Genomic DNA, 144179 nt, shown 5'->3' with positions numbered 1-144179 from the left:
CTCGTTTCCCCCGTTTTCTGTGACCTTTTTGCCCTTCTTTTGACCTTTTTGCCTTCTGTGCCACTCGGTTCCCCCTGTATTCTTGTGACCTTTTTGTCCTTTTTGTGACCTTTCTGCCCTCTGTGCCACTCGTTTCCCCCTCAATTGTTGTGCCCTTTTGCCTTCTGTTTCCTTCGTCGCCCCTCACCGCCCCAGCCGCTGCGTCCCCTGCGGCTCCGCCCCCCTGACTGCCCATTCGCTGCCCCCGCCTCCCAGCTGTTCCTCACTCCCACCTCCCCATACATGCCGGCCGCTGTGCGGTCGTGCCGCTGTCACGCCAAAGGCACGCCTAAGGCAAGCCCGTCTGTGCCCATCCGTGCCTGGACCGCACCAAGTGCCAGAACCCCTGGCCCCCGCACCCGCCACAACAACCACCACCACTACGATGCCAGCACTCTGCACGCTCTCAACCCCGGACGAACCCACAACTGCTCCAAGGCCACCCCGAACGGACACACGGTCCCTTCACCTGCCGGAACTGCAGCTACACCAGCCACAGAGCCGACGAACCACCTGCCAAGAAAGACCTCAACCACCTCCGATGCATACTACTGAACACCCGCTCCGCACGCAAACATGCCGTTGAGCTCTGGGACCTGCTCAACACAACCTCCCCAGACGTCGCCTTCCTGACAGAGACCTGGTTGAACAACTCCTCAACACCCGACATCGCCATAGCCAACCCAGACGGCTACAAGATCACCCGCAGAGACCGCACCAACCGAGTCGGAGGAGGAATCGCCATCGTCCACAAGAACAGCATCAGGGTTTCGACTAGCACCGCCGACGCGCTCAGCACCACCGAACACATGCATTTCCAGATCCACACAGACCCCAACTCCACCCTTAGAGGCACCCTCATCTACCGACCCCCCGGACCCTGCCCCCAGTTCAGCGACTCCATCGCCGACTTCATCAGCATGCACGCCCTGACCTCCACCGACTACATCCTCCTCGGAGACCTGAACTTTCACCTTGAGAACAACAACGACAACAACTCCACAACCCTGATCGATAACCTCGCCAACCTCGGACTGAAACAACTCATCACAACGCCCACCCAGTCCGCCGGCCACACACTCGACCCCGTCTTCTCCTCAGCCCGCACGTCTCCATCAGCCATGCCACGAACTCTTCTGGACCGACCACCACTGCATCCACTTCACCTTCCAGAAACCCACTACACACCACCGCACCCAACAGTTCCCCCGCCGCCGCTGGAGCAAAATCACCGAAGACCAACTACATGCAAACCTTGCTCTCAGCCCACCCACCGAACCCTCCAACGCTGCCCACAACCTCAGACTCTGGATTGAGGACTGTGCTAACACCCTTGCCCCGCTGAAGAAACCCCCCCACAGAGACACCAGCAAGAGGGCCAGCTGGTTCACCCCAGAACTCCTAGATTCCAAGCAAGCCTGCCGGAAACCAGAGAAGAAATGGCACAGTGAACAAACTCCGGACAGCCACGCAGCACACAAGGACGCCGTCCGCAACCATACCACCTCATCAGGGCTGCCTAGAAGACCTCCTTCAAAGACCGCCTCGACAACAACGGACACGACAGCATGGAGCTCTTCAAAATTGTGAAGGAACTCTCCAACCCCAGCTCCAACACCAACAACATCCCGCCGTCGCAAGCCCTGTGCGACTCCCTCGCCACCTTCTTCCACCGCAAGATAGCAGACTTTCACGACAGCTTCAACACCCAGACAGCCCCAACAGACAGCAACACTACAGACCCCCCGCACACCATCGACCACGTCCCCTTGCTAGCCTGGACCAGCGTGAGCATCGATGACACCATCAAGACCATGAGCACAATCCACTCCGGCTCTCCGTCAGACCCATTCCTGCACCACGTCTTCAACAAAGCAAGCAGCTGCATCGCACCCCACCTACGCAACATCATCAATCTCTCCTTCCCAGAGAGCTGGAAACATGCCGAGATCAACGCCCTACTTAAAAAACCCAAGGCAGACCCAAGAGACCTCAAGAACTACCGACCCATCTTTCTGCTCCCCTTACCGGCCAAGGCCATCGAGAAAATCGTTAACAGACAGCTAACCCGATACCTCGAAGAGAACAGAATCCTGGACCCTTCCCAGTCAGGGTTCCGCAGCAACCATAGCACCGAGACTGCCCTCATCGCCGCCTCAGATGACATCAGGACCCTGCTAGACAACAGGGAGACTGCAGCACTCATCCTCCTAGACCTCTCCACTGCCTTCGACACCATCTGCCACCGCACACTACGCGCACACCTCCACGCCGCAGGGATCCGAGACAAGGCTCTGGAATGGACCACCTCCTTCCTCTCCGGCAGAACCCAGAGCGTCCGCCTGCCCCTGTCCCGTTCCGAAGCCTCTGATATTATCTGTGGCATACCCCAAGGATCCTCCCTCAGCCCGACACTATTCAACATCTACATGGCCCCGCTCGCACTCGCCGCCCTACAGCACGACCTTAACATAATCTCCTACGCCGACATCACTCAACTGATCCTCTCCCTCTCCAAGGACCCCATCACTGCCAAAGCCAACCTCCACGAAGGAATGAAGGCCGTCGCCGACTGGATGAAGATCAGCCGTCTGAAGCTGAACTCGGACAAGACGGAGGTCCTCATCCTCAGCTCCAACCCGTCAGCCTGGGACGACTCCTGGTGGCCTACGGCACTGGGGGCAGCCCCGACCCCCACCGACCACGCACGCAACCTGGGAATCATCCTCGACTCAACACTCTCTATGACCAAGCCAGTCAACGCCGTCTCCTCCTCCTGCTTCAACACCCTCTGCATGCTCCACAAGATCTACAGATGGATCCCGACAGATACAAGAAAGACAGTCACCCAGGCCCTCGTCAGCAGCAGACTCGACTACGGAAACGCCCTCTACGCGGGAGCCCCGACCAAGCTCATCAATCGACTACGACGCATCCAAAACGCCTCGGCACAACTGATCCTCGATGTATCACGACACGGCCACATCACCCCCCACCTGAGAAACCTGCTCTGGCTCGCTGTCAACAAGAGGATATCCTTCAAGCTCCTCATCCACGCACACAAGGCACTCCGCAAGACCGACCCAGCCTACCATAACAGACGGCTCTCCTTCTACAACCCCAACCACCAGCTACGCTACACCGACCTCTCACTCGCCACCGCCCCGCGCATCCGAAGAACAACCACCGGCGGAAGATCCTTCTCCCACCTCACCGCCAAGACATGGAACACCCTCCCACTGAGCCCTACGACAGACGCAAGACCTACTGACCTTCAGAAGGATACTAAAGAACTGGCTGTTCAATCAGTAGCACCCCCCACCTCCCCCCCAGTGCCTTGAGACGCTCGCGGGTATGTAGTGCGCTTAACAAATGACTGATTGATTGATTGATTGATTGAAGATGGTATCCAGGAAGTGCCCTGCTTGGTGTGTGGGAGCAATGTCTCATTTATGTCAGGTGGAGCACCATGAGCCCATCACAGACTAGTGGTACCTCTGATTTCCCAACATCATCAAAGTGTATGTTGAGATACTCTAAGATGATGAATACATTGTGTCAGATTGCTCTATGTATCACTGAATACCTACGGCTACTGAAGAAAAGTGAGATCCAGGGCCAGTGGTGCGTGAAATCAGGAAGCATGCTATGTTGTTATTTTCAATGATGGTGAGTGTGGATAAATATCCTCACATTTGGACATGTCTGCCTCTCCCATTTGGCATGTGAAAGATATTTTGTAACTTATTGCTAGACCACCCCTTCTTTGTTCCACCTGATCCTTTCTTGTGATCCCATAGCCATTGGGTATAGCATCAAGGATGTCAGGGGTGGAATTATCAACAAGCAACGTCTCAGCAATGAGCATCTCATTTGGGCTTTTGTCCCTTGAGTATGGTGTTGTCTACATATTTATGTTAGGTAATGGACCGACAATTCAGCTTGAGGAAGGACAGGTCTCTACCCAGTTGTGTAACTGTAATCAAGTGTGAGATCTCCTTGTTCCAGTGTCCACCATTTAAAGTCTCCTTGTCACCCAGGATACATTGCTGACATACATTTCCAAACGTTAGAGACCTGCTCTGCAATTCATTTGCCGTGGACTCAATGCTTTGATGGGGTGTACGACTGGCAGGAATTAGGGGCCTGGTCCTGGCTGGGTGCGGACAGGTGCCAACGTGCTGGCCCTAGGTGTGCATAACAAGAAGTCCAAGGTGTGCCCTGCCTTGTGGCTCAGTGTGGTGACAACCCTGGTCAGCCTAATGTCAGACAACATGACATATGTCAACATGGACAATGTATGTTGAGCAGTCATGGCATGTGAGTTGGAGTCTAAGCCAGGAAAGAGCATGTAGTACAGGGAGTGGATGGTGTTGCGTCTGCTGAAGTTGATGGTGTTGGTGCAGCAAACAAGCACACAATGGTCCATGCATGTAAGGGGTAGCTAACTGTTATTTTTGGTCAGCTCATGACTGGAAACATCATGTGTTGTGCATTGATGCCGGCTGGCCAGCTGCAGCAGCACAGAATGTCGACTGTGTGTTGTGTGTACTACTGCATCTTACATTGCAAATGGTAATGACAGTGCGTTTGGTGGAGTAGTGTCAGTGGCAGACGGGAGAAGAGCCACTCATGCAACTGAGCTGCGCACCAAATAGATGTTGGGTGGTCTAAGGAGTAACAGCAAAGAGCCAAGATTATTTGCAAACATGCACAAAAGCATTCAGAAGCAACACATGGCCAACCTGAGAAACAACATAACATAAATGTCAACACACAAATCCATCCACATCAATAACACATCCAGCACAACCAATGACGTATTCCTCTTTCCCTCATATGTCACAGGGGACCAAGGATATGCACTTGGACCATGGATGATGACACCCCTACGAAACCCCACCACCCAAGGCCAGAGGCAGTATAATGCTGCACACAGACGCACAAGGTCCATTGTGGAGCGCACATTTGGCGTGTTAAAGTCAAGTTTTCATTGCTTGGACATCACAGGTGGCAGCTGGCTGTACAGCCCTGAAATGGTGAACAAAATCATCATGGCATGTTGTCTGTTGCACAACATATGTGTGCGTACAAAAGCCCCATGGATACAAGTGCCAGAACCACCCGATGAAGACGAGGACAAAGAAGAGGCTGGTGCTGTACACCCCACAGCAAATGCAGCTGGACTTGCATGAAGGAACAGAATCATAAACAATTTCTTTGACTGAGTCAGTCACATTGTTATGGTCCCCATCCGATGTATGTTATAGCAAAATGACCACACACGCGGCGTGTGACAAATAAAATGTCAGACACACATACCATGTCTACGTGTCACTGCCTGCCATGGGCACTGTACTCATAAAACATGTACTTGGCTCAACATGTGGTAAGAAAAAACACTACTCCATTGATGTTGGGAATCTGTCCACATGTAAAAAGATATGCTTTGCAGTGTGTCAAATGTATGACACTAGAGTCTTCATGGTGCTCCGTAGGCTAGCCAATCTAAAAAGGTTGTGTCCCCTGAGTTTAAAACAAGCAAACTAGGGTGTTGTCTGTGACGGGGATGAGATTTTGATTAATTTGACATTGTCCAAATCAAGGTATATTGGAGGGTGTACGTAGTGTGAACCTTCTAATTAAGGAGTGTGTGAAATGGTGTAAAGGATGCTAATAGTGCATGTAACCTCCCAATATACAATGGTGCATATTATCTAGACCCTTGTAAAAAATATGTCTGTCTTAGCGGCAGGAAACTGTCCCTAGAAATGCGATAATAGGCTTGCTAATCTGTGTGTTACAATTCCTATAGAAGCGTGCGGTAGATGTGCAGGATATCTAACCTGGGCTTGTATTGGAAATATATCATGCATATTAGCAAGCCCATTGTCGCTGTTTTATTGGCAATTAACAGCTGCTCACATGGCCATAATGTTAATGAGGTTCTCGATCATATGCCCCGAAGATGTATGTGTGGAATCGGGTAAGAGCTGCTAAGAGGGCATGTCATGTTTAGAAATATGGAAATATGGCACAAAATGTGGCACAATATGAAATTTGGGCGTCAAGTTGGGGTGCAAATATGGAAATGGGATGTGAAATGTGGCACAATATGAAAATTGGGTGTCAAGTTGGGGTGCAAATATGGAAATGGGGCGTGAAATGTGGTGCATTATGAAATATAGGGGACATTTTGGAGGAAAAAGGGAAATGGGGCCACAACATTTTTCTGTCTGTCAGAAGACATTAGCCTGGAAGCCATTACCACTTACAGATCAATAAGGTCTACCATAAGTATGTTGATCAGCTACTTGCCAAAGCTGATGGACCACCACCACCACAGATACAAGAAAAACACCAACATCTCCATAAGGGCACCATGCATGGGTGAAGACACCTCCTACAGCTGGACAGACAACCATATGAGGATACACACAGACACCTGGCTCATTCATAGCAACCAGTGAAACACATCTCCCATTGCATATGAACCACTACGTAACACCAACATCTGACAATACACATGCAGGTGTACACACACCTGGAAGTGTACAGAAAGTGATGGCCCTATGTCATGTGTCCCCCATGGGTGAGTAGCACATGTAAAAAGAAAAAATAATTACTGATGGGCCACTTGTGAGCAATGCCAACATGGGGTGACATGTGTGATGTCTAAGCCAGCAAATAGTGCAGACGTGCTTGGGTACAGCACTGCCGGGAGCTTCATTTCTACGGGCGCATTGATTCGTTGTATGCTGACCTGCTGCACAACTTGGTGTGCGGCAGCACAACTATACACCTGCTGCAGCCCTGAGGCAAATTTATGGGAAAATTAAGGCCTGCTCATCGCACCGCTGAGCCAGGGACTCCTGAACAGCAGAGTGCACTCATAACCTATCTGAGTCGCTGGCTATGTGAGGCCACGGATGAGCTCCACCCCCAGGCTGTACCAAGTGGTGCAGTTACCATTACGGTGCCACTGGGAGAAGGACTCGGGCCACAATGCACAGGGGAGTGCAAACTGTGCCCTGGACATCTGCTCCACTGGACAGGACCATTGTAGCAACTTGGACCCTGATGCCAACCCTCGGTGTTCCTGCGTGGTCCTGCGCACTGACGCCCGATCCCGGGAGGATGACCTGGAGGGTCACACCATACATCCTGTGACGGACCACTACGCTCCCAGATTTGGGAATGAGAGCCCTAGATGGACTACGGTGTCCTCCAAGAGTCCTGCTGCTAAACGGGTGCTTGGTGAAAGTGGGGACACAGACTTAGGACAAACTAGTGGCATGTCAAGATAAGTCGCAGTGCATCTGGACATCCCTGAGGGCCTTCCCCAGACCCCACCCACCCCTGACCTCTCCTGACCTTAGACTGTCTGATCCTGGACACTGTGGATCTGGTGGTCAGCACAGGGAGATGACCGAAGCTTCTTTGTGATCCTGCATGCTGGGGTGGTGAGGTGGTGCCTCTGCTGGCCCAGCCGCAAACACAGTCTCCGCATAGCCTCACTTCAACCCACACTGCCCCCCTCTGCTGTGTGGACTAGCTATGACTGCGGCCATGTCCCAGCACTCACCAACTGCTGTGCCTTTGGCGTCGGCGCACAAGTGTGACGGGGATGACTCGATGCCTGAGAAACACTGATAGGTGCGGCAACAGACGCTCAGTACCGGTGCCATACTGCGACCACACAACAAATGAATTGTAATGGACACTTTGCCAGCCAACCCGACTCGCATTGCAGATGTGGAGCACAGTGTTGCGCCCACAGACGGGAGCTGTTGCATGTTAATCCTGACATCGTTGAGCAGGCAAGGCCTCCACCCCTGTGATACTGAGCCAAGCGGCTAGGATAAATCTCTCAAACGCAGAACGCAGAGCTGTGCTTTAGCAAACAACACCGCACTCTCCAGCTGGACACTGTCCACCAACCTGTTGTCCCGCCTGTAATGTAGATCTCCAGGTGCCCTACACTTCAGCCTGCGCTCCCTGCTGAATGGTGCTGCCCTGGTGTGGCAGCTTCACCTGTGACAAATGGATATTCGAAGCCCCACCTAGTCCACGCCAGGAGGCAACATGTGGCTCAGAGCCCAGCCACATGTCACACGGCACTCGTGCCAGGGTGGGTGCCGGAGGCGCACTGACCTCCCCTCTGTACTTCAGGGACAAAACAAGTAAGATGGCAATGCAAACCACAATGGATTATGGATCCCGCAAGCAGGATGCCGTTTTAGTTGCAGTTGAAAAGCTGGGTGAGTCACTACAGCAAGTATGCTCTTCCTCAGTAAACAAAATTGTGAAGGTGGCTATAGACCTCACACATCTACGTGCAGATCATCATTAACTGGTAGATTGCACCATTCCTGCTGAAGCTGACATTGCTGAAATTACCCTGCATGTTGCAGCTGCTGACCTACATATACTAAACTTACCCAACCATGTTGAGTTGCTGGAAGACAGAGTCGAGGATGCCGAAGAACGGACACAATGCAACAACGTATGCATGGTGGGCCTGCTGGAATGCCAGGAGGGGAAAGATCCGGATGTGTACACTGAGACTTGGCCCTACTCTATGCTACCTGAAGGCACTGCGTCGTAGTGGAACGGGGGCACAGGGTGCCTACAAGACCATTGTCAACGGGTTTGAAGCCACCTACGTTCTTGATCCACATTCTCAACTACAGGGACAGGGATGCCATAATGCAAGAAACTGTAAAACAACAAGACATTCAGGTTGTCAATCATTCTAAATTTTCATCCAGGACTACACGTTACAGGTCACAAAACACAGATACACAATCATGGCAGTCAAGAAACGTCTTAGGCAATACAAGCTTCTGTACTCTATACTGTTCCCAGCACATCTACGTGTAGTAGCAAAGGGAAATACTCACTTCGTTCTAAATCCAGAACAGGCTGAAAAATGGATGGACTCTTACACCTCTGTAAACACTGAGACTGTGCCCACTAATCCGGTCTGGATTTTCGGAGTTGTTAATGGCCGCCTGTAACTTCGGCTGCTGATTAACTGAGCAGACTGACAGGAGTAATCAAAGGCCAACCATTGAGTTCTTTCCACTGGAAATATTGGCAGGCAGTACTAAGATGTCTGGACCCTAATTATTGGATTGCTCCAAACCTTTAGTTGTTGGAAGTTGGAATTCCTATCTACACGCTAATTCAATTACAATTGGCCGGCTGTATAATAAGAAACTGTACGCTCAAAATAATTTCTTGTCCTGAAGATGACCGCCCAGTTTCTATGCGGTTGAAACACCGTTGACGCTTTTTGTGGCCGTAATTCATAAAGGACACATCATTTTATCTGTGTCGTTCCTTTTTGTATTGATAATGTTTGTCTGTTAGCCACTGGTTTGGCATGTTAATTGTATGTTTTTGTTTTGCCAACTCTCTTTTGAGCGCTGTTGTTTTTCTTTTTTGATCTTTTTTTAAAGAAAAATATTTATATAATAAATTATAATTGTTTTGAATACTTGTCAATGTGTATATATAGGCTTCTTCTTTTTCCTTATTCAGCTTTTGATCCTAATGTTTAGTGTCTAATTGTTATTTGTGATCCTTTCACCTGAACCTTTTGTTAGGTGTAACACTAATCCGCAACAGCAGTCGCAAAATGCATCCTCCCACCGCCCCAATGCAGGTAAAAGGCAGAGGCAATCTCACACCTCACAATCTGCAGGACCGGATTTGAGCCAAGCGCAGATTGAATGTCGCAAGGTACGCAAGGCCACAGCGGACATCACAGAATCTCAACTGGACCACCTTGCTCTACCATGAGCCAACAGTACCAGATCAGCCACAATCACTCATCAAAAGAACCACAGGTAGGGGTTGTAGGTCTGTATTTGTATGACTTTTCTGGCAATAAAGGTTTAAAAAAAAAAAAAAGAACCACAGGCATCTCAATACTCTTACTAACTGCCCAATGTCACTCCACAAATGTCCTGCTACATTGCCTAACAAGCTGCACTTGTGCGCCACTTGGGTGGCACACGCTTGCTAACTACTGGGGCCAGCAGTCATGGCATGCCTATCCTGAACTGTCTTGTGTCCAACTTACTTGCATTTTGACTGTGTCACGATCACTGACTCTATGATGACCCTGAGGGCCCTCGCATTCCCAAGCTGCGCTCCCACACGTTTTCCATATGTCGGTATCGATCATCGGGCTGGGTTGTTGCACCGTGTGGCGCATGCCCACTTGCAACTGTCTGGCAGCTGGGGTCCTCACAAGAACCAATCAAGACACTTGCATATCCTTGGTCCATCACGCGGTGCGTAGCACACACCCCTCTGTCATTGTGTGAATGTTGCCTTGGTACAAGTTTTGGATGATTGACTGTTGCAAATTCGCCCTTTTATAATTACTTATGCTTTTGGAACTGTTTGCATTGCCATCTAACATCTGTAGAAGGACAACTTTCAAACATTTAGTGCCATGGTAGCCAACACTTTTGTGTATTGGATGCAGGGCTCTACTTCCTTGATGCTGACAATGTGGTGGGGTATGTCTGTGGTGGACATGTGCCCTTCCGTGTCTCCATCAATGAGGATGTTGTGTCCTGAATGTGATGTGCACTTTGTTCAATACCAACAGGGTCAGTCCTCCACATCATGTGTGAGTGGATGTGACAAGACATATCAATTTACTAGTGTTACTAATGACACAAGCCGTGGGCAGCAACTGACTTTGAGATGTAAGGATACATGACTTTACCTGATGGGCTATTGAGATTTTGACATTGGTATACCGTTCCATTGGTGCAATGGTGGCACAACCTGTTTACACATATCAACCCAATTTTCAGCATCTCAGTATCTGTTCATACATGTACACTGCTAGTATTTCCATTGGTGTACCTTCTGGCTGGATCTGACTCCAGACTCTATTCGCAAACTTAGTACCTTGATATTGTACAAATGCACATATGTGTGAATTAATTACTTTTTATTTACAATATGTACAATATTGGTAGGCATATTGGACAAGTGTAGAGCCATATAGTGCAGAGGGTGCCCGTTGGAGGGCCAGACAGAGACAATTGATGTTAACAGGGCCAAGGGTAGAGGCATCGTGCAGTCCACAGGCTGGTTGAAGTGGCAAGGAATGGGGTGATATGGCAGTCCATGGGGGTGTACGAGGTGGGTCCAGGGGACAGTGGAAGAAAGTGCAAGAAGCGTATGTGTGGCACGATACTGAGCACAGCACCACAGAAGAAACTGGGCCTTTGGCACAGGCACAGAGAGATGCTACCGCTTCCTCCTCAGCAGAAATGTGCTGTCATCCTCATCTCCATCATCTGGTGTGTCATGCGCCTCACAGGTTTCTGTTGGTGTTGTGGGTGCAGCACTGTGAGGCACTGACACACCAGGAGGTGGAGCTGAGTATGTTGAGGCAGCAGTAGCATCCATTTGCACCAAACCTTGTGGCAGCAAGGAGGCAACAAGCAGGTGCAGGGCATGATAGATCCCAGCAACCTCGCACATGTGGGCAGCCCTGGCAGCCAAGTCTTGGGCCTGCATCCGCTCCATGCTCTCCATGATCCGGAGGATGTTGGCCAGATCCTGGCTGACACTGCTGGAGCCACCCAGAGCAGATAGCAATTGTTGTCTCTGTATCAAGACTCTAGCAATGTCATCCATAGACTATTGGAGAGCATTGAAGGGGCTGTGGGTGTCTGTGATCTTTTGCATGTGGTCCCTAATGGGACTGAGACACCCACGTAGGGCCTCAAGTTGGTCTGCCAGTTGCTGAAACCCCACCTGCACCTTTTCCCCCAATTGCTCCTGGAGCTCTACAACCCGCCTTTGGAAGGCCCGGGTGGTGGGATCGGGCTCCTGGGAGCTAGCTGGGGCGGGAGGTGCCTGCTGCTTGTTGGTTTGAGAAGGGGGTGGGGTTTGCGCAAAACTGCTGGGTTGCCCTGCTCCGGAGGCTGAGCAGTTGTTGGTGTCGATCAGGAGTTGCTGGGAGTCCATGTCAATGTCTTCATACACATCCACGTCATCAGCGGTTGCTTGGTCAGGCTGCTGTTCAGGATGTGCTGTCTCGCCCTCTGAAATGTGATATGGGAGATACATTTTATCAGTGTTTGTCAGCTACAATCATGCATTGGATCATTTCACTTTGAGACAGCAGGCCAATGTCAATTCATACTTATTTGGAGGGGTGGACATTGTTTTGCCAAATGATGACGAATTTCATGAGGTTGCTTATGTGAAGTTGTAGTGGTACATGGTGGTCTCACAGTGCCATATTAGCAAGAAGACCAATTTAAATGGCTCTGCTTTTCCGCAAGGAAACTGCCACTTGAGCGGAGATGATGTGCTTCATGATATGCACAATTGATGTCCTGTAGAAGGCCAGGTTACATGTGCAGGACATCTACATGGGCTTGTATTGGAATCAAATGGCACATCTCATGATGCCCCTTATCACTGCTTTAGCTGCATTGTCCTGCATCTTAAGTGGCGCACATTAGATCGAGCCTCTTGCTATTATATAGCACATTTTCTTAAGATGACTTAAGCGATGGTACAATCTCTACACACAGGCTTCCCAATTTGTCAACCCTGTTCATTTGTGTGAGCAATGCACTTATCAACACCCTCTCATGGATCCACTCCTTCCCTACGCAAACACCCAAAATATCACACAAACCCACTCCAACTCCAAACCCACAGACACCTACTGTGGAGTACCCCAGGGACTGTCACTAAGCCCCACGCTTCTAAACATGTACATGGCCACCATCACCGCCATTGCCAGCCAGCATGAGCTTAGCATATCATCACACATAGAGGACACACAGCACATCCTCTCCCTCATGAACAAAGCCAAAGACACATAATGCTGGGCACAGAAAAGAATGTCGGAACAAGCTGAATGGATGGGAACCATCTGCATGAGCTCAAATCAGAGGAGAATGACCTCCTCATCCTTGGACCAGCCACATGCGCATGTGCAAAACCCTGGTGGATCTTGAGCCTTGTGAGGCTGCCCCCAGTGACAGTCCACGCACGCAACCTCTGCATTATCCACAACTCCTCCATCACCCTGACCTGCCAGATCTACTCCATTGCCTGCAACAGCTCCAACTGCATCATGAGCTGAGGCAATATATTACAATGGGTAACACCATAATGACTATAAACATGTGGTTAGCCGCTTATGGCACACAGTGGCAATGGAGCTGCTTACGGCGCGTCTTCAGCTACGGTATCATAAATTCTGGGAATATTGGAAAGCCTTGATGTACCCTTTGGGGCAACTGGAAAACGTTACAGTACAACCACCGTGACTCCGAGCCTTACAGTTGCTTGATGATGCAGTACATCCCACTGACCCAGAGTGTTCTTGGAATCCTACGGACTGACTACACTCCATATGACCCCATACACTCTTCATGACCTAGACACCCTGTCTTCCGACGCTTAGATCACTGTTGCCATCCTATGTTCAGCATCTCATGCTGCCAAAGAAAGTCCCTGGTGTAGCGAGAGCAACACTCATTAGTAATGTAGGGCCACATTACCAAGCACGGTGTTAACATTAACGCTGCTTACGCGGCAGTAAACTAAAGCTAAAGTGGCAATGATGGACATGACAATACGCAGAAGTGAATTCCCATTAAAGCCCATGTTCTGGTGTGATCATGGGCTTCTATGGTAAGTCTCCATGGCGTATTAACAAGCCCATCATCACCACTTCAGCTGCAGTTTTCTGCCGCTAAAGCGGCGATTATGTTAACACCGTGCTTGATGATATGCCCTGTGATGTTAATTGACACTGGCAATAGGGCGTCATTTTTGACCCATCGTCGCATATGCTCATCCTTCCCCACTATCCTTTTCCTATCCTCCCCTCCCCCTTAGTGGTTGCATCTTTTTTGTTCCTGTTTTGATTCATGATGTATAGCTAATGGATTAAAGACTGCCATAATAACGCACCACGACATGCTTAATAGGGACAGCGTCATGGAACGCTGATGCGTGCCCTGGTGTCATAGGGCCTTTCTGCCAGCCTATAAACCATTGGGACTCCAGGATGCCAGTATGGGAGTTTATTTGTGTCCAACTAGCCGCTGTGCTTATGATATGGTTGCTTGCATTACGTCATGGTGTCCTACATGTCTTCTTAGGCCCACAGTGTTAGACATTAAGGGGCAGAATTACAATCACTGGCGCATCCCGGCATATCAGCAGGGTTGCCCCGTTATTGTGCACCTTGCATTAGGATGGGCCGCATATACAATGCGGTGCACCATGGGCCACAAACGGAACCGATGCGTGAAGCATCTGTGCCGTAAATGTGGTGCATTGCTGGAGTGGGTTTGCAAGTGCGACGCAGCCCCTGCAATGCTCTGGGGGACCCGATTTTTACAATGCTGCATCAATCCTTACGCCTGCTACAAGCAAGCGCAGGGTCCTGACGCAGCATGGGCCCAAAAGTGAGTGAGTGAAATCTTGTAGATTGCACTCAGCCACTTGTATGAGGTGTTCCTGCGCCGAAACGCCACCCCCTGCGCAGAAATGCCTCCTTCTGGCCCAGGGCTTTGGAACATGACATATCTCTCAGATGCGTCATGTTGTGGATACCCCGCTGCATAGCACATCTTTTGCGCCGCCGCTGCATCACAAAAGGGACGCAATGGCGGCATAAAAGAGGCGCAAGAGACGTGTAAATTCGCACCATGATGTATGGTCCTTGGAGTTTAGATCTTCCCTAATGGGTGTTGCCCAACTGCATGCTGCTGTATCACGTAATACGCAATGTATAAAATCTAAATGCAAATGAAATGTATATAAACATTAAGGAAAATTAAAATGGTCTTAAAGTGAAAAAAGAACGTCCAGGCAAAGTTTTAATCATCATCACCTTGAAAATACACCACTGTACCATACAGTATCACCATTGGGCCCTTTGCGGCTTATTAGCGAGCATAATTTCATCGCATTTGAACAAAGAAAATGCTGCATACACCTCACATTTTGAGTATGGACCTTCGCGACCTATTAGCCTACATATTTATATCGCATTCTGAAAAACGGGCTGCGTTCACCTCACAGTATGAGTATAGACCTTTGCGGCCTATCAGCGTGCATATTTATATCGCATTCCCAAAAACGGGCCACATTCACATATCAGTTTAACACTGAAGACCTTTGCGGCCTTTTTGCGTCCAGATTTTCATCGCATTCGCTAATTTTTTGCCGTTAACACACAGGAAGTTATGTATTTCTGCTTCCTGTCACAGAGGTGTGGTATTCATTTTCACTTTCACTTTTCAGCACATTGCTAGTGAATGTGCTGAGAGAAGGAGGTGTATGGTGGATTGTGCTGTTGGTTTGAGATTTTGAGAGTGGTGCTGTGTGCTGTGTCCTGTGAAAAGTGTCTGTTTAGTCTGTTTTAATTGTTTTAAATTGTTTGTGTGTCCACTGTCCTCAGGCTTGTTGTATTTGTGTGGGGTTAGTTAGTTAGAGTTTGAGTGGGTTATTATTTCTTAGTTTTAAGTGGGTAATGGGGTGCAGGGGGATGCCGGCTGTGGGAAGGTCTGGGAGGATGACCGAGAGGGTATGGTGGGCTTCCTGTGGTTGGTAAAATTTTATCTTCCATTGATGTTGGAGGCTGAGGGACATATCCTTCAGGGGTACAGGGTGTCTGTGAGGAAGCTGCGCTGGGAGCATGTGCGGGTCCAGATGCTATGGCACTTTGGCATCAACCGGAACGTGCCCCAGTGGAAGCACCGCTGGCAGGACATGTTGGCGCGTAAGGCAGACCTACTGGACTTCACTGGAGTGATGCCTGACCTACGGGGTGGTAAGTAGAAAACCCATTTTATTCCATTACAAAAGTTATGTACAAAAGTGAGTGACGTGTGTGACAAGTAGGTATGACATCTCCATGCTGTCTCAAAACTGTGATACTGTGAAAACGTGGTCCAGACAATGTTATTAGCCAAAAACACTTGCACATGATTCATCTAACTTAGGATTGGAATGACTAACTCTTCCATACACAGTGTGTGCAACAGCAGAGTAGGTGTATGAGTAGTCAATCCAAATATCCCTTATTGTATGCACCATCAAGTGCCAGTTGTAGTGAGTAGTCACGTTGTAATTGACGTGTGAACACATATTTGTGCTGTGAAGTCAACATATGGTGCAGAGGTCTCCCGTGTGACACTTGCCAAAAACTAACAATGAAATTGTGAGTGGCCACTCAGCAGTATGGGTCGCAAGGCGTGGGGGGTCTTTGCATGTATAAGTCCATCAAGGGTGTAGTCAGTCGAAGAGATGTGTCCAGCTTTTATCATCCTTGATGGTGAGCACTTTTGTCCGTCGGAGGTGGGGACGAATCTCATCGCGGGCCATGTCTGCAAGGTAGGGAAAGGAGCAGACTCACAATCTTGTCTCTCTTGTGCCGATGAACACATTGTAGGACAGATGGCCTGATCATAGGGTATTTTCATGTGTGGAAAGTAAGTTGTACGCTGAGGTAAGCTGGCCCAGTGTTGAGGAGGGCTGTGTGAGCGGGAATGAATATCTTGGAGGAGAACTCAAGCTCCAATGTAGAGACAGTGGACTGTGCGCAGATGGTGGGAGATATGTCAGTCTCCTGGCAGTGTGAAGATCAGTACTTCGTGGCATGTGGGATGCCTTGTAGCTTGCAGATGTGGTTTGTCTTCATTCCAGCTGTCAGACTGGGGCTGTATTTGGGTGAGCTGTTGACCAGGCCATGAGTGACTGTCCATGTGTGTTTGAGTGGTAATCATGTGATGGCCTAACATAGGGGCAGAGGGTATGGAAGCATGAGATGGGGGTAGATCTTGAGGTTCATTTACATATTACTGTTCATCAAGAATCACAGGGTGCGTGCATTGTCCTGGGGGGGATGTTTACAAGTGCATGGTATGACCATTTAAAAAACCATGCATCTCTGCCTTGGAGTATGATGGGAACTGACGATTTGTTGTTGTTCAGTTGTAGGCTGCTGTCTGTCATCCATATGGCAAGGCCTTCCATGCCTTAGAAAAAGTTGTGGATGGCGGAGATTTGTCATTTGGATGTGAAGAGGCTGAGTTGCTGCTCGTTGTTGTATGGTACAATGTAGATTCCATGGCTTCGGAAGATAGTTGCAGGCAGTGCCATGTAGACGTTGCTTAGCGTCGTTCTGAGGGTACCCCCCTGGTGGACTCCACAGGTTGCTGTAGTAGGGTCTGAGAGGAAACGGTGGACTCTGTCCCACAGTGTTTGTATGTAGATAAAAGAGAAGATCCAGGTGAGGGCCTTCTCTTGGATCCAAGCGTAATGGATTTTGCACATTGGTGTGTGTTGAGAGACAGTGTTGAACGCCACAGAGAGGTAAAGTATGATGAGGGCAGCACTGTTACCTTTGTCCATTTGGGTGCAGTTGTCATCATTGCATTGATGATGGGGGTTCATAGACTGTGGTATGACTTGATGCAGTATTGGGATGAGTCGATGATGTTGTACTGTCAGTTGAAAGTTGCAAGTAGGCTGTCAATGGATTTCTCAATGCGTTTGGCTGGTATAGCTAGCAGGCAGGTGGCCATGTAGTGTTTGATGTTTGTGGGGTTGGCTTTGTGTCTAATCAGGAGTGACTTGAACTCATCGTGTTCCAGGTAGTTGGTGAACAATGCATGTGCCTGAGAACGTTTGATGTTGTGGCCGAGTTTGGCTGAAATGTATCTTGCATACAAGTAGAAAATGTTGGGGCGGCAGGGCTCCATGCGGCACCCAGAGTGGTTGGACTTCATTTACTACAGTGTGTCAGCGTTTGTGATGTGTGTCCAGTTCTTGATTGCTAGTTTGTGGTTGGTGGTTGTGTCGCTGTTGGAGATGCATCTGTGCATGTCTTGTGATGCAATGGCGTTTGTCTATTCCTCCTCAATGTTTGTGATGGAGTTCCTGAGTGATGAGTTTGGATGTTGAGCACCGATTCCGGTGCTGTCTGTTTGTGGGAGTAGGAGCATGTTCATGTGGATGGTGACTGGCTTGAAGGTGGAGTGGACACATCAACAGTCATTCAGTTCCATTTTGGGGATATGGCAGAAGCTCATTGACTCTCCTGTTGTGAAGGGTGGCGCAACTGTGGGTCCCGATGAGTGCCAGTGCTCAGTCACAATCTGGCAGAGTACAATGTTATGTATGTTGTGCTGGATTACATTTGTGCTGGAGTACAGTTGTTTACCAACGTGGAAGTTGCGGTTCACAAATGGGGGGTACTTGATGGTTGCAATGGCATGCAGGGAGATGTCGGTGATGGAGATGGCAAGAGGCACTCCGGGGCAGCATTTGTGGCCAAGACATGTGCGTGGATGGTGGAAAAGAAGGCTGAATGGACATAAAGAGTGAGTAGCAGACGGCCAGGGAAGAAAGAGCATCAGTAAATGGATGAGGGTGAAAAGATTGGATGTCAAAAGATTTCAATTATTGCAATATGGATCCGTAAGCAGGTGACAGAGGTCGATTAGAACACCATGGATGAGGCACAGGTGAACCGGTGGATGGAGGAGGCCTTCAGACACTCCCACTAGGTAGTGCACAGGCTTGTGTGAGCCCACATGCAATGTTGGATCTGTAAGCGGGTAGAGCAATTCCACAGACAAATAGTCAGTGGTCCTGCTCCTCTGTCCCCACAGCGGGCGTCTGCGGGAGTCGTGGTGCAATTGTTGCAAATTTGCAAAGTGATGTGGGAGGTGCAATGTGTCTACACATGATGTGGTCACATCGGACACACAATGCTGCATCATTTTGACAAGCATAGGGGGCTATTATGTGTGACCCGCTGTGCACAATCAACAGTTGGCACTGTAGGGCCAAAGTTTTAACAGTTGGGCAGAGACTGTGTGCAGGATGCCGTATGTGTGTGTCCAGTAAGGGTAACTGTACATGTGCAAGCAGCGCCATTGTGTGCGTGACCTATGTGCAGTACAGAACACAGTGTGACAAACGCAGAGCTACATGAGAAGCAGAACTGTACCTACACTACCCCTGTACATGGTTTATGTACGGTAACGTCCTTGCCAGCTCGAAAGACACTAAGGAAATTTGACTCCTCCAGAGTGTTTTACATCCCAAAGCACTGCATAACTGCCTGTAAATGTACATGTACATGTATTTATATAGCGCAAATCGCCCACATCGCAGGCATCTATGCGCTTGCTTAGGGAACCCGTCCTGGTATTCCCCTGTGAGATACCCCGGCAGGGTATCCACAAGGTGAAAGCCAGGCATCCCGCCGCGAGGGGCCGTTGTGGAGATTAAGCAAGCTATTGCCCAGAGTCGCAGAGTGTGAACCCGTGAGTCGAGTAGGCACCGGAGTGAGAATTATCGAGTCCGTGGAATTATTGAGCCCAACCCCCGTCGGGGCGGGGAATTGAACCCTGGTCCAGGGCCGATCTCAGCTTCCCGGTCTGCCGCCTCTAACCCCTGAGCCACACTTCTCCACTACATACAAACTGCAGAGATGTCATCATATGCAGAACTATCTAGACATCATGCCTGTGTACAGATGGTGCCTTGAGATTGCGTGACACAACTCATATGTGCATGTCTTACAGGACTGATGTTTTGTGTGGCCCACCACTGCATTCACAGGTCGTGTGTGCATGGTCAATACGGTCATGTGAAAAACATGCAATTCACCTCCACAGTGATGTTGCTTTTTCTGTGACTGTACTGTATTTACTCATGTTTATGTCACATTTGTTGATGCCTGGTAATAGCACATATTTACATTTGCTCACTCACAGATGGTCGTCAACCCATCACATAGGGTGACATCGATAGATTCCGGGACCCACTGGTGAGTTTTGACATAAAATATTTGTCATGTTGTGGTGTAATGAATGTCAGTACCAAATGCTACACGTTGTTGTTTGGCATTATGGGTGTGTATCGCATGTCACTCTGCCACAATGTGAAGATGTATTTTGTGAATCAGATTTGTCTGAGAATTGGTAGTTAGATGTGAGGCAAAGCATATCATTCACAGTTGTGACTTTGCCCATCAACAGACAGTGATACAGCTTTCAATTCCTGTGCATGATATCTAGCACCAAATCAAGCAAACTAGTCATTGTTCAAACAATGCTGCAGGCAATAAGCTCCTTGATTTTAGCACATGTTGAGTAGCACTGCATAGTCAATAAGGCACACTTCCATGCTGTGTATATCGTCCAATGTGTGTGAAGTGGGTGTTGCATTATGCACGAGGAGGCAGTGCTGTTCATGCCATGTAAGCGCAGACATGTTGACACAGTGAAATGTAAGATATGCTGCATTGCAGCTTCACAGAAGTGGGAGTGTGTAGCTGATAGGGAAAAATTTAAATGGAATGTTACACACACATTAAATAGATGTGTATATCAATTGCAATTGCATATTTATGCACTGCAGTGGTGTGGTCAGGCTGTGTCTGTGGTGACATACCATGCTTGACTCTGGATCATGTGTACAAACTCCTCTGTCACAATTGGTGACATCACACAACAGGCATTTAGTAAGCATGCTTTCCCTCTGCATCATCTGATTTCACATTGATTTAGCAATGCGGGGCTCTACAACACTCTGTGAGTAGATATTTGGCATTGGCAATACCAGAACCTCATGACCCCAGGGTGCCATTGCTATGTGTAATCCATTCTAATTGTTTGCGTTGTGAATGCATGTGTGTTCTCATCTACTACACAGTGAGATTAGTGGTTACAAGACACCCATGAGTGGCCTAATTGGTTAACTGATGTCTGCCCCTCGCAGTGTCAAATAGGCAGACATTGGATAGTGATTGTTGAGTGAGTAACTGCACTTTGTGGTAAAATCAGCATTCATACAACAAACATGTTTCATGTGTGATGCGTGATGCAGCAAAATTCAAATTGTTAGTGGGGTGTCCCAGTCGTGTTCCTGTGCATGTAGGCTGAGCTTACAATAGGTTGACATTCACACCTGCACACAGCCACACTAGCACTCATGTGCAAGAGTGCCAGTCTTGGCACTGATTCAATGAACTGTACCCAGTTGCTGGTAGACACACATGGCTGCACATGTGCATTGTACAGAAGTAGCAGCAGTGTGTCACAGGATCGGATGAGGGTGGTGCTGGCCACGGAGGGCTAATGCTTCCCCACTTGAGTAAATTGCACATGTTGCACACACTCAGGGTGCACAATTGTGCCATGTTCTGACCGTGTCAATAGCATTTAGATTTGTCTGTACATGTCCCCTGCCATGCACTGTCATGTCACTATCCATAGCCTGTAGTGAACGAATCATGCCTTGACATTTCTTTGGGCAGGTCACTTTGTGACTTCACAGAGTTAGACTTGTGTGTTGCCTTCCATGTTGTATTGGAGTTGGAACATTGATTTCATGTTGGGCCATGACATAGTGTGATTGGCTTGAAATTGACATTTACCATATTTTACAGACAAAATGACTCCTGCGCAGGTCCATGCCTTCCAGGTCTCTAAGGAACGGTACCACCATGTCTGGCGTGTAAACAATGGGTACCGTGATATGGCGAGGAGACACTGGGCCGAGAAGAAGGCTGGAAGATGGAAGTCACTGCCAGAAATCACAGAGGTCACCCAGCAGTCCATCACCTCCACCGCTGGTGCCAGTGTGGGACAACAATCTGATGTGGAACCACAGACCACAACCGCCCAGATGCCAGTTGCCCCCACACCCGCCCAGGTGCCAGTTCCCCCCACACCCAGCCAGTGCCAGTCCTCCCCACAACTGTGCCTCATATGACAGAGGCAATTATGGGGATGTTGGAGTTGGTGAACCGTAACAACAAGTTGTTGGAGGACGTTCGTGGTGAACTGCTATACCTCAACCGGCAGACACATGAGATCTGGCAACACCTGGGACTTCCATAAATCCTCCCCATGTAATCCCCCACTCCCCTCTTCTCCCTTCCCACAATGTTATATTTTTTTAGATGTGTAGTTAGTGTTGTTTGTACTTAGATACTTAGAGTAGTTTTAGCATAGGTATAGGTAGTTTTTTTTGTGATATATTTATAGGATAGGTTAATATAGTGTTGGGGCTAAGTTTCTTTGATATTTGCGTGGGGGGTTAATGTCCTTTTTTAGTAGGTGTATTAGTGAATACTTAGGGGTTGATTCCGATTCGGGAAAAAAAGCGCCCGTCAGAATCATATCCGGAGCCCTCTCAGTACGAATCGTATATGTCTGTCCGTATCGCGTAGTACGATTCGTACGGACAGTTTCCGTCCGAATCGTCGCGACCCATACGAATTGCACCGGAGATTCCGTACGACTCGGACCCTCAACGTGGACCGTACGATTCGTACACATGCTGTACGACCCGACGAGTACTATCCGGACCGTGGAATGGAGACGCGATTCGTACGGTACACATCAGGTAAGTGCAATTCGTATGGAGGGTCACACATTTACATACACACCGCACGGTGCGTACACCCCATGAGCGCAGGGGTATGGTGCGTACCCCTGTGATAATGGGGTGTACGCACCATGCCCCATGATCGCAGGGTGTATGCACCGTACACCCTACGATCATGGGGTACGCACCGTACACCCTGCAATCATGGGGTACGGTGCGTACACCCCATGATTGCAGGGGTACGGCACGTACCCCTGTGATCATTGGGTATACGCACCGTACCCGGGGGGGTCCGTTCCGTACCTGTTTCGGGGCGTACTCTGCTTTTCCGAAAGTTTTCAGCTCCCGTAGGAAAAGAGTCGTACGGCGGGTCAGCTGGACGAATCGTACTTGCCGGGTCGGGAAAACCTGCTTCGAACCGTACAAACGTCGCTTGCTGCGTGTTCCTGTGGCGAATCGTACGGGAATTCGAGTCGTACGGTTTCTGGTACGATTCGTACGGGGAGCTGCATTGGGTGAGAATCGTACTACGTCGTACATACGGGGAGGTTGCAGGGTACGATTCGTACGGGAAAAAGACTGTGTACGGCTATTTGGAGTGCTTTTTCCCGAATCGGAATCAACCCCTTAGTGTAACATGTGTAGTTGAGTTTAATATATGTTTAGGTATTTTAGATTTAGTGATAGTGGTAGGGATTAGTGTTAGTGTAGGTTGTTATAAGTTTCATTTTATATAATAAATACTGTTGAATTGGATTACTGCTTGCATTGATGTCAGGGACGATGCAGAGTGTGGAGCTTGCTACATTGTATGCTACTCATGCCATCTGTGGAATAATCCCTGTATGTGTGACTATGGATGAGACCTGTTACACAGCAGCATGTATAGTGTCCAGAAACCTTAGCTGAGAGCACAGTTAACTTGCATGTCTGACAGATTAGCAAGGATGGATCACGGCCTAGTCTAGTGACATCTAATTAGTGACGCACAACATCTAAAGTGTGATGCACAGAGTTAAACTGCACATTGTTGCACATTTCAAAATCAACGTAGATACATAGCATTGTGAGTCTGTCAGAGTTGCTACAGTTATCCATCATGGAGATGTATGTATTCCCCAGATACCACATATGGCCTGGGAGAACTGCACATCTGATGCTCCAGGCTCGAAGTCCATCTCCATTGCACATACTTTGGCACACTTGATGCGTGGTGCCAGTGCATCAGCTTGGTCAGCCTTCCATGTTCCTGTGCATGGATGACCAATCTCGTCTACATGCTTGATGTAGGTCAAATGTGTGTCTATTGTTAACGTCACAGGTCACAACAGTGTTTGTGAATCACATGAGTAATGTGGGACAAACTCATGACTTTGGAATTGGGGTCATTCACAGATGCCATTTTTGATTAGCACTGTTAGGTAGACTGACGAGACTTGTACAATCTCCCTTTTGTGACACCCTTAATCAGTTAAGTGATGCCTTCGTCACTGATGATGTTTTCTTGCAGGCACACTGTTCTGCATCACCAAGGTGGTGACATGTTGCATTGCTCCTTGTACCAACAGTGTCATAGCCACTCATCCAGGCTGTTTAGTTTGCCATTGGCTCATAGTGATGACACACTTGAATTGTTGCAACAGATACACACTAGATGTTAAATGCAGAACTACAGACATCCATGGTCACAGTGGCCAATATGCAGACATTGTGCACAGCATGAGAGGGCTCTGTATTTATTTGGCATTGTTTGTGCACAGGTATGGACAGTATGACAGTTAGCAAATGTGCGACAGTCACTATTGTGGAGTCAAATGTAGTGTTGCAGACTTTGTAGTACCATATATGTATGTTACACATGAGACCTTAGCTCACCTCATCAATGTGAATCTGCTGTGCAACATCTATGGATGTGATAGGCAAGGCGCAACCTCACAAATAGCTTTGTCCACCACGTCCAGTGTAAGGAGATATGGCAGTCGAATATGGTTTCCAAACCTTCTGGGGGACACTACTTGTGTACTGCGACTGACTCGTACATGTTGTCACATATGCATTTATCAACAATGGGTGCGGGTCAGAGTTGATACATAGCTAGATTGCTATATCTGATAAATTTGGGCACAGCATCTTAGCCTGTGTACTGTTGTTTTAACCCCTGTGCACCTTCTCCACTGTCTGCCTTCTGAAGTTTCTTTGGCACCTTTTTACAGATGTATATTCATTTTGAGCACTGTGCCCCCGTCACCTTGAAATGGTAGTATACCTCAGGTTCTATATTTAGCCATGTATTGTTTATTTCTTTCTTCTGCTCATCTCCACCCTCACTTCCCCCTGCTGCATCCCCTGCGTCCATGCCTCCATGCAAGGCAATATGACCCGCTACCCCTTCACAGATGGTCCTCCCTCAAATGACCCCTTCCAATGGCAGACACTGTGTATCCACATTGCAGGGACACCAAAGGCTCTCATGGTGCAGGCCTGTATGTGCCCATCTCCATGTGGACTGCGCACAGCGCAAGCACGCCTGCCACACACAGATTGCACATAATACTATGCCACTACGATGCCAGCAGCCTCCACGCCCTCAACAGGGAAGATCACACACCTGCTTTCGAGAGTTCCCGGAACACACACAAGGACCCTCCTCACATTTGATCTGCAGCTTATTCTGCTTCCGATCCACTGATCCACCAACCGTGATGTGAACCCACCTTCCTCTGATCCATTCTTCTCAACATACACTCTGCCCACAAACACGCCCTTGTTCTCTGGGACCACCTTTTCACAACATCCCCATACGTTTCCTTCCTGCCGGAGACCTGCCTGAACCCCTCCACAGCACATAACATTGTCATTGACATCCTGGACGGCTACAAGTGCATTGGCAGGGACCACACCAATGAAGTAGGAGTACGAAATGCCATCCTCCACAGAAGCACTCTCAGAGTCTCAAAGAACAGCAACAACATCCTCAGCAACGCAAAAGACCTGCACTTCATGATCCACACCAATCACAACACACCCCTTAGAGTGACAATCGTGTACAGACCCCCTGACCCCAATTACAGTTCAGCTACTACATTGCCTACTTCATCAGTACACATGCCCTTGCCTCCACAGACTACATCCTTCTCTGGGACCTGGAGTTCAACCTCGGGAAGGACACCACCACCACCTCCGCCACCCAGATTGACATCCTCGCAAGACTTCGACTCAGGATACTACTCAGAACACCCATCCACTCTATCTGCAAAAGGCTTGAACACATCTTATCCACTTCATCACACATCTCCTTCAAACACACAACCCAACTCCACTGGACTGCCCATGTATGCATCCACTTCACCACCTGGCACCCCACCACACACCACCACACACAACAGATCCCACACCACTGCTGGGGCACAGTCACCGTAGACCAGCTGACCACGACCCTCGCCTGTAGCCCAAACAGCTACCACGCCAAACCCTACCCCACCGCCCACGACCTCAGACAATGGCTCAATGGCTGTGCCAACCAACTGTCCACAAACAAAAGCTTCACACAGACACACCAGCAAGTGAGCCATCATGTCCATTGAGGAACTCCAGGACTCCAAGCAAACGTGCCAATGGCCAGAGGAGGAATGTCACTGTGTACAGACAATGAACAGCTACGCAGCACCCAAGAACGACACCGGCAGACACCATCACCTCATCTGATCCTCAAGAGGGCCTCATTCGAAGAACACCTAGGCAACTACAGCAACAAAAGTGCCATCATCTCCACCAACAATGACATCAGAGCCCTGCAGGTCTACATAGAACCACATCCCTGATCCTCCTGAACCTGTCATCTGGCTTCCACACTATCTGCTACCGGACACAACGCACACGCCTCCACAACCCAGAGTTGCAATACAGAACTCTGGAGCGGAACACCTCCTTCCACTCTGGCATGACCCAGTGCTTCCGCCTCCCCCTTTCATCTCTGGATCTACCACAATCATGTGTGGCGTACACATGGCTCATCACTCAGCACAACATTGTTCAACATCTACACGTCACTGCTTGCCCATGTTGCCTGACAACACGACCTCTACATCATCTCCTACAACAACGACAGCCAGCTGATCCTCTCCCTCACCAAGGACCCCCTCACCGCCACAACAAACCTCCATGTAGTAATGGGAGGCGTCACTGAGTGGATGTAGTACAGGCAACTGGAGCAGAACTTTGACAAGACGTAAGTCCTCTTCCTGGTCTCCACATCCTCAGCTAGTGACGACTCCTGGTGAACTACTGTACTGGTAACAGCTCCAACAACACCCATCCACGCACATTACCTGTGCTTCTTCATCAAATCCACTATCTCCGTGACAATGCATGTAAAAGGCCATCTGCTCCTCCAGCTTCAACAACCTCCACATGCTCCGCAGGATGTACAGGTGGATCTCCACCGTAACAAGGAGAAATGTCTCCCAGGTCTCGCAGCAGCAGCAGGTTGGCAAAAGATAAGGCCCTCTCTGCAGTCCCCTCAATCAAATTCCTGAACAAACTTCTACACATTTGAAAGGCCTCTGCACGCATGATCAACAACATTCCTCACAGCAGCCACATCACACCCCACCTGTGAGGCCAGCACTGTCTCACCGTCAACAAGAGGATAACAATCAAGCTCCTCACACACGCACACAAGGCACTCCACAACACAGGCCCAGCATGGCTCAAACAATTACTCAGCTTCTACCCCACAAACATTCCAGCTCTGCTACACCAACCTCGCCCTCGTAACACTTCCCCGCATCCAGTGAGCGACCTCCAGGGCAGAAAATTCTCCCTCCTCACCACCCAGACCTGGAGCACTCTCCCCATCCTCCTACGGCACACCCAGGACATGCGAGCCTTCATGTGCCTCTGCAAGACGTGGCTTTTCATGTAGTAGCAGCATCCCCAAAATTTGAAAAGTAAGGGGGGAGGTAGAGGAAAACAAACAGCTAGGTTCGCCCTCCACAGCAAAGTATAAGTCAAAAAACAATCCAAAGTATCAGATCAAAGGAACCTAGCTTTCAAGAGGAGTCACTTTCAGCATTGGATGTGGCTCCCACACAGGAAAAAGAAGTAGGGGAGGAATATCCTTTTTCTTTAGTCCCCTCACTCACTGGAGTTTCCTCACGGTGACATGCTTCATCATAGGGGCTTCCCAACCCGCTGCGGGTTGAGGCGTGCTACAACTTGCGCCACTACGTAGGAGCACTTTTTAATTGAGGACTATGTGTGGTGTCATGTGAAAAGGGAAGTGGGTGGAGTGGTGTGAATTAAAAATATCCTACTAGTGGGCGGGAAAGACTTTATTCGTGCTCCTAGTAGATATATTAAAAGTGGGGTGGTTCTCTAGGTGAGCTGGTCCGATTATGAGATCAGGACCCTAGTAGAAAGCCAACTAGTTTCGAGCTGTACCCCTCAGCTCTTCTTCAGGACGTCACAGGGTCCAGCCCTGTGAGTACCACTCCAAAAAAGTGAATCATATGCCTACCAATGAGCATGTACTAATATTTATACATACGACTCTTCTGCGATTCAATGGCGTATCTGTAGGAAAAAGAACAGTATTAACGTGTAGACTCTAGAGGGACTTCCAGGTCTCGTATTGCTTTACTGTGAACTAAAATTGAGGTGGTTAAAAGTGCCTATTTGCTCAATATTGTGGCGCTCGTGAATGTGAGCGTGATGTTCCTAGAAGGAAATAAATGTTAAAAACACTGTTTATACATGCACCGTTTAACCCTCGTGTATTCCTGTAATATAGGAGCTCGAGTGCGGGAAAAAGAAATATATACAGATATATACAATGAACACGAAATAGTGCAGTGCCTGTAGACAACACAAAAGACAGACGCACAACAGGGGTTAACATACGTTTTCTAAGGCTCTAATGGGCCTCTGGGTCATTCAAGGGAAAAAAGGAAGTCCGCGGAACCATCTGTAAAGTTAAATGGTCGAAAGTTAGTTTAGAGCGGATCTTACCGGTTCAGCCCGGGCGTGCCGTGTGTCTCAAACGCAGACACCCCATTGAATCCGTGCGGTTTATAAAACAGGAAGGGTCTTACTTGTTGCGGAGCTCTTCCTAGCTGTTATACCTAATCGGCATCCCTCGAGACCGGCGGATGCCGTCTCAGTCTCGGGCGCTCGATATGTAGCTTTTCGAGTTGCCGCCCAGCTTCCAGTGGGAGACTAGACCGTGGGTAAAACTCCAAAATGGCCGTCCAGTTTGGGACAAACCAACGTCCATCTTTGAATACTCGCGAGGAAATACTAGTATATTTAAGACTATAGGAGTCAATGTACCCCAGAAAAACAAACAACATGGACACAGTGGGACACAGATATTTTTATTTTCAGTATGTTAGGTTTGTTCTTTATCTTTATACAATTACAAGTCAGTTAATCGTGATGGTTTAATGTGAGGTGTTGTCACTAATAAATTCTCACTATGGAGAGGTTGGGATTGGGATGTTGGAGTGGCAGACAGAGTCCATTGTGAGTGTCAGAGCCAAGGGAAGAGGCGGAGTTTGCTGTGCCATTGTCAATGAAAAGTAGATTTGCAGCAAGCCCATGCATGGGTCCCAGGTGAGTGTTTGTGGGCATTGCAAGACAGTGGAAGAAGGAGGTCAGTGGAATGAGGTTAAGAAAAATACTAAGGTGAGAAAGGCCTTTGTACATCACTGTATGCAATTTGTTGTTGATATGCCCCCAAATGAGCCTAGGGTCACACCAGACACTGGATTTTGGATGCAATTCTATGGGGGATTTCATCATGCCTCTTGCCACCACTTTACCTGCATTTTTCTACTGAAAGGCAGTGATGGGTTTGTCACCAATCTGGGTAATGTGGCCCCCCATCTTATGGATAGGCCAGGGGACACATTACATGAGATTGCAGGTGTTGTCTTAAATTTTGATTTTGCTCATCACCACACACATTCGATTTGTGTGCACACAGACACATGCAACTCTGACACCACATTGTAGATGCACTGTGTATGTTGATGTTCATGTGTACAATTAGGCATGCCGCCTCGGACATTAGCACACAGGTGACATTAGGCACATGTGCTTGAGTAGTCTGCAGGCAAGTGCGTATGTGTCAGACTGGCAAGGCATGCATGAGCTTGGACAATACTCAGACACATGTTGGCAATGCTGCAGGTGTGGTGACGTTGGGGGAGGCATGCTGATTGTGCGCAGAGGCATAGACATTTTCTGCACATCCACAGTGTGGCATCCGAGTGACGTGTAGTTGTGCAGTCAATTTGTATGTGCATAGTGATGTGGCAAGGGGGCCATTTGGATACTTTTCCACATATCACGTTGTTGTGCCACTGTGTGTTTTGCAGATACACATGTGGGGTGCACTGGCATTGTAATTTGACTATGTTTGCCTAGCTTTTCTGTGCTCATTTTATGGTCAGTCTGGCTGCCACAATGGCCATAAAATGAAATGTGTCACCAACATTGTAGTAGCTTTTTCAGGAGGGTAATGCTGCTTCAGCGACACAACGGTGCTTGCTGTTATGCACTATTGGATTCAAATGGCAAAGGAGCTTCTGGTGTGCACCTGGCCTACTATTTAAATTCAATGAATCATATTAGCATGCCCCTCATCAGTGCTTTGGCAGCAGGTTCCTGCCGCTAATGCATCAATTACGCTGGTGTCAGTCCTGTTACTATGGCCCTGTGTGTTGTGTGATGTGCTGTTAAGTCCCTATGCCAGCATGCACAGGGGTATCCAGGACTTGCTGGACAGTACATGAGGGTATGCAATACAATTACTTTCATAGTACATGGGTGCCACTGTGCCCATCCACCCCCTTCCCTCGTCCCTGGTTGATGCTCACCCTGGTGTTGTTGTGGGCGTTCACATTCAGCACAATCCTGGCCTGCGACTCCAACAACAGTCTCCTCGCTGATGACGCGGGACACCTGCTCCTCCAGATCATCCAGCTCCTGCTGTGGAGCTGGTCCGCCGCCTCCAGTCTCCCATGCTACCTTAAGATTGGCACCCAGTTTCTTCTTGGTCTTGCTCTTGGTATCGTGCCACCGCCTATTGCACTCATCCACTGTCTTCCTCCTCTCTCCCACAGCATTGACTTTGGACACGATGTCCTGCCATATCTCCTTTTTCCTTTCCAAGGTGACGGTGGAACTCACGAAGAGTTCCTGTTGGTTTTGCGTCACCTCTTCAACCAGGACCTGGTTCTCCATAGGACTGAACTTGGGGTTCCTCTTCCTCTTGGCCTTTCCTTCTGTCTCTGTCTGGTCTTCCTGGGTGTTGTTGGTGTTGTTTCTGGCCTCTGCACTTGTCCCAGGTTGTTTACCATCTTTTACAGTGTTCTGCATTTTAATTTCGAATTTTTCTGGCTTAGCGGGCATTTTCGGGTGCTTTTTTGTCGCTGGACACGCTAAATGAAAGCCTGGGGCCTTTTGGCTTGCGATATTTATCGCTGATTGGGCCACTGTCATTTTTTTCACGCTAGTGTGCATTTCTTTAGCGAAATCACGCTAAATCTATCACCGCCTCTTTTCGCCTGGGAGGGAAAATATCGCCGGCTAGCGACGTATTGCTAATACGTCGCTAACCCGGCGATAGAGTCTGGCGATGCGCGGCGATAAAAAAAGTCACGCTAAACAAAGTTTGGGATAAATATCACCTCTTGTTGGTAATATCCCCCTCAGTTTCTTAGTCCTAGTCTAAGTTCAGTGAACTGTTTGCATATTTTTACAATTTCCTTAGTGAAGCCTTGATGTATGAAAATGTTATTAGTATTAACCACTAACCCCTTCCCTGCTGCCGTCGGCCATTGGCTGAAGGCATCACTACCTGCCCAGGGCTGCCGTCGGCCAATGGCCGACGCGGCCCCGCCCGTTTTGCGGAAGTGCCGCACTTCCGCAAAATCGCAGGTGCATGGAAGGTGTTAAAGACGGGCTCTCTCTTGCCGCTTTCCAGATCATAACTAAATGATAGTGGCACAGAACTTTAAAGGTCATTTGACGAGGCTTATCATGACTTCGATTATGGTGTGAGCGAATTCTGTGCACCTTGTCAATTTCAAATTCTTCTGGGAACTTTAAATGCAAAAGACCAGGTAACAATTTCTCCAAATACTGCCTGCTGTCATTGCTTTCTACATCTTCTGGCAAATTAAAGACGCACAGGTTAAACTGTCGATTTCGATTTTTTAAATCCAGTAATAGGTTGCTCATTGGCAAAAAAATTAAGTGATAGGTGTCAGACTGTCAATTTTTGATTTGCTATCCTGAATTTTAATAGAGAGACTTTCATAGAGAGAATAGCCATTTCTTAGCGTATATTTTGAATTCTGATGCTATATTATCTGTATTTAAACAAACTGCTTGTAATTCTTCTAATGACGTTGATAAAGAGGGCTCATTAAAGTCCACAATTTTTGATTTGACTGGTGGAGGAGATGTTGTTTGTTTGCGTTTGTTATTCACATCATGTACATTTTTCCCTTTCATATTAGTAAATAAACTGTAATAAAATCAAGCGTAGTTTAAATTGGAGATATAAAAGAGTATAAATGAAAGTCGCCACATAAGCAGCTAAGACCAGCTGTGGGAGTGGTTTAGGCCTCAGCTGGTCCATTTCCTTAAGATAACTCCTCCTTCCTGACAGGCACTGGAGAAGGACTTGAGGATAAAACGTCTTCAAAACCACATGAAAAGCCCCAGAAAATACATCACCATGAAGTGCTTGTCTCACAGAGCTGCCAGATATATAATGTAACAGGTGTTTGTTACCAACCTTTAATATTTTAAAAGATTGTCGATAATGCAGGCTTCACGGAGGATCAGTGGGAGGCGACTATCTTGTTTCGTGCGCTCGTGCGACTACCCAATGAACTAGGGCTGATAGAAAGAGTAGGGCTCGCCCACAAATTGAGACCACTCGCTTTCTCATAGCAGAAAAGGCCACTTTATTCAGGATATGAACTTCATAAATTTCCCAACAGATCATCAAACATGTAAATTTGGCATTTGAACCGAAACCATTTCTTTATTTATTTATTTCCTTTCATTATAAATTTAGACTTTATACCGGAACCATCAAATAATCTCTTTTCTTGTATTGAACTCATCGTAACTTCCCCAACATTTTCTTTCCATTTTTTCCCCTCCATTGTTCTGTATAATTCCCCCTATCTAACTAATAACTGGAGGAGCCCGCTCTAGACCCCTCCTCCCTGGGGATTTTACGCCTCAAGCCATCTGTACTGGGAAACGCATCCTGAAGTGGCAAAGCACTATATAAATATATATATATATGCAAATACTCCAATATATGCTGGTAAACTAAGCGATACACCAATGCATATATATATATACTATACGCAACACATATAACGCGTTGTTCTTCTTCACAGAGTACATCGTCTGTGTCTCCCTCTCCAGCTTATTTTTTTTAATTTTTTAATTTTTTATTTTTTTTGGGAGGGTGGGTGGGATTCTGCTAAGAAAAAACTAAACGCCCTCTCTAAAACTCCCTGCGCCTAATCTCCTCAGCACTACGCTAAGCTAACTGCCCTGACGCTCTCTCTAGCGCGCTCCTGGACCCTACCATTCCGGGCGAAATCCGCAGGGGGAGACGTCTCGCGCCGCTCACCCCTGCGGGGCCATCGCCCACAAATTGAGACCACTCGCTTTCTCATAGCAGAAAAGGCCACTTTATTCAGGATATGAACTTCATAAATTTCCCAACAGATCATCAAACATGTAAATTTGGCATTTGAACCGAAACCATTTCTTTATTTCTTTATTTCCTTTCATTATAAATTTAGACTTTATACCGAAACCATCAAATAATCTCTTTTCTTGTATTGAACTCATCATAACTCCCCCAACATTTTCTTTCCATTTTTTCCGCTCCATTGTTCTGTATAATTCCCCCTATCTAACTAACAACTGGAGGAGCCCGCTCTAGACCCCTCCTCCCTGGGGATTTTACGCCACCCAGGAAAACCAACGAGTTTTCCTGGCCCCACCCCAAAGAAAAACAGACTTCTTTTACAATTTCGAACTGCACCAAAGATTCACTTGTAGCTCTTGCGCCAGCATGTCTCTGATTTCAACCAAGTAGTAGGCCATGCCTAACTGAGACAAATGGACTCCGTCATCTCGAAAAAGATGACTCTCGCTACTCGAGATGTTCTCATGCTGTAAAACCCCAATCTTCATCACTTTACAAAACACCCTCATGGCTTTATTTAGTTTCCGCCTGGCCTTCTCGACTGCTGCATGTGACCTGGCCTGTCGCCAAGATTGTCTGTATATGAACTCAGTCCAAAACAAGCGAGTGGTCGACCAATTCATCCTTAGTACCGTCAAATCAAGTTGCATGCGCTTTATGAGCGCGAGTCCTGACATTTTAACTAAATCATTCACACCTACGTGGACGATAAGGTGGTCCGGACAACCTCGCATGTGAAACATCTGTGTTAGTGTTGGAATTAAATCCTCCCACTGCATGCCTCCTTTACCCTTCCAGACTACTTCGTGCTGCGCACTAGGAATACCCAGTGATCGTCCATAAATCTGCTCTTCTGCGAACAGGGCTGCCCACTTTACAAACGAATGGCCTACTATCCAGGTCTGCCGTTTAAACTTCGAATTTGCACCCCGCACAGTACCTGAAATGAAAGAAAAATTAGACCAACGCACCCCCAACCAGATACACAACAACAAGTTTATTTGCGCATGTAACATTTGTAACTGTTAGACTTCCACCTACCAATGCGTTTTAGCACGTCCAAACCCAATCCCAATCTTCCCGCCTCTGTAGCAGCGCCTATACGAAAAGAGTGTGTGGCAAACGATTTTGGACTTTCCCCCAAGTATGTCAGAGCCCTTCTCAATACTGCTAAAAATTTGGAACTAGTAATTTTCTCACCATTTTTATGAATGAAAATGTGACCTGTTGTCATCGGTTCTCTAGAAACAAATCGAACCCACTCCTGCACCGGGCAACAGTCAGCCATCCCACTCCTATTTAGAAAAACCCACATGCCTCGGCCTAGTTGATCTGTTTTAGACTTCCTCACCCATATCCCCAGCCTATTTTCTCTTAATGCAATCTCCGCACTGGACAAACCTCTATCCCTTCCAATACCCAAAACCTCAGAAACCCTAAAAGCCCCAAAAAACATCCAAATCATAGCTAACCTAAAACGCCCATTTTCCCAAAGATCATAACAAAACAAACTCAATTGTCCTAACAACTTCTGCAACAACTCAAATGTAATGGGAGCTCTTGGCCGCATTAAACCAATTGACCCCTTCTGTAAACCCCTCAACATTTTCTTTACCAGCTGATCATCCACCGGGTCAAAACCCCACAACAATTGACCATAAAATGATAAACCAGACAATTTCCCTGCAATTGTGGTGTGCGACAAACCTTTATCTATTAAAGTCAGCTCAAAATCGCAAATACCACCTGTAACTTTCCCCACTGACTCAGATCCACCCAAACTCTGCTTGTAATGTAAAAACTCCTGCCATGCTTGCACATAACTTCTTCTAGTCGAAGGGGCAATGGACTGCTCGACTAGTTGAACGATCCTCACTCCCCTAGGGCCCAAATGTTGTGTGGCACTTCTGTTTTGTAGAGATCCGCCCCTGGCGCCAATTCGCAGAATTTCTGCCACTGAAATCGGGAAAGAGCATCAGCAATGCAATTATTAACCCCTGGGACATGTGGAGCTTTGAACATCATGTTGAATTGTAAACTTAAAAGCATGAACATTCTCAGTAATTGTAAAACTCTAACATCTTTCGCTTTCTGGTTATTAATCAGATTCACAACGGTCATGTTATCAACATGAAATAACACCGACCTGTTCTGAAATTCTTGGCCCCACACTAGTAATGCTACAATGAGCGGAAAAAGCTCTAGAAAAGCGATGCTTCTTCCCTGGTTTTTCCAATGGTCTGGCCAACCCTCTGCGCACCACCTTCCGTCCCAGAAGACACCAAAGCCACTGGACCCCCGCAGCGTCGGAATAGATTTGCACTTGCCACACAAAATTGTCATGCACAAATTGTAAAGGAATGCCATTAAAGTTGTCTAGAAAACATAACCACACTCGTAAATCTTCCTTGATGTTTTTTGTCACACGAACTCTGTGGTGTGGGAGATATGCACCAGATAAAGCCATGCCTAGACGTCTACAAAACGTCCGTCCCGCCCTCACCACTCGACAGGCGAAGTTTAAATAACCCAACAAGCGCTGCACCTGTCTCACTTCAATCTTAGTCGTGTTTAAAACTGTGAGGATAAAAGCCTTAATCTCGCGAATCTTATTTTGAGGAAGGCGTGCTGTCATATGCGTGGTGTCTAGTTCAATGCCCAAAAAAGTTATCACTGTGACAGGGCCTTCAGTCTTGTCTGGTGCTAAGGGGACCCCAAGAGCCTCAGCAAGTGTCTGGAAATGCGTCAGCGCTTCTTTACAGTGTCCCGTATTTGCCTTTCCTATGAAAAGGAAATCATCCAAGTAGTGACAACATACACCTATTGCACACGTCTGAGAGAAAATCCATTGTATGAATGTGCTGAACATTTCAAAAATCGCACAAGAGGCCGCACAGCCCATTGGCAATACCCTGTCAACAAAATAGTGTCCTTGGAAAAACATCCCCAATAAATCAAAGTCAGTAGGGTGAATTGGCATTAACCGAAAAGCAGACTGAATATCACATTTCGCCATTTCAGCTCCTTTTCCCATCCCTGTCACTAGTTCCATTGCTTCATCCACTGTAGTGTAAGATACTGAAGTGTCCAATTCAGATATAAAATCATTTATAGATCCCCCTTCTGGCCAGGATAGATGCTGAATCATACGATATTCACCAGCATTTTTCTTGGGAATGACCCCAATAGGAGACACGATCAAGTTCGGCAAAGGGCAATACCTGAAAGGGCCCGCTATTCTACCTGCTCCAATTTCCATTTTCAGTTTTTTACTTACCACCTCCGGCATCTCTTTCGCCGAACGCAGATTGTCAGCCCACCTCTGTTGTCTAGGCCCTTGATACCCCAATTTGAAACCTTCCCGAAACCCCCAAAACAAACGGGATGCTGCCTCAGTATCGTGATATCTATTCAACCAAGGCACCAAGCTAGTTAATCTAATGGGAGTAGGCGCCTTTTGGGAAAGGAGGGAAAGGGGCGCCTCTACCTCTCGCTGCCCAACCACCTTGCTCTGGAAACCGCTGTTGGTCACTGCCTCTATGCCCACTGAAACCTCCCGCTGGGGCATTACATTGCGTGAGCGGATGACACCCCCCGCAGTAGGAACAGTCGTGTTTAAAACGGCACAATGGTCTGTTGCACAATCCTCTGTTATAATTCCAACAGGCTCCTGTACCGGATGAAACGCCTCTTCCCCATGTACCCGCTCCAGGTTGAGCGGGACGCCATAGAAAGGGCCGGTAGGGAACTGGCAAGCCGCTTGCGGTGTGTGTCGTAGCCGATGGATGTGATGTGGACATCCATTGAAGCCAAAGCTCCGAGTCTACGTCACCCCAAGGCTTCTCTACGCAAATACTAATACGGGCTCGAAACTCCTCATCGCAATTAAGCCAGGAGTATCCCCCAAAGTGTAACTGAGCCTTCCTTACTATGTCCATGTATTTGTAAAGAGCGACGGACCTTTCGGGGTACCGTTCACAATAAATGCTCTGGTAGATCAAAAATGCGGATGTCCAGTTCTCAATCGTACGGGGTACCCTGGGACGTCGCGCTAACTCCCATTCCTCCTCTTTGGAACCTTCCTTGGCCTGTATGTCTCGATGCAGCAATTTGAATATGTCCACAAACTCGTGATTCCATATCCGCTGCTTAGTTTTTTCTGACAAATGGGACCCCAGCGGCATCGCCAAGCCCATATAAGGCAGCCGCTGCCTAACATTGAGAACATGTTCTGATGCTGCATCTCTAGCCTTCCCTCCTGTTATAACAGGCAACTCTTGAGGTAAAACTCCTGCATTTAATGCTTTCCTCAGAAGCAAAGTACCAGAAACTGCCAAATCACCTGGCCCACCCTTCCTCCCGCCTTCCCTTCCCCCAACAACTTGCACCACAGGTAACTCCCGGACAGTCCCCCTGTCATCTCTACCCTCCTCCCACACTGTCCACCACTGATGCTTACCGCATGGTAGCTGTCCTGCCCGCTGCTGCAATTCGGTCGGAGACATCCGCTCTTGATAGTCTCGTGGGGCCACATTCGCCACAGAAAAATCCGCACTTGACTTCTGTAACAACAAAGAAGAATTTGTTGCCCAACCCTGACTTCTTTTTCCGCCATCCCCACTACACTCTGTTTTGAATGTATACTCTTTTTGCTCTTCTTTGCGCTTCCCACCTGACCCCCTGCTGGCTGACAAAACACACTCCTCACCTGACACCCTCCACTAGAACCTGGGCAAGCTCCATCCCCCACTCCCCCGTCAAAATTCGACCAAAACAGATCAGAGCTCCGCTCCTGAGACCTGTCTGCTCGCAAAAAATCCGCTCTAGATTCGCTGGCGCATACTTTACCAAGCTCCGCAGTGTACCGTGACACGATAGGGGCAGCCGCCTGAACAGATGGCGCATTCCGAACACCAACCATCTGCGCCTCAACCATGTCGCGTGGCATTCTTGAGGTATGAACAACCTCCACAGGAGCCTGAACTCAAGCTGGAATTTCAGTGCACATGGGGCGCTCAACCCAATGCGACTGACTGTCTCCACTTCCAAGCTGTATATTCTTCTTGCGTTGCACCTCATATGGTGAAGGGCGGGCACGCGGAAACATATATTGAGTGTCCCACCGCCTGCTTCCCTGTTCTGCACGCCATGTTCCCTGTCCTTGCTCCTGTTCAAATTCGTCATCTGTGTCTGAACCCACAGAAACCTCCTCCTCCACCTCAGAATCACTCACCTCCTGTGTCCCTTGTACCATTGCGTCATGTTTAAACACTGGAGGACCCACTACTACAGCCATGGGAAACTTCGAAGAATTCTGAGGTGGCTGAATCTGAATCCTTTGACTATGGGTGGCATGTGAGGGTTGTGTGTCGTAAACCACTTCGTCCTCCTCGCTGTCACTTGAATATGCCACCAACGACCCCGACCCCCCTCTCATGATGAACCTCTGAGTTACGCTATTCAGTCCATTATCAATCCCCGTTGCCTCACTGACAGGAATCCTATTCAAGGGGTGAGGAGATAATGCCAAGCACTGCGCCCCCAACCATCCTGCGTAAGGGCTACCTTCTTTACCGTCTTTTCTTTCCCTTTTCTCTTCAGGGAAACCTGCGCACCACTCGTGGCAGCTCTCGAAGGGGTTCCCTCCACCAGCATATTCACTTCAGGTCCTCTTTGCCTGTTATCTAACGCACTCACTTGTTTCTGGCGTGTGAGGGACGACGCTCTTGGTGCTGACACAGTCTTACTCCTCTCACCATGACGCCAAGCCTCCTCAGCCCCAGCACTCAACGAACGATCGCGCCCTTTTTGTTTCCTGACAGAAGCCGGTTGACAGGCTTCAATCGCATACCTCACTCCTTTTGCCGCTTATCTTTGTGGTGGGCGTTTTGGAGGCAGCATTTCGTCACGCGCTGCCTGTGTCAGCATGTCTTCCCTGCCCTCCTGCTGTATCACTCTCAGGGCTGCTATAAGCTGTTCACTCATTTCCATGTCAGGAAATACACGTACTTTGACTAACTATCGTCGTCAATTATAGCACCAAAAACGATTAAATTATCTCTCTCCCCGATTCTGCTAAGAAAAAACTAAACGCCCTCTCTAAAACTCCCTACGCCTAATCTCCTCAGCACTACGCTAAGCTAACTGCCCTGACGCTCTCTCTAGCGCGCTCCTGGACCCTACCATTCCGGGCGAAATCCGCAGGGGGAGACGTCTCGCGCCGCTCACCCCTGCGGGGCCATTGAAGATCAGGAGGAAACGGACGATAACGAAAAAAGTGTAGAAGAGGGTGATGAAAAGAAGGAAACGGGTGGAGCAGGAGAAGAAAAAAAATCTAGACGGCATAGGTGAGCTTACAGATTCCAAGCAGTAAAGGGTGGGAAAGCTGGTGGGTGGTGGAGAGAGTCACAGAAGGAGGGTGAATAGAGGAACCAAACGTGCAGCAACAATGAGAGAGGGCGAGTGTAGGGACAGGCGTTGAGTGGGAGTAGGTAGCGAAATAAAGTAGGTGCAAGGCTGGTGCTGGACATTCCCAGATTTGAGCCAGTGGCCCACAGATTAGGAGCCCTCCATTGGCTACCTATTGAAAAGAGGATAAAGTTTAAGTCAGTTTGTCTGGCCTATAAAGCCCTCCATGGGGTAGGATCCCATTTTTTAAAAACACATTTGAAACAGTATGATCCTTCCAGAAGCCTGAGTTCGAGCCAGGCAAAGTTGATTCAGGTTCCTAAATTCAAGCAAGTTAGGTGGGGGGGGGGAAGCTTCCTGCTTCAGGCATCCAAGACCTGGAACCTTCTCCCTATTACAATCAAAAACAGCCCATCTCTACTCGCATTCAGGAAAGAGGTAACAACCTGGCTGTGTACTTCTTAGTTAGAACACCATTCTTTGGCAGACCTTGATTTTCATTGATTCAGCGCCAAGACGCCCATGGGCGGTTGTGCGCTTTATAAATTCGCAAATCAAATCAAAGTATTTCACAGTGCTTGTTTTATCCCTTCGTTATCAACTTGTTATTAGTTAAGCAAAATTTCGTTTGGTCACTAATCACTATGAAGGGGTCAATCTAGGTGTTGTGGGAATTGTAGCTCCATCAAGCGACATATAGTTGCCCCCCCCACCCTTGTGAAAATCTGAGAGTTGGCTTCTCTGAGGGACCTTAGTGAAAGGGGATATCTTTTGGGGATAGCGATAGTGTGTTGCATCATTAGGAGTCGGCCTGCAGTGTTGGGAACTAACACACCAACAATGTGCAGTTTGGGGCGCAAGTGCGCATGACGAGGAGAGAAGTGGGCAGTGCTCTGGGATAGTAGTATACAGTGCTGAGGATGGAGAGGTTGTGAGATGGTCACTGATTACTGATGAAGAGCATTGTGCAGTGTTGTCGAGTTATTTTCAGAAGTGTGTGACATTGCAGTGCCGTGACTATGAATAATGAAGGAGGAACGGTGATGGGGCGGTCACTGTTCTGTGTGTGGGGGGGAGGGGTATTCGTGGGTGAGGGTCAAACAGTGTGCAGTGTTGGTGCAGTGTGCATTGACAGGGCAGTTTGGTGTGCAGAGGATGCAGAGTGCGCTGCTGAGGGCAGTGCGTCATGTTGGGGTGGAGGGGGGGGGGGCGTCTTGGCCCGTTTTCTCCAGTGCGTCATCTTGGAGGTTGCTTTGACAGAAGGGTTGCAAGGGAGGGAGATGGATACGCAGGCAGTGTGCAGTGCCGGGCACTGGCTGCACTGGTCCAGCCTGCAGTGCTGTGTGTCATGTGAGCGGGGGAGGCAGGGAGGTAGTGCGACGGGCAGCGCGTGCACGGTGCTCTGCAGCCTGCAGTCCTGGCGGTGTGGGGGGCAGTGATCCTCGGCCGCCTTTATCCTTCACATTCACCCTTGTGGCCGCTCTGACAGAAGCGGTGGTGGGAGGGAGGGAGGGATGGAGGGGCAGGGGGAGGATTCACCCGCGAGCGCTCCATGCGGTGAACCCCCTGGGCGCTCTGAATAGTGAGGCGGTGAGGGAGGGGGGGGGTGTGAGGAGAGGTGATGCACGATGCGGGCAGAGCCGCGGCATTGAGCGGTTTTCTTTAACCGAAGCCGGCAGCTGCTCGTTCCTCGCCTCCGCTCTCACCTCGCGTTTGTCATTCCCGCCCTTTCTTTCACCTTCCCTTCTCTGACCTTCTTTCCTCCGCCTCGTTTTTACACCCTGCCACGCTCTTCCCTGTCGTCACCATTTATTTCACCTCCTACCCCCTTATTAACACCCCTTGCATTTCTCTAGTCCGAGTTATTTTTAGATTCGGTTCTCCCTCTTCTTTCCCGTTTCTCTGCTCCCCACCTTCTTTCTCACCTCGCTTCCTTATTCCTCACACTTTATCCTCCTCGCCTTCCCTTCCGTCCTTTTTCTCACATACTCGCTCTCATCTCCCCTCTCCCTCCATTCTGCCCCTCTTTCTTACAACCTCTCCTTCCTTCAGCATCCTCCCTCGTCCCTCCTTGCCTCTCGTCACCTGCCCTTCCTTGTCATCTTCTTAGCTCCTCCCCTTCTCCATCTCCTTTTCGCCGTTTCAGCTGCTCTCTCTGTGCCCCTCCTCGCCCTCCTCCCTTCATCCCATCTCTCCTCTGCCATCGCCTCTCCATCCTCGTCACTTCCTATCCCCTTTCCTTTCCGCTGCCATTGCTCCATCCTCAACCCATCGCGTCTTCTGACCTCCTCTCCCCCTTCTCCCCTCTCCCGCTCATTTCCATATCTTCTCTTCAGCATCCCCCCGTCCGTCCACCTTACACCCCTCCTTGTAACTCATCCTAACCACGCCACCACCTTACCTGAAATACACCCTCCGTTCTCATCCCACCTCCCTCCTATCTCACTCCTTCCATCCCAGCGCCTCTCCTTCCTCCACTCCCTTCTCCTCCTTTCCCAACGCTCTTTCCCTTTTTATCTTCTCTCCTTCCTGCCTGCTTACTATACCCCTTTGCATCTCCTGTCGACCCCCGCCTCAACGCCCCAGCTCTTCTGCTGTACCTGTTCTGAAGCCTGCTCACCTCTCCCCTCGCTCACCGCTTGTGCGCCCCGTGCTCTGCGGAAGCGTACACAGCTAGTGACTGGAAGCACACACAACTAGCGCCCAGAAGCACTGCCCGTGCTGCTCATCCGGCGTTGCTTCCACAAGTCCACTCAAGCTTTGCTAGGCCAGTCCTTTGACGAGAAGCCTGTCTGTCGAGCACTTGACCTCTGGTCCTTTCCAGGCCGCTCTAGTGAACTCGGGACCACTGGGCACCCGTCGGCCCGCGCCCATGGAGGCCCGTCTCCTAGCAACATGGCTGTGGCTGGGGTTCCTGTGTTCAGGTAAGTCCTGTCCGGTGCGAATGGGCTGCAGAGGGAGGGGAGGGCATGGCATGCAGTGGGCGGGGTGCATGTAGAGAAGAAGGGGAGAGCATGCAGTAGAAGGGGGTGCATGCAGAGGGAGGGGGTGCATGCAGCAGAGGGGAGAGCATGCAAAGGGAGAGGGGACCTTGGGGACTGAACCCCTGGAGCCAGGTTATTAGTTGACTCCATCTCACACGTTTCAGTGCTCCTGTTCTGCCTGTTCGATTGCCAACTCAGTTCAATCTTGGAGCGGTGCTCATGGTCAGGGGCTCCAACTAACCTAATACCCCTGAAAACAATGATTTGTAAAAGGAATGTTCTGGAACCTGGACTCTTTGGTGATAAAGAGCCACCTGGCGACCTGACCCTTGTGCCAGAGGTGGCAACGAGGACAACCAGGGAGTTCTTGTGTCAGTATTGAGCGGAAAGCTCAGAGTCACTATGTGGTATGAAAGGGCTGGGCCACAGATGCCTTTTGGCGTTTAATTGCTATAAAGAGCCACTAAGGTCCGGCAAACGAATATTTGTGGTCCCAGTCAGAGAAGCAGCAAGGAAGGAGTGGCCTGCTAAGATTCAAGGATGGTTGTATCGTAATTTCATTCATGTAGCGCTTTCTACCCCTGAAGAGTTGTTTACGTGCTTTGCGGTGAGTAGCATGCTACTAGTCTGTAACCCAGGAGTAGTGGTCAGATCCAACGGTTAGGGTACCAGGTTTAGTCTTGTGCTTTCATGGAAAGCGTTCAATGCATTTTCTTCAATTGCTTTTGTGATTAATGCAATTAGTGTAGGAAAAGCATAATTTCATGTTGGCCCACTTTCAGTTCGTTGAATGTGCCATGCCCGGTCTGAAAGGGAATCGCACCTGACACGTCAATTATCCCCATCGCTACTGCTCTCCTGCTGTTATTGGTTTCGATGTATCGGTCCTGGCACTGTATCGTACCCTCCCTTATCCTGTATTTTTCGCCACTGTGATAACATTGATGTTATTTGCAAGGCACAAGTTCTATAAAAAGAAGTGTGGGACTGACCAAGTAAGACAATATGCAAATGATCTCATGGCATCACGACACAGCGCTATAATAGAAATAAAATAGTGCTATTTAAATTATTTGTGTAAATACTGGGAGAGACTAACCCAACCGACAGTGTTACAGTGTCTGTATTTAAATACAGGGACAACACAAAGGCAAAAGCATGCCTCTCTTAAGTACCTGTGGCGTATACATTTAAATGTAAGGTTCCAGGCGGCCCCCAGCCAGCATATACAAACAAAAGGAGGCCGGATGGCCCCTTAACTTCGGTCTAGCTGGAGGTGAAAAAAGGCTCCCTCGCTGCCTGCACCTTGCTGCTGGGAATGGAAAGCAGACAAAGTACAGGCGCTGCTGAACGTGTACAGGTGTCTTAACACCAGGACAAGTTCAACATATTTCTGTGGGGCCTAACTTCTTGGCAGGGGGGACGGCGCCGACACCCTGTAAAAATAGTGGGTGGACGCTGTGTACCTGCGTGTACCACCGACTCGAGCCCTGGTTATTTGTCTCTGAACAATTGTAAAACGCTCTGATACAAGGGGCGGTGGGGGCGATCATGTTCGAGCTGTATAAAACTTTCAATATTAATAGTGATAGGGTATACAGGCCATGGTGTGTCGTGAGAGGGGTTGTTCGATAGTGGTGAAGGAGAAGAGGAGAGGGGGCATTTAATACTTGTAAATCAAGGTAAGGGTTCTATGCAGGATTTAGCAACATAGGAGGAGGTGATTTGTGAAAACTGCACACAATCTTAAGCGTATAAGTGTAAAAAATACTGGCTGGCATTATTTGCCAGTGAGGCAGTTTTTTAACCCCTCCCATGCTCATGACCAGCTCAGCTCGTCATGAGCCACGGTTGCGCTGTGCTCATGACGAGCTGAGCTCGTCATAACGGCCGCGGCGCTCACACGCGGGGATAATTACCCTGCTGTGCTGAGCATTTTGAGGAAACAGGCGTGGCCGTGATGAGCTGAGCTCGTCATGAGCACAGCGCCACCATGCTGCGTGAGCACCGGGGTGCTGTGCGCGCCCTCCCTCCCCCCAGCACAGCGGGGGAATTAGCCCTGCAGCCAAGGGGTTAATATGTTCTTTTAATAAGCTCTAAAGATGGACCAAAGGTATTTCCACCAATAGGATTGATTACCTTTTCCCGTAAGGGGTGCCAAGGTGGATCGAACAGAAGTTGGAGAGATTGGCTGGAATTTTTCTTGTGTATTTCCTCTTTCTAAAGCTGGTGCATCCGATTGTCCATGTTGGATCAGGTTGAGGATAACCTATTGTTAACGAATCCTCTGAATTCCAGGGGATTGTCAGTGGCTCTTAGTTTTGAAGGAAGGAGTTCCATAGTTTGGTAGCCTGCCCAAAGACTGATAAGCCATGGAGTTAGTCTGCAACATAAGTTCAGATGCTGGGAGCATTTGTTCATTTGCATTAGGAGGAATTCTCGACCATTTATAGCCTTGTGAGTGATACAACCGGTAGCCTATGGAGACCCTTCAGGACAGCGAATATATGTGTTCATATCTTTACATGTGAAAGCAGTCTTGCTGCTGAATTCCGAATTATCTGGAATCCTTTTATAGTTGAGTTGGAATTCCTTAATAGAAGCCATTTGTATAATCCAGTTTTGAGAGGATGAGTGTTGTTGTTGCTTGAAATGCTTGAGGGAATCTCAGATATGGAAAATGCAATGAAGTGTTTTGTAGTGTAGAAGGCTAATTTAGTTAGTTTGTCCACTTCAGTGTCCCTGGAGAGTGCAGAGTTCATGACAATTCAAAGATTTTGTGCATACTTAGGTATTCTTAGTTGTGGTCCTAGTGGTGGTGCCACCCAGAAGGCTAACAATTACTTTTCCATTCTCCGCATGTGATTTCTTTGGTTTTAGCTGCAAACATTTTGAGGTGGTTCCATGTGTTCCTCTGCTCTGTAGTTTTGAGACAATTGTTGAGTGTCCTATGTGTTTTTTTAATGGTGTTTGAGTTTGAGTATTATTGGTGTCATATGCATAACTGTATCAGGTAGGTCGAAGCTGTTGATTAGTTATAGTAGTGGTTTCATGCAAATGTTGAAAAGAAGGCATGGTTGTTGCAGCCAGATTCACTAAATTAGTGGTGGGTCAAGGCCATTTGAACAGTCCCATCGAGGCCGAATGCCATGCACAGCCCACCTGACGGTCTGACCCATGTGCCCTGTGCTCCATGGATAAGATCTAGGATTATTCCCTGTTCATTTAGGCATTCATAAGCCACTTAAAAAAAATGTTTTGTGTTTTACCAAACAACAAGTATCTGACACCAAAGCTACCCACATTTGAAGGTGGTCAGCAGACAAACCCCTAAAATAGGTGGTGGATTAATTAGCACAGTCAACAATTGGATATACCATCTCGGTCAAAAGATTCTCACCCACTGCACCTTGGTACGGGCCAGACCTCAAACGGATAAAAATTGACTGTAGAAGAAGTAAACGAATCTGGAGATCAGACTACAGCAAGGAGCACAAAGAGGCCTATAACTTAAATCTACAAGGAGGCCATTATCGAAGCCAAACGGGTCTATTTCACCACAAAAATTGAGGCCGCCAGCAACTCTTCTAGGGAGCTTTTCAAATCCATTCAAATGTTAGTCAAACCCACCTAGAACAATCAGTTTAGACCAGATCAAGCTAGTTTGCAACAAAATGGCTATATTCTTTCAAAGCAAGGTTCACTTGATCTATAACGAGCTCCTCAGCACCCATGATGTCACGCGCATCAGTAACAACACTGCGCAGGAGGAAAAGACTGCACCTGTTTAGTTAATCCGTTTTCGGCCACTCTCCCAGGAAGAGGTCAACAATCTCCTCCTAACTACAAAGTCGGACTCCCCTAACAACCCTTGCTCGCCATAGACTATGCATTTAGTATCCTGCTACATTAGCGCCCAGCTAACCCCCCTCTTAAACCAAGTCATAGAGTCTGGCACCTGCCCCGCAGCCTGGAAAAGAGCATGTGGCAGGCCGATCCGGAAAAATATGACCCTTGACCCCGCTGACACAAAAAACTACCGCCCAATCTCAGGGCTGCCGATTGCGGCTAAGATTCTGGAAAAAGCGATGAATAAGGAACCTGCTCGATCTGACGCAGCATGGTTTTAGACCCTGCCACTCCATAAAAACGGCTTTGATAATGGCAACAGAGGAGATACGGAAAGTGATGGACAAGGGGGCAGAGCCGTCCTTGTTCTCTTAGACCTATCGGCAGCATTTGACACTGTGAATCACACAGTGTTAGTGCAACGGTTGAGGGATGTGGGAATCGAGGACATGGCACTAGACCTCCTCTCCTCCTTTCTAACAGCCATGGAGCGGAACATAGTCTGGGACAACGTACAGTCCGACACTTTCCATATCCCGTGTAGAGTGGCGCAAGGTTCTGCTCTGTCTCCCACACTATTTAACATGCATGTCACCCCTCTCGCCAACATTATTGGAAAGCACGGATTCTCGCTGTTCTCCCATGCCGATGACTCACAGCTCATAGTATCGGTTGTAGAATAACCACAGATCGTGGCCAGCAGCTTTCACGCCTGTCTGGCAGATATTATGAGCTGGAAGAGCCAAAACTTCCTTAAAATGAACACAGAGAAAACGAGGTACTGGAGTTTGGGAAAGCTCCCTAACTATGGAATAAGACCTGGTGGCCAACACAGGCAGGTGATTGTCCCTCTTCCACTACAAAGGTTAGGAACCTCGGTATAATGTTTGACAATCAACTTAACTTCTCAACCCAGGTTAACCGCTTAACCTCCTCCTATTTCTACTTACTGAAAAGTCTCCCTAAGATCTTTCCATTCATCCCTCAGGAGCTTCAAAAAACGGTTGTAGTAGGGCTCTTTCTCTCAAAACTAGACTATTGCAATGCCTTGTTCATGGGCATCGACAAGTCTCAGAAAAGCAAACTTCAGTCACTGCAAAACGCGGCGGCTCGACTATTGATGAACATACCAAAAGGTTACTCCACCTCGGCTGCCATAAGGTCAATCCAATGGCTCCCTGTCTATGAACGAGTCGAATATAAGGCCCTCTGCATGGTACACAAGGCTCTCTATGGAGGAGGGTCGACTGAGGTCCAGAGACTGTTCTCCTGATACAATCCTTCCAGAAGCCTTAGATCCTCTAACTCCAGCCTTGTTAACATCCCGAAAATACGCAGAGTTAAACGGGGTGGCCGGAGCCTATCACGCTGCGCGGCACAGCTCTAGAAACAAATACCGATCAACCTGCGACTTCAACCTAATCAGATGCTTTTCAGGAAATTGTTGAAGACTTGGCTGTTCCCGGTAAACAATAACCCTTGAGTCTACAGCATTGTACGTCCTGCTCACACACCCAGCGCCAAGACGCCTCGGCATTCAAGCGCTTTAGAAGCTACTATTCTATCCTAAAAAAAACGGTTACAACCCTATTACACCCTCACTTAAACAGAGAAGTGTCAATTTAGACTACCAGAGAGCTGTCTGGTTGATGAAGACTTCTAGGGGACATTCTGAAAGCTGACCTAGGAATGCATTCTGCCCATTGCTTACCATTGGCTTTGTGGTCTGTATCTCACATATGCTTGCTTTCTATCTGCCGGTTTCAATTGTTTTTGGCAGTCTATTATGTCTTTGTCCTAGTCATGGAGCATAGCCTGTTTACCTCTTCTCTGACTCACTCCATGTTTTTTCCAAGAGTGCTCGCTTTTTGTAAACAGGTCTTTACATTTTGCTCTTATCTAGTCACGTTTGTTGTGCATTCAAAGACAGAGGCCAAATGTCAGGCTCTGTCTTTGAGGGAGCATGGTGTTTACTTTTCTTTTTCTGGCATCAACTTGAGAGAATTTATGTGACAATCTGGGGGTGCGAAAGGAAAGACATTTTTCTAGGACACAACAAAATTTAAATCTTTGTAAATGATCTGTGGAAATATTTCAGAATATATCAGAATTAGGAAAGCAAAAATGTAGCACATTTATTTTGTAATTCTAAAGTGTGGTGGAAACAGATATTTTAATATGATCCAAACAAATCAATACACCAGGTGGTGCGATTTCCACACATTCTTTGTGCACTGTATAGTTTTATCAGTAAAACTCTATGTGCAAGTATAATGGTAATTTCAATTGAAAATGTGTTGTCTGTAAGGGCGGTGAGCTACCACAGCATGCATACTCCACTCTAAGCCCCTCTGCTCTACGACCCTCCACTTTATGGCTCTCTACGGCATTCCACTCTATGCCCCTCCACTCAATGACACAACACTCGACGACACTCCACTCTACAACACTCTATTCCACTCTACGCCGCTCCACTCTAAAACACTTTACTACACTCTACTCTATACCCCTCCTCTCTTCACCCATCCACCGTACGCCTGTCCACTCTATGACACTCCACAACACTATACGACACTCCCTGATACATCAAACCACTCCACTCTAGACACGTTAAATCACTCTACTCTATTCCACTTCACTCTAGGCCACTCTCCTCCACTCTATGACACTCCACTCTACGACACTCCATTCTACAACAATGCACTGCACTCCATTCTACCTCACTCAATGATAATCTACTGAATGACACTCTCCTCCACTCTATGCCACTCCACTTTACAACACTCGACTCCACTCTACGCAACTCCCTCTATGTTACTCCACGCAACTCCCTATAAGCAACTCCACTCTATTCCATGACACACTGCTCCACTACTCCACTATACATCACTCCCCTCTATGCCACTCTATGCCACCCTACTCTACAACACTCTCCCACTCTACTCTACAACACTCAATTTCACTTCAAGATCCTCTACTCTATGCCACTCAATTTTACGCCACACCACTCTACTTCACTGTACACCACTCCATGACACTTCACTCTACTCCACAACACTACACTCTACTTCACTTCACTATACTCCACAACACTCTACTCCACAATACTCCATTCTGCGATATTCCACTCTAAGACACTCCACTCTACGCCACTTCACTCTACAACACTCCACTCTACAACACTCCTCTCCATGACACTCTAAGCCACTCCACTCTATGACGCTACACCACACTATGCCCTTCCACTCTATACCACTCCACGCCACTCTCATCTACGTTTCTAACTTTAAGTCATGCCGAACAGCAGCCACGCTGATGTACAACATGGCTAAAACACATTGGCAAAGCCAATAGCTCTTTCATAGGCGATACCTATTGGCTTTACAAGTGCTTGCTCCCAGTTAAAGCAGAGGTGCAAGGTTTATTGTATATATTAGATATGCAGGAAAATATATGTATGCAATGTATGTGTCTGTATAAAAATCACATATTTTTATGTCTACTTGCCTGTCGGTGCAACGCAATAGATGTTTGAGGTGTGCCTGAGACCTTATTTAAAAAGTAATGCATGTTTTTCAGTTAATTGTGTTGTTTGCATGTGAATAGTGATTTCAAACATTATTATGGGTCTGTAACAGTTTCTTAATCTGGACGCACTATTGTGCAAGACTGTAGAAACTATTTTTTGAATAGTCCATTTTGTTTATATGTGCTTTGTTGCATGTGGCAGCAGAGGGTGTTTAGTTTAGAAATGGTTTGTTTGAGTGTGTAAAAGTAAAATTAGCTTTATTTGGGAAAATCTTTGTGGGGATGTTGTGAGGGTTCTGACTGGTGTGTGCTGTCTAAGTATTACTATTTGTAGGTCAGGAAAATACAAAAGGTTCTAACCTAAAAGTAGTTAAGGCTGCGAATTGCATCCTATCTTCGAGAAAAAATCTTTAAAAGGTGAGAGCAGATCCCTGCACTCCTATAGTGAAGTACCGGGTTTTTAAGAACCCAGCGGTGCCAGGGGACACACCCAAAGACTTCGAGTTCTCCTGTCTCAGACTACAGAAACGCAGAGACTTCTTGGTGACTTCAAAGATCAAATTTATTGGCTGCAGCCAGTAACAGGTATCCTAGAAGTACAACACGGTGTATATTCTCAGGAGACTGCTCAACTTTACAAAGCTAGTCATCCCTTTTATACCAAATATTATGTTTCAGGCAAACATTCCTTATTTACAGTTGACCATTCACATATTTCCACGACAAAGAAAAAGCAGAATCATGATGACAAGCCCATATTTCAGTTTGTCCATCCCACAATCAATTACCCGGCAAGGCCCAACACTTTTCATCAGATATCGGACGGACCCCTAATAAAAACGGGCACCTCCTCATCGTAAAGCAGGCCATAAAGAAAGGAACAGAGACAGGTGTGAGTAAGATCAGACATAGTTGTGTATAATAAAGGGTTTATGGCATGTTGTGGCTTGATCTCTAATCTCGATCGGCCACTGGGAAAGAAGCTGCCGAACAGGTTTGGCTTCGGGCAGTGGAGTCAGCTTGCCCAGGTCACACAGAAGTCAGCAAAAGTGTACGTGTCCTTAAGACTTGTTTTGGCCTTAGTCATCGGCCTATGTGAGGGCAACCACAAAATGGCTGCCGTACACAAAATGAAACCCGAGGGTTCATAAGGGAATCTCTGATTTCATAGTGATCTCGTCACTCGAATATGCCGAAAATACTCGTATATAGCATACTCGTCATTCTCGGCCTGCTGATACCAAAATCGTCATGATACGACGATGTTTATGACAAGGGTCCAGAATTTCAGTACCACAGACCCTCCTTTTGCCCTTACATCGGCAATTAACCTACACTCACGCTAATCTGAGTCCAGGTCTATATTCATAAATTCATTGAGATGTTGCTGTAGCATCGTCCTATTACTTAGCTCGTCTCTCGATACAGGTTTCCTTACACACGATGTAGCACAGAGGCCACATATAGCAGGAGCACACTATACGCACAGACAGAACAGGAAAAGAATGGCTAAAATCATCCCAATGACCATCAGAATCTTCCATCCCCCGGCGGATAACAGTTCCCAGAACCACCCCATCAACGACCAATCTCCTTTATCCACATGAATAGATTCAGAGATTTTATGCAGTTTGGAAATGGCCTGGTACACTGTCGGAGCGTTATCTGGAATGAAAACACAGCAACTTGATTGGATCACTTTACATACCCCACCTCGGTCTGCAAGTATGACATCTAACGCAACTCTGTTCTGAAGGGTCATAAGACGATCCGACTGGAGCTCAGCAGTCAAGTTACTAAGGGCACCGGCAGTTTCAACTACGGTTGACTCAACCACCCTCATTAATTGCCTTATATTCCTACTGTTAACCATAGGTCCCCAAAACGGCAGAAAACCCTTCAAGAAGTCTCCCAATTCTTGTCCTGCAGTGTCTTCTTTACTGAAGACACCTCTAACTACCCTTGTCTTGTGGTAATCTGCCGCAGCTGTGTAGGTGGGAGGCAATAGGAACGAAACAAAACATGTGCCCGAGAAGTCAGGGGGAAACCATGTGTATGCTCTATCATAACAGATGAAATAGGTATGAATGAATGAATGAATGAATAAGGTATTTATAGAGCGCACGGTGACCAAGCGGCTTCCTGGCGCTGAAAGCTCTACTGATCAGAACAGAACAGGGCCGAGGAAGTTAGCCGGAGTATGCCTGGGTAAACAAAAAAGTCTTGAGCGCTTTACGGAAGTGTGAAAAAATGGGAATTGAGCGCAGGGACAAAGGGAGGGAGTTCCAAAACCGGGGGGCAAGAACAGAGAATCTGGTACCACCAGTGCGGGTTTTGCGAAAGCGGGGAACAGTGAGGAGGGAAGAACTAGAGGAACGGAGGGTACGAGCAGGGATGTGAGTGGAGATCAGGGAATTGATGAACGCCGGAACAGAGCGATCAACAGCCCGGAAGACTAGGCACCCAAGTTTAAATAGGGATCTCTGCAAAACAGGTAGCCAGTGAAGTGATTTAAGGACAGGAGTGATGTGGTGAGATTTAGGAGAATGAAAAATAAGACGAGCGGCCTGATTTTGAATTGCTTGGAGACGGCGAGTTTCATAGGCAGGAATGCCCACGAACAAGCTGTTTTCATAATCGAGGCGGGAAATAATAAGGGCCGAAATGATAATTTTGAGGGAATCCAGGGAAAAGAAACGGGAAATTTTTCGAATCAGACGAAGGGAAAGAAAACAGGAGGACACAACAGAGCTGACCTGGCCGTGCATAGACAGGTCCTGGCTGACCTTAATGCCCAGCGTTTTAACAGAGGAAACAGGGGTAGGGGGGGACCAAAGGTGGGGGGCCAAAAGGCAGAGGACCAAGGACTGGATGAGCCACCAATCAAGACAAGCTCGGTCTTGTCTGGGTTGAGCTTGAGGTGATTGGCGCTCATCCATCCGGAAATGAAAACTAGAGTGGAGCGAAAAAATGATAGAGAGTGAGAAGAGGAGGAAAGATCAAAGACGAGCTGGAGGTCATCTGCGTAGTTGTATACAGAGACCCCCAGATCAAGCAGAGAAACAATGAGGGGATGAATATAAAGGTTAAAAAGAAGAGGAGAGAGGGAGGAACCTTGGGGAACCCCACAAGACACCGGGAGAGGAGAAGCGGAGAAGCCAGAGAGGTGAACAGCTTGTGAGCGACCCGTAAGAAAGGACGCAATCCAGGAGAGAGCAGAGCCCCGAATGCCCGCTGCGCCGACACGGTCAAGTAAGATGGTATGATCAACCGTGTCGAACGCAGCGGACAAATCGAGGAGAACCAGAGCTTGGGGAGAGTTGGTATCGGCCTTAGCTTTCAGCTCATCAAGGACCGCGAGCACCACTGACTCCGTAGAGTGGCCCGAGCGGAAACCCGCTTGATGGGAGGCAAGGAGGTGGTTCTGCTCAACGTAAGAGGAAAGACAAGAGGTGACATAACTTTCAAGAGTTTTGGCAAGGTAGGGTAAGAGAGAGATGGGTCTGAAATTAGAGAGAAGGGAGGAATCCAGACCAGGTTTTTTGAGGATAGGGAGGACAATCGCAGATTTAAATGAGGAGGGGACCAAACCAGTGGAAAGAGAAGCATTAAGAAGGTAAAGGGGAGTGGTAGGGCAAGAGGTAAAGAGAGTGCTCAGCACGCGAGCAGGAGCACAATCGGCTGGAGAGCCGGACTTGATTTTAATAAGCAAAGCAAGAAAAGGGTCCAAGGAAATAGATGGGAAGGAGTCGAGGAAGGATTTGGGGGCAGGGAGAACAGAATGTTGGGAAAGGAGGGGAGTGGTAGGAATGTTGGATTTTATTTTAACGATCTTCTCAATAAAGAAGTCGTTTAAGGAGGAGCAGAGGGCCTGGGAAGGAATAAGCTTGGGGCAGACGCGATCAGAGGTGGCCAAGTTGTTGACCAAAGAAAAAATCTCTTTAGATTTGTTCGCAGACAAAGCAACCTGCTCAGAGAAATACTTGGTCTTGGACGCCAGGATGGCTTTTTTGTAGTCATTCAACAGGCGTTTGTAGTTGGCCCTGAGGACAGGGCAGTAGTTGCGGCGCCAGAGGCGCTCAGAGCGTCTGAGTTCCAGTTTAAGAACCTTAAGTTCAGAGTTAAACCATTTGTGGGCCTCGTGAGGGCGAAAAGACTTGACTATCTTAAGAGGGGCAACTAGATCGCAGGAAGAGGATAGCCAATTGCTGACCGCAACGGCCTGGATGTCAAGAGGAAGGCCATTAAGGTCAGGGGAAGAAGAGGCAAGGGAGAGGGAAAGGGAATGCAGGTCTGCCCGGTTCCAGCTACGGGCGAAGATATTCTTAGGACGAAGGGGTTTGTGAGGGGAACCAAGGTTGATAGTGAAAAAAATAAGAAAATGGTCAGACCATGTGCAAGGTAGGATGCTGGGGGGAGAGACTATGTCCTGAGATGACCAAACTTGGTCCAATGTATGGCCAAGGTTGTGAGTAGGACCAGAGACATGGGACTGGAGATTAAGGCACAAAAGAGTGGCCGTGAAGTCTTTAGACGCCAGGTCCTCCCTGGGATCACCAGGCCAGTAATTGAAGTCTCCCAGCAGGAGAACCGAGGAGTTATTGACTACAAGAGTAGCAAGGAGTTCCTGCAGGGAGGCCACAAATAAGGGCATACTCAGGGGGGGGGCGGTACACGAGGATAACTGTCAGGGGGATGGGAAGATTAGTGGAGCGGGCAACCAGAAAGTCCACGCCAGCTATAGGAGGTTGGGAAAGAAGCTGGAATTGGAGACTGGTCCGAACAACCATGGCAACACCACCTCCGATCCTGCCATCGGGGTGATCAGCCCGAAGGGCGTAATAGGAATCGGGGAGGATGGCCAGGATATCTGGAAGGGAAGCCTCTGAGAACCAGGTTTCTGTTAAAAACAGAATGTCAGGAGAGTCAGAGGTAAGGAGGTTGAATAATTGCAGTTGATGCTTGCCTGCCGAACGAGTGTTAAGGAGGCAGGCAGAGGCAATATGAGAGGAGGTAGAAGTAGTGGTGGAAGGCGTAGAAGCCTGGAAATGCAAGGAAGGAGTAGACTTCAGGGAAACAGTACGGCCAGGATGAGGGGCGTAAATACCTAGAGAAGTAAGATGCTACGTGAGGCACAGAGGAAGAGGTGCATCAGCCGAGCAGGAGAGGAGCTGCGCGGATGAATAAGCAAGCGGAGGGGCAGGGTGTGTGGCCCTAGGTCCCGGCCTGTCGCGGACGGGCGCAGACGGGCTTAACTTAGGCGCAACTTCGGCGCGCCTTCGTCGCGCCCGCTGCGCTCGTCCGCTGCGCGGCCGGGAAAGAAGTGCCATGAAATGGGCCACAGGAAGTAGAAGGGGCGTGGCAGGGGGTGGAGGGACAGAGGAGCTGCACCACCAACCCCAGAGCAGCCCAAGATGTAAGCCACGCCCGTCCCCGCCCCAGTGACCTGCCCGTCAGAGGGGGGTTGAACGCTCGGCGTGGGGCGCTCGGTGGCGTGAGCCCAAGGGGGGCGAAGTGGCGAAGTGGCAGCAAGAGGGGTGCGCGATGACCAGAGTGCGGCCCCCGGACAGGTAAGTCAAAGTCTAAAAACAAAGTTTTAAAATTTCAGGTTGCGCCACAGCAGGTAGCGTTGTTGCTCCCGGCGAAGCCTCGGGAGGTCTGAGCGACAGGAGGAGCTGGGGCGGGTCTTGCCAAACCCGGAAGAACTAGCCAGGGGGGGAGGGACAGAGGAGCTGCACCGCCAACCCCAGAGCAGCCCAAGATGTAAGCCAAGCCCGTCCCCGCCCCAGTGACCTGCCCGTCAGAGGGGGGGAGAACGCTCGGCGTGGGGCGCTCGGTGGCGTGAGCCCAAGGGGGGCGAAGTGGCGAAGTGGCGGCAAGAGGGGTGCGCGATGACCAGAGCGCGGCCCCCGGACAGGTAAGTCAAAGTCTAAAAACAAAGTTTTAAAATTTCAGGTTGCGCCACAGCAGGTAGCGTTGTTGCTCCCGGCGAAGCCTCGGGAGGTCTGAGCGACAGGAGGAGCTGGGGCGGGTCTTGCCAAACCCGGAAGAACTAGCCAGGGGGGGAGGGACAGAGGAGCTGCACCGCCAACCCCAGAGCAGCCCAAGATGTAAGCCAAGCCCGTCCCCGCCCCAGTGACCTGCCCGTCAGAGGGGGGGAGAACGCTCGGCGTGGGGCGCTCGGTGGCGTGAGCCCAAGGGGGGCGAAGTGGCGAAGTGGCGGCAAGAGGGGTGCGCGATGACCAGAGCGCGGCCCCCGGACAGGTAAGTCAAAGTCTAAAAACAAAGTTTAAAAATTTCAGGTTGCGCCACAGCAGGTAGCGTTGTTGCTCCCGGCGAAGCCTCGGGAGGTCTGAGCGACAGGAGGAGCTGGGGCGGGTCTTGCCAAACCCGGAAGAACTAGCCAGGGGGGGAGGGACAGAGGAGCTGCACCACCAACCCCAGAGCAGCCCAAGATGTAAGCCACGCCCCGTACCCTTAGCTGCTAGGAACGAAGGGGAAGTCTGGGGCGCAAAAAATACGTCTCAGTGCAGGTACTCTTCCCTAACTGAGCTCTTGGATTCTTGCCATTACCTTGCAGACATAGATGACCCTGATGGGGTACAATCCAAATCGGAGAGGATCTCTTTGCTCGCTGGTTCTCACTCAGACTTGCTCCATATCCGGTCACGTTCCATCCAATATACGCTAGTGTCTCATCTTTCGGGATAGTCTCATAGGAAGTAGCTCCTTTAATCATGTCTACTATACCCTTAACTAGAGCACTATTCTTTGGATTATCTTTTACAGAACGTAGGGGGTGGACTTCACGAGCATAGATGAACATCGTTCTGTATGCCCACACAGAACCATTATGACTGAATGGCAGGACCAGATAAGGGATACCTTTATCAGTAGTGTGAGGCATAAGGCCACACACCCAACAGTTAGTCGTGTTCACTACTAATTGGTGTTGGTGCAAAAGCTGAACGAAGGAGTTATTGATGAACTCTGATCTTCTAACGGACTCATGTTCAGGTAGAGGGTGAAAAGAATGTGGGGAAACAGTAGAAGGAGGTATGGGCTGTGTAGTGGGTGCAAATGTCACTTGAAACGAAAATAACACATATCCTATTAAAAACATCATTACACTAAGCAACATGAAAATGCATAATATCAAAAAACGTTTCTTGGTCATCATTATACACATTTTGGCTTTAAAGTTTATCTCTTTGGCAGGTCTCTCCATCTCGAAAAACTCCATCCTCTAACCTTGCTGCTCGCGGAGATAGGGTGTTCCGTGCTAAGGAATGCGCCTGTCAGTCCAAGGGAAACGCCCAAGAACCAACCAGAACCGTCGACCTTGTGTCTTCGGCTTGCACTCCAAAGACTTGTCGCCCGCGACCCTACAGCTGAACCCGGATGGTGGTTCGAAAAACAAAAATAAAAAAGTTTCTCAGATGAGAGAGCTGCACTTTCAAAAATAGCAAAGCAAAGAAATGTATTTGTTCATAGTTCTAGGCCTCAGATTATAACGTTTTTTTCCAGGTAACGTCTGGTCTTGAAATAAAAGTTCAGGGTCGGTAGTGTTCAATCGAATTGACGGTGGCACGGCTTCTTGCAAAAGATTGTCACTTTCACGTTCAGAATTTGTTCCTTTTCCACGTGCATTGCTGAAAGGCAGAAAACGAGGCACAGTCTCAGTCTCAGAGTCAGCAATACCCTCCTGGACCCACCGGTCGTACGGCAGAGGCAAAGGGACCCTCTTGCAGTGTACGCCGTGGATCCAGTTCTTCTTTCCTTCCACTCGCACTGCTGATCTCGTTGACAAAAGGACTAGGTAGGGGCCGGTCCAACGGGGCTGATCATTCTTTGTCCGCTGGAAGTTTTTAACTAGGACCCACGATCCAGGATCGATGATGTGCTTTGGATTTTCAGAAACCTGAGGCAAAGTATTGTGAACCTGTTGGTGTAAGACACTCAATTTAGCCGTCAGATCATACAAGTAATCAAGCAGTACAGGGTGTTCAATCTCACTGAATTTTGTCGGTCTTGGCACTCCCCATATGTTGGCCGGGCGGCCAAACACAATCTCGTACGGGCTAAGTCCCACTCGTGAATGCACAGTCATTCTTGTCGATAAAAGTGCTAATGGCAACGCATCTGGCCGTTTAAGACCAGAGCTCGCTTGTATCTTGGCAAGTTTAAGTTTTAGAGTGCCATTGTAGCACTCTACTAGTCCAGCTGATTGGGAGTGATTTGCAGCGTGAAACTTTTGGTGTATACCTAGCCCTTCACATACTCTCTTCATCACTCGACCCACAAATTCACTCCCATTATCACTCCAGACCATTCTCGGCAAACCAAACCTAGGGAAAAATTATTTGACAAGGGCTTTAGCTGTGGATAAGGCAGTGTTATCTTTAAGGGGATATGCTTCTACCCACCTCGAAAAGGCACAAACAACAATGAGTACGTATTTTAGGTTGTTGCACCTCTCCATGTGGATGAAATCTAGCTGCAAGACCTCGAATGGATACGTTGGAGGCGCAAAATGACCAGCTGGAGTTGGAGTTCCCCTACCAGGGTTGTATTTCAGACAAACCATGCAATTCTTGACCACATTCTCTGCACACTTAGGCATTCCAGCATTTTGTCATACTGGGGCCAACAACTTACAAATTCCTTTCACACTGATGTGAGCCATTCCATGCGCCATTGTAACCACTGCAAGCACGTATGCATCGGGTAACAACCATCGCTGATGCTCTGACAATTCAACCCAACAACCATTTGCATCTAATTTACCCGTACTCTCTCTCCACACAATCAACTCTTTCTCTGTAGCTTCAGCTTGAATAGATTTCACACTCTCTATCGTATCTTCACACATTCCAACGTCACCAATCCATCTTGCAGGGCCCGCAACATACATTCAACTCATCACATCTCTTGCTGTTTCTTTTGCAACTTCATCAGCAAACGCATTACCGCGACCACCGTCGTCAGTAACCTTCTTATGTGCACTGCATTTCACAATCGCGACTTGCAACGGAAAAGTAAGTGGCTCAAGAAGTTCATTCACCAACTGACCATGCTGTATCTTGGCTCCATGCGAAGTCAGAAACCCACGTTCTTTCCACAATCGTCCAAAACTGTGAGCCACACCAAACGCATACTGGCTGTCAGTATATATGGTCACTTTTATTCCTTTCGACAATACACACGCTCTCGTAAGTGCAATCAACTCTGCTGCTTGAGCTGAATTATGTGGGATACGTGCAGCTTCAACATTCGTATGCAAAGTCGTAACTGCATATGCTGCAGTCGTATCACCATTCGGAAGCTTGAAACATGAACCATCCACCCATAAGGTACCATCACACTTCACAAGAGGAGTGTCCTTAAGATCTACTCTCCCTTTCGTTTCCTCTTCTGTCCTAAGAAAGCAATCATGCTGTTCAGGAACATCTGTCTTTGTTACAATCGGCAACAACGTAGCTGGATTCAACGTGTTGCATCTCTTTATGTGCACATGACTTGCTAAAAGTGTCAACTCATAACCTGACAATCGAGCACTAGTTAAGTGCTGTGTCTTGGTCCTGTTTAACAAAGTGTCCACTGCATGTGGAACCATTACAATCAACATATTATTCATCACTAAACCAGCAGACTGCCGAATAGAAACAGCTGCTGCCGCTGTGGCTCTCAAACAACTCGGCAACGCTCTAGCTACCGGATCCAAAGTCGACGAGAAATACACGCATGGACGTTGCTTGTCCCCAAAAGACTGTGTCAACACTGATAATGCACATCCTTCTTTCTCATGGACATACAGTGTAAAGGGCTTACTGTAGTCGGGGGTAACCAACACAGGAGCCGAACACAATGCATCACGCAATTCGGAAAAACTTTTCTGACAATCTTCAGACCACGGAAGGGGATTTGGTGTATCTTTACAGGTCAATGCTACCAAAGGTTTGGCCAGCAGGGAAAAATTCGGTATCCATTGTCTGCAATATGATGTAATACCCAAGAAAGCACGCACTTCTCTCTGTGTCATTGGCACACTCAATTTTGCAATTGCCTGAATTCTTTCTGGGGTCAGTTTCCTTCCCTCCTTCGATAAGAGATGACCTAAGTAGGTCACTTCTTGTCGACAATATTGCAATTTCGAAAGGGACACTTTGTGATGAAAATCAGATAAATGACGCAACAACAACAACGTGGCTTCTTTACAAATCTCCTCAGTATCTGCAGCGACTAGCAAATCGTCGACGTACTGAATAAGGGTAGCGCCATCAGGTAAAACGATCGTATCAAGTTGTGTTTTTAGAGCCTGACTATAGATTGACGGACTCTCACAATAGCCTTGAGGAGCGCGTTTGAACCGGAAGCTTCGGCCTCCTAAACTGAAGCCGAAAATATCCCTACTCTCCTCGGCAATCGGGATGCTGAAGAAAGCATTCTTCAAGTCAATCACCGAAAACCAAGTGGCTGAAGCTGGAATCATAGTTAATAAGGCAGTGATATCAGGGACAACTGGAAATTGTGGCACAACTATTTTATTCACCTCTCTAAGATCAATCACGAACCTGTAAACAGGTGGCTGAGAAGAGTCAGTACGCTTCAATACGGGCAGAACAGTACTATTACAAACGTTACCTCTTGTTTCTTCAATTACATCTTTTTCAATCAGATCATGAATGATCGCTAGCAATGCTCTTTCACCTTCACTAGAAATCTTGTATTGGGGAATGCGTGGCATTTTAACATTCGCTTTCAATGTTACAACATATGGCGGTATCTCCAAGAGACTAAAGAATGTATCTCCGTGCGCGTCACTTCAAATTTACTATTTTGTTGAGGTTCAAGGTATCGCTATCCTTGTCGCACTGTGTCTGTCAGTGCCTTATGAAATCTAAGAGTCTGTGATAAGCATATCACGAAGGACGCGTTAGTTTTACATGAAACACGTGGGTTTCTACACCATTATTGAATCATTTCAATGCCGCAGGTATAATTGCCATCAGAGATCGGCGTTTCAATGTAGTCAAAAATTCCAATTCCAAGTTTCAACAATATATATTTTTTCTTTATTTTGTATTCTTTGTCATCTGATATGACCAATCCATTAGCATTTAATCCTTTTAAGCATTACATCATGCCCAATGCATTTCGGGTATTTTTGATCTTTCAAAAATTTCGATAGTCTTGTGCGTATATGGAGCACAAGAAGTGCTTTTAGGTTTGAAAATTGTTGTACTCAGTGGCAACAGCGGTGCATCTTTGAAAAAATATCTCAATTTTAAATTTCTGAAAAATTTAAATAGTGCGATTTCTGTTTCAGCCAAATTGGTTTTGTAGGTAGGTACGAAAGATGTACCTTTATTTAACACAGATAGTTGAGCTGGAGTTATTGTTTTCGAAGAGATATTGATGACTAGGTCGTTTTTGATTGCTTCTGCTTTGGTCCATCAGTAAAACCTTCACTACCCGGCGTATTGCCAACTGCGAGCCACCCGTATCACTGCATCAGTAAGTAGATATCGCTAAATGCCACAACAGAGAACTTTATTTATATTCATTCTCATTTCTATTTAGCAAGCTGAATGTTTCATGTAATTCCGCCAATGTAGATTACCTCCGCGCTCTTGATTAACGTGAAGTCGAAAGCTTAACTTGGAATCTAATGATGTGTTTACAAATAGCCTGAACAGGGTTAAACGGAGTTTGTTTCATTTTATTTTCACTACTGTAATACTTTCTAACTTAACTCCACAATGACTAAGTGTAGCAGAATGAAGTTTTGCATATATTATGTTTAGAACATATTATGGTTTGGTTTTGCTGACTGCTAAGGTCCTGCATGTTTTCATTTTATACAGGCCCCCGAAGAAGGGTTATACCCGAAATGCATTGGGCATGATGTAATGCTTAAAAGGATTAAATGCTAATGGATTGGTCATATCAGATGACAAAGAATACAAAATAAAGAAAAAATATATATTGTTGAAACTTGGAATTGGAATTTTTGACTACATTGAAACGCCGATCTCTGATGGCAATTATACCTGCGGCATTGAAATGATTCAATAATGGTGTAGAAACCCACGTGTTTCATGTAAAACTAACGCGTCCTTCGTGATATGCTTATCACAGACTCTTAGGTATCTCCAAGAGACCCACGTCATTAGGACCAGTAGCCCAAATAGAATCAGGAAGACAGGAAAATTCTGTCGGAAGTTTATCCTTCGACAAATACATCGGAGAGACCACTTTCTTACCCAGTGTAAGTTGTACTCCTGAAGGAGAACAATACAACGTCACATACAATCTTTTCAACCGATCTAATCCCAACAAGTTCTCACCACAACCTGTCGTCAGAATAAGGGGTGCTTCGAATTCACAAGGTCCAACAGAAAGGGACATAGGAATAGAAATCGGGTTCCTAACCGGGGCGCCAGAAAAACCTACTGAAACATTCGTCTCGCCAGACAAAGGTGCGCCAGGGAGTTTAGAGTGCATGATAGAACTCTTTGTAGCACCAGTATCCAACAGAAAAGGTTCTGACACACCTGATGTAATTACCTCAACATAAGGTCCACTCTGATCTACTGGAACTGAAACAACTCCCTCTCTTTGTCTATGGCTGTCCTAGCAATCATCACCTTCCATATTCTCACCCTCTGCATAGTAGTCATCAGCATAGTACTGAGTCGTCCTACCAGACGCGTTATTCTGTTCATCAAAACTATTCATTGAATTTTGAGGAGGAAAGGGACGCGCGTTCTGGGGGAAATTTCCACGTCCCCTACCTCTAGGAGCTTGAGAAATGCCTCGACCTCTTGTGCTAGAAATACCATTCATACGCTGTAACAAAGCAGGACAGTTACTTTTAAAATGACCTTCTTCTTTACAATATGCACACTGATTAGGACCTACAGGAAAACGTGGTTGAGAAAACTCGAACCTTTGCGAGTTTCTCTGAAATTAATGAGGCTGCTGATAATCACGCTGACCAACACGGGGCGAATACGCCTGCTGTAAAAGGACCTTCGTCTTTAATTCTTTCGTTTTCTTGTCTGCTCTATCCTTCTCATCCTTATCCCTATTTTCGTAGTACTGTGCAGTAGCCAATATTTGTGCTGAAGAGGAAACGGCCCAAGAACTCTCTGAATCTTTCAATTTCTTACACAACTCGAGAAGCAAATTGTGCACAAACTTGTCAACGAACAACCGTTGACCACCTTCTGTACTCATATCTTGACCACTGTGGTCAATAAACGTCTCTTCAAACCTGGTGAAGAAATCGGACACAGTTTCATCTTTCTTCTGCTTACACGCAGACAATTTATCCCAATTCACACGCATCGCAAGCATTAGAGTCTTCATGTAAGTAACGATCTTACCAGGGAGTTCTGCTACTAAAGGCTCAGGTTTAGCACCACCAACTTGTCTGTCATTCGCAGTGCTAATATTAGCCCATGTGTCGCCTAACTCTTGCGCATGATCTGTATGACGAATCAATCCCCACAAAGGCTGTGGAACAACATTCCCAAACAACATGTCTATATCAGCTAGATTCATAATGCATAAATCTGCAGTCTGTGATAATTCCTTGTAATACCCCGCAGGATTTTTACGGGGGTCAGGTAATGTCTGTTTAAGAGCCAGAACTTCAGCTCGCTTCCATGGAACATGTACCCAAAAACGCTGAAAATGAGCTGGTGCGGCTACAATACCATTAACAGCATCGGCCTGAATGGCCTCTTTCCATACCGGAGGAACCTCCCTCATTGGATATTGTTTCACTTTCCTCCTAACAGAGGAATCAGGCACAAACAACGACCTAGAAATACCCTTACTCCTAAACGACAATAATGTCGCAACTGCTTTCTCAACATCGGAACCCACACTCGTTCCTTTCGCAAACTCGAACCGTACACGGCACAGCTCAGGTGGATTGGGTTCTAAATCATTATCCTCCAAATCCTCACAAAGAAAAACACACATTTTCTCAAAAACATATCTCTGTTTCGGCGCTTCCCATTGATGGAAGACATCCATAACAGATTCTAGCTCATATCCTGTGGGGTCAGTGACCCATTTATGTGCCAAATAATCCAGTGTTTCCCGCTCTCTAGAGTCGGGTAGTTGACTACGCAACTGTTTGCGCGTTGAAACAGGGGTCATACTTGCTGCCCCAAAGAGAGGAGATAGAAGACTAGCAACGGTATCAGTCATTCTTTGTCGAACAGAAGGAGAAGTCGACAAAGGAACAGGAGGAAAAACAGAGTGAGGCAAGGCAGACGCAGAGGCAGTATCAGAAGGAACATTGGAAGAAGTAGTCAATACAGTAGGCAAAGTCGTAGGAAGCACAGGTGGAGCTGATAAAGTTGGCGGCCCTTGAGGAGGCTGCACCAGAGGAGTAGGAGCAAACTGAAGAGGAGCTGGCGGCTGTGGAAGAATCTGGGGCAAAACAACCAGAGGTTGCACAACTAAAGGTTGCGGAAATGCTGTAGCACTCTGCGCATAGGGGGGTGGCGAACTCAATAAATGAGACATTAAAGGATCTTTCTCGAGTTCCTTTGCTGCATCTTGCTGGAGAGGCGGCAAAACTGGATAGCATTTATCGATCACCATTTTACGTTGCCTGTGCAACTGCTCACTCGCCTGTTCTTCTTCGTTATCTTTATACTGTATAGCAGCTTGCATTATCGAGATACCCTTTTCTCTTTTATTCCTCTTTGCTAATTTAATTTCTTTCTGTTTGGCTTCCTTTCGCCATAGGCGGAAAGAGTCAAACATCGCCGGCCGGGCTTTCTTCTTAAAAAGTCTAACCTCTAGATTATCTAAAATCTCCGTGTCAAAACTACCATATTGGGGCCACTTTAGAACACCATCTTTCCTGGTGTATCGGATCCATACTTCATTATATGTGATGGGACCTACGCCATGCTTCACATAAAGCTCATAGGTGGGAGTTCCAATTGGAGGAACCGGACACGAGTCCTCCAATCGGGAATCCCTATTACAACCAAGACAAAACAAATTTCCAAGTCTGCTGAGACCAGGCATCTTGGCTCTCTAGTCTAGCTTCAAACTTCAAAGGATTATCGAATACGATAGTCTTGTGAATACACGAGTCCCTCGGCTTTGGTACTTGCAAGTTCCAAATCAAAGATCCCAAGGGGATACCCAAAAACGAAGGACTGGGAGACGCTCCACTCATACTTAACTGAGGTATCGATGACGTCACCAGAAGACTCGTCTATCGTCTCGCTCTACAAATCGTCAAAAGGTCCAAGACAGGGCGATAGTCAGGGCAGCAGTCCTTCGTAGCCGTCGGAAAGCGGGGAACCTCGCAGCAAAGACTTTCGGACCACGCCGACATACAGGGGTCGATGAAGTGGTTGGCTTTCCTCCAGAATTTCACAAGGAGCTCCTCACGAACCTCAGGCTTGGACCGGTACTGTTGAAATGGCCCCACGGTGGGCGCCAACTGAAGTACCAGGTTTTTAAGAACCCAGCGGTGCCAGGGGACACACCCAAAGACTTCGAGTTCTCCTGTCTCAGACTACAGAAACGCAGAGACTTCTTGGTGACTTCAAAGATCAAATTTATTGGCTGCAGCCAGTAACAGGTATCCTAGAAGTACAACACGGTGTATATTCTCAGGAGACTGCTCAACTTTACAAAGCTAGTCATCCCTTTTATACCAAATATTATGCTTCAGGCAAACATTCCTTATTTACAGTTGACCATTCACATATTTCCACGACAAAGAAAAAGCAGAATCATGATGACAAGCCCATATTTCAGTTTGTCCAGCCCACAATCAATTACCCGGCAAGGCCCAACACTTTTCATCAGATATCGGACGGACCCCTAATAAAAACGGGCACCTCCTCATCGTAAAGCAGGCCATAAAGAAAGGAACAGAGACAGGTGTGAGTAAGATCAGACATAGTTGTGTATAATAAAGGGTTTATGGCATGTTGTGGCTTGATCTCTAATCTCGATCGGCCACTGGGAAAAAAGCTGGCCGAACAGGTTTGGCTTCGGGCAGTGGAGTCAGCTTGCCCAGGTCACACAGAAGTCAGCAAAAGTGTACGTGTCCTTAAGACTTGTTTTGGCCTTAGTCTTCGGCCTATGTGAGGGCAACCACAAAATGGCTGCCGTACACAAAATGGAACCCGAGGGTTCATAAGGGAATCTCTGATTTCATAGTGATCTCGTCACTCGAATATGCCGAAAATACTCGTATATAGCATACTCGTCATTCTCGGTCTGCTGATACCAAAATCGTCATGATACGACGATGTTTATGACAAGGGTCCAGAATTTCAGTACCACAATAGCCGCTAGCGGATCTACCAGGATGGCATGATGGACAGTGTCGAAGGCCGCCGAATAGTCCAGTAAAATAAGGACGGCTTTGCATCTGTTGTCCAATGCCTCTCTAATTTCTTTCACAGTTCACAGACTTAATCCGAGCTGATTCTGTGCTATGGCCATCCCTAAATCCGTGTTGTGTATCATCTAGCCATCTATGCTCCGTGATGTATTCTGAGAGTTGAGTGTTCATAACCTTTTCTAAAAGTTTTGCGGGCAGTGGAAGATGAGAAATTGGCAGGGCTAATTATCTGTATCATTGGGATCAAGTTTGGGTTTCTCCAAGATCGGTAAAGTTGAAGCAACTTTCCACAATTTGGGAAAACAGCTAGAGCTGCTGACGTTGTTCAAGCCATGCCGACCTTCAGCCCAACACTAGGCTGAGCACAGTGAGGTCACTGCCATTCAAGTACTTAGCACCCTTTTTGTCTTGGACTTCAACATTGACTATCAGTGTTTTGCCTTTGACTTCTACCTCACCTGTGGCAAGCGGTCAATCCATGTGGTTCCCTCTGGCCATTGTCCGAGTAGGAAACATGCCGTATTTGGGAACAGACAGACTGACCGTTCTTGATTCACATGAATTCGCAAGTAAAAGAGTTGGAGACCATGAAGGTCTGAGCTGTGGAGGATAGGAAGAAAAAGACTAGACTTCTAAAAAGTTGAGTCATTCACTTCTGGGTTGGGCATTCACTTCTATGTATTCAAGGGCAGCATGATTACTTAAACTCTTCAAAACATCATAAATATCAAGAAACCCCACATGGCCATTAATCATTCATTAACCCCTTCCGTGCGGGGCGGTTTCCCCCACTGTGCTGGGGGGCGGGGGGGTGCGTACAGCACTCAGGTGCTCATGACGAGGTCAGCTCGTCATGAGCTACGGCGCTCCGGTGCTCATGACGAGCTGAGCTTGTCATGGCCACACCCGTTCCAATGGAACGCTCAGCACTGCAGGGGAATCAGCCCAGCATGCGAGCGTTCCACGGAACGGGCGAGGTCATGACGAGCTCAGCTTGTCATGAGCACCGGAGCGCCGTTGCTCATGACGGGCTGACCTCGTCATGAGCATTCAAGGGGTTGATGGTAAAAAACACAAACACATCAATCTCGTGTGTCGGAAACCTTATCTCATTTTACTTATATTTAATTCAGTATATGTATTGAACTTGAAGTTCATAGCCATCTGGTACACTCAACAGCACAAATGTAAACAAATGCACCAACAATGAACAAATCACAATTAACACTTGAAACAAAAAGCACAATATACTGAGCAAACCAGAATAGTGGCTAATGTGTCCAGAGAAAATCACCCCTCACTAATGGCATGGTATTGGATAGCATATTATAGCCTTATAGCCTGCCGTAGAGGGCTACACCGGCTATTAACGGCCCTCTCCAGCATTAAAGGCCCGAGGCCTTTAGTAGGAACGGGGTATATGCAAATCTTTTTGGAGGTCATCATCAGGGCAAACGAAAAACTGGTTCAGTCATAACCAAACGGTAAAGGGTGCACACAAAGTGCATGTGACCGCTTTTATGGTCGTCTCAGTGTAATGGACGGCCCGAGACCAAATATTCAAGGAGAAGTTCAGCGGTCTTCTTAGCAGTAGGGGCGCTCAACATCTTGTGATTCTGGGAAAATCACGTAATCTCCCGCGTCTAACAAACAAAAAGAATGTGTCTGTCCGTAACGCAACTGGTGCTCATGTAAAGCACACTGATGCTCTAGTATAGTTTGCGCTACATAAAACAAATTTTTTTAAAAAAAAGATGCAAGTCATCATGGGCTAGCTCCAGATGACCTGAATTTCTGTCCTCTCATTTGTCAACCGAGGTGCTCGGTCTGCTGGGACCTTCTTTTCCCAAACTTCAAGACAGAAAGATTTACTTTATTGAGTCTGTTGGGGAGCCTGCTCTTCATTCCTGAAATGACGCGTGCCCGCTGGTGCGTTATCCGGAGCTCCTTGGAAATTGGCACAGATGGGGTTTCCCCGTTTGCTGGACCACATGAGAGGACACTGTGGCAATGTGGGTTCAGGATGGTTTGGGGCTACGAGACAACCTATAAGGTCCGGTCTAGAAACCATGGACTCAATGGTCAGGAATTTGGGCTCTCCTGTGGCCCATCAGAGGCATGCTCATATTAATTGCTTAGTTAGTTACCAGCACAGAGATTTCTAAGAAGTGAGCTGAGACACTATTCTATTACAGTACCTTGGGCAAGGCCCCATGCGCAAGTGTTGGGGGTGGGTGGGGGGGTGTTAGCTGTGAAGCCTTTCATTTATGGAAATTGCTTATTTGGCTATCAGCAAGGCAAGATCTGAGCAGCGAGCTGCCACATTATTCTATTTCAATGCTTCGGGGCAAACAGGCCACCAGTAGGACAATCACATAACATTGATAGAAACTACCCGAGGCAGTAACATTACGCGGGGCAAGAGGTGTTGGCACTGGGGTTAGCGGAGTGGTCAAAGTGGGGAAAAAAAAGTAGAGGAACTGTGGGTGGAAAATCGGAGGGCAGGAATAACCTGAGAACTAGATCAGTGGGCGGAGTCAGAGGTGTGGCCAGAATGCGCAAAACACCCCAATTTTTAGTATGTGTTTGGCATTTGACTGACCAGATACAGCTTATTATGTTATTAATTTCAATCAATGGATATACATAATTATTCAAGGTTTTATTATGAGTTATTGACATTAAAATACAATCACAAAGTGGGATATGTTTCCAATCACAGAATGTCCCAAATACGTTTAAAAGTGGAAGCACAAGCCACTTGTCTCTAATCCATGGACTTTCTGTCTTCAGCACTTCTCCTCCCTTTTTCCACAAGAGCAGTTCAACCGTGAATGGGAAAAAGATCCTAATTTGCAAATATTTCTATATAATTATGAATCTCTCATATTTGCCACATAATACAACATCTGCTACATAATCTGACATTTTTAACTGATAAATTGTTTGTAGCTCAAACGGATCAAAAATTACAAAAAAATGTGACTTGTGTTGCTGCGCGGTGGACGGCCCTTTGCAAAGGTTGACTGATCCCCTTTCTCACTGCTACCTTTGTATCTTTTACTGGTACTAATAAGGCAAAATCTTTCCAGAGACTGTTAGCATGTGTAAAAATTTAAAAAATATACTGCCTTACGTTGCAGCCTTTTTTGGCTGCATAATTTAGTCAACACTGCTGCCTAATTTTCTACTGCCAGTAACCAAAGATCTGTCTGACAAAAGCAGTAACCCACTGATCTATTTACATTATGTGCACTTTGTGATCTGCATGGTACATGTTCTTTTCAGCAGGCACATTAACTCTCTGCGCAACCTTTCCATGAATCCAAACTTCCACTAGACAAAACTCCGATCTCTCTCTAGGAAGAACATTAATCAACTGAGTTATCATAACATTTTTATTGTTGCCGAAAATTGCTGGAGGCCAGGAATGAGGCAGCAAGCACTTTTAAAACCATAATATACTTGCCACCCAAAGTCAGCACCCGGTGCGAACACACTGGTTACACTGCCCTAGAGCTGGCACTTCACAAGGGTCCTGTATCCTCAGTGACAGAGTCACTGTTGCTCTAGGGTGCGCTGCTTCATAGACCTGCCTGCAAGACTAGAGTGAACTTCAGTATGGATTGCAGTGGAGAGGCCTTCAAGGTTAACCCACACTTTCCACCGCTGGGATTCATCTGCTGGTGCTAAGACACCAGGGCTTCTAAGGTCTTGCGAGGCATTCTAAGGTATACCACGGGAAAGTGTTCCCTCAGTAGAGTCGTCTAGGGCACTGGTCATGAAGGCTGAACCTGGTTCCCTAGTTCCAAATTCAGCAGGTCTGACCATAGTGCAACATCCTCTCCCCACTGAACACCATACTGCCCAACTGAGAGAAACTCGTACTGCCTTCAACTACAACCCAATTGTACCCCGCTTTAGACACCTGGATGCAACTGGATTCAAATTTCCGCACTAGACAAGAGCAATATGCTGCCTGGAAAAAAAGCAACAACATCCTGCAAAAAGCAAACACTAATAGGGAATGCAAGATTAAGTAAAGCATGTGAAATGTAAGCAGGAACAACATGGTTACCATAACTCTTTTACACTCACTTTTCAGAAATCAGTGAGTGCTTGTGCCTGAAAAATGAAGGACATGACTACAGGTCCCAGGAGGGACCCATTTTAATATCCATTGCTTATATCCTTACAAAACGCAGGCAGTATGGTTTAAATAGACCACATCCATGAACACTGAGCCGCGGTACGCATTTTGTTTTCCAATCCACCCAACAATCCGGCATTGCAGTATCTCCAGGAATGGTGCACTTCCTCATTGATGGAAAACAATGCTGTTCAAAGAAAAGATAAAACAAAAGTAGCGCTTCACTGGCAAACTCTGTATAGTGGCGCTAATGTGTTTGGGTGTTTATAAAATTCATCTGCTGGCTTTGTGAACACTGACTTGCTTTATTTAGTTATTCATTTATTTTTCATTGTTGAACCTTTTATTTCTCTCCCTCCCGAGGCTGTACTTTGGATTAGAATAATGTCAGAGAAAGACATTCGCAGCAAAAGTATTTTTCTTTTTTGGACCCATTTCACAGGGGAGCAAATAAACGAAATGAGGAAAGAGAGGGTGAGAACTGTTTCCTGAAGTCACGGTTTTCAGTGAGGAGGAGCGAGACAGAAAGGGGGAGTAAGAGGAAGAAAGAGAGGGGGGCAGCTGCCAGCGACTGAGCAGAAGTGGACACGGTCCTTGTCTTCTCTGGGCAAGAAGCAAAAGATACCTTTTCCTTTTCTGCCCGCCTCACACGTCCCTAAACGGCCAGGAACGCCGAGCCTTCTATGCAGGACATGGCTATTTCTCCCGTCCTGGAACGCATTATTAAAATTAAGTAGGAGAAAGGGATCCATTGAATTATAGAAGTAGGGGCACACCGTGCCCTGGCGATCCTGCCCACTTCGACCACTGGGTTAACGCTAATTTTAGCAGGGGATAAGTGGGCTTTGTGGAAGATGTTAAATCGTATGAACTTAAACATTGCGTGAAGCAGTGTGTGGATACCTGCGCCCTGTGCCATGTTCCTTACCATTGGCTGCTCCCCTGTTGCGGTGTCTCCAGTGTCTGGCAGGGGGCGCAGTGACAGTTGTATATGGGGATGAAGGCCTTTGTACACCAGATGACGTGCTTCCTGCGGCCGCCTATCATGAACAAGTTCTGGACAAGGGAGTGAGCTTCTGGCTCTGCCTCAGTAATGGACCGTGCGCCGGGGATCGAACCGCGAGCCCCCGTGTTCTGGCGGAATTAGACTGGTCTCTGTGGTCCATGGTGGTTTTTTATAGCAGGGGAGATTATTTGCCTGTTCCAGGACAGGCATACTGTTGCTGTGGACAGAGAAGCATTTAACACCCTGTTTACTAGTGGCTTGATGGTAGTTACCCCAAGCACTAACAGGTTGGGAGAAGAAGGATCTGTGGGAGACCCTGATTTGAGGCTGCGAAGGGCTGCCAGTGCCCCTCCAAGGACATATGGGGGAAACTGTAAAGAGTGGACTCCAGTGCAGTGACTGTACTCGAGTACAATGTGGCCATCAGACCCTCTTTTGACTGAATGCTCAAGGTAAGACCTGGTTCAATGAGTCAAATTTTATTTTTAAAATACTAGGCCAGCTGTTCACACCATCCAACCGATGGTTGTTGATCTCTGGCACAGGCCTCAGGGAACATAACGTTTTTTGCCTCTTTGAAAATGTTCTATGATTTATTCTCTGCTACCTCTATCTTATCTTCAAAATAGAGCTGATTAGCTCTTTTGACCGCGGTATAGTATTTTCTTAGTGCTGTCTTGTATCAGACTTTCCTGTTGGCTCTATAGTCTTTCCGAAACTGTCTTTCCAGAGTCTTACATTGTTTCTTCTTTTCCCTAAGACTATCTGTGAACCAGGTACCTGACAGCTTATTTCTGCAAGGTGCACGTCGAGAGACGGGTGCCAACTTATTGGTCGTATTTCTGATCCAGCAATCTAGCAAGCTGGCATCTTCCTGAGAGAAAGCGGGGGCTCTCTTCCAGAGAATGAGTGAACTCCAATTGCTGGACTCTCTGGAACGCTCTTGACACATAGGGAACTCTGGTTGTCGAATCTTGTGCTTTTAGTAAGACAGGCCAGCTGAACGGGATCAGATAGTGAGCCTTCAAGACTTAAGGGACGGGTTCACCAGTCTGCAGTTTGACATTAGAGAAGATTTGGTCCAGCACATGGCCTGGTTGGTGCGTGCTTGGTGCATGTTGTGTAAGTTCAAGCGATACCATTGTGTCTAACAGTGCAATCACCTTGTTATCTTCTGTTGGATCCATACGTAGATTAAGATCTCCCAGTACCATGAAGAGTGCGTATCTTAGGGCCAGGTGCGCTAGAACATTGCCCAAGGAGTTTAGAAAGGGACATTGCAGGGCCCTGGGGTCTGTAGATTAATACCCCTGCTATGGATTGATGAGGAGACAGAGAGAGACAGAAGCCCAGCGCTTCCACTCCATCTAAGCCTTCAATAGGAATCATCAGGGAGTTATTTTCCCTATATACTATGGCTACCCCTCGTTCCCTTCCGCTGAGGCGGATCTTGTTGAGTATTTTGTAGCCTTTAGAGATATCTGTCGCATTCAAGGGGTTGTAAGTCTCTGACAATCGGAATGTTATCGGCATGTGAGCACAGAACATGAGTCCAGCCAGTCGGGGGTGCCCACACCCTTCTCTCTCATCGTAGTCTAATGGCTCTACGGGTAGCGGTGAGAGTAGTAGGCAGAAGGGGCACCCTTTTCTAGTCAACGTGCCAGATGCAATGGAGGCTTAGATTAATTCGCCCAGTTGAGCCCTAGTGATACGGTCTATGCCCAGCAACCTGATCAGTCGTATAGTGTGCTGTCCGAAGCAGAATCTGGTTAGCACATTTTAAAGTAATTCCCACACCAAGGTGTTGAACACCTATTTAAGTCAAGAGTCAGACAGACAGAACTGTGGATGCTGCTTCCAGCTCTAATGTTGGTATGTTGGAATCCTTGCTGTGCTCTGCACTGGGGCCGGTATCTGCCTCTTTGGCTATGCACCTCATACTGTGGGCGAGGCCCAGCGGTCCCTCACTGAAGAGTGCCTCCATACTCTGCACTAATTTACCTGTCTAGAGGTGTCCACTTCCTCTCAAATGTAAACGTCTATGAGGCTCCTCTTGGAGTGCAGGCTGCACGCTCTGCATGCATGATGTCGCCCTTGACCCTGCATATATGTGAAGAATGAGGCGATTATATCAATTAAGATTCTGTTTCATTAGTAGTTTAATATGCTAATATCGCCAGGTGCAAACGTTACTCAACCAGTACCAATCTGGTGAACGAAGGTCATCAGACGCGGAAAGGACGTGTATTGATACATCCCTCTAGTCTAGGCGGAGCCCTCGCTGCACCTGTGCAAATGAAAAAGACCTGCCAAGATCTGATGGTGGTGAGGAGATGATATGAGAGGTCCTCCTAAGGTTTGGGTTACGTGGACTTCAAAAACATTTGGAGAGGGAGGGGAACATCTCCCTGCCAGTATATACCCTGGAGGGGATTATGCACACCCTTGTCAAATAAGGTGGAAATCACCTATTAAAAATGAGGCCGGTAAGGCTTCTGGGTGGACTCTACTAGGTGACCCTCAGTACTATTTTTGAGGACCTCAACGAATCTGAGTGGGAGGGCGCACTTTGGCCTCACCAGTTGGGCTCACCAAGCAACCACCATGCCCTGCACCCCCTGTGGGTGTGCCAGGGGTTTTCAAAGTCCTAAGACACTGGAAACCAGAAAGGTGGTGAAAACCCTAAAGAGGCCGAGCTCACAAGGAAAATACCTGTAGCACCAAACTGGTGGAAAAAATAATGGACACTTCCAGACTTACAGAAAGTAGCTCATGACGTAGGCCAACCGAGAGCCATACACTACATAACGCGCAAATGTCTTGGCCCTACAGGATCTCCGAAGACACTCAAAAGCCAGGAGAACTGTTATAATTGACTTATGCTATTCCCGTCTCTAGCTGTGTCTTCCCTGCTGCTGAGCTAGGATGAGTATTTGAATGTCTGATGACCTCACAGAATGGTTGAGTGCTTGGCTTGTGTGTGGAGTGTCAGTTGAGAGATGCAGGCTGAGCGGCAGGGAGGCTGATCCTGGTGGGGCTATACTTCTATCTACCTACCTTCATCTAATGAACTTACCTTGTAACTAAGCTTCAATAAATCCAACCTGTTTTATATACCTGACTCATGGACCTTCCATTTCCCACATGAACGCATCAGTGAAAGCTCTTTGTAGGGATAACTACACATTTGACAGCACGTGGCACAATGTGCGCACCATTAACCATGTGCACTGCATTCTGCTGCCTTTTTAATCACTTGGGTAGGCTGTGATCCTTTTAGCATGTATAGAAATACTGACAAGAATATGCAGGGACATTGTAGAAGACCCAGGCACCTCTATTCCTCACCAAACACTTTATCAAATACATGGAATAGATTCTGGTTCACCAGAGTCCATGGGGTACTAAAAGAGGAGCACAGTGTGGGACTGAGGTCCACTTGGTGGGAGTGGGGTGCCTGTAATAAGAGAGTGGCACACAAACTGAAAGAGTGGTGCATGCACTAGAGAAGGAGGTATGTAATAGGACCATGGTGCCTGTCTTGTGAGTGAGTTACCCACAGTGGAAGAGTGGTGCATTCCATAGGAGGAACGTGCAAGCTGTAAGAAAATGGTGACACTGTCTGGGGTACATCAAACTAGTGGTGGCTTTTCTTTTTCAAAATTACTTTCATTTTGTGAGCCCTTTGAAACCTCTAACCCCATCTTCTCGTCACCTCTTCTTCAGCAGGACTGCACTGTGCAGTAGGGAAGCCGCCATCATCTGCAGCTTCCACCCGCTGTGAGCACATTTACCGGGGTTTCTCCGAGTGCCTTCTAACACTCAGCACACGTATGAGTGTCTACACCGAAGAAGAGCTCAACAGCACCCAGAATCTGGACAACATCTGCGCGTAAGTGAATAAGCAGGGCTTGGTCTGGGCTCCAAGCAATAATACAGTGGGAATGGTCTACTAACAATTGTCTCTATTCAGAAGGAGGGCTAAGATGGATATGGTTTGGAAAAGAGGTATGGTCTACATGAAATGATTATGGTATTGACCTAAAATGGGCCTACCCTGTCGTATAAATAGGTTCTATGCAGAGACTTTTTAAGGACCAGACAAAGTGGGCAATTGCAGAGGGCCCCTACCTTCCGAGGGGCCTTCTGGAAAAGTGAGTGGGACAGTCAAAATTCCTGCCCTAATAAGGTTGGCTCAATAAACACATCTTCCTGTTCTAATTTGACAGCTGAGCATGCCTCACAGAAACTTAGGGCCACATTTACTAAGGGGTTTGCACCACAGCAAAGTGACGCAAAGCGACACAAACTCTTCACAGGGTGTGTACATTCAAGTGTAAAAGGTATTTTGTGCAGCAAAGGTGCCCTTTTGTCAGAAAAATAGCACTTTGCTCCACTTTACATCAAAGCAGTGCTACTTGGGTGGATTAGTACAAGCACGTATAATTTTTTAATGCAAAGCCTAATCATTGTGTTCAAAACTAAATCTGACTCTTAGAATGCATGCCCCGCCTACTCAGCCGTAACCCTTGCACTCCTAAGCAGTTGGTGACAATTAACCTCTCTCTCTCTCTACCTCTATGTACCTTCTTCCACTCTAGCTCGGTTCTCTATGTCAGAATTTTCTACATCACCTCTCTCTCTCCTCTCTCTCTCTCTCTCTCTCTCTCTCTCTCTCATTATACCTCACTCTCTCAATATACCTCACTCTACTTCATCTGTCTCTACCTCTCTCTCATGACCATGCCTTTCTCTCTATCACTCTCTATACACACATATACCCACACACACGTATATATGTATATGTGTATATATATATATATGTATATATATATATATATATATATATATATATATATATATATATATATATATATATATATATATATTATTTATTTGTACATAGACATTGGTGTTTGCAATGCTGGCAGGAACGTTATGAAGAGTTATCACAGATTTTGTAATTTTATGCAGTAATGTGTGGTTCTTCCCTTTCGTTTCCCAAAACTAAGTGCATTTCAAGTAGATAAGGGTGTGTAAATTTGATTCTATAAAATGTTGTGAAATCTTTGCTCCCCCGAGAATAATGCCTTTGTCTCTATGTACAACTGAATATGATCGTGCAATACACTTGAAGGCTGTTTACTATGTATATCACCTCGTACTGAAACCCTCCAATCATGTTTTAAATTTTTTGGCACTTGCACTTTAAAAAACCTGTGTCCCTCCCCTAACGCCATGTGATCAAGGCCTCTGAGAAGGCCGAAACGTTATGCTGGTGGCGATTCTAAAAATTTAAATAAAAAATATCTTTTCACCTCAGCCTGGGTCAACTTTCGTTTTTCAACCGACGACACCTGATGACTACGGGTACGCTGGCTGTTTGGAGACGAGTGTGTATCATATATATATATATATATATATATATATATATATATATATATATATATATATATAGGTATATATGTGTGTGTATACATATATATATATTCACTGAAAAAAACATAGGTTTCAGACATATCATAGTTAGGAATTAGCATTTAAAAAAATCCTAGAAATTCACTGAAAAAGCCATGGGTTTTAGGGGTTTTATAGTTAGTTGGACATTTCACTCATGCAAAATCATTGAAATTCCCACGTTATAGTTAGTTGTACCAACTATAACTCGCGCGCCCGCAATCCACTGCTGATGATGTCACTTTTTACATCATTCATGACATGGTCAGTCGGAACTAGGGATGCCTCACACAATAGGCTGGTTTAACGGCTACTGTCATATCACCAGCCAATTGTCTCGTGTCATCATCGGCTTCCTGCTCCTGCGTCAAGCCGGCGCTGCAATGCCTGACGGGTAGCACTAAGTGGTACACTTTTCCGGAGATCTTTTGTTCCTAGCCGTTTGAATCAAACGGCTAGGAACAAAAGATCTCCGGAAAAGTGTAGCACTTAGTGCTACCCGTCAGGCATTGCAGCGACAATTGGCTGGTGATATGACAGTAGCCGTTAAACCAGCCTATTGTGTGAGGCATCCCTAGTTCCGACAAGGGACATCTGCCCCTGACTTTCACAAACAACCACACCTGGAGAGAGGAAGGATTACCACTCTTCTATATTAATATCACTCCTTAGGGGAACTTTGTGCACCTTCTTTGAAAAAAGTGTCTGATGGGACATGCACACTGGACCCCCTTAAATATTGTCCCGTCCCTGTCCCTCCTTGTTGCTTAATGACATGGTCAGTGACATCACTGATGACATCTCACATGACATCACTGATGACATGATGACATCATCCAGTGAATGTGGTTTGCTTCGATATTTAAATAAGTATTATATATATATAGCAATCTGCCTTGAAGACTGAGTGAATGTATAAGTGTCTGAATGGAAGATTTAGTAGCAATGTGATTGACTGTCTAAGTGACGAATTTAAAGTGTCTCACTAAATATATGGGATAGTGATTAAACTGTGTGAATGCCTGTATCACTCGATCTCTTGTTGTGTAAACTACTACATACGTTGGTTACTAGCTATGTGAAAGTCTATATTAGTTATTTATTTATTTATTTATTTATTTAAGTGCTTATATAGCGCAAGACTCGACCCCCGTAGGGGTATCTCCGCGCTTAGTTCACCAAGTGTGCATGAAACAGAGCTTTAGGAAGGCGCATGAGGTTATGCTGTCAAAAACAGGTATGTCTTAAGTGTTTTCCTAAAAATAAGATAATTGGTAGTTTGTCTCAGACCAGGGGAAAGTTTGTTCCAAAGGGTAGGGCCCATGTACGAGAGTGCTCGACCACCCTGCCTTACCTTTCTAACCGGAGGGATCTGTAGCAATAGTTGGCCGCTGGAACGAAGGAAATGTCCAGGGTTGTAGATGTTAAATTTTTCAGCCAAATATTGAGGACCTGAGCCAAACAGGCTTTTATGTATAACACAGCAGATCTTGAACTTAACCCGTTGACGAATGGGCAGCCAATGGAGTTTTTCCAGGAGGGGGCGGGAGGGTGTTTCAGGCGGGACATTTAAGACCAGTCTTGCCGCAGTATTTTGGGCCACTTGCAGTCTGCTGAGCACCTCTTCATTAGCAGATAGGAAGAGGCCATTACAAAAATCTAGCCGGCTGACTACACGGGCCTGGACAAGGGTTTTTCTGAAAATGTCCGACAAGAACGGGAATACGCGCCTTAGAAGTCCAATCACCCGGAAACAGGACCCTGTCACCTGATTCGCATGTTCTTTTAACAGTAGTCCCTGATCCAATCGCACGCCTAGGTTCTTCACTGTCTGTGTAGGGCAAGGGACAGGTCCCAAGTCCAGTGGCCACCAGTCCGGAGACCAGAGGAGAGGAGCCTTCCCAAAGAGCATGACCTCAGTCTTGCCCACATTACATTGTAGGCAGTTGGAGGCCATCCAGTCAGACACCGCCCTCATTCCCTCAGCAAAAGATTGATTAGTTGCAGGAGTGAGGGTCTGGGATGGAAACAGAAGCTGAGTGTCGTCAGCATACGACACTGGAGTGAATCCATGTGCTCTCACAATGTCAGCTAAAGGGGCCACATACAGATTAAATAGTGTAGGGCTTAGGCATGAGCCTTGTGGGACCCCCTTGGTGAGCTCCCTAGAAGTGGAGTGATAGGAGCCCAAGCTGACACTTTGTGAGCGGCCTGAGAGAAAACTCTCAAACCAGGACAGAGCCAAACCTCCTATCCCCACCTTCTGCAGGGGACCAAGAAGAATATCATGTGAAACCGTGTCGAAGGCTGCGGACAGATCCAACAGCACCAGAATCATGGAGCCCCCTCTATCCTGTGCCATCCTGATGTTATCTGTCACAGAGAGGAGCGCTGATTCGGCGCTGTAGTTGGGTCTGAAACCTGATTGTGTGTGGTCAAGCCCTCCTGATGCCTCGATGAAGTTAGACAACTGGGTATTCACATGTTTCTCGGTCAGCTTGCTCAGGTATGGCAGAAGGGAAATTGGGCGGAGGTTGAATAAGTCTGTCCATGGTGAGGCCGAGTTCTTACGAATAGGGTTAACTACAGCTCTTTTCCATTCTTGGGGTACCCGACCTTCCCTAAGAGAGAGGTTTGTTACTGTTTGAATCATAGGGCCAATTAGGTTGCCTAGAGAAGCAACCATTTTGGCAGGCAGGAAATCCAGAGGAGACCCTGTTTTAATATGACTTGTCAAAGAGTTGATATCATCTTGACTAATCTCCGGAAAAACAGTGAATGTGGGTATAGGTATGCCACTATTATGTGAGCTTGATAATGGAGAAGTGCTAGTGGCATTCCCCTTATGGTTAGCTACTTTTATGATTTTTTCCTAGATCAACTCTATTTTGTTTTCAAAGAATAAGGAAATATCATCGCACAGGGATTGAAAGAAATCATCTGGACTCTCGCAGGCTATGGGTTTCACAAAAGTCTGTAGAATCCTGTAGAGTTCTTTAGAGGAGTTGCCCGCCTCTGCCAACTGAGAAGTAAGACAACTCCTCCTAGCCAGCCTAATATTTTTGTGGTATGAGGACAAAGCATCAGCATATTCTTTCCTTCTTTCCTCTGTGTGGTTCTTCCGCCAAACTTTTTCCAATTTCCTATATCCCTGTTTCTCCAACCCAAGTTGTTCAGTGTACCAAATCTCCTGCTTAGATGTGGGATGCTGTTTATGCAGTTTCATAGGGGCCAAAAAGTCAACCGCCTCTAAAAGGGTGGTGTTAAACTTGGATAGAGCAGAATCCACATTGTCCGTAGCTAAAATAGTGGGTTCTATCCACACTTTCTGTAGGTCATCCAGTGTCACCTTATTAATTAGTTAAGTGAGTATTTGTATGGGATAGTGAATGAATGTGTGTGTGGTTGGGTGTGAGGTGTGTGACTGTCCAAAGATGTGTAAATAGTTGATTTAGTAGGTATATGAGGTTAAGACTGTATGTGGAAACAGTTGTTTGAGTGAGTGAATCTCTTTATGGGTGTGGTGATGAGTAAATATATTTCTCAATGATACATGTTCAACAAACTAGAAATATAAAAGGCAGTGTATGTGACAGTTGTTGTATATAAATAAGTATACCTAAGACTCAGTGATTGTATGAGTGACTGTATGGATAACTGTATACTTGTAATAGTGATTTTATAACACACTAAGGGCCCCATTAGGATGTAGGGCGGATCGCCACTGCCATGCGGGCAGTGGTGATCCGCCCGACATCCTTCCCCGCCCTCCACCCTTTTCCCCCCGCCATATTACTATGGCGGGGGGGACCGCGGCGGACGGAAAGACCATCTGCCACCTTTCCGCCCGGTCAGGAGTTGACAGGGGGCAGAAAAGGGTTTTATATGGTGGCGGTGTATGTTAGACTTTGCCATCTATAATAGGGTGAAGGCGGGGACATGCTTTTCCGTGTCCGCAATGCCGTCACGGAAAGGCATGCGGGAATGTCTTGTGGGGGCCCGTTGCGGGCCCCCAGGGACCCTGGGGTGGTGGGGGGTGCACATGGGGGTCACCTTGTAGTGTAGTTCCTATATTCCCAATAGGCTCTGCGTATTGGAATAACATAAACGATAGTTTAGACGTAGGACTGAGGCCAACTAGGTCTCTATTGAATATGTTAGACTTAATTATGAATGCCAGCTAGCTCAGAGGTCACTAGAAACTTTCTCGAGTAAACAAGGAGGTGTTAACTTCCCTGAATCGACAAGAAGGGATTAGTTTCTGACAACCGCATAAACATGACAACTTTGCTCCCTCCAGAATAAGGAGTATATCTCCAGAGTCGCGGAAACAATAGATATCTATTTCACTCAGTCAATCGTGCATACTTAGTTTCACCAGGAGTGCAGAGAAATAGAGAGACGGGCGTTTTCAATAAAAGTGGTTATTTATTGAGCAGTCTTCTTTCTCATGCAAGAGAAGTGAATTGCCACAATTGCAATACTTGTCATAAAGTAAAGTGCGTACAGTAAAAGGAGTATTATGAAATAATACTGTAAAAGCATTTATATGGTTTCTAAGCCATAAGATACTTAAAACGGATAAAATATATACATACACAAAATCATTGACTAAACATACTCAACTGGTGCTTCTAAGATACGCCTACCCCGGTGTACCTAACCTAAGCCTAGTACGTGGGAAGGAGTAAGTGAGCTGCAGTTTAAGTTAAGATAGTTTTTGCCAAGAATCTGAATCAAGAATTCTCTATGGATCTAATCAGCTCCGTACCTTGGTTATAGAATGAAGGAGGTCATGTATCTCTTTCTCAGGACCCGATCTCCCAGTAACCCGCAAGGGTGACTGAAAACACTGGAGCTGGATTTCTCGGCAGGAGAAAAGACAGCGTCTCTCTCAGTGCGTCAATGAGAGGGTCGGCTTCATTCGGCTCTCGTTACAGCTGGGCTTCGGGTAAGTAGATACCCGATCTGCTCCAAACCACCGTGTGTTTGTTAGGGCAGCTGCTGGTATATTTATACCTGGAAGGTGCCGAGTTTGACGTAAGGTTGGACATAAGACGTCACTAAGAACTGGCAGTTCTTTTAGGACTCCAGGAGTTCTTGGACAAATCAAAACAGAAGCAGGGGGAATTCCCGGGCTGCTGGAGGCTTGGTTTGTTGAAAGAATGCGTTGTACTTTCTAGGAGTCTATGGGAGTAGCCTTGCCGTATTTGGACTGCATTGGCTATGACTAAATATGGATATGATTCTTATGCCTTTATAAGGGTATGATTTGTTATAACCACATAAGGGCATAAATCGGGAATATTTAAATAGGGTCCTAGATACGTTCACAACACCCACTCCATGTATAATGTCCATCATTACTAAATACTAAGCAATACTAAACATATAACGATGCATGTGTTTTCCAACCCACCCCAAAATACAAAAATGCATTTGAAATGGTATATACACGAAAAATGAGTATTATACTGTACGTTTTCAAGCAGTGGTACCATTCAGATAATGCATATATGGTACGTTGGCTGAATTATTTGCGAAAATTACATTTATGAAATGGCTCTTTACACAGAAGAGAAGGTCGAGACCATTTCATCACATATTTATACAAGACTGTACATGTGCTAGGGGCTAAGTCAAAATATTGCCTCTAGAGATTCTAAAAATAGAAATTTCTGTTCTCTAAGAATAGTTCTACTTTAAGCAGAGTACCATGTGCCAAAAAAGTAAATATTTTGGAAAGAGAAAAGCATTTAGCTTTCAGGGCAAAAATAGTTCCAAAAGTTTTTTAGGAGTTCTGTTTATCAAAACTGAAGGCCGAATTCAGAGTTCAGGGAACGCTGTGTGCTCATGCTTTCAAAAGTTATTCAAAAATTATTCTCGTTGCTAGGAGAGAACATTAACTCAGATAGGCTGGCAAGGAATTCGTCTACAACAGTAGGTGAAAGTTGGACCAAGTCCGAAAAAGTGAAATAGTGCATATGTGAGACTCATTGCCATCATTGATGTCTGGATCAGCAATGCTCACAGAAGGTTGTACCTGTGTGCCGCTTTCATCTCGTACCTCACCGCCACCTAATCGTAATGGTGAGGTCTCAACGAATGCCGTCATCAGAATAGGTAACCGCTGGGGACAACGCGTTGCATGAGCCGTTACCGAACCAAGCAAAGTATCGATATCCATAGGTACTGCTGATGGTAGTGTAAGACAGACGTCCAACACGTATTCTTCTCTGCATAGCAGGCATCGTAGAACAGGTAAGATGCAATCTTGCCAGATTGGTCTGAATGAAAGAAACCAGGTAGTATTCAGATCTCTTAGCTTTGCCAAGCCGAGGACCTTAGTAATCCTTTATCAGTATCTCATCGCTAGGATCGTTTCTTCCATTGTTGCCTGGGTTTTGCCTGTGACTTGACTTGCCATATCGGATCAGAAGGAACAAATATAAAATTCCTGCTACGAGTCCTAAAAGAAGAGGCAGGCCGCCGAACACAGAGTGCACGAAATTCGGGAAGATGTTCAGGACTGCTTCAAAGGGTGCTAATAGTCCTGAAAAAATTGTCTTAAATACATGTGCGATGCCACTGGTATCAGACATGTTTAAGATTTGACCTAACATTTCTACGAAATGCACGGGGCAATTTGTCGATAATAGTGTATGTATCTCTGCCGCTGACCTTGCAACTTGTAGATCATACGTTTCTCTAGACGAGGTTAAAGGCACAGTTGTCTGTAAAAGAATAGACTTCATTCTGCTTAAAGTATCAATTCGAATAGAAGAGATATTCAGAGAAGGCCATATTGCTGCCTCCTTGTCTGGTTTGCTGTTTGGATACAATACTTGCATACAGCAAATGACCCTGGAAGTAACGCTCACGAGATAGGCTATTCCTGTCACCATGCCATAACAGCTGTGGTCACTTATTATAACGTAGCTGCCGTTGGAAAGCTGTCTGAAAAAAGGCTCTATCTGTGTTGCAGGAGTGCCGTGCAGGTGACATGAAAGGTTATTTGATGAACCTTCGCAGGCTCCATGCAAGTTAATACCTTGACACAGAAGTGTACCGCTTAGTGAATTTTTACAGTTGTTACCACTAAGAAATACCTCTTTTTTCCCTTCACTATAACATCTATGTGTATAAGGTAAATTCCAGGTTGACTTGATGTATCCTTTACCCAACCCTTCATACAGGCCTGCTGGTATATATTTTTGGCAATATTGAAACTGAAAAGTTGTTATCGGAATTGTAATTGTACCATGTATTATCCATTCAATGACAGGTCGTTGTGACATTGTCAATGGTAACTTTTCGAGTTTTTCAATGCTCAGTATCGTATAGTCTGCTCCTTTTTGTGCCAAAGAGATTTGTTTATCTGTAAGGTTAAAGATAGAAAATAATGACGTTTTGTTGATTAGACGCCATGGCACGTAGCCTGAACGGAGATTTTGCAACGTCCAGCCTAACTGTACAATAGAACGTAATTGGGACTGGCCATGTTGTAACATTAGCATATCCTGCTCTATTATATCAATAGCAGATGATACAATGCTGTCCAGTGAATATATTCTGGAGGACAGAGTCGTTAAACCATTGTCCACTACAGACAGTGATTTTTCCAAATTAATACGATCAATTTCTCGTATTTTTTCAGCAATTACAATTTGCATTCCTTTCCAAGCTTCGTTGTAAGCAGCGTATATACCGGCTTATATGAAAAGTTTTTGACGCTGTTTGCGAGGTCCCAAAATGAAATCTCGCAAGTCAGCACCTTCTTTAAGTAAAGTCAAGTGTTGCTTAATTTCAGGCAGTGTGGATTTCTGTAGCCATTCGAGACATAGCTTTCCTACACTGTATGTTGTAACTATCCCTGGATGTTGTCTCTGGGAATATCTTGGGTCTGGCCTGGTCTGTTTGAACCCCTGTGTTTTGTTCAGGAATCTATCTTGACAGTTATTAGTGTCTGTGGGCAAGATCAACCATTTTTTCCAATCAGGATTTGTTCTATTTTGGTGTAAAATGTGGGATACGTCAATCTCCACATCTGTAGTGCTATTACTATCAGGTATTGGCTTTGGAATAGACGGTTTGTTTAAGTCTTTCATCTTGGCTAGGCCAAGACAGGTTGTTTGTTGACTGGCGTCATTCAGGAACAATATCTGTTCTGGGATCATGCAGGCTCTGAATAATGCTTCTAGACCTTGTACCTGCCAGTCTTTTGTACCCCAGATGGTTTTTGTCTTAATGTTGTTTTTCCAAAATTCAAAACCAAATGTAGACATTTTTTCATAAAATTTTTCAGAATAAATCAATTTAGTATTTGTCAACATGTTTTTCATTCCTGTCTTATTTAACATTCTAAAATAAAATGTTTCTGGATCAGTGTTGTTAAACCCTGAGAAGTATGGGAATTTCTCATACAATGTTTTCGAACTGCCTTTTGGCGGTGTTGGACAATGTTCCCATTGATTATAAGTAAAAACATTTTTAGGATTAGCAGATTTATGTAAATAGTGATGACCATAATGATTAAAACAGTACATTTCATCATAATTTGATGAACCTTGTAAATAATCATGTTCTGTAAATTTTGCTGACATTTCTAAATCTGACATCATATTATTAAAATTTTCAAAATCCCAATCATCAGAGAAACTACTTGGTGTCACAAAGTCACTTAATGAAACCTTGAACTGGTGTGGATATTTCAAGAGTTCGATCGGGCCATAGATTTTGTAAACACAAACGATAGTTTAGATGTAGGACTGAGGTCGACTAGGTCTCTATTGAATATGTTAGACTTAATTATGAATGCCAGCTAGCTCAGAGGTCACTAGAAACTTTCTCGAGTAAACAAGGAGGTGTTAACTTCCCTGAATAGACAAGAAGGGATTAGTTTCTGACAATCGCATCAACATGACAACTTTGCTCCCTCCAAAATAAGGAGTATATCTCCAGAGTCGCGGAAACAATAGATAACTATTTCACTCAGTCAATCGTGCATACTTAGTTTCACCAAGAGTGCAGAGAAATAGAGAGACGGGCGTTTTCAATAAAAGTGGTTATTTATTGAGCAGTCTTCTTTCTCATGCGAGAGAAGTAAATTGCCACAATTGCAATACTTGTCATAAAGTAAAGTGCGTACAGTAAAAAGAGTATTATGAAATAATACTGTAAAAGCATTTATATGGTTTCTAAGCCATAAGATACTTAAAACGGATAAAATATATACATACATAAAATCATTGACTAAACGTACTCAACTGGTGCTTCTAAGATACGCCTACCCCGGTGTACCTAACCTAAGCCTAGTACGTGGGAAGGAGTAAGTGAGCTGCAGTTTAAGTTAAGATAGTTTTTGCCAAGAATCTGAATCAAGAATTCTCTATGGATCTAATCAGCTCCGTACCTTGGTTATAGAATGAAGGAGGTCTTGTATCTCTTTCTCAGGACTCGATCTCCCAGTAACCCGTAAGGTTGACTGGAAACACTGGAGCTGGATTTCTCGGCAGGAGAAAAGACAGCGTCTCTCTCAGTGCGTCAATGGGAAGGTCGGCTTCCTTCGGCTCTCGTTACAGCTGAGCTTTGGGTAAGTAGATAGCCGATCTGCTCCAAAACACTGTGTGTTTGTTAGGGCAGCTGCTGGTATATTTATACCTGGAAGTTGCCGAGTTTGACGTAAGGTTGGACATAAGATGTCACTAAGAACTCGCAGTTCTTTTAGGGCTCCAGGAGTTCTTGGACAAATCAAAACAGAAGCAGGGGGAATTCCCGGACTTCTGGAGGCTTGGTTTGTTCAAAGAACGCGTTGTACTTTCTAGGAGTCTATGGGAGTAGCCTTGCCGTATTTGGACTGCATTGGCTATGACTAAATATGGATATGATTCTTATGCCTTTATAAGGGTATGATTTGTTATAACCACATAAGGGCATAAATCGGGAATATTTCAATAGGGTCCTAGATACGTTCACAACAACCTATGGTACCCCCCTGCACTTCACTGTACAACGTGACAAGCACCGCATTGAAGTGCACAATGTGCATTTTTAGCATTGCGGTGGAAATGCGGGAAGCGCCCGCCAGTGTGGCGGGCGCATCCTGATGGCCCCCACGGGACTGCCACCCTTATGGCGGGCGGTCCTGTTTTACGTCGGGACGTCCGCCCGCCATCCTAATGGGCCCCTAAGTATGACTTTCTAACTATATGAATAATTAAAGTGGTGTTTGTGTGTGTAGCTTAGTAAATGTAACCCTTAGAAACTTTTCTGCTGAAAACCACACAATGGATTCCTATGGAAGGAAATACAAGTTACTGTAAGTACGCTTAGAATTACTTTTCAGGGTCAGTGCTGGGCTAAAAGATGCCGCACTGGGTTCTCTCCTGATAACAGATGAGTAAATCAGAATTCGTAGTTCGGATGATTTTACAGGAATATTTGTACAATGGTGAAGGAAGGGGGCGGGGCCTGAGGTGACTTGTGCAAACACGCCCTGTGGCGCGTTTTAAGTTGCAGGATTAAGTGCCCTTGAATCCTGAGGTCCCCTGGGGGCCAACTAGCCCACCAGGTACCTCTAGTATGCGCCAGGGGGCTGCGTTGCAGAGAGGTGTTCTGAGGCCACGCCCCTTTTTACAACACTCTGCAACGCAGCTCCGTGGTGCTTACTAGAGGTACCTGGTGGGCTAGTTGGCCCCCAGGGGACCTCAGGATTCAAGGGCACTTAATCCCGCAACTTAAAAAGCACCACAGGGCGTGTTTGCACACATGTCACCTCAGGCCCTTCACCACTGTGCAAACGCGCCCCGTGGCGCGTTTTAAGTTGGGGGATTAACTCCCCTTCAATCTTGAGGGTCCCTGGGGTGCAACTAGCCCACCAGCTACCTCCAGTAAGCGCCACAGAGCTGCGTTGCAGAGAGGTGTAAAAAGGGGCGTGGCCTCAGAACACCTCTCTGCAACGCAGCCCCCTGGCACATACTGGAGGTATCTGGTGGGCTAGTTGGCCCCCAGGGCTCCCCAGGGACCCCCAGTATTCAAGGGGAATGTGTTCCCCCTCTGCAAACGTACCAGGGGGCGCGTTTGCAGAGTGGTGCAATAAGGGGGCGTGGCCTCTGGCCGTGATCCCTTTTTTTAAAATATTTTGTTTTTGAAGAAGGGGGGCTGTGTAGCCCCCCTTCTTTTAATAAAGTTTGGGCCCTGGGGACCCCATCCCCCAGGGCCTGCCCCCAATTTTTTTTCTTTTTAATTTGGAAGGGGGCCCTGTGGCGCCCCCTCCTGCGGCCATAGTCTGCCCCAGGGACCCCATCCCCCGGGGCATGGGCCCCCATCCCCCGGGGCATGGGCCTTCTTTTTTTATTTTTTTCATTAGGAGGGGGGCTGCCTTGCCCCACTCCTGTGGCCACTTTTGGCCCTGGGGACCTCATCCACCAGGCCAGCCATTTTGTAAAAAATAATTGGGGGGAGGGGGCTCCCGGGCCACTAATAGCCCCGGGGACCCCATCCCCCGGGGCTATTAGTTGGGGACCGTGGGGGGTCCCCAATCCCCCCACGGTCCCAGCCGGCTCCCCGTAACATGCGGGAGCCGGCATTGCTTTTCCATTTGGGGATCAGCTAACATGCTGCTCCCCATATGACCACCTTCCGAAAGGGGTTTAATTTTTGGGATTTGGGGGCCATGGGCTTCGCCTTTTAGTGCGTGATCCAGACCTAGTCCAGTTACCCAGAGTTCTGCGTTTTCATTGTTGCAACTCTTGATACATTTATCGTGGAGGATATTCGTATCGGCTTCACTTAGGCCGTCAATGGTGTCAATGCTAAGACTAGTGTCTTGAGAATGTTTGAGTTGTTTATGGTCGTCGCATTCCTGGTTATTTTTGGCTGTTTTTGTTTTTGTGGCCACTTTTAGGAAGTTGGTGATCAATGCCCGTTTGCTGCTGTTTGGACATGAGTAGTGCCTTGTGGGTGCCGCTGGTATGCCCTTCTTGCCGCCTTCATGAGTGACGGCTGTCTCTGCGACTTTTTTGCTAACAGTTGATTTTACGCTTGAGAATCTGGGGATAACTGAGATACCCTGTGTTACGACTTCCGTCGCATACTGCTTGTCGCTATTTGTTTGCCTCGGCTCCGTAAAGGACATTCCTCCCTGCGCAGTTCCTGATGCTGTGCTGTTGTCCTCCATGACCAATGCCTTGGTGACCTCCGTTTCTGTTTCCAATTCCCTCTCCCCTTCTTTTTTGTTTTTTTTGGGAGTGGATGGTGATTTTTTCTCTTTTAACTCCTCCCCCCTCGTTCTTCTGGACCTCATGGTTGGGTTGTTGCCCGCCCTCCTTGCGACTTTGTGCTGTGGCGAAGATTTTTTTGCTTAAGGCGAAGCTGCAAATTTTTTTTGGGGGGAGAGGGTCGTTTTTATTATTATTTTTTGCAGATTGGTTAAAAATTGTGTTTTCTGTTTGTTTGTTTTATTTTCTGTCAATTTGCTCTCCTTTTTTTGACAGATCTGCTTATCACAGACCAGGAATGTTAGGCTCCTGCTCCTGCCTATGCGTAGCCTGTGGGTAGGGAGGACGTCCACCGGGAAATCAGCAAGGGAGCACGGGAGCGGGGTCTGGAGCCGTCAGCTGTTCGGCGTCCTCTCACTCGCGTCCTCCTGCTTCTGTTCTCCCCCAACTCGCCCAGCTCTCCCAGCTCCGCACTGCTGCCGGGCAGTAACAGAGATGTGGCGTACCTTCCTGCAGTCCTTCGCAGTCCGCCGTCAATGCTCGAGCCGCTGGAACCGCCGGACCGGAGCCACCAAAGTCCACCAAAGTCCACCTCTCTAACCGCTCTTCCGTAGCGGCTTTCTCCCGCTCCTGCTCAGCTCCAGAACGGCTCCCTGACTGTCGGCGGGCAGGCGGGCGGTGAGACAGGAGACCCGGACTGAATTCGCCGCTCGCTCGCTCTCCTAGCAGCGCTTCACTCTCTCGCCCGATTCTGCACAAACTCCGTCAGAGTCAGTGTATTCCCTCTCTCATTTATTTCTCTACCTCACATTTCCCTCACTATCTCACCTGTTCATTACCTACCCCTTTCAATAACCTTTCAATCTACTTCAGCATTACGTCATTACCTTACCTCTCCATCTCCTCTGTTGCCTTTTTCCTCACCTCTCTAAATATGTTACCCATTTCTGGATTCCTGTATTTCTCTGCTTCTTTCCATCTCTTGCTCTCACTCCCTCTCTCTCTCGCACATAAATGCATATTTCTCTCTGGACCTCCTCCTCCATTTCAACTCACCCCCTCCACCATAATAATCTATCTCAATCTCTTTCTTTATTGATTTCTCCACCTCACCATCTATTCTTCTTTTTCTATCTCACAACTATCTTGCTGTATAAACCTCACCTCTATTTCACATATGTCTCTCAGCTTCCACTTTTTGCTCCAACCCACACTTCTCTTTCTACCCTTCACCCCTCTCTCTACCATTCTCTCTTCCCAGCAACTGTTTACTTGACCAGTTTTTCTATACCAGTTCTCGGTTTGCTCTCTGTCTACTGTGCATCTCTGTTTTTCAAGTCTTTCTGCCTAGGGCTACTTTTTTCTGAGTTTATTTCTCTCTAACTCACTTCTTTTTCTACATTACCTCTCTCTCTACCTCACTCCTGTACTCATCTGCCTCTCTCTAAATGTCCTTCTCCCTATCGATATCTCTCTCTACCGCACTCTAAAACCTTACCTATTGATTTGCCTCTCTATCGCTACCTACATCTTCCTCTTTTGACTACTCCGCGTTTTTCTTCTGGCTACCTCAGCTTTCTCTATTTACTTTACTTCTCTCCATACTGAACATATCTTTCTACATGATCTCTATAAGTTTCTCCCTTTACTTCATGTCTATCTCTATAGTTATCTCTTTCATCTTGCCATGTCCCAATTCTCTTACTCAGCAGGGTCACAGGTGACTGTCAAGCCAGAGAAGTGGACACACGTGAAGAGAAGAGGGGAAAGTCAGGGGAAAGACTGGGAGACAGTTTTATAATTTAAATAATGGAATAGTGAAAATCATTTGTGCAGCGCTTTGATTTTCAGAGTTGCAGCAATAACGGCAATAGTGAAGGGTATATATTAGTGATTACAAATATTCGGCCATTAAAGTTGCATATTTCAAGCACGATGGGCGTATGTCTTACTCTAATATTATGTACTAGTCAACTAAACATCTAACAAGTCACCCTTAATATATTTTTTCCCTACACTGAGAGTAACAAGGTGGTTAGACACTGCAGTCTAGATTAACAAAACCTTTGCACAACACAGCGCAGCATCCAAAGTAGCGTCACTACGTTGCATGAGAGGAAGAGAGCAGGAAAGAGCCATATCTACAAAGATAAGGCACTGTCCTGCTCTCTCCCTAGTTCTGGTGCACAATCAGGCTGCTGCCAAGCGCCACACAAGTACCTTTGCACTACAGTGCAAAGGTGTCAGCAGGAGTCTAAGATAGGTTATTACCTGAAGGAGGCCCTTCCAGTACAAAATATTATGCCTAGACAAACCTTTAAACTATTCTCACTTTGGATGTGTGCTTTATAGTGCAGCACACGTAAAAAGGGGAAAAAATAAAAAAAAGTAGTGCTCCTTTTTATGACTGCTTTCAAGTGGTGTTATTTTTTGTCACAAAACCCTGTCTACTATTGTTGATAGACAGAGTTTTGCATCAAAACCAAGCAGGGTTGCATGGGAACACCCATGTACAAAGGAAAATCAAAGGGGATAATGGACAGAGTGTTGATCATTGCAAGCAATCACCCCCAGTCAACTGATCTGGGTTTAATCCATCATCATTCTTTAGCTAACTCCGCTACCCCAGATCAGACATGGCCATATGCAAATCAGTCTGACCCTGTGCCTCATGGGAACAGTCCAGCCCAAACTGCCAAGCCATGTCTTCCCAGGACCGTAAACAAGTATCCTGGGACCGGTTTCTGGCTAATCAGCCGTCATCAGCCAGGCTAGCTTGAATTCCATGGCAAAGTGAGCAAGGGACCCACGTCTGTACATACCAGGCCAACTTAGGGCGAACAAAGCAAAACCAAATGGATGATGGACGGAGTGTTGAACATTGCAAGCACTCACCCCCAGTCAACTGATCTGGGTTTAAACCATCATCATTCTTTAGCTCACGCCACCATCCCAGTTCAGACATGGCCATATGCAAATCAGTGTGCCTTATGGGAACAGTCCAGCCCGAACTGCCAAGCCATGTCTTCCCTGGACCGGAAACAAGCATCCTGGGACCGGTGTCTGGCTAATCAGCCGTCATCAGCCAGGCTAGCTTGAATCCAGTGGCAAAGTGAGCAAGGGACCCACGTCTTGCCCAGACGTGGGTACCTTGCTCACTTTGCCACTGGATTTGAGATAGCCTGGCTGACGAGGGTTATGAACCCGAAACCGGTCCCAGGGTGTTGTTTTTAAAACAGATAAATATAAGGCATTGTCATTTATGATGCTATTAGCTTAAACTCTTGCAAATTCGTGCTATAAAAATAAAATAAAGCATTAGGAGAGAGCGTGCCTTGCCTGCAACAGTAGTGCAAAAGGGGGTGGTGATGGGCGGAGCATCTGAACCAAACAAACACTCACACCCAGTCAAAAGATCTGGGTTTAATCCATCACCATTCTTTAGCCCACTCTGCCACCCCAGTTCAGACATGGCTATATGCAAATCCGTCTGACCCTGTGCCTCATGGGAACAGTCCAGCCCGAACTGCCAAGCCATGCCTTCCCTGGACCGGAAACAAGCTTACGAGGACTATTTTTGGCATTACAGCCTTCTTCAGCCCGGCTTGCTTGAATCCAGTGGCAAAGTGAGCAAGGGACTCACGTCTGAGCATACCCTGCCACACTTATGGCGGCCAAAAGCGGTACAAAAGGGGGTGGTGATGGACGGAGCATCTGAACCAAACAAACACTCACACCCAGTCAAAAGATCTGGGTTTAATCCATCACAGTTCTTTAGCCCACTCTGCCACCCCAGTTCAGACATGGCTATATGCAAATTAGTCTGACCCTGTGCCTCATGGGAACAGTCCAGCCCGAACTGCCAAGCCATGCCTTCCCTGTACCGGAAACAAGCTTCCAAGGACCGGTTTCTGGCATTACAGCCTTCTTCAGCCCGGCTTGCTTGAATCCAGTGGCAAAGTGAGCAAGGGACTCACGTCTGAGCATACCCTGCCACACTTATGGCGGCCAAAAGCGGTACAAAAGGGGGTGGTGATGGACGGAGCATCTGAACCAAACAAACACTCACACCCAGTCAAAAGATCTGGGTTTAATCCATCACTGTTCTTTAGCCCACTCTGCCACCCCAGTTCAGACATGGCTATATGCAAATCAGTCTGACCATGTGCCTCATGGGAACAGTCCAGCCCGAACTGCCAAGTATGCTCCGACGTGAGTCCCTTGCTCACTTTGCCACTGGATTCAAGCAAGCCGGGCTGAAGACGGCTGGAATGCCAGAAACCGGTCCTCGGAAGCTTGTTTCCGGTCCAGGGAAGACATGGCTTGGCAGTTCGGGCTGGACTGTTCCCATGAGGCACAGGGTCATACTGATTTGCATATAGCCATGTCTGAACTGGGGTGGCAGAGTGGGCTAAAGAACGGTGATGGATTAAACCCAGATCTTTTGACTGGGTGTGAGTGTTTGATTGATTCAGATGCTTCGTCCATCACCACCCCCTTTTGTACCGCTTGTGGCCGCCATAAGTGTGGCAGGGTATGCTCAGACGTGAGTCCCTTGCTCACTTTGCCACTGGATTCAAGCAAGCCAGGCTGAAGACGGCTGGAATGCCAGAAACCGGTCCTCGGAAGCTTGTTTCCGGTCCAGGGAAGACATGGCTTGGCAGTTCGGGCTGGACTGTTCCCATGAGGCACAGGGTCAGACTGATTTGCATATAGCCATGTCTGAACTGGGGTGGCAGAGTGGGCTAAAGAACGGTGATGGATTAAACCCAGATCTTTTGACTGGGTGTGAGTGCTTGATTGATTCAGATGCTCCGTCCATCACCACCCCCTTTTGTACCGCTTTTGGCCGCCATAAGTGTGGCAGGGTATGCTCAGACGTGAGTCCCTTGCTCACTTTGCCACTGGATTCAAGCAAGCCGGGCTGTAGACGGCTGGAATGCCAGAAACCGGTCCTCGGAAGCTTGTTTCCGGTCCAGGGAAGACATGGCTTGGCAGTTCGGGCTGGACTGTTCCCATGAGGCACAGGGTCAGACTGATTTGCATATATTCATGTCTGAACTGGGGTGGCAGAGTGGGCTAAAGAACGGTGATGGATTAAACCCAGATCCTTTGACTGGGTGTGAGTGTTTGATTGATTCATATGCTCCGTCCATCACCACCCCCTTTTGTACCACTTGCCTGCAACAGTAGGCAAGACAAAGCTATTTGAGAAAATAGTGCTCGGCGGCTGTAATTAAAGCCTGCCAAGCTACAACTCACAAAGGGGTGTTGCCATGGAATGTTACAAAATGAGACAAGGCGGTACTAAGGAGGGACTACTAAGCCTTTTGACCAATGAACAGCCACAGTTTACAGTGGACATTGACACAAGCCAATGAAAATGTGGGCAGACAGTGGGCAGTGCTTCAAGTCTCCACCTCAATACAGCACGCCTCGCAGAGCAGCGCATTCGCGGCCCAGGCTCAACCTACAAACAAAGATGAATATTAAGCATAAAGGTTCTGCTTACATAATAGTTGATATAATTAACAGAACACAATTGCAAGTAATTCATCATATTAAAAAAAAGAATAGTTGAGGGGGTAGGAGAATGTTAATACAAAATAACATGTTAATATTATAAATATGAGGGCATAGTCCATCAAACGCCCTGAGAGCCTGATGGCTGTGCATTACTGCTGCATGCATTGTTAAAGGATTATACATATTGTGGAAAGAACATTAATACACATTAACATCATGAGTCTTTTTTAAATCAAGGATTTTCTTTATTGTTATTATTTATTGGCTGCATAAAATATCTTATTTATTTCTTACAATGTATTAACATGTTTGCCTCAAGTCAAGACATTACGGATACATGATAGCTTGAGAGAATGTAATTTCTTTACCCTACACTTTTAAACTTTAGCAGGCAACTGTACAAAAGAAGGCTGTGTTCATGTACCAGGCAGGTGGCATCTGTGCACTTCATACAAAAATGAAGTCCTTGGGTACACATTATAATCTTGACTTGAGGATGGCAGCAATATTATTTCCAGTGAGTAAAACACATGATAGAAATAGTTTCAAGGGGACTGTGGTAGGTATACAGGTCAAATACATAATTGGATCCAGAAAAATCAAAGGGAAGACAAAATATATTGGGATTTATAGTAGGGTAGATGGGGTACTTATATCCTTTGAGGCTCTGATAAATAAAATTACATTATAGTGCATAAATTAATAACTGTGTTTATTTATGTTCCTACTTAATATAGTGCTTTATCCTTTTTACACCAGGCCATCCCATTTAGCACACATTTCGAATACTCTGAACTTCCACAAACGTGATAAATCTCCCCTAGCTGGACTCCCCAGTGTATCGAGTTCCCTAACATGTATATCGCCCGCGGCACGCATTGTTCCTGTTTTATTCAGTGGACGGTCTCTGAACAGTGGGGATGATCCCTCTTCCTGCTGCTATACCCCACGTCATTCCATAATGGACTCTCCATCTGCCTCGCAACCTCACGGATTTACTTGGGTATCCTCTCTCTTTCTATACCACTCTCTCCGCATCCATACACATATTCATGCCCGCTAGCCTCATCAGGACGAGGCTGGCTGGTTAACCTACAATCTAGTTGTCTCTATTTGCTATTATGAACTACAGTGCACACAATAACAGCTTAGCCAAGGGGAGGTCAGCTTCTCTTGGGACCAAAGTAGCAAAGTGGGGGTTGCAGTTGTGGTGCTTAGAATAACAATGTGTGTGAATATAGTGCATTGTAGCTAAATGCTCTCCACTTCTTCTCTTGCAGTCACTGGGAGGAGTTCCATGCATGCGGCATGGCAGCCATGTTGGATTGTCGTGTGGAGGTGCAGGCGGTTTGGGACTCCCTGCGGCGGGAATCCACCCGGCTGAGCTTTGAGGGCAACATGTATGAGATGTGCGCCAGCCACACCCAGGACGGCAGACTAGACCGCATGATAGCACCGCCTTCCTCCTCATCATGGCTGCCCCAAGCGGCTCTCCTCCCTTGGACCCTTGTCCTGTGTCTCTTCACCTTCAGAATCGAATGAAGAGTGTCTGAGGTGGCACATTCCAGAGTGACAGTTGGGATAAGGACTCGTATGCACTGTTTTCCTTTGCATTTTAAAATAAAAAAATAATTGTTTAATTTTAGGTAGTGATATCGAGAAAAGGAAACCCCTGCATGGTCCTTTTAAAACCTTTCCTGCATGTCTGAGTATGAAAGCTCATTGTAAAAAATGTTGACGACTTCTGTCCAATGATTTTATACAAGACATACAATTTCTTACCCATTTTCCAGTTCTTCTTTTTTCCCATGTGAACCTTCTTGCATTTCCAATCAGAGATTGTTCCTTTCACCCACTACCTGTTTGACCACATGCTTGCCTATCACAGGGATCTCGCAGTGCTTAATTTGTAAAGAAATAAGTGCCAGGGCTCTCGTCAGGAGGCCTCCGCAGCTTGCACCACATGTTGCCCCTTCCAGAACTGCCAAAGACACTACCTACACAACTACTAATCATCTCATTCCTACAAGCGTGACAACTCAGACTATTTTAGGCTCCCAAAGCTATAAGAAGGGCTTTGGCAGCCCGTAATAGTCAGTTTTAATGTAGATTGAATTATCAATGAACTGTTGTTGCGGTCAACTCTATATTAGCCAGACAGCACCACCTTTTGGCAGACTGTCATGCGCCAGTGCTCACAATTAAGTGCCGGTGCAGAGCACTGGAAACCACCTGCTCAAATTAAGCACTTGGATCTGAAATCCTCTTTTACCTTGAGTCTTTCATCGGAATCTGCAAAGGGAATGTGCCTTAGATTACCAGGCCTTCTGTCCTCTGGAAGCAGCTCTTGGGGCGCATCCCAATACCAGGCCTGCTTTCCTCTGTGACCAACCGCTTTGAGGCTCTTATATGCCAGGCATGCTCTCTCCAGATAACCAGCCTGAGCAAACCTGTAGTCCCTTTAGAGTACCTCTGGTAGTCGTCTCCTGGCACAAGAAAAACAAGGCGGCGCATGCCACCGGGCCTTCATTTAAACGTCCCTGAACACGTGAGGGGTAACAGGCAATCGCTAAAGACTTCGTAAAGGTAACTACTTCAGAACTTCCTGCAATATACTCCACAAAACTCCTCCCGTTTCTAATAATTATCTTGCAATATGTATATAAACCTCCTTCGTTAGTATAAAAAGGTTTTATAATTCTCTTTTACTTAAAAAGTGTAACTTTTCTAAGTTTGTTAAAAAAAGTTTTGTTTTTTACTTTGGCTCTATTAAAGTATTATTATTTTCAATTCATGCAGCAAGTTTTTTCTGCTTCAGGTTTCGAGATATATGTCTGTCTCGTGGGTGACTGATGATGTCACAAGTGTGTTCGTGATGGCGTGTGGGATATTCAGAAATGTGTATCCGCAGGTTTACACTCTCACTTTAGAGCAAATTTACGAATATCAGGAGTTCACAATCCTTTACAAGAGTATTCGAGGAAAACTGCAACAGTCGCCGACTTTCAGTAGTGCTTCTGGAGAAGTTTAGAAAATTCCGAATTATGGGGCATATTACCAACGTTAAGCGATATTTATCGCTAACGATGCTTAGCAACGAATTTTTTAACACTAAGCATCGTCAGAAATTATCGCAGATAAACCTTGCTATTATCAAGGTTTATCGCAAATGCGATTAAAAAACGGCCGCAATCCATGAATATCGCTGAAAAGTCAGCGATATTCATGCATTACCAAGCTAATGCTCTTAGCCATGTTATCCACCTCCCATTGGATAACATGGCTAAGAACTGCTCAGGGCAGGTGTTAGTTTTTGGAGATATTCGCGCTGAGCGCGAATATCTCCAAAAGTTGGTAATAGGAGATAGCGATGTTAGCGACTGTTTCCAGTCGCTAACATCTTGGCACGCCCACTTTGCATGTCATTAGTGATAAATATCACTGACATGCAAAGTGGGGCCCAAGATGGTCGCTATCTCCTACTAGCTGTCGCTAACTGGTGTTAGCGACAGCTAGGTAATAGGGAGATAATTTTATCTCCGGTGTATGTGAAGGGCTTTCCACGCGCACAGCTGTAGAGTGAGTATGATTGTTCAAGTGGAAATGACACCGAATTTGCAGAATTGCACTTTTTTCCTGTGGAGAAATCCTTTCCCATATCCAGAAAGTAATTGTGAGGGTCACAATACCATTGCCACATCTAGGACAGGATTTACTCCTGCCCTTTATAGCAGTAAATGTCTGATCATTTCCAGGGTGAGAAGGGTTGAAAGTCAGTTAGTGAATGCCCCATTACTTTCCAGTGAATGCCCACCCTGGAACATCCACTTCCCACCTCTGGAGTAGAATTTACTCATATGTAATATTAGACCATTGCAACATTAGGGATGGATGAATAGATTTACAAGTGCAAGCACCCCTTTTGTGAATTCCTCTAACTCCTAAAGTAATTTGCACAAATAAGCTTCAATTAAACCTGCAAATAGCTTTGGGAATCTGATCTAGAGTCTGTAGTGAACAGCTAAATGCAGGGTCTGTGGATGTTTGTGTCACTGGTGGACTTATAGTGTCCTGAGACTGAGCCAGCATGACACAAATCTACATTGTCCAACTCCAAGACCTATCGATCTTAATGTACTTAGTGTGGAAACTGTGGGTCTGTAGTGCCACTGGACTGTGAATGTACAGTGTCCAGGTAGCATAAGGAGCTGTGGTTTTATAGTGCCCACGGATACATTAATGTATGATGATGCAAATCTGAACATGCACCAAGGATTACAACAGTGATGGTGCAAATCAAATTGAAGGATGATTACTACTTGGTGCAGCATGCTCTAAATGTTACTGATATATTATGTAAATCTGAACATACTCTAAGTGTTACTGACAGATGGTGACATTTTCAAAATGCTATAAAATGGTGCAAATCTGAACAAAGTCTAAGGGGTATATTAACAAGGAGTTATCGCCGAATTAACGGCACTTTATGGCAAGCCAAAGTCGTGATAAATTTCCCTCCCCATTCACAAGCTGGTGTTAACAGCTCAAAGCACCAGTTAACCCGCGATAGTAGCCGCAAAAAACATCGCCACAGAGGACCCCAGCAACTATTGCTAATGAGATGCAGAGTATGTGTTTCTGTGCAAAAAGCTGTGACAACAGAACACCTCAACATTTTTAACGACCAGCCAGATTGGCGATAAGAACTTAAAACACGCAATAAGGTGCGTTAGCAGCAGGAAACTTCTTTGACTTATTGGCATCCTTCTTTTTCACCAAGGTGAATGACATTTTCTCAGCATTTAACCTTGGTGATAATCAAAGCACTGAAAAGATAACAGTTCCACTCATAAGCAACAATTTATCTTTCTTTGCAGAAGTCACAGAAAATCAAATCCAGGACATTATTAAAAGCATTAAGTCTGGATCGGCTTTAGATCCATGTCCCCTGAATACCCTCCGTCCATTAATGGATACTGTGGTCCCAGTCATAACACAAATATGCAACTTAATGTTTCGTACAGGCATCTTTCCTAACCACCTAAAAAAGACCTTACTAAAACCTCTCCTGAAAAAACCCGGCCTAGATAAAACTGAATTGAAAAACTATAGGCCCATAGCTAATCTACCGTTCCTTGCCAAAATAGTTGAGAAAGCCATGAACACTCAACTTACGGAATTCATCGAGCAATACCATCTGCTCGATGAAACACAATTTGGATTCCGCAAGTTCCATGGAACTGAAACAGCACTCATTAAAGCAGCGGATGATATCCGATTAATCAGAGACCAAGGTGGCGCTGCACTATTGGTGCTTTTAGATTTATCGGCCGCCTTCGACACGGTAGACCATAAGATCTTAGTCGACCGTGTCGAAAGGATGGGCGTGCAAGGCCTAGCAAAAAACATATTGGCATCTTTTCTGGCGGAGAGAACCCAGGCAGTTATCCTGGATCAATTTGAATCTGCAGAGTTATCACTGCCATGTGGGGTACCTCAAGGTTCATCCCTGAGTCCGACACTTTTCAATATCTATGTGTCGGACCTAGCAAAAACCATCAAAGCACATGGGATGAACCTTACCTCATATGCAGATGATACTCAGTTGATTCTGGCTGTCAGAAATGATGGGGAAACGGTAGCGGAGAGTTTCAAAACAGGCTTGCTGGCGATAGGACAATGGATGTCAGCAAACTGTTTGAATCTAAACTCCGATAAGACTGAGGTGGTCACTTTTGGCCATCTCAGTCCTAACTGGTCCCCAATGTGGTGGCCATCATCCTTCGGAGCCTTGCCCAAACCTACCACGAAAGTAAGAAATCTGGGCGTCATCTTTGATGACAATTTAAACTTCATGGCTCATGCCAACCAGACGGCCGCTACAGCATTCTACAAACTTCGCCTGGTCAGGAAGATCCTGCCTCCCCCCCCCAAAATGTAGCCAAGACATTGATCAGCGCTCTTGTCCTATCAGCATTGGACTACTGCAATGGCTTGTTTGCCAATGCCCAAGTCAGGGTTATCAAGAAAATGCAGACAATCCAGAATGCAGCAGCCAGACTTCTTTCAGACATTCCCAAATTTAAGCCCATAGCTGGAACTTTAAGAAGTTTCCATTGGCTCCCTGTTAGGAACAGAATTAAATTTAAAACACTGTGCATTGTCTACAAATCACTACATCATCAAGCTCCCCAATTTTTCAGAGACCATCTTGTCCCATACGCCCCCTCTCGGACACTCCACTCAGCAAAACAGAACGATCTGGTAGTGCCACGGACTAAGCTGGTCAACTGGGGAGACAGACGTTTCCTGGTTGCCGCCCCAAAATTATGGAATACTCTCCCGCAATCCATAAGATCCAGCCCAAATCTTATGTCCTTTAGAAAGAAACTGAAAACATGGTTATTTAACCTCTAAAAATGTTATCGAACCACTCAGGAGAGCAAACAAGTGTACAGCGCCGAGACGCCTGCGGGCAATTGTTCGCGCTTAACAAATGTTAAAAATAAATAAATAAATAAATAAATAAATTAACACCTGCTCTGACCTGGTGCAAAGTCAGACGGCAGCCTGCACCACAAAAGGGAGCCTAGCCCAGGGCGTCATCAGAAGGGCAACAGATGCCATAGAGCCACACAACATGTGGCATGCCCCCGAAGTGCGGGCTTGGCCAAAGGGGTACGTGAGGGAGGTCAGGGATCACACATGCCAACTGTTGTGTGTGTCGCTATTAGCGCAGCATGAACCAAATGTCTACCCTCAATCGCATGGCGAGTTCAGGCAGGTGCTCTACATCTGTGTCAGCCCTGTCCTTACAATGGGCCTACACAAACGTGGCCGGCCACCTTCAGCGCACATCATCACTGATCACTGTGTAGTAGTCAGGCTTGTGGACATGCGGAGACAGGCATGACAATGGTGTGCCGTAGGGGTGCAAGTGATGCAACCGCTCTGCGCACAACAGTGACTATGCTCGGGGGGAGGGAGGAGCAGCAGTGAGACGATGTTATACACGTTGATGACGCTCATTTGCAACAAGCAGTTCATGTCATACAGGAATCACTAAGTCACACATATCACACACCAATGAACCAGAGAGCCTGCCAACACATCATGCAGTACGTAGTCTTGACTCATGTCTCTCTGCACTGTCACAGGTGACCACGGATATGCACTCTGCGCTTGGATGATGACAACCCTCCGAGCCCCGAACACACAGGCCCAGAGGCAGTACAATTTGCTCCACAAATGCACCAGGGGCACCGTGGCGCGCACATTTGGAGTGTTGAAATCACGTTTCAGGTGCCTGGATGTCACAGGTGGAAGGCTCCTGTACAGCCCAGACATCGTGTGCAAGATGATCGTTGCATGTTGTGTGTTGCACAACATATGTGTACGCAACAATGCCACATGGATACGAGTGCCAGATGCACCGGACGATGATGATGAAGATGAGGCAGGTGGACCATACCCCACTGCAGCCGTGGCAGGAATAGCCTGTAGGAACACCATCATTGACAATTTCTTCTCATGTTGACGTCACGTTGTGACCGTCCTTAGCAATCATGGGATAGTACGATGAATGACCACAGGCACAGCAAATAAATGCATTTCAAGACACATTCCCTGCATCCATGTCACTCATCTGTACAGGCACTTCACTCAGACAAGTGTGGGTGCGACATGTAGGGCTCGCAATTTGGGAATTTTTTAATGGATGGTGGGTGTGTCACCTCGGTGCAGTGAGGCTGTTTAGTGTATCACGTATTCGAACTGTCAGTTCTGTGTGTCACAGTTGGTACGGTATCCCACTCCTCGGCGTTTCACATGTGTCCCGATTCATTCCATTTTGGCTTTCATTTGTGGCCTCCAAGTGACAACAGGGCTTCTTTTGGGCTCTGATATGTGCCGCCATGATGCAGGAATGCACCCTGTGACTCAAGTTCCACGACATGGGCACCATGTACGTAAGGTGGAGTCACTGCCCCAACATTAGTCCATGCTTTCATTATTGTTTGATCATGGACATGGCACGTCTCTGTGCAGGGTTGTTGATTGTCCCTCTGCAATGTGAAGAGGAGATACGGTTTCACAGTGTGTTACATACAGAATTCATGTCAATGTACATTGTGGCTGTCTGTGAGGAGATGCCTATCTGATGCGGGCCAATGGTCATTTGTTCTATGTCACAGCTGTGGGGTTGTGCTCATACGTTGTCATCTCACTGTTTTTTTACTCTGCTTTAATGGAGCATTTTCCCGCATGCCGCATGGGAATTGCAGGCCTGTCGCTGGTTATCGCTGATGTTTGTATCACGATTGGCCTCATTGCTACTATTTTCGCTTTGGTGTTTCGCATTTTTTCTGCATGGCATTGGTTTTAACGTGGACGTTTGACGCGTTATCGTGAGCCTATCGCATGGCACTGCCGTGTTGTGAATATGCTGTTAACACTGCGTTGTTTTCCCGCGATAGACTGCAATGTGCAATGTTGCGTTATGCTTATTTTGCACTGATTATCCCACGAAATCTTTACTTGTGGAAGAAGGTGATGGCTTGGGAAGGAGGCAGGATAGGCTTCCACTACTGGGTAATGCCCCATTTCTGCTCGACCTAATTTGTTATGGGGTCGTTTTTTCTAGGAAGATGAGTGGGACATAACTGTAAGAGAAAGCTGGGCCCCGCATCCCAACTGGCCGTGACGTGAGAGGAGCACAGATGAAGCTGGAAAGAGAGAGTGGGTGATACCAACTCGTCATCACTCCTCCTCTAGGTTCACCCTCTTACCTTGACATCGATTCCTCGACAAAGATGGACAGGACATCTCTGACTCAAGTGCATGAAATATTTGAAAGTTTCTTAGCCACTTCTTTTTTCCCTTTTTAATGCTGATCTTTCAGCCATATACTGTTAATACTGTTCATGGAAATTTCTGGTTGACCTCAGCTTTATTTCGTGGCAGGTTTCCCAGCCTGGGAGACCCTACCAGCTCCTTATGAGATGCCTCAGTGAAAGCACAGGGGACACATACTATGCTCCCTCTGAAACCCCTCAGGGTTCACTGGCGGTGCTTCTGAAGCCTCTTTGGACCCTAGCTTGTTGTCTGGTTACACATGGCCCGATTCACAGAACTAACTTAAGACAAAATCCTAAACTTACTACCATTTTGGTATTCACAGAAGGCACTTACTAATTTTGGTATTCACAAAATGCACTTACTCATTTCGGTATTCACAGAAGTTAGGAGTCCTAACTTTAGGACTCTTAAATGCCTTCTGTGAATACCGAAAGTCTTAAAGTTAGGATTTTTCTCAATTTAGTAGTAGTAAAATTAGGACTCCTAACTTTAGGACTCCTAAATACCTTCTGTAAATACCGAAAATCTTAAAGTTAGGATTTTTCTCAATTTAGTAGTAGTAAAGTTAGGACTCCTAACTTAAGGACTCCTAAATGCCTTCTGTGAATACCGAAATTATTTAAATTAGGATTTTTCTCAGTTTAGTAGTAGTAAAGTTGAAAAAAATCCAAATTTTAAGACTTTTGATGTTCACAGAAGGCATTTAGGAGTCCGAAAGTTAGGAGTCCTAACTTTACTACTACTAAATTGAGAAAAATCCTAATTTTAGGACTTTCGGTATTCACAGCAGGCATTTAGGAGTTCTAAAGTAAGGAGTCCTAACTTTACTACCACTAAACTGAGAAAAAAAACAATTTTGAGACTTTCCCTATTCACAGAAGGCATTTAGGATTCCAAAAGTTAGGAGTCCTAACTTTACTACTACTAAATTGAGAAAAATCCTAATTTTAAGACTTTCAGTATTCACAGCAGGCATTAAGGAGTTCTAAAGTAAGGAGTCCTAACTTTACTACTACCAAACTGAGAAAAAAAAAACATTTTAAGACTTTTGGTATTCACAGAAGGCATTTAGGAGTCCAAAAGTTAGGAGTCCTAACTTTACTACTACTAAATTGAGAAAAATCCTAACTTTAAGACTTTCAGTATTCACAGAAGGCATTTAAGAGTCCTAAAGTTAGGACTCCTAACTTCTGTGAATACCGAAATGAGTAAGTGCATTCTGTGAATACCAAAATGAGTAAGTGCCTTCTGTGAATACCAAAATGGTAGTAAGTTTAGGATTTTGTCTTAAGTTAGTTCTGTGAATCGGGCCCACAGTATGTCCACTCTTAGGAGAGAGGCTACACACCATGCGGCACATGGGCAACCCTGTGCCAGCCCGAAGTGAGTGACCGCAGAAGGTGATCTCCTGCCTACAACCTAAAGGTGTTGTGCCAAGCTCCTGTGACTAGGAAACCCGCACACCGGGGTTACTGAAGATCCTTGTTAAGGTAAGCTTCCGCAATGAACGTGATGTTTAAAATTACACATCAGTAAAATAACTATGCCAGACAAAAACGTGATTAATTACCAGTCTCCAATCAATTCACATTCTAAGGAGGTTTCTGGAAGACTTCAGATAAAAGGTACGTTACCCACTGCTGTTTCCAAATACTAACCTACCATTTACAAGAAATGTAATTCATTTATTAAAATGCCATAGTCAAAGGTAAACAATACATGTAGTTACAATGTTACAGCTGGCACAAGTGAATATCTGTATGAAAGTCACATAAGACTTGTTTTGTATTCCGAATCCATGAAGCATGAAAGAAAAGGGGTATCCCTTCAAGATGCAGCGTTAGATCATGGAACCAATATCAGACAAGGTCCCCTCTGGCATTGCCGCAGCTTTCTGATGAACTACGTAATTTCTTTTAGACTAATATGTACACATCAGTAGATACTGACTGACTGCCCTAACCCACCAACCCCCCCCATAATCCAGGCTCCATTTACCCAACTTCCATCCGATGAGCACTGCTCAAGTTATTCATGGCAATAAACCAGCGAAAGCCTCAAGCTCGCTAACCCACCATGCTCGTCTCCACTCTGTAAAGATGGGCGTGGGTCATTGACACACTCAGTTCACTTCTTGCTGAGCTACGCGATCCCTCAATACAGCCAGGATCAGTCCTTCGTGCTTTGAAGCATGTCATACTCACTCCACTGTTAAATAAACCATTCCCCTCAGAACTAAGCTGACGGGAAGCAGAAAGAATTTGGCCAAGGTCCATGTGCTACTACCTGAGGTCATGGTATGCCAGTTGGGCTGAATGTGGGTGGCTACAGCGCTACTGGTAAGGCCAAAGTTATTGACACTTACTAAGCTTTCTAAGGACTCCTCGCATTGTCTTTCAGTCAGAGCAGGGTTCTCCAAAATTGGTCTTTGAGAGCCAGATCCATGCCAGATTTTTAGCATAGCTCCATTTAGATAAATTTAGTTATCTTAAAAATATGACATGGATCCAGCCCTCCAGGATCGACTTTGGGAACCCTGAGTCATAGAATAAGCCCTTGGTGCATTTGAGCTGGTGAGCCATTATCCTTTAAATGTATCCAACCTACAAGTGAGCTATTGACAGCTGTGACAGGCGTCAGTGCCCTGGAAGCTGGCTGCAGGAGCCAGATGTGGCAGCGATGTCTGCCTACTACTACTACTGCTAAATCAGAAGGAAAGCGTTCCCACACGAACTATTCATCCCACCCAAACAGCCCGAAGTTTGGCATGTCCGCACAGGGAGCGGATGAAGATTGTTTAGTGCAACCATCCTGTCAACACATCATCCCCAGCAGCATCAGGACCCAACTACAGACACCAGACACCACCTACAACCCTCCACATTACACGTGCCTACACAAAGTTATGAATCTTTTTCACACGACCTCCATATTTGAACCGACAAGACAAAAACAGAAACCTAGAGAAAGATCGCAAAGAAGAAGTTACATAAAGAATGAAGAGAGAATACCAGGAATAGGATCTTCAGAAAAGACCAAGAGATAGGATTATGAGGAACATAACATTACAATCCAGATAAGACAAAGCAAAGCAAAACTACAGCAACGAGAAGAACTATCCAAGCTCTCACAATCTGCCACACCTACCATGTCCCAGCACGCCTTACACACCCCTGGGTCCATACTGTTAGCTGTCAGACATACGTGTCTCATTGATACTGCTTGATACTCCTTGCCTGTCCATTCTGCTTACCTCTTCTCACACCGAACGTCTTAGCCACAAGGGGCCTCATTTATGAGAAGTGACGCATCGCTGCGTGAAAGCAGCGATGCGTCACTTCTCAGTGCGCACTCCTTGCGACATGATTGATGCGTCATATTTACAGTATGACGCATCATGTCGCAAGGAGTTACAGATACGTCAGTATTTCTGACGTATCTGTAAGCGCAAAAGTCACGCATTGCTGGGGTGTGTCACAAAAGCAATGCGTCCTTTCACATGGGGAAAGCCCCATGTGAAAGGGCCTGCATCAGTCTTACGCCTGCTGTGAGGCAGGCGCAAGATATTGACGCAACAGCGTCCTAAAAGTGACGCAGTGAAATCTCATAGATTTCACTGCATCACTATTACGAGGCTTTTTGCGGGGGAACGCCCCCTCTGCATACATTATACCTGACGCAGGTATAATGTAGCGCAGGGGTTTACAAAGTGATGCATCTGCTTAGATGCATCGGAAGCGCAAAACTGACGCAAGGCCTCATAAATGAGGCCCCAGGAGTGCTATACAGACCAAGAACCCCCACAGTCTTCTTTGCAGACTACTTCTTAAACCCTTACACACAAACAGAGCCTATGTCTAATATACAAGTGCCCCTTACTCCAATGCGCCCCATTTCTATTTAGACAATGTGTTTGTTTTAACATCATTGTTTAGAATTTAACAATTCTCACCAACCAGCAGGACCGTCACTTCCCAATACGAGGCTCGAGCTCACCAATGTGAAGACCAGTTCCCAAATGCAACGTTAGCATCCATATACCATTGCTAACAGATTTAAGACCTATTAGCAGCTCTCTTCTGTCTCTCTATTATTGGTACCAGCCCCCCTGCATTGGGAGCACACTCGGGACTTAGATTCCCTTGAGTAGTTTCCATCATGTGCGTCAGTAGTTATCAGTTATCGGTCCTCCTCCCTGTAGTCCACCAGTGTCAACAGAGCAACTCAGTATTGTATGGTGTGCTCACAAATGTTACTTATAAATAAATAATTGCACATTGCCTCAGATCACACATCCATTATGTGATATTCAACTTCCTTTGTCATCTTCATTGTCTCTGATCTTCTTCTCTCACACTACAATTGCATGTTTCAAAAGCTCACCTTCCCATCTCCCTTGAAATTATAAATGTGATAAACAGTTCCTCATATTTTGCTCCAATGACTGTCCAAGTGTACATTTCTGCCTGTTTATTTGGAGCACACAGGGATTTGCATGCAATTAAATATTCATACAGTATAATGCTTCAGCAACTCTTCAAATCACTCTGTGCTGCTAATGGACATCTCCTTGGACGAGTATTTAAATATTCATGCAGCTTATTATGTTGCTTTAGTACCTGTTCAGCTAACAATCTGCACTATAGAATATTGTTTGTGTATTTGCTCAAGTAATAGTCTGAAAGGAAGCATCATTCACAGTGCATAGCTACCAGGAAATAAAGAATGTAATCCAAAAATGAGTGTTGTGGCCGCACTCTAACAAGCAAGCATCAGTGATAATCAGGCATGTACCTCTAAGAGTCCTTCCTCTCTTTCTTGACTCCTGTTAGACTATTGACATTGCCGTTGTATATGTCAGAATAATTACAGGTTTCAAAAGCACAAATGATCATACCCGAGCTCATTATTCAGTATAGCAGCCCTCCTAGGCAAAGCTCTGGAGTGGCTGACTGGGCACTGACATTTCAATAATAGTGCTGCGGGAGGGCCGCTTCCGGGACTGGATGGGCTGCCATGATCTATACTGGAAGTACCTATGTGACTACTCTAGCTACATTCTTGTCCCTGCTGCGTGGTCCACTCAATCCCATGACTCAAAGCAGCTGCCTGTACTGTTTACTTGGGAGGGAGAAGGGGGGCAAGCCAGACTGACAACCGATTTGTGTGTGTAAAAGGCCGCTTTATTGAAACAGGTGCACATCACAAACTTTATTAAAACTGGCTCCTCGCCTTACAAAACTAAAACCTCTCTAAACTTCGAGTTACCTGACCCCTTGCCTTTCCTCCCCCCACCCCTACGATCCCCACATGATAAAAACATCCCCCCATCCTGCAAAATACAATACATAAAATGCTAATACATTAAATAATACACCATAATACACAATCTTATCCCATAACCTTTGACCTTCTTAACCCCCCAAAAACATAACCTCCTATCTGTCTTCCTGCAACTGTAACTAATGAGCTCCAATGTAAAACCTCCAACCTGTTTAACCTTTCCCCGTTCCTGAACACCAACTCCCCAACTTAACGCTAACTACCAAACAAACTCCTGCCAAACTTGGCCAACTTCCTAAACAACACCGCCAGCACCTGTTCCAAGCAGCAACATACAAATTCAAAAACCCCTGCGCACCTGTTCCAAAAAACTGGCCCAAACCAGAACCTAACCAAAAAACCTCCCAAAGAACCACAAAACCTAGGGAGGGCGGGCGGGGACAAAAAAACCTAACTGCCAGCGCTCCCAGCCACCAGGTTACCAAAACCTAAAATGGTGGCTGGGCAAGTGCGAGGACCCCTAATGTAACCTTGGGCTATAATCTGAAAATTGGGCTATCTTTGGGCTATCCCAAAACAGCCCAAAACCCACAAAATGGCTTCCGCCATTTCGCCCCCTGCCCCGCCCGATCTGCCCGAGGGGCAGACCTTGAGGCTCGGCTGCCCCCCAAAACCCCCTTGGGAGGGAGAAGGGGGGCAAGCCAGACTGACAACTGATTTGTGTGTGTAAAAGGCCGCTTTATTGAAACAGGTGCAGATCACAAACTTTATTAAAACTGGCTCCTCGCCTTACAAAACTAAAACCTCTCTAAACATCGAGTTACCTGACCCCTTGCCTTTCCTTCCCCCACCCCTACGATCCCCACATGATAAAAACATCCCCCACCCTGCACAATACAATACATAAAATGCAAATACATTAAATAATACACCATAATACACAATCTTATCCCATAACCTTTGACCTTCTTAACCCCCCATAAACCTAACCTCCTATCTGTCTTCCTGCAACTGTAACTAATGAGCTCCAATGTAAAACCTCCAACCTGTTTAACCTTTCCCCGTTCCTGAACACCAACTCCCCAACTTAACGCTAACTACCAAACTCCAGCCAAACTTGGCCAACTTCCAAAACAACACCGCCACCCAGGAAAAGATGGGTTATAGGTGATTACACCGCCTCCCTCTTTTCCTGTCCCCCCCCCCCCTCCACCCCCTGCACTCCATCAATCTCCCAGGCCCACCGACTCTCTAACGAACTCCCAACAACTAAGACAACACCTCGCGCAATTCCAGCAGGTACAGGTCCATGCTCAGGTGAGACAAATGAACCCCATCGCCCCTAAACAGTTCCGGTGCGTCATAGCGTATGTCCTTATGCCAGATCTTAGAGAAACCCAGGTGCCTGCAGAACCTCACCATCTCCACATTAACCTTCCTCTGCGCCTTATCAATTGCCTGAGGATGCACCGCGCCCTTCCACACCCGGCGCGGCACAAACTCTGTCCAAACCACTACGCACCCAGCCCACTGTCTCTTGATCTCCCCCAGATCCCCCTTCATCGCCCTCATGAGCATCAAACCAGTCTCCCGCACCATGTAATTTTCCCCTAAATGAAATACCAAAACATCAGGACACCTACCCACCACAACCATGCCGTTGAGGGTCGTCACTAATTCTTGCCACAACATGCCCCCCTTTCCCTTCCAACGTATGGTAAACACATTAGGATTGAAACCCAAATTTTCGCCAAAGTAACTGGATCGTGCCTGCACCTGGGCCCTCCTAACAAACTAATGCCCCACGATCCAAACCACCATATCCCTGGCGAGGGGACCCGCTACCAAACCTGAAAAGAGAAACAAACAGTAAATACAAGAACAGCATATCCATCGCGCACTTCAAATGCTTGGCGCGCACCGCACGTAGCGCCGGTAACATTCCGACGACCATCTGCCCAAACGCATGATGTCCCCTCGCCCCCACCCTTGTCGATGCGCCTCCGACGCCGCACCAATCCTAAAAGAGTGGGTGCCAAAGCGCTTCCCGTCAGGCCCCAGCCTCTGCAACGCCTTGCAAAGAACCGCCAGTAGTTGCGAACCCGACACCCGACGGCCGTCCGCATGCCGGAAAACAGCCCCATCCATCCATCCGCGCCACAGCCCTCAGTCTCAACCCCCACCTCCCCGGGCAACTCTCCCCCGATGCGACCGCCAGCAAAGAAACCCAGCGACCTACCCCCCTCTGATCCGTCTTCGCTTTTCGCAGCCACAAACGCACATCCACCTCCAGGAAAGAGACCTCCGACCACAGGACTCCCGCTTCTATCATCATGCCCAGCAACTCAGATACCCGAAAGGCTCCCGCAAACATCCATGCCATCGGAGTGGCAAACAAACAGGCTTCCCCTGCATCGAAACACACCCCCGGCAAAACCTCCAGGACCTGGTCCAGCAACTCCGGTGACAAAGGCTGTCGGGCCCTGCACCCCCTCCCGCACTCTCGGGTCCACCCCTCCAACATGCGAGAACCGAGCTCCCCCGCCGACGGCGCATAACCCCACAAAGGTTTCCCCATAAACGCGATCCCAGCCAGTTTGCCCGCTATCATCACCCGCGTGAGTCCCTTGTCTATTAAATCCAGGATGAACTGAACTACGTCCTCCTGTCTCTCCCCTCCCGGGGCCCACCACCGCGCCCCGGACGCCAAGAAATCCTCCCAAGCTGTCATGTACGTCACCTTCGTCGACACCGCCAAGGACCCTAGAACCAGCTGCAACATCCTGTGTTGCCTACGTACCACATCTGAGGTGGGATGCTGGTCGGGTCCCGATCCGCGTCCTTGGCTAAGCCACGGAATCTCCCCCACTGCGAACGAGACAAAGCATCCGCTATTTCATTGTCGACCCCAGGCACCTGTACAACGCGAAAGGCAATATCATAGCACAAACACTCGCAGCAACTTCAACACCAGCGCATCCCTGGCCGACTGCCGATTGACCACCTCCACCACCGCCATGTTGTTCACGTGAAACGTTACTCTCCTGTGGGCCAGAAGTTCCCCCAGAGTGAAACCGCCACCACCAGAGGGAAAAGCTCAAGAAAGGCAATACTCCTGCCACCCCCGCCCATTCCGGGGGCCACTTCTCCACACACCACTTTCCCTGCCAGTACAATCCAAACCCATCACTCCCCGCCAGGTCCGAGAAGATCTGAACATCCCAGACCAGGGCTTCCCCCTGTTGCATGGGGATTCCATTGAAATGCTGTAAGAAAAAACGCCACAACCGCAAATCCTCCTTCGCTCCCGCGTGCAGCCAGACATGGTGATGCGGCGGTTGTCGCCCCGCCAAGGCCCTGGCCAACCTCCTACAAAAAGTCCTCCCCATGTGCACCACTCTGCAAACAAAATTGAGGTTGCCCAACAGCACTTGAATCTCCAACACTGTAACCTTGGGTCGTGTCAACATCCCCTACAGCAGCTCCAGCATATGCTGCTTTTTCTCCACTGGTAAACGGGCCTCCATAGCCACCGAGTCTAGTTCAATCCCCAAAAATGACAGTGCCGTGCCCGACCCCACTGTCTTCTCGGGTGCTATTGGCACCCCCATTTCCCTGATGAGCTCCTGAAACCTGTCCAGTGCCTCCTGGCAGTCCGCGGAACCGGGGGAGCCGACCAAAAAGAAGTCATTCAGGTAGTGCGTGACACCTTGGTGACCCGTCCATTCCGTGAACAACCATTGTAGGAACGTACTAAAGCACTCAAAAAATGTGCATGACATCGAGCAGCCCATCGGCAATGCTTTGTCCATGTACCAGCGGCTGTCAAACTGAATCCCCAGTAGGTCCCAATCGTCTGGATGGACGGGGAGCAGCCGGAAAGCCGACTTGATGTCGCACTTTGCCATCCTTGCCGCTGCGCCTGCCGCCACTACCAAGGCCATGGCCGCATCAACGGAGGAATAAGACACCGTGGTCTCTCGCTCATCAATGTAATCGTTTGCAGAGCCCCCTTTGGGCGAGGACAGGTGCTGAATGAGTCGAAACTGCCCTTTCTCCTTCTTTGGCACGACCCCAATCGGGGAGACAATTAGCTCCTCCAATGGCCACTCCTCAAAAGGACTCTCCATGCGTCCCTCGCACACCTCCTTCTCCAGCTTGCTCCGCACCACCTCTGGGTGCTCCCTGGCGGACTTCAAATTGTCGGCCCACCTCCGCTGCCTGGGCCCCTCATAATCCAGACGGAACTCCTCCATGAACTCCAACCTCAAACGTTCGGTGGTCCCCACGTCGGGGTAATCGCGCAAAGCCGCCACCAACCGGTCCACCTTAACCAGCGTATGAGCCTTTGGGCCCAGGACCCTTATCAATTCTGCCTGTCCCCGCTTCATGCTGTGGTCCCGCCCGCTGACCACGTGCCGAACCCTGCTGATCCCCCTTTGATGGGCCCGCCGCACCCCAGCACTTGACCAAGGAATGTCCATATTTCCCACAGCCGGAACACTCATGGCAGAAACGGCAATGCTCCAGCGCGCACACACCTTTGCTGTAGTCCCAACAGGCACCTGCCAATCTGAACTGGTTTTTGGCCCCTGCCCCCACCCCTCCCCGGGTGGGGCATCCCTGAAAGGGCTGATAAATTATAGGCAGCCCGCTCGCGGTAAAAATGGTATTTCCCGACCCCGCCAACCCCATCGTGTGCTGCCAAAGGTCGGTGTCTAACTCGCCCCATTTTGCCTCCGGATCCCAGGCCATACGCGCCCTGAACTCCTCATCATACTGAGCCCAGGCGAAACCACCCCCGTGATTTGGGCCTTCGTATGACGTCCATGTATTTAAACAAGGACACCGACCGCTCTGGGAATTTTTTGCAATATACACTAGCGAAAATTAAGAAAGCCGCCGTCCAGTTCTCGATCGTAAGAGGCACCTTTGGCCTCTTCTGGGGTTCGTACTCCTCCTCCTTCGAGCCCTCCTTTGCCCTCACCTCCCGATGAAGGAGCTTAAGGATCTCCACGTACTCCCCTTTCCCAATCCGCTCCTTCGTTGCCAGCATCAAATTGGCGCCCAGCGGTTTCGTAACCCCCATGTACGGCAGCTTCTTGATCTTCAGTTCCTTACTCTCCGGCTTCGCAACGTCCTCCCCCGTCGCGCCCGTGCCTGCCGATCCCGTCCTACCAGCAGCCCCGGCCGCCACACCCCCCCCTTAGCACCGTCCCCAGTCAGCCCCGGGGCCCCCTCCTTCCCTGCTACTCCCGGTTCCTTCCCCACCGGCTCCACCAACACCACGTCAGGCCCCACCCCTCTGTCAATCACATACTTCCCTTTCCGCAGCCACTCCCCCTCCCCACTCCCCCACCCCAATGGACACCAAACGCGCCGCAGCCGCTGCTCTCGTACCCGACACCAAGGAATCCACATTCGGCTCTCCACCGCGCCGCTCCAGCGACGCCGACCTCGGCTCCCAACGTGATGTCCGGGCCGTCCTCTCTCATTGGCCCCGTGACATCTGCAAGACACTAGAGACACCATTATTCCGCCCCCTCCACCCTCGCCATCCCTCAACTCTCCTTCCTCCAAACTGTCCTCATCATCAACCACCTGCACAGAACCCGCCCCATACACCCTTCCTATCGGCGGTGCCGACTGCCCCCTGCCAGCAATATTAAAAAGCACGCGTGTGTCACTCCTCCAGCGGCGATACTTCCCAGGCCGCTGGTGCCCCGTGGGTGCTGGGGTCAGCGAGCCCACCTTGGGCCTTCGTGTGCCGGCCATGACGGGATCCCCCGCCGGTACCGGGCTTGCCGCGGGGGACTCCGCCCTCCTTTCGCCTTGGCGCCGGTGGGCCGTCCCCAGCCCTGCCAAGTCCTGTAAGAGAAATGGCCGGACTGTTGTGCTAGGTCCCTCACTCAACCGGATCCCTGACCCCCCTGCCTCCACACCATCCCCCGTGTCCCCATCCCCCAAGAACCCCATCCTCCCTCTTCTCCCCCTCCCGCCTCCCCCCTTCCTCCTCGCCATCGCTCCACATCAAACCCCAAAACCTGCACCCCCGTCGTTGGACCACGGCCCCCCATTCCCCCAACCCGCCGCGTCGGACACCCTCCCCTCTGACACCCCGCCGCGTCCCTCCCTCCCCCATGCCCCCAAAGACCCCAGACCCCACACCCTCTCTGAGCCCCCGTGCCTCCCTAACCCCCTCCCCCCAAGACCCGAAAACATCTAACTCCTCCCAGTTCACCCCACTCCCCTCCAAGATCAACAGAGGGGACCAATCCCCTGCCTCCTCCCACTCCTGCTGGGCCCCGGACCCCTCCCCCACACCACTTCTCCCCTGCACCCCTACCTCCATCAATCAAACATCCTCAAGGGCCCCCCATCCACTCATGACCCCGATACCCCCCACGGCTCCCCCTGCCACCTGACCCTCCTGCCGCTCCCGGCCTGCCCACCCTACCCCAACCGCCACCCCCCCGGTGACAGGGGGCACTTCAGGCCCCCTTTCCGGCTCCTCTTCCCACCCTTCACCACTCTCTGGGGCCCCCCCGCCGACCCATCCCCCTTAACATCGTGCCCTGATCCCCTGCCCGGCACCATCCCTGCCCCCGCGGTACCCTCGCGCTTATCGTGCTCTCCGGGTGGGGGGGGGACTGATATGTGTGCCCATTGGCAAACCCTTCGCCCGCCCACTCCCACTGCCCCCCGCGCCGCCGCCGGGGAAGCACTTTTGCCGCTCCCCCGCTGCCTGCCTGCAGGCCTTCTCCCCGCTCCTCCCGCCCCGGCAGACGGCTCTCGCTCCTCGCGCTGCCCCGCCGCGTGTTGCTCACCTTCTCCCTGTACCCGCCACAGAAACCGCCACCTTGGCAGCGGGGGAAGCGCTCTTGGTGCCTCCCCGCCGCTGACTCGCCGCCGCCCGCCCCGTCCTCCCCCAACCGCTCCCCGGCCACTCGACGGAGGCGCCACCCCCGCCGCCGGCACCGTCAAGGTTGCCCCCGAAGCAGCGGAGCGGCCAGTCTTAGCAACAGGCGCCCGCGTGAGGGTGCCCCCGGCGCCCCCCTCTCCAACTGCTTCCTGCGGCGCCACACCCCACAACCCCGCCACCCAGGGCCGCACTCGAACCCTCCACGCGGCCCTGGGACCTCACCTGGATATGCACCGACTTCCGGGGCAGCCAGCAGGCCAGCACGGCCGCGGCTACCCCTGCTGACGTGCTCCGCACCGGGCACGCCCCCCCCCCCTGGGGGCCCACAAGGAGGTCCATCCACCCTGCCTCACTGAGCAGGCTGATGGTCTCAAGAACACGGACATCTTTGGTCGCCATATCCTTTACCACTGCAGGAAACACCACAAAATTGGAAGAAAACCACCAAAAACGCCAGACAGAAGCCCAGACAAAAAACCTAACTGCCAGAGCTCCCAGCCACCAGGTTACCAAAACCTAAAATGGTGGCTGGGCAAGAGCGGGGACCCCTAATGTAACCTTGGGCTATAATCTGAAAATTGGGCTATCTTTGGGCTATCCCAAAACAGCCCAAAACCCACAAAATGGCTGCCGCCATCTCGCCCCCCCTCCCAATCTGCCCGGGAGGCAGACCTCGAGGCTCGGCCCTGAAAGAACAAGCAGCCTCAAAGCAGCGACCCGGTGCACATGCATGTAGAAGGCTTCACCTGCACGTGAACAGGCAGGAGGATGACGCAGAAGGCTACTCCCATCTCCTGTAGGACGTGTGGAGAGAAGCCCCACAGATGAAGAGGCATTCCATTCATAGGAAGAACAACTACATTTATTCTAGAGCCATCACGAATCATCCTGGAGTACTGCTTCTTTATTCTGAAGTAATCCTGGAATAATCCTCGAGTGATTCAGATTTATCATGGAGACATAGCACAATCATGATAGAATAATCTAAATTAACCATGGAGTCATCCCAGAATAATCCTTACTTATACTAACTCAAGATGGAAACATCTTCATCAGTAAAACGTATTCACCCAATTTCCTAATAATATATTTGATACTTATCACACAGTCGCTAGAGTGAGTACTCTGGAATCATCTATCTCAGAACCCCATCCAGGGGGCAGTGGGACAAGCAGGAGTTAATGGGCCCAACCGTTGGGGCCGAGGCCTTTTACACCTGATGTCCTTGGGCCCGACCTACTATGGATCCTGAGCAACTGGGTCAAGTACCCCTTCAGCACTTGATGCTCAGTGGTTGCACGGGTCGAGAAGTCCAAGGCTTCTCGGTGAGGGAGAAGGGTGATAGACATAGGGGGGCGCGCAACAGCAGCAGCAATACATGATTGGCAATCAAATACTTTCTTTTATGAAAAAAGGAGTATTTATAAATGAACACAAAGTTAAATATGACATTCACAAACAACCCTCACAGTTCTCAATGTAAATAATGTTTTAACTTGGGAAGGAAAAGTAATTTTTTTGAAAGGTTAAATATTAAAGTATATTTGTTTCTTTACTGTCATGCCATAGATACAGGTATGTTATCCTGATGACAAACTGATAGATAATGTAAACTTCTCTATGAAGGAACATATGAAAATACTTTCAGTATTACTTGTATTCCTCATTTATTGCACTATCACCCAATAGCATTAAAACAGTTAAGGTCATGAATGGGAATTGCGTGCAAATCATTCTAACACAGAAATTACCACATGATCCAGAACCACAGTGTTACAAAATGTGGACTTTTTATTTACCTCTTTCATATCACGAAAGATCTTTAGAGCTTGAACCTAGTCACCCTACCTCTCTGTATGAGATACTATAAGAAGATTGAAACATTTAAAATCCTGCTTTTGGCAACTTGGATAAAACGGACCCATTCCTTTAGAACTCCGCCCTTCAAGGCGCTATGCTTACCGGATTATTACATTCAAAAGAGAACCATGGTAAGTTTATAGGTTTAGAAGTTCTTTACAGCAAACTGACGACCACACTACAGTTGATGCACAGGATTTAAACGACAATACACACAGTTTAGAGCATGTATTCTTTTAAATGTGAAAAAAGGATGGCTATTTTAGCATCCTTCAGTTATTATTGGTTATGGGTTCAAGCAGCTGCCTTAAGCAACCGTAAAGTGCACTTTCTTATCCTAGGTAGGCTGTGGACAAGGAGGATACCACAGTAGAAACTGGAAGGATACGCACTTCTAGGAATGTGGAACGATTTTACGGGAGAACGTGGTTGTGTAAAAGTGATCACTGTCGTGATTTGAGGTGAGGGGCGCTAGGCCCTCATGACGCAGCAAGCACACAATGAGGCAGACACGGACACAGTGGTAACAGATGGGTGAATGGGCCCCCGGAGCACGTGCGCTCGGCCCCTTTATTGGCCAGTGTCACATGACCTGTGACGCCTGGTGGTGGGTGGGTGTTAGGTGTACAGTTACAGAAAGAACTGAGACACTAGACCGTGTCTTACGTTACTACATCCCTCCCAACCTTAGTTAAGCAAATTACCCTAACTAGAGTTCAACCTGCGGGGAAAAAATACAGTTCAAACAAAACCTATGAACTACACGACGATTCCCACGTGGTGGTCTTTACTGCTGGTTCAGTTGATTGATGGCAATATCTTTTCTTTTGCCTTGGCAGACTTGCAGCTTGTAAGTGGGCTTTACAGTCTCTCTCGCTCTGTTTCACATCCTGTGAACGTGCAGAAGTATAAATATACATTGAGTCCCAAGTGTGTTACTTTTCGCTGGACCGTCCTGTTCAAAGTGCTTGGTTGAAACTGGTGTCTGTTCCTGACTGGACTTTCAGCTGCAGGTCATCCCTCTCACGGATGCCCCTCTCTCGTGGGTGTCCCCTCTCACTGGACGACCCGGAGGCCCTTCTGCCAGGCTTCCACTGGACCGGTGTGCATGCCGCCTTGCCTCTTCAAACATGTTGAAGGACGTCGCTACGGGTCATCTTCTCCGTGTCCGAGTTCCACCTGAAAGGGTGTTGTTGGCACTGGTTCAGTCGTGTGCGACCTTCGGTCTTCCAGGATCTTCAGCGTGAGCTTCAACAGTCCGTCTCTCGTTGGGGACCCGCTGCCACCGGTGTCCCTGAGGCCTCTGCCCCTGGATTTCCGCGGCCCTTTCGTCCGTTCCATCCCAGAGGTGGGTGTTGCCAACAGACTGGCGTGCTCTCTTCTGTCCTTCCATGGATGACTGTCGGGTTCGCACGTGGATGCTTCCTTCCAGTGATGTTACTTGTCCCGGTCGTGCTTGTGGACTGTCGTGCACCTCTCACGTTCTTCTCGGTGTTTCCCCTTTTGAGTGTCGTGGTGTTTTGGTCCACACTCCTCTTGGTTATCCTCCATTCTCTTGTCGTCCTGTCGTCGTGTTTCTGACCTCTTTTCCTTTTCTTCTCTTCGGTGGTGGCAAACGTGCCACTCAGACCTCTTCTCCTTTCTCCTTCTTTTTCGCAACGCGGTCTGGTCACCTTGCTGTTACATCTACCTAACCAGACTTCTCCAGGCAGCGTGCACTCCACCTGCTTCCATCCGGTCCTGTCCTGGTTCACGGACACTGTCTTCTCTCGTCAGTCTGTGACTGGACCGGGCGTTGCGATCTTCTCTCTCTCTTTAGACGTTACATGTTGAATTGTGGTTGTCGAAGTTCGTTAGTCGCTGATCGTGGACTGTGTCTTGGTGTTCGAACTTCTTTGGACCTCTGCCGGTCCACTCTGCCGATGCTGGCAGGCTATCTTCGGTCCTCTTGTGGGATACTTGCTGTGTTACGGTTTGTTGACCCTTACTTCGGTCACCTCCTTTTGCGACCGCCGGTGGGTCAGCTTTTGGTGCAGCCATCTGGCTGGCCGGCTTCTTGAGTGTAGCACGTGTGTGACTGTCTGTGTTCTTCGTGCGACCGTCTGTGTTCTTCGTGCGACCGTCTGAGGGGTCGGCTTTTCCTTCTCTGCGACCAGACGGGGTGGTCTTCTGCGTGAGTCCCCACGCTTCGCTGTTTTCAATTGGGTCACTCTTCGCTCCGTTCCGGTGCGTGAGCATTGGCGCGCTTTCGTCCGCGCTCTTCCTGTGCTGCATTTCTGTGCGGAGGGTTACGCCGCCACTCCAAGCTTCTTCGTGTTAGGTCAGCTCCCCGTTACGTCACGGGTGTGCTTGCTTTTCTTCTGAGACCTTGGAGCAGTGTTGACGGTCGTCGCGCTTCCTCCCTGTGTCGTACTTGCTTGCTGGGGAGTCTTGGGACCTCTGTTCTGTTCCCGTGGTGACGGAACTGCAGTTCCTTCCCTGCTGTTGCAACGACAACCTGTGGCCATCAGGTGCCGCTCCGCTGGCAGTTGGTCTCTGCTTGTCCCCTGTGCGTCAGGTGGTCTGCGCTTCCGTTTTGTCTCCTGCTCCTGGTCACTGCTTGCGAGCGTCAGTCCTTGCGCCCTCCTTCGTGCGTGGAGTTACCTCACTCCTTCTCCTGGTGCGTTAATTCTGCGTGCTTGGCGTATTTATGCCTTTCTGGCGCGTTCCCGCGCCTTCACTTGCTGCTACAGTCTTGTGCTGTTGCTGGCCGTTCCTAGGCTTGTGCAATGCTTGTTTGCTTCTTTGTTTCGGGTGTGTAGCGGTTTGCAATCTAACCTGGACGTGATTGCCGGTCGAGTGTGGCAATTTGTAGTCTTTTCCCTGCAGCTGCACCTGAGGGCACTACTTTCCCCTGAGCCCCTTTTGTGTGCTGTACAATTGTCCTTGTTAGTCTCTGACACTCTATGGCATGTGAGTAGGTGCCATAGCATTACACTGCGGGGGTACAGTAGTGTCCTTCAGTCACCCCAAACTGGGTAGTGTCCTTGCACCCTTCTGGCATATCTGTATGCCTTGCATCGTTTTGGGGGAAAGTTTGTCTTGCAGGTTGCAGTGTTGCCTGTTGGCCACTGGGTGGCAGTATATCCCGAACTGGCTGCCTGCCGCCTTTGCTTTCACTCGCTCCGAGTTTTTCTTTGGTTCTCCGAGGCACCTCCCGGTCTTCACCCCGGAAACGCGCAGGCCTTGTGCAGCTTGCTCCTGACGGCCTTGCAGTCATTACCCCCTGGGCGGGCACATCATCAGACAGCTTCGCTGCCTCTGAATTCCCGGTAAGTCCTTTATTTCTTTTTATCCCCAGTCTCACACGATGCCCATTCAGTGCTGGGGGGGGGGGGCTGGAGTTGGCGCTTTCCTTGACGGGTGTGGAGGAGTGGGTAGCTACTCCACTCTCCACTGTTTTCCCAGCGGCCTCACTGCCCCATTGCTGTACGGGCTCACCTTCTGCCCGCTTCCCTTCACTTTACACTTTTCCTCCCCCCGCAGCAGCTCCTTCACTCACGCGCTGCCGGGGGTGTGGTAGCGCCGTCAGCCTCTCCTCAAAACGCGGGCGGGCTCCGCTTGCGATGCTCTCCCGCCCGGCAGCTCTTCTACACGCTGCGGGCACTTCTTTTGTAGATTCTTCGCCCCGCCGCCGCGGCCTCCACTCACACACTGCGCGGCGGGGACAGGGACACTCGGGGTCGCTTCTCACCTGCCGGCGGACCTCTTCAACCACGCGGGTGAGCACCGCGTGGTCCTTTCATTTTTCCCTCAGGGCGCTCAGTCACCGCTGCCGCTTATTTGTTCAGGGGCAGTCGCGGTTGACGCGGGTAGGCTCCGCTCGAAACGCTTCGCCCTGGGGCACCCCTTTATGCTTGGCGGCCCTCTTCTGCCACGCGGGTAGGCTCCGCAGTGGTCTCCTCAGTTCATTCACGCCGCCGCCGCAGCCTTTCACCACACACGCTGCGCGGCGAGGACAGGGGACGCCTCAGGCAGGCCGCGGGTGGGCTCCGCTGGCCTTCTTGCACTCGGGGCACACTGCGCGTAGGCTTACCTTCGGCCACAGGGCCACTCTTGCCACACGGGTGGGCTCTGCGTTGGTCACCTCACGGTGGGGCTCAGTCGCGGCCCAGTTTTAGCCGCTGCAGGTGGGATCCGCGCAGCCCTCTATTTATCCCACGCAGGGGGGGGCAGCTCACGATGTGCTCATGAGGTGCGTGGTCGGCTCCCGGTCATCTCCTCGGTCATGTCGGCCCGGGGCTTGGCTCACGCCCCGCGGGCCTCACGGAAGGCAGGCGCCGATCCTGTGGGGGGGAGGGGGGGGGCGCGATGTCGCCCGGCAGCTCTCTCCCCTTTTCATTAGATTTGGGTAGTGGCACGCATGGGCGCACATACCGACCTCGTCGCCATTGTCGTGATTTGAGGTGAGGGGCGCTAGGCCCTCATGACGCAGCAAGCACACAATGAGGCAGACACGGACACAGTGGTAACAGATGGGTGAATGGGCCCCCGGAGCACGTGCGCTCGGCCCCTTTATTGGCCAGTGTCACATGACCTGTGACGCCTGGTGGTGGGTGGGTGTTAGGTGTACAGTTACAGAAAGAACTGAGACACTAGACCGTGTCTTACATTACTACAATCACTATTTAGCTATCACACAAGAGAATGTTTTTACTGTTTAGTGGCACCTGACAGTCTCTGGATATTTATTGGGGATGTGTGCCGTCCTGAATGATATTCCATCGTACCACAGTAAGCCTGACAAATGTAATTGAGGATAATTTGAGTATGGACAATGTTATCAAAAAACGGGATACCTGGAGCACTCACGGTATGACAAATGGTCGGGGCAGCTCCTCCGCAATGGCTGAAGGAGCGTCGCCCCACTGGCTCAGAGTCATCAGCAAAAAAATAAAACAATATTTAATTATCATTTTATTTTTAAGACTCTGGCACAGTCAGCGTGTGCAGGGAGGGGCGGGTCCGAGGCATGGGAGGGGGGAGGAGGAGTTCTACATGCACTCCCTCATGTGTGTTTGGCCGGCTGTCTCAGGCAGACCAAAGCACACATGCGTGCTCAGGTTTCTATAACCCAGATTATATTGAACAGCCGGATTGGAGAAACCCCCCAGACTCCCTGAGCGGAGCGTGGACAGGGAGTCTGTGACATAGTCACAGTGTCTGCTGGACTAAGGAAGTCCCAGCACCAAGGAGCAACGCAGGAGGCAGCCAGCTGCAGGTGAGTTTAACTTTTTAAATATTTTGTATTATTATTTAAGTCCCTCGTTACCCCCTCCTGTGTCCCTCTCCTTGCCCCACCACTTTTTGTATGTGGTGGCCACCACAGACGGTGGTGGCTACTGGGTGGAATGGCGTATATTTTAAGTGATGTATAGTCCATCTGGTTGGAACATGCGCGTGGACTGCAGCATGTGGTTTTTTTAATTGGCTGTGATGTCACAGCAGAATGCAGCATGTAATGAGGGAGTCAGTGAGAAGCTGGTTGCTGAAGGACTCAGTTAAATGAGACAGATTAGACCACACAATATACCAGCTGAGAGAAGCCTCAGTTTTGTTTCTCCTCAGAGCAAGGCATGGTAGACAATTCCCTGGGTGAAGTTTTCTGGGGCCCCCATGGCTGCTGCCCCTAGAATTGGGAAGGGCACCACCAATCTTTTCTTTAATGTTGTAGGGGGCTTCAGAGAGTGAACTGATCCAGCGGGCTACCAACCTGCGCAAATCTATCACTATATATTCATCTGGGCCACGGGTACTCATAGTACGGCCAGTTTTAAAAAATACTTTTTAAAGAGTGTCCGCAAACACTGCCGGTTGCAGCAGCGCAACAGAGGCTCTGCTCTTTGGGGGCCGGGCAATTCCAGTGATAGAGTGGAGATGCAGGGGCCTAAGAGGAGGTGAAATACAACAAAGCCTCTTTAGCAAGTAAATGGTCTTTTTAAAGACCTGTGAGGTACTCGGGTGCGCTGTGTGTGTGCCCGGGAAGCTGTCTCAGCCTGGGCTGAAACACGCAGGGTGAAGTGACAGAGGTAGCGAGAGGGAGGGAAACAGAGGGAGGGGGAGGGAGGGAAAGGGAGACAGAGAGAGACAGAGGGAGACAGAGAGGAAGGGAGACATAGAGGAAGGACAGAGGGAGAGAGACAGAGAGAGGGAGAGGGAGGGAGGGAGATGGAGGGAGAGGGTGACCAAGGGTGAGAGAGGGAGACAGAGATAGGGAGACAAGAGACAGAGGGAGGCAGACAGAGAGAGGGAGACAGACAGAGAGAGGGAGACAGACGGAGGGAGACAGACAGAGGGAGATAGACCGCCTGTGACGAAGCTGCGTTCAACGCTCGTCAGGCCAGTTTTAGAGAAAATAACATTTTAGCATTTTGTATTTGCTGTGTTGCTTTGCTTTTAATTTTAAAGGGAGAGGCTCCTTATCTGGCACTGTGGGCGCACTGGGCGGTCTGTTTTCGGGGCTCGCGCTGTGTGCTTTCGGACTGGGGCTGAGTCCGGGAACCCTGTTGGTTAGCATCCTAGCTTTCTAGAATTTGGGAGGCTATAAATGCACATGCTGACACGACCGCGCAGCGGACACGCCGCTGGCGCACCAAAGGCAAGCCCATGTGCGCCCGTCCGCGCTCGAGCCAGGCCTAGGGCCCCTTCCCCTGTTCCAACTGCACCTGATGGTTTTGCCTATACTCGAGATCAGCTGATGGGCTGGAACCCGGATAATGGAAGGGCCTGTTGCCCTAGGATTACTATCCAGGCTCGCTTGAAGGTATGGCCAAAACATTGCCCTAAATGTGCCTTAGCCTTGCCTCGGTCTGTGGTAAACCCTGGCACTTCTAGTGGCACCATATCTGGTACCAGCTCCACTCAAGTCAGTCAAAAGCCCCTTAAATGTCTTTTGCTCAATGTCAGATCCCTTATCAAGCATAGTGTGGAATGTGCAGTGTTTATGGAAGATCACGATATTAAGTTAGCATTCATTACCGAATCTTGGTCGGACGAAGCATCAGGGCCTGAACTTGTTAAAGCCACGCCCTCCAGCTTCCTCTGCCATACTCAGGATAGACTTCTTAGGCAAGGTGGAGGGCTAGCAGTAATTTACCATCACTCGTTGAAACCCACCTTCACCAAAGCATCTAACCAGTTTTGCGAGGCATTCAACATTAAATTTTCGGATCATGATACATTTAATGCTATCCTCTTGCATCGACCCCCAGGTCCCAGGGGTGCCTTCTTAGATTCCATAGGCTCCTTACTAGAGGATGGACTATGCAATAAGTACTTTACAGTGTTGGGTGACTTTAATTTCTATCTTGAAGATCAGATTGACCCAGACAACGTGAAACTTCAGCAGATTTTCAGTGGAGGTGATCTTAGGCAGTTAGTGCTAGATCCCACTCATTCTGCTGGTCATACATTGGATGGTATTTTTTCTAATAACCCAAATCTTGTTTACTCCAATGTAGAACAGCTCAGCTGGTCTGATCACTCAGGGGTTCTCTTTGAGCTTAAAAAAGTCTTGCGTTGTCCATATAAACCTTCAATCAAGGCAGCGTTGACAACAAGAGCTTGGAAGAACATTGATAATACTGCCCTTGATCATATGCTAAAAAGCTCCTTACCCACACCCTCCTCTAATGTAGATAGAGCTACAATTAACTTTAATGACTGGAAAGATTCTGCTTGTAAGAAACTGGTGCCCAAGAAGTGGTGCATTCCTAAGCGCTCCGCGCCCTCAGCCCCCTGGTATTCCGTAAGTTTAAAAAATCATAAATTAGACTGTAAACAATTGGAGAGAGTCTGGAGGAGTGAATATAAGACCTGCGACAAAGAGGTCTATAAACGGGGTCTGGCTAGCTATAAGAAATTGCTATGAGAAACTAAAAAGGCCTACTTTGGAGAACAAATTAGATCAGCCAGCTCTTCATCTAAAGCTTTGTTTAAAACCATTTCTATGCTTACCACTGCCCCCAGTCCCAAAATAGAAAGTAGCCCTGAATTGTGTGATACTTTGGCTGCCTTCTTCCTTCAAAAGGTTAAAAATATTTTTTCATCTTTCACTCTTACATCTAAGGTTACCAACGTGGTGCTGTCTTCTGTGAGTACTGAGCAGAATGGACGCCCCCCTAAATTTGATCATTTCATTCAGTTGGAACAGCCTGGAGTTATCAAACTGATTTCGGAGATACGGTCTGGCTCTCCATCAGATCCCTGCCCAGTTTTGATGCTGAAAGCAGTCCCAGATACCATCGGGGAAGTTCTCACTCCTCTGTTTGCCTCCATATTTAATAGCGGTCAGTTTCAAGGAGGAGCTTCGCGGGCATCCAAGATGGACGTGTGAGCAGAGGGCTCCCGAGACCCGCGCCACCCTTCGCACATATCCTTACTACATCCTAATTTTGAAGATGGGCTTTTGAAGACAAACTCTTGCCGATCCCAACAATCTTTGAAGAATCGAGATCGGACGCTGGGATCCACTTTTACGCCGTTTCAAACTTTGCGGCCCGCCTCGGGACCAGACCGGGGGCTTGGCTACTTTGCCAGCCGGGGAGTAGTTGAATAACAACGGCCGGAGGGGTTTCTCCTCCAGAGGTCCCCTGCCTAACTTTCGGTTTCGCTTTCCTACTCCCGGCGAGGATCGGCTGAAACGCTGCTTGGATCTACCCTTGGGCCTGCCTGGTGTTCCCACACCGTGGTGTGTTCTCTTGACGTTTTGCCTTTTACTCTGCACCATTGGCATTAACGTTGATTTTGGCCGGTTTCACTGTTTTTGACCGCATCACGGCCGGCCATTTTCACCAGGTCGCGCGGGCCCCTGCGGGGTCCTTTCTCCAATATGGCCACCAGACCCGAGACGGAGAGACGCAAGATCAAGATGCCTCACCGGGGGGGACAGACCCAGACGAACATCATGGATCACTACTCCCAATTGAAGGGATCCACCAGTGGTGCTGGCCGCACGCCTGATGACCCCAAAGCTGCTTCCGGTACGACACCAGGAGTGTTGCTGCAAGATGTAATGAGCGCTATCACCAGTATGGAGGCCTCCATGGGGCAGCAATATGAGGCTCTTGCCTCCAAGATCGACACGGTGGCCGTGGATGTTACGCTGATAAGAGCAGACCTGGCTAAGACTAACGAGAGGGTCAAGGCGTTAGATCTGAAGACTTCCAGCCTGACCACTGATGTTACGGACGTTCAGACCGAGATCGGGAATCTGCGTTCTTCCCGGGATGTGCTGGCTTGTCGTCTGGAGGACTATGAAAATAGGGCCCGTCGCAACAACGTGCGTATTATTGGGGTCCCTGAAAATCCTGAGGCTTCTGCAACTGACCTCCTGGTGGAAGATCTGGTCTCCAACTATCTCGCTCCCGCCGGACTTACCAAATTCTTTGCGGTCGAGCGTGCACATCAGATCCCTGGCGGAAAGGTCCAGCCGGGTGCCCCCCCGAGACCTATTATTGCTAGACTATTCCATTTCAGGGATAGAGATGCCATCCTGCAAGCCTCTCGGGACAAGGGCCCTGTGAAGTTCGAGAATGCCACCGTGAACTTTTACCCGGACTTTACCCCGTTCGTTCAGAGGCAGAGAATGGGATTCCAGGGAGTCAAGAGACGGCTAAGGGACTTGGGCCTCAAGTACGCCATGCTGTTTCCGACCAGACTTCGTATTGAGTACGGGGAACAAACGTTTTTCTTCGATCGCCCGGACAGTGTCAGTGACTGGCTTGACTCTTTGCCAAAAAGGGACGATCGTACTGAGCACCCCGGCGGCGCCGACGGTGGCTCGCCGGAGCAGGAGTGACGTGTGGATCCTGATGTCTGAACTTTCCAACTTTTCCAGCTGAGTTTGGACAATGATTCTTTAGTCCTTCCTTCGGATTGGCCTGAGGGTGGCGGGGGTGAAGGGGACTCTTCCTCCTCTTGGGTTCTTTGTGTAGATTAGTTTTCTTGATGGGGCGACAGGCACACTGCAAGTTGGGGTGGATTTCGAGTCTAACGCAGGGGTGCAGGGTGGGGGGTGTTGTAACGGGTTTAAGTTGGGGGGTGGGGGTGTGTGTGTGTGGTTGTTTTCGTTCACAAGGTATCCAACTGTTTTTTAACATTGTTTCGGTCTTTGGGTTCCGTGTGTGGGGCGCTCTGCTTCTTCTTGGGGATGGGGTGTGGTGAGTTGAGACTATTATAATGGAATGTTAATGGGTTGGGTGACAGGATAAAGCGAGGGGTGGTGTTGCAGTTCCTTAGGCGCCATTCACCCGATGTAGTTCTTCTACAGGAGACGCATCTTATAGGGAATACGTGTCGAGCCATGAACAGACGTGGATACCGCCTAGTTGCTCACTCCGATTTCACCTCTGGCTCCAGGGGGGTTGGCATTCTTATTCGGTCTTCTCTCCCCCTCGAAATTGATGAAGTTATATGTTGTAATCATTTCTCTTGCTTTCTAAACTCTATGGTCCCTGCCTTCCCTTCCTTTATTCTCCATTCTAGAACTTAGGTGGCTCTGACTCACTTAGAACCCATTAGAGTCAGTTTGTGCCTGGCCAGCAAGCGTTTGGTAGACTGCTGTTTGTACTCTGATTAAATACTCCATTTAATCTACAAATACTTGCTTCATTATTATTTACAACATTTTGGCGACGAGGGTGGGATTGTGCTGGCCAGGAGGTATAAGGAGAGTGAGCAGTGTCCTCTGAAAGCAAGAAGACGATTTTTCACCGATTTGTAAAATCACAAATACTTGCTTCATTATTATTTACAACATTATACTTGATGATAGAGGGCGCTATGCTGCGCTCAAGGGTAGATGGGAAGGGAAGACACTGTCCATACTCACGATATATATCCCCCGGGCCTACAGGCCTCCACATATGCCGATTTGTGTAGAGTCCTATTGGGGCTGCCTGAGGGTCTTCTTATCCTCAGAGGGGATTTTAATTCCGTTGTCTCTGGTACTGCTGATCGTTTTCCCCCCAGGGACTTGGCTAGATCCCATATGTGGTTGGGCGATTTCCTTGACACCTTTGGGCTCGTAGATAGTTGGCGGTTGATGCACCCTACACAGCTTCAGTACACCTTCCATTCTGGGGCACATGGCAGTCTCTCCAGGTTAGACTATTTTTTAATGCCATCGGCCCAATCCTCCTCCATCAGTGAGGTTCGCCATTTTCCCAGGGGTATTTCTGATCACTCCCCCCTGTGGCTTCGGCTTGCGGTGGGTGCGGGTAGTGTGGACAGAGTGGCTCCTATTAACCCCTGGTACTTTCGTGACCCAAAGACCCGTTCTGAACTTGTTAAAGCCATGGATCATTACTTCGATGACAATGTGGGGTCTGTTTCTTCTTCTGTATCTTTGTGGGAAGCTTTTAAGACTGTCATTCGTGGGCATTCTCTTTCACTGATTGCCGCTGTCAAAAAGGCTAAAAATGAGGAGCTTGTGCGCCTAGAAACTGAGATAACTGCACTGGAGAGTGACCTTGATACAGGAGTTACACGTTTAAAAATGCATTCTCTCAGTCTGAAACAGGCCGAGTATAGGTCCGTTGTCACTGACGCGGCTAAGGTGATGAATAGGGAGCAACAGGGCAGGATGTATGATGTGGGTGACAAGGCCGGTAAATTGATTGCGTGGCTGGACAAGAAAGAAAGAGTGAATCGTGTTGTCCCCGTGATTGAGAGGCTGGATGGTGAGTGTATCACTGACCCTGTTGGGATTGTTGAGTGTTTTGTTGACCACTTCCGAACGGTGTATGCCTCTGTTTGCGATAGGACGAGGAAGACTCCCGGTTGTTGCTTCGTGACATTGCGTTGCCCTGCCTCTCCGAAGACGACAGACACCTCATGGATGCACCCCTTACGGCGGACGAAGTGGCCGGGGCTATACGTTCCCTCCGCTCAGGCAAAGCAATGGGCCCCAATGGATTACCCATTGAACTTTATAAACTACGACCCGACAAAATGGCGCCCCGCTTGAAGGATATGTTCCTTGAGGCTCTGGACTCGGGTTCCCTACCCGTTTATCAGCGGCTCGCCACTATTGTGGTAATTCACAAGGAGGGTAAGCCACGGGATCGTTGTGCTTCATATAGACCTATATCTTTGCTTAATGCCGAACCCAAAATTCTAGCTAAATTGTTAGCTAATCGCTTGATTAAGGTGATCGGGGGACTTGATCCATCCGGATCAGTCAGGGTTCATTCCTCATCGGAACACCGCCCTTAATCTTCGGAGACTCCATGGAGTTCTCGCGAGGGCTGAGACTCTCACTGAGTCGGACATTTTAGCTTCCCTTGATGCTACTATGGCTTTCGACACCATCGAATGGCCCTATCTTTGGGTGGTCCTCTCAAAATTTGGATTTGGCCCCGTGTTCATCGCTTGGGTGAAACTTCTTTATGAGATGCCCCTTGCCCAGGTGGTGGTTAACGGGAAGGCGTCTGGTGTTTTCGCACTCGGACGCGGTACTCGGCAGGGCTGCCCGCTGTCTCCATTGCTCTTCGCCCTCGCATTGGAACCGTTGGCGGAGTGGCTCAGTTGGGAGCCTTCTATAAAAGGCATTCGGTGGGCTCCCGATTTCGAGGATCGTGTCTCGCTGTACGCAGATGACATTCTCCTATATCTAACTTCCCCTCAGAAATCCTTAAATGTGCTCTTCGATGTTCTTACCTCCTTCGGGAAGAACTCGGGTCTCGTTATCAATTGGACTAAATCCTGTGTCTACGTTTTGGCTGGTGGTCTCCCCCCATTGCCTCGTAGATTTCCGATTCAAGTAACTGAGACTGGCTTTAAGTACCTGGGGATATATGTCTCCTTGGACCCCACCGTTCGCTATGAGCGTAACTTGCTGCCCCCTCTTCAACGGCTGAAGCTAGATGTTACACGCTGGCGTCATTTGCCACTGTCACCGCTCGGTCGTGCGGCGCTCTTTAAAATGATGTCGCTGCCTAGATTTTTGTACGCGCTCCAGAACTCGTTTGACCCCGTTCCCTCTCGTTACTTTCGGGAGGTGGAGAGTCTACAACGGCAACTGATCTGGGATGGCCGTGCACGCGTTGCTCTGTCTAAGCTCACGCTACTGTGGTATGACGGAGGCATCGCCCTGCCCGACATCAGGCGCTATTACTGGGCCTCCCAATTAAGTGCGGTCAATCACGCAACGTATGTTCCCGGTCCCGCCCCTGCCTTTGCAATGGATAAGCACCTCCTGCCGGGGGGGGACTTCAATAGGGCGCTGTATTCCAGGAGGCTCTGTAAAACACTGACTGGACCCACTAAAGTCGCGGTATGTGTGTGGCATGCTGCGAATGCGGCCTTGGGATGGAAGGATAGACTCACTCGCGCGACCCCCTTGTATGACTCTGAATGTCTGGGTAATTTATGGCGAACGAAAGGATTTGACAAATGGGATATGATCGGAATCACTAAGGTGGGGGATCTTTGGTCTAAAGGCGATGTTAAGACCTTCGAGGCGCTTAGGACGGAGTATGAACTTGGGGACAGAGCATTCTTTAGGTACGCTCAGGTCCGACATGCCCTACTGTCGGTCTTTGCTGTGGGTACAGATATCCCCGAATCCTCACCCCTTGAGGATCGTATTCTGGATGGACATGTGCCTGACAGTACTATTTCATTAATTTACAAGAAGCTGATCCATAACAGGGCTGACCTGCTTGTGCGCCTGAGGGCCTCGTGGATTGCCGACGGTCTAGAATTAGATGATGAGGACTGGCAGTCCGCTCTGTCCTCGCCAAACGAAGTCGCCATACCCGCACGCCTTAGATTTGTTCAACTTAAGATCCTCCACCGTGTGTATGTCACTGGCCCGAGTCTGGTGCGCATGGGTTACTCTTCTGATGATTTGTGTAAGCGTGGCTGCGGTGTGACTGGTACCTTTCTCCACATTTTATGGGAATGCCCGGAGGTGGTCGAGTTTTGGTCCCGTGTGCATGTCGTAATGGAGAGGGTCACCGGGGTGGCGATACTGCCCGAGGCCAGGCGCTGCCTCCTGAATGTCTGGGAGCCCAATGACTACAATACGGCTCAGATTACCTGGGCGACCCTTGGGAATATGATCGCCAAAAGAGACATTGCACAACTCTGGGGTTCCCATAGGCCTCCAACTGTGTCATTGTGGGCAGAGAATATGGACTGGTGCATGTTTCGAGAGAAGACTGTCTATCTGTCGCCTGGAAGGCCCAAAAAGTGGGGCAGAATCTGTTCACAATGGAACACATATCGTGGCAATATATGCACCCCCCCACAAGATTTGTTTCCCGATGCTACCTTGTCCCCCTGATTGACATTCCAAATATAAATTGAATTGTATTGCTACTGGTCTCCTCGCTGCCCCCACCCCCTGCGAAGAACTGTGACTGTACTATGTATGCTACAATGTTGAAGCGCCGAGTACATGGACCCATGACTGTATTCCCGATCCATCTTTGCCTTGTGTAACCTGTTACTGTTATTGTTAATTTTCAAAAAAAATTTCAACAAAAAAAATAGTGGTCAGTTTCCAAGTCTCTGAAACGCGTCGACAGAGGACTTTCTTCGGCTTCCTTTTTGCCATAATGTTTTGTTAAAACTTGTTTTACATGTGAACTGTATTGTACTGAAGTTTTTAAATTGAAATGAACGCATTTAAATTGTATGCATTAGATAAATTTTGAATTGATGCAATGTTTTTAGAAAAATTAATGTAACAAATGAATCCATCACCATTCTTTAGCCCACTCAGCCACCCCATTTCAGACATGGCTATATGCAAATCAGTCTGACCCTGTGCCTCATGGGAATAGTCCAGCCCGAACTGCCAAGCCATGTCTTCCATGGACCGTGTGTTTGATTGGTTCAGATGCTCTGTCCATCACCACCCCCTTTTGTACCGCTTTGGCCGCCATAAGTGTGGCAGGATATGCTCAGACGTGAGTCCCTTGCTCACTTTGCCACTGGATTCAAGCAAGCCGGGCTGAAGACGGCTGGAATGCCAGAAACAGGTCCTCGGAAGCTTGTTTCCGGTCCAGGGAAGGCATGGCTTGGCAGTTCGGGCTGGACTGTTCCCATGAGGCACAGGGTCAGACTGATTTGCATATAGCCATGTCTGAACTGGGGTGGCAGAGTGGGCTAAAGAATGGTGATGGATTAAACCCAGATCAGTTGACTGGGGGTGAGTGTTTGATTTGCTCAAACGCTCCGTCCATCATCCCCTATTGGGTGAAAGCATTACTTTTAACGTTCAACTTTCACCCAATAAATGCTTCTCCGGCACGCTCATTTATCGCCCTCCTGGCCCCCCGAACCAGTTCCACGTCAGCCTACCCTCAAGCCTAGCTGAACGTCTCAATCTCACATCTAACTTTACCTTGCTAGGTGATTTTAACTTTCACTTCGACTCACCTTCAGATCACATAGCTGTGACTCTAGTAGATGGCCTAGCGGCTTTGCAACTTACCCAAAGGGTCTCCTCTCCCACCCACGTCAAGGGTCATCTGCTGGACCCGGTCTTTAGCAACTGCCCCGGTCTTCTAACTAGTCCACCTATCCCCCTTCCTTGGACTGACCACTTTCTGATCCCCATTAGTTGGTCCGCACCTAAACCCCCTGAACCGACATCTACCACAAGACTCATGAGAGCCTGGTCCCACTTAGCAGTTGATAACTGGTCCAACAAACTTGCTGAGAACCCTCCTCTGATAAAAGATAACCCCGGCCTAGCAAACCAGGCATACGCTAACTGGATCACTCAGTCTTTAGACATCGCTCTTCCCCAAAAAAAAATCACGCTTAAACGCCTCCACAAAACTGCCCCGTGGTACACCGAGGATCTTAGGGACAAGAAACGTCTCTGTAGGCAAGCAGAAAGACGCTGGCGATCTGATTATTCCACCGAAGAAAAAAAACCTTTATCAAGAAGCCAGCAGTGAATATAAAACATTGATAAAAGCGGCTCAAGCCTCATACTTCTCAGACAAAATTTTGCTCGCTAAATCCAAACCTAAGGAAATTTTCCAAATTATTAAAAAACTGACTAAACAGCAACCTAGCATGCAGGCAGACAAGTCCATCACCCACTGCAATAATGTTGCCGAATTTTTTCATCAGAAAATAAGTTCCATCTATTCGGCCTTCTCTCCGGATAATCTTACCCCGCGGCCCCCCCCTCCGTCCCACGGTCCCCAGTCAACATTCTCATATGCTGACTCACTTCCCTCCATTAGATCTCGCTACTCTTGAACACTTAGCACGAAAAGTAAAATCTGGTTCCCCCAATGACCCAGCCCCGCCAGACATAATAATGGCTGCATCGCAGATCACCCTGCCTATCATCAAGGAGGTTATAAATGCCTCCATTTCATCTGGCACGGTCCCGATCGCATGGAAGCAGGCCATGGTCAGAGCCCTACTGAAATAGCCCAACCTGGACTCCAATGACCTGAGCAACTATCGGCCCATATCCCTGCTCCCATGGGTCAGTAAGATCCTGGAGAAATTTATAAACAAACAACTAACAACCTTTTTGGAAGATCACCACCTACTGGACCCTACCCAGACGGGCTTTAGACCCAAACACAGGACCGAGACCGCCCTCCTCATGGTTACTGAGGAGGCTAGAAAAATCCTGGATCAGGGAGGATCAGTGGCAGTGATTCTCCTTGATCTCAGTGCGGCCTTTGACACGGTCAGCCATGACACTCTGCTGTACCGTATGTCCCAGTTAGGGATTGGGGACAAAGCCTGGTCTTGGTTCCAGTCCTTCTTAGAGGACAGATCCTTCCGTGTGTTTGAAGGCGAGTCTGTCTCCACCAGCAGACCATTGAAATGTGGAGTCCCTCAGGGATCATCTCTGAGCCCTGCACTTTTTAACCTGTACATGAGACCACTGGCTGATGTCGTTCGCCTATACGGGATCAAGATCATCTCATACGCGGACGACACGCAGCTGGTGGTCTCCTTGACACAGGAAACTAATCCATCTGCACCGGGCGGGCTTAGAGAATGCCTCGAGGAAGTGAAGACCTGGATGTCCCGTTCGTCTTTAAAACTGAATGGGGACAAAACTGAGCTGATGCTCCTAGGCCCCCCAGACCTCAGCATTCCCCCCTCCCTGTGGCCGCCCAGCTTGGGTCCCCCGCCAACTCCCAAAAACAGCATCAAGAGTCTTGGAGTTTGGCTGGACAGATCTCTGTCCTTTAGTGTACAGGCCACAAAACTTTCAGCCACATGTTTTGGCATCATGAGGATGCTAAAAAAAATTCTCCCTCTCCTTCCTTTAGATGGCAAACAAACAGCCGTACAAGGTCTAATTCAGTCACGACTTGATTTTAACAATGTACTCTCTACCTTGGCGCCCCTGAGTCCACTCTGAGAAGGCTTCAGATAGTGCAGAACTGCGCAGCACGTATTCTACTTGACCTTCCCCGCAGACAGTCAGTGAGGGCCGGACTGGTAACCCTCCATTGGCTACCGGTGCGCCAGAGAGTCCTGTTCAAGGCCATGTGCATAGCACACCAGGCCTTCTGGAACACTGGCCCCAAAATTACTCAGGACTTAATCACTCATTACATGCCCAACAGAAGCCTCCGCTCCAGTCAGACCTTCCTTGCTAAGGCCCCCAGAATAAAAAGATCCAGATCCGGAGGCAGGACGTTTTCCTATAATGGCGCCAGGGCTTGGAACGCCCTCCCGCTACATCTCAGAGCCAACCCCAATCTCTTGGCTTTCCGCAAACAGCTGAAAACCTTTCTATTCCATCCAGTCTAGTCAACTTCTACTTTCTTCCTCCTGGGCCTTTGTGGGGGCCACGGTATTCCCAGCGCTTGGACGCCTCCGGGCAGCAATTCGCACTTTACAAATGTACATCCTATCCTATCCTATCCTTTGTATCACTTTGTTCGCCCTAAGTGTGGCAGGGTATGCTCAGACGTGAGTCCCTTGCTCACTTGGCCACTGGATTCAAGATAGCCTGGCTGATGAGGATTATGAATCCGAAACCGGTCCCAGGATGCTTGTTTCCGGTCCATGGAAGACATGGCTTGGCAGTTCGGGCTGGACTGTTCCCATGAGGCACAGGGTCAGACTGATTTGCATATAGCCATGTCTGAAATGGGGTGGCGGAGTGGGCTAAAGAATGGTGATGGATTAAACCCAGATCAGTTGACTGGGGGTGAGTGTTTGATTTGCTCAAACGCTCCGTCCATCATCCCCTTTTGTATGACAACTGCATGCAGGCAATTGCTGCTTGGATGGCATCAAATTGCCTGAAACTCAATGGCGGGAAAACAGAGGTTATCCTCTTTGGGAACACAACACATTTATGGACCCCCGACTGGTGGCCAGACATAATGGGCGCACATCCTAAGTCGGTGGATAAGGCGAAAAACCTTGGAGTGATTGTGGACTCTAAACTTGCATTCTGTGATCAGGTCAGCAAGGTCGTCTCCTCCTGCTTTCTCATCCTGCGTATTCTGCACAAAATAAAATGTCTTCTTCCGGAAGAAAGCATGAAAATAGCGGTCACGGCGCTCATTCTATCACAACTGGACTATTGCGATGGTCTCTTCATTAACATCCAGAAGAGACAATTGGCCAGACTCCAGATTGTGCAGAATGCGGCAGCCAGACTGCTATTAGGAACCCCCAAGTTTGTCTCGGTTAGGGAAGGTCTTAGAGCCCTTTACTGGCTCCCTGTTAAATCCCGGATTCAGTTTAAGGCCATGTGTCTAGTCTTTAAGGCCCTCAACGGCCATGTCCCGACTTTCTTAAACAATCTATTCAGTGGTATATTCTAGGAAGAGCCCTACGTTCCACGCAAGCCAAACAAGACTCTCTCCCCCGCGTCAACAAACAGAGCTGGGGCAGTAGGAGTTTTCGGCATTGTGCCGCTAAAATCTGGAACAGCCTTCCTTTTTCTTTAAGGAACTCGACAGAGCTGTTGTCGTTCAGAAAAGGACTGAAAACTTGGCTTTTTAGTTAACCGATCCCCGCCCACTGGGCTTGCCACAGCTTCCACAGTAGGTAGTGCATAGCGCCAGGACACCTCAGGGTAGCAGGGCACTCTAAAAATCCCATTAGCATTAACAGAGGGAGACAGAGGGAGACAGACAGAGGGAGGGAGACAGAGGGAGGGAGACAGAGGAGGGAGACAGACAGAGAGCGACAGAGGAAGGGAAGGTGACAGAGGGAGGGAAGGCGACAGAGGGAGGGAGGGCGACAGAGGGAGGGAGAGGAAGGGAGGGAGATAGAGAGGGAGGAAGACAGAGAAGGAGAGAGAGAGGGAGAGGGAGAGGGAGAGGGAGGGAGACAGAGAGAGGGAGACAGAGGGAGGGAGATGGAGGGAGACGGAGGGAGGGACACAGAGGGAGGGATACAGAGAGAGGGAGACAGATGGAGAGGGACAGAGGGAGAGGAAGACAGAGAGAGAGGGAGACAGAGGGAGATAGACAGAGGGAGGGAGACAGAGGGAGAGAGACAGAGGGAGAGAGAGAGACAGAGGGAGGGAGACAGAGAGAGAGGGAGACAGAGGGAAAGAGACAGAGGGAGAGAGACAGAGAGAGAGAGACAGAGGGCGAGAGTCAAAGGGAGGCAGGGAGAGGGAGGGAGAGAGACAGAGGGAGGGGGCAGAGGGAGGGAGACAGAGAGAGGGAGACAGAGAGAGGGAGACAGAGGGAGGGAGACAGAGGGAGGGAGACAGAGAAAGGGAGACAGAGAGAGGGAGACAGAGGGAGAGGGATAGAGAGAGAGGGAGACAGAGGGACAGAGACAGAGGGAGAGAGACAGAAGGAGGGAGACAGAAAGAGAGGGAGACAGAGACAGAGGGAGACAGAGGGAGGGAGACAGAGGGAAGGAGACAGAGGGAGGGAGACAGAGGGAGGGAGACAGAGAGAGGGAGACAGAGGTAGGGAGACAGAGAGAGAGGGAGAGGGAGGGAGACAGAGGAAGGGAGACAGAGGGAGGGAGACAGAGAGAGGGAGACGGAGGGAGACAGAGGAAGGGAGACAGAGAGGGAGGGAGACAGAGAGAGAGAGGAAGTGAGCCAGTCAGAGTGAGTGAGACAGAGGGAGAGAGAGAGAGATGTGTGTATGCCGGGTCTGGTGGCTCAGTGGACGAAGGCCGCTGCAGGGACCTGTGTTCAACCTCATGGTCACAGTTTTTTTGTTGCTCTAGCCCCGCCCCCTGCACCCACTGACCCTGCCCCCACGGTGCTGCCCTCAGCGACAAACCACACTGTAAATTTGGCCCCTGAGAGAAAGTTTGTGAGTACCCATGATCTGGGCCCATATGCACAATCACTTCATATAGGCTAGTCAACACCGCTGGGGGTCAATTTTTATGAGGGTAAAAAATGTAGATCAATTACCTATCATTTTTCTAGTCTTTTGCTGATCTAAAACCCTCTCTTTAATCAATGGATCTATTTTAGTTGAAGAGTAATTGGTGATATGACATACGTTCATTCACCTTATTGTCTCGTTAAGTAACCACAGACTCAGAAAAGTTTAAATGTTTATCTAATTAATCATATGAGCAAAACAAATGACAGTGATAACTCCATCATATCCAGGAAGTAAGAACATCATTTAAAATGTATATTCTATTAAATGAGATTTCACAATGACAAGTACCTCAAGGAAAAGGAGGATAGAGAGAGAAGAGCACATTGACACAATACACAAACTTATATTTACCTAGGATGGTGTGAAAATCAGACCCCTCTGGCCAAGAGTTAATGGGTCCCCTGGAAAGCTCGGGTGACAAGGACTTCAGGACAGGATAGATGAACTCTTCTGGATTCGACGCCTGCGTCTCACCCCTCTCTGCCACTAACTTCCTCTTCGATTCTTCCACGATCTTCTTCTAATTCTATTACCGCCTCGATTCTTCCGCGATCCTCTTTTAATCTATTTAGCTTTAAAATTCTAAGTCTGCTTCTTCAGGTATTCGATCAGCATTCGGACTGCATCTCGTTCTCCCAGCGTTCTTGCTGCGACTGCCGCAAATAATCTAACTAACTACCCCAATCATACTTTCCAAATGGCATGTACCACCCCTAGTGCTGGGATGCCCATTGGTAGCCATGCGCTCTATAAATGCCACTTCTATTCTATTCTATTCTAAATGTTTCTACTTTATGAAACTGCTTTTTCTGATTGGACAAACTAAGGGGATGATCATCACACGATGCTAAGTTTTAAATATTTTTCTTAAGTTCATTGTTTTAAGTTCTCGCCCATTAATTTGTTCTCCCAAGCTTTATTTCCCACCCTTATTCACACATTTTATCAATAGCAATGTATACATTTGACAGTTGACCATTGATTCTCCAGGATGTTCAGCTGCTTCCCAGGACATGGACCGAGAACGTCCTTGGATGGGATTCAAGGCTTGACATCATAGTCTCTGACTTGTCATCTGTGCGCCTGCGTGAGGTACCATAAGGGTGGTAGACTTTAGCATCATTCAGAGGCCCAAATACAAACTAATAGAGAGGTCAAAAGAAAAAATATTAATTTAAAAATAAAATGATTTCACTGTATACCACCTTTCTCTACTCTAATCCCATTTACTTATAAAGACTATTTATGCATTAGCATTTAGTATACAACTCATTTTAATTTCAGCATAGCAGATGCTTAGCACGTGAGTTTCCAAGCGGCCATATTAGATGCTATTGCACAGAAGCAGAATTTTCCCTTCAAGCGTTAAGACGTCATGCAGCTGACACATGCGCAATACATTTTCCCGCGTTAGCAGCCATCTTTAAACATACTCGGGTTACTTGTTAGTAAAACACATTGACAAGCTTCCTCTATCTAGAAAAATATATGAAATGTAGTGCATAATTAGTATTACAAAACATTATTATTACTTTGTTACGGGATTATATGAGAGGATTGCGTCCGAACAAGTCTCTTTTACACGAGTCCTTGCTCCATCAGAACATCGCCAAGAACCATAAAGAACCGTACATCTGCTGAGTCATTTACTCCATGCCTGAGGAGAGTTTACCATATTTTTAAAGCACAATTAACTTGAGCGTTATGCTGGAGGGCAGAGCCCCTTTGTGGTTGCTTCTATTGATGCATTGTGTTGCCTGAAAATTGTTAAAAAGACTTAAAGCTTTGACAACTTTTTAAGTTGACAGTACCTTTTATTAAACATTGAACTGTGTAAATTAGTGAAATATACGTTTCATTATTATTATTAGTCATTTTCTGTCAAAGTCAATACATATATTTGATATATGTTGATGTTCTGACTCTTTCATAAAATAAATAGACCCAAATTTTATATGTTGGTATTCTGGGCCTTGGACAAAGTCTGTAGCTCTGCCTTACTTAAAATGGCACTCCTTATATTCAGCCTTGTGTATCCAAAGGAGTTTGGGTGCCAGGCCCTGCACCATACCCACTTTTCGGCACCAGCCATGAGCAGTGGGCTGTTGGGCATAGGGCCTGGCCCTCTGGCAACCTACGCAGCTCATGAAGGCCATACAGGGCGGAGAGCTTGCTGTCTATGGGGATTGTATGCAGGGCCTGGATTTAGGGCTTGGCCCCAGGCCCTGTAGTCACCCTCACGTCAAGCACGGCCAAAGGCCAGGGTTACCTTTACGTATAATAATAAAATATTATTTACATTTTTTTAAAAACTAGTAATTCCTACCCAAAAAAAACAAAGGTTAAAATGACGTTATAGTTAGAAATTGTAATTATATGTTACTTTAAATTTAAAAAAACTCTTAGAAATTATATATTATTATAGTTATGTAAAATTATATATTATTATAGTTAGGTGAACATTTTCAGTGACATCGTAACATTTTAAACAAAAAAAGCACATAAATTCACCAGTTATCTAAAGTAGCTATAACTTGTACCCTAAAGTAACTATAACTGATGCCCTCACCATGCACTGCTTATGACCTCACATACTGACATTCCAGCCTGGTTAGGCTAGGACTGGGCTTGTGTTACTCCTTCTCCAGGAGTGGTTGGTGCACCATAGGTGCGCATGATGGTTTGGTCGACCATCTTGACCCGGCCAAACAGGCATGAGCACTGTTATGGATTGCTGTGGAATCCATATCCCGAAACTAGGGGTGTCCTAGAAAATATAAGAAAATATGGGGAATGTTGTTACACCATTTTTAGATTGGTTACTTTCACGACGTGCATGATCAAACTGCTGTGGAATCACTTGATAACCTTTTGCTGTAACCTCTATTTTAATGTGAAGTCTATAACATTGTTGAAATGCTCATGTATTGGGGGGGGGGGGGTGCTTTTCTTTTCCGTGTAGTGCCCTTGGGTTTTGCCATTTCTTAACTTGCCTTAACATTGATATACTAGTCATGGGTAAAATGGCAGCCAGGAGATAACATTACCAGCATCTTAGGGCATGTTGAAGGTTCCTCTTTTCTGTAGTTTACAATTGTGTGATGCTTGCAACTGGTGGTTAGGTTGAGCAGTGGTTATCTGCGCGGTGGGTTTCATATCTTAAAATAATCTTGACTGTTAGTGGCGTTTGTTTGGGACAGTTTCTTTGCCAGCATTAAGACATGCTACTCAAAGGAAGCTATCCAGTTTTGATCTGTGTCCAGGTGTTGGGATGTTTCTGTTCACGTTTATTACCTATTTAGAACAGTGTTTCCCAAACTGTGGGTCGTGACCCATTGGTGAATTGTGAGCTGATGTTTGGTGGGTCACGAAAGTCCATGCAATAAATAAAGATGCCTTTAAATTTTGTATTTATCGTGTCACATTTGGGGCGCTTCGAAGACTGAGGTCAAATGTCAGGCCAGGTCTTCTGACAAATTGCTGCTTATGTTTTTTAACTCGAGAATTGGCATTTTCAAACTGCTCTCAATTCGCCGTCAGAAAATAAAAGTAAAGTGAATTATATAACAACCTTGCTGGGGTACAGTGAGTGTGAAAGGAAAGGCTTTGGGATCTCATTTTTTGCAACACACAACAACATTCAATACATGCAAATGAACTGTACACATTCAGCAGTTAGAAAAGCAAAAATGAAGCACAATGTTTTTGTAATTCTGAAGTGTGATGGAAACAAAGATTTTAATAGGATCAAGACACTTTACTTGGTGATGCACAAATGATAAATATTCACGGAAACCTGATTTCCACACTATTTGTATGTAGTGTGTAGTTTTATCAGTAAAACTGCATTGCTGTGTACATTTTGTGGCCTTTGTGATCGCAAAGTGTGCTATCTGTAAATGACAGTGTACTACCATACTATGCTTTAGTTACATAAAAAAAAATCACTTGCCTCAGTGGGCCATGAAAAGTTTGTCATTCTAAAAAATTGGTCATGGTTCTGAAATGGTTTGTAAGCACTGATTTAGTGAGCTGGATGTGCAGTGTTTCTATGGGCACAAAGATGCATCCATCAACCTGTAACATTTGTCCCCAACCATTAATCCCAGGCACTAAGAACAGAGAAATTATGCTAGCTCAAATGTGGATTTCCTCATAAATTATGAAGGAAAGTCTTAATTTTATTAAGGAAACAGAGGTGAGTATTATGCTTTTAATCATGCTTTGATTTGCATAGCAGCAGTCAAGAACACTGAAAACTACAGATCCCAAGAGGCTTAGCAACAGGTTAGCCAATGGGAATGAAACAGGTAATATATACCCTATCCAGCAGCATTACAATACCATGTTTAATGTCCCACTTGACTGCGAACTGCCCTCTTTTCTTGTGCGAGAAGTTAGATAGAACCAGAAAACAAAGGAAAAATAGAGAACACAAAATAATATGCCAAAGTAAACGTAAAGAGATCCTGGCAAAAGTTCTACATGGCGAAGCCTCTGGAAATATCCAGCGAAACAGGAAAAAGGTCCTTAAAAAACATTTCAGCAGAAGAGGAGGATCCTTCTTGGCTCATGATGTCCTTAAGAGTAAGCAGCTGGCAAAGCTGGAGTGTTGAGGTGGGATAATACTCACCTCCGTAACTTTAATAAAATTAAGATTTTCCTTCATAATTTACTAGGAAAATCTACATTTTATTCAAGACCAAAGGCCCCTATTATGCTTGTTTAAAGCAAGTTCCCCACCATAGATGTTTCAATAAGAACAGGTTTAGAGTAGAACATTCTAAAGACATTATCATTAGACCAGTCGGCTGATCTCAGAATGTCCCCTAGTCTGGAACCTGCCCAGAAAGCTTTAGAAGCCATGGCACCCCAGGTAAAATGAGCTCCGCCTGCCCAGAAAGCTTCAGAAGCCATGGCACCCCAGCAAGAATGAGCTCTGGATGCAGAGGTATCAATTACCTGCCAAAGGCATAATCCATCTGACCCAGAGAGACAGGGTAACAGCCGAACCAGGCTTTTTGAGTTTCCTAAAGGGAATGAGGAGTTGGGAATGAGAGGGTGTTCTGAGATCAAGAGTCTGCTGTTCATATACCTTACCCACATAAAGCATTAGTTGATTTGGGAAAAAAGGATAAAACACTGAATTTAAGTTTGTTTTAGTATCCTTGTTAACAGTGAGCATTACTTCAGTTGGAGTATATTGGGGAGAAGAAACATCCAACGCCCTCACATCCGACAAACATTTCATAGATATAAAACATAACATAGTAGGTTTTCGCAGAAAGTATTTTGCATTGTCAGGCCAAGAAATAAAAATATTCAATACAACATTAACATCTCAAATGTGTTATACTTTGGTAAAGGAGGAACGGAAAATGTTACTCCCTTCCATAGGCGACAAATGAGCGGATGCTCACCTACTGCTTTGGCACCAATACGGAGATAGTTCATAGAAATTGTTGATCTGTACAAGATGATGATCCTATATGACTTACCTCCGCTGGCTTCAGCTGTCAAAATATTCACATATATCAGCTGAAAAGGGAATGATATATTATCCCAAACACCAGCCTGACCATAGATCCCAGATGGGCTTGTAAGCTTTGGTAGAGCCTGGGGCCCAGGCATTGTTCATTAATTCTGCAGCTTCTGGCAAAAAGAAATGGAAAGATTGATCAAACCTGCTATCTTCCAGGCCGAGGGACTAATGAAGTTGCAGAGTGGCAGGTTGTGAGAATTGCCCAAAGGGACCAGAAGGAGATCGGGAAAGGACAGGAGAAGAACAGGAAAGTCTATTGCTAGTTTGAGAAGGAGAGGGAACCATACTTGAGATTGTCAAAACTGGACTACTATGATCAGGGTAGCTTGCCGACGCCTGGCCTGGGCCAGAATCCTGTTGATCATCAGTAATGATGGGAATGCATAATTGACTGAGAGGGACCAGCCCTGTAGAAAGGCATCTGCAGCTCAGGCTAGAGGATTAAGACGCCAAATGAAGAAATGAGGTAACTGAGTGTTGAGTCGAGTGGCAAACATATCAATATTGAAAGGACGCCATTTGTGAGACAAAGACTGGAACACTGAAGGATGAAGTCTCCAACCTCTGTAATCCCGAAGATGACAGGAGTGCCAGTCTGAAATGGAACTGAA

At 47.6% G+C, this 144179-nt stretch overlaps 1 protein-coding gene across 1 annotated transcript; it reads left to right on the top strand.

The window, feature by feature from the left end:
• Nucleotides 1-41280: 41280 nt before the first annotated feature.
• Nucleotides 41281-97529, top strand: LOC144753774 (neuritin-like). The gene is made up of 3 exons (XM_078641350.1): nucleotides 41281-42546; nucleotides 75268-75430; nucleotides 96020-97529. Exons 1-3 carry the CDS (start codon nucleotides 42495-42497, stop codon nucleotides 96279-96281), a joined length of 477 nt encoding a protein of 158 aa, XP_078497476.1. The 5' UTR covers nucleotides 41281-42494; the 3' UTR covers nucleotides 96282-97529.
• Nucleotides 97530-144179: the final 46650 nt, after the last annotated feature.

This window comes from Lissotriton helveticus, chromosome 5_1 (genome assembly GCF_964261635.1).
Source record: "Lissotriton helveticus chromosome 5_1, aLisHel1.1, whole genome shotgun sequence".
In the NCBI taxonomy this organism is placed as follows: Eukaryota; Metazoa; Chordata; class Amphibia; order Caudata; family Salamandridae; genus Lissotriton; species Lissotriton helveticus.
This window is presented reverse-complemented; position numbering and strand designations above follow the sequence as displayed.

What these genes read in the sequence shown, in the direction of transcription:
- LOC144753774 (XM_078641350.1), top strand. Translation starts at nt 42,495, where the DNA reads ATGGAGGCCCGTCTCCTAGCAACATGGCTGTGGCTGGGGTTCCTGTGT. An exon ending in GCTGGGGTTCCTGTGTTCAG is followed by an intron (nt 42,547 to 75,267) that starts GTAAGTCCTGTC and finishes CTTCTTCAGCAG; the next exon opens with GACTGCACTGTGCAGTAGGG. An exon ending in AATCTGGACAACATCTGCGC is followed by an intron (nt 75,431 to 96,019) that starts GTAAGTGAATAA and finishes CTTCTCTTGCAG; the next exon opens with TCACTGGGAGGAGTTCCATG.